At 38.2% G+C, this 144,179-nt stretch overlaps 3 protein-coding genes and 1 non-coding gene across 5 annotated transcripts in view; 3 read left to right on the forward strand and 1 right to left on the reverse strand.

Annotated features, from left to right (window-relative positions):
- The first annotated feature begins 2,041 nt into the window (after window positions 1–2,041).
- On the forward strand, window positions 2,042–66,855 carry PRKCI (protein kinase C iota). The gene is made up of 18 exons (XM_053918073.2): window positions 2,042–2,417; window positions 16,857–16,978; window positions 26,403–26,492; window positions 28,172–28,222; window positions 31,476–31,561; window positions 32,911–33,051; window positions 35,725–35,779; window positions 37,106–37,164; window positions 46,557–46,733; window positions 47,170–47,267; window positions 48,121–48,207; window positions 51,050–51,185; window positions 54,842–54,929; window positions 55,941–56,066; window positions 57,364–57,443; window positions 60,025–60,114; window positions 60,492–60,607; window positions 64,255–66,855. The coding sequence occupies exons 1-18, from the start codon at window positions 2,317–2,319 to the stop codon at window positions 64,340–64,342; spliced, it is 1,791 nt and encodes a 596-aa protein (XP_053774048.1). The 5' UTR covers window positions 2,042–2,316; the 3' UTR covers window positions 64,343–66,855.
- On the reverse strand, window positions 63,543–63,646 carry LOC112309801 (U6 spliceosomal RNA). The gene has a single exon (XR_002975306.1). It is a non-coding gene; the product is annotated as a U6 spliceosomal RNA (small nuclear RNA).
- Window positions 66,856–97,616: 30,761 nt separating the features above from the next.
- SKIL (SKI like proto-oncogene) lies at window positions 97,617–123,179 on the forward strand. The gene is made up of 7 exons (XM_053918074.1): window positions 97,617–97,975; window positions 99,592–101,375; window positions 113,026–113,123; window positions 115,012–115,244; window positions 117,172–117,425; window positions 117,920–118,144; window positions 118,809–123,179. Exons 2-7 carry the CDS (start codon window positions 100,281–100,283, stop codon window positions 118,962–118,964), a joined length of 2,061 nt encoding a protein of 686 aa, XP_053774049.1. The 5' UTR covers window positions 97,617–97,975; window positions 99,592–100,280; the 3' UTR covers window positions 118,965–123,179.
- Window positions 123,180–138,600: 15,421 nt separating this feature from the next.
- CLDN11 (claudin 11) overlaps window positions 138,601–144,179 on the forward strand; it is a 13,916-nt gene continuing 8,337 nt past the window's right edge. The window contains exons 1-2 of one of the 2 annotated variants that reach the window (XM_024560515.3): window positions 138,601–139,073; window positions 142,323–142,487. In XM_024560515.3, the coding sequence (XP_024416283.1) occupies window positions 138,845–139,073; window positions 142,323–142,487 (394 nt within the window). In that variant the 5' untranslated portion in view covers window positions 138,601–138,844. The remainder of the gene's footprint in view (window positions 139,074–142,322; window positions 142,488–144,179) is intronic. The other variant, XM_053918075.1, reaches the window with a different exon arrangement.

Raw genomic sequence — 144,179 nt, forward strand, 5'->3', positions numbered from 1 at the left:
TGGAAAACAGTTTGGCGTTCCCTTAAGATGTTAAACATAGAGTCATAGTATGACTTAGCAATTCTAATCTTAGTTATACACCCAAGAGAATTAAAAACGTATTCCACACAAAAATTTACTCGGGTGTTCATAGCATCATTAATGTGGAATACTCATGCAATGGAATATTATTCAGTGATATATACGAATGTAGAACTGATTGTGTGATACAAAGTGGATGAACCTAGAAAACATTAAGCTAAGTTAGAGAAGCCATACACAAAAGGCCAACATTGTATGATTCCACTTATTAAATGCTCAGAATGGGTGAATGCATAGTGACAGAAAATACACTAGTGGTCGTTAGAGGCTAAGGAGAATGGGGGAGTTACAGCTAATGCATGTGTGGTTTCTTTTGGGGGAATGAAAAGGTTCTGGTATTAGTGGTGATGATTGCATAACTTTGTGAATATACCTCAAACTATTGTACACTTTAAATGAATGAATTGTATGGTATGTAAATGATGTCACAATGATGCTGTTAAAAAACTAAGGTCATGCTTTCCCTGGTAATCATAATTAAAAGTTTTCATCATTCAGAAAATGTATTAGATGGTAGATTGATACAAATTATCAATATTTGTAGGTTCTTGTTGATGACAAAGTAAGCAATAAGCCTTTTCTGAAAAAAAAAGTTACCTTCAAAGCATGCTATGAGGCCAATGATGAAACATTTTTCAAGCTGCTAAGAAATAAGAATCCATAATAAAAAAGTTTTCATGTCTTAACTTACTAAGTCTCACTTCCCATGACATAAATTTCCTTTTCTAGAACGTTCTATCATCTTTTAAAATTGTCACAAGCATATCAAATTTCCCATTAATCCAATTAAAATTTCAGAATCTCACTTCAGAAATAGTTTATGTTCCATAGCTAACTCATTCATATTTAATATGCTGATGCAGGTCCCCAATTGCCAAAAACTCTGATACCAAGTCTTTCAATTGGGATTTTTGTTGAGTATATAATACAGGTTTGTAACAGTTCAAGAACATACCAGGCTAAGTGTCACAAATAAATCTGCTGAGTCAATCCCCCGACCCTATTTTATCATAGTAAGAAAAGCTACTTCTTTGACTATTCCAACCCTTTTAGCATGGGTTAGTAACGGGACTGACTGATGCAGGCGCTGGATTCATGCCACCTCTAATTGCAGTATGTGACAGAGCTAAGACCTGTGGAACGTCAGGGACTACGCTACAAGGACAGACTCCTTATAATTCTTTGTTAGCCAGTTAACAAAAAAGAAAAAAAAAATGTTGATGGATGGATGGATGGATTGGATAAATATTCATAGTGCCCTAGGCAATATACAAGGGCCACAAATGAAGAAAATTCTGACTTCCGTCGTATTTTCTAGTTGTTTCCTCCTTTATTACATTCATTGTTACATTTATTACATTAATTCTTTCCATGAAAGAAGCTATGCTGAGCAGGTAAATAAAATTCTTGTTCCTAAAATAAGCACTGTATAATTGAGATAATTTATGCAATTGGCAGGGAGAATTCATCACAGGAAAAAAAGTCTAGATCGTCTAGATTGACTTGAGATGCCCAAGCTGCTGGCCAATTCGGGATTGCCACACCGACGGTTCCTGGGGCGCAAGCTGGAGACAGACTGTCAGCGAGAAGGCAGAGCGCTCAACACTTCGGGAACCTCACGTCCCAGAATCCCCTGGGGACTCCAAATCCCAGAAACCCGCTCCGGAAATCTCCCCGGTTCCCAAATCCGCTGACCACGGGCGCGACCAAGTTAGGAAACTGGGGTGATTGCCGCAGCCTTTGTCCTCTCCCATTTTCCCTATAGGTAGAGGGCCATAGTTACTGGAACCTTCTCTCTCTCTCCCACTCGGCTGCCACGGAAGACCGTCTCCCGGCGTACTTGATGTGACGGTGTGCGTCTCCCATTCTCTCCCCCCCTTTTGCTTGCCCTCTGTAAGAATGGTTCATCCGGACATCTAGGCTCCTTGAGTTGGCTCGTGGTTGCGCCCGCCCTCCCCCGGAATGTGGGCCTTTCGAGCCAGCGAGGTGGGAGGGACCCTGGCTGGGAGGCGTGCTGGCTCCTGGCAGCTGTAGAGGCGGTGGCGGCCGCGGGCTGTGGGAGGAGCCGCGTGGTTCCGGCTGCCGAGGCTGGGCGACCCTTAAGTCCGCGCCGCGGGCGGGGAGGACAGGTAGGGGAGCGGACAGCCGCGGCTCTGGGAGAGGCTCAGGCAGCGGAGTCCCCCACCGCGCCCCCGGCACTCTCGGCCTCCAGCGTTGAGGCGGGGGAGTAAGGAGATGCCTACCCAGAGGGACAGCACTACCATGTCTCACCCGATCGCAGGCGGCGGCATCGGGGACCATTCTCACCAGGTCCGGGTGAAAGCCTACTACCGCGGGTGAGTGCCTCGGTATAGGGATGGGAGGGGAGGGGAAAGGCCATCTCGACTTGGCCTGTAAGGGGAGAGGGGCTGGAAATGTTGTGGCGGGTTGGTCTAGGGGGGCGACTCTGGGGACTCGGGATGGGTGATCGAGTAGTCTAGGGAGGAGCGTGGGGCGCTGGATTGGGGCACCCCGAAGGTGTGGTGCAGGGCGTCTGGGAGTCGCGCGGCTGAGGGTCCAGAGTAGGTTCCGAGGGAGGAGCCTTGGAATGGAGTGTGTCCACCTGGTGGGTTCCAGAGAATCGCTTAGTAAGAAATTTACAAGGGCTTACGTCATTAAGTCTGGGAGTATTTGGGGTTGAGAGTTGATTCCGGTCGGTGCTTCAGTGAACTAAGTTTGCTATGGGCTTAAAAGACAGACTGCTTCAATCTGCTGGCCCTTTTGATTTCCAGCAGGCCTAAAGCCTCTGGCTCTCTAAGTCATGATTGCCTGGAAGAGTTCACAAAGTGTATCTGGACTATGCTCAGGCTGCCAGCAAATTAGACATAGGGGTTATTATTTAAGAGGAGAGTTCATGCGTTTTCAGGGATGTGTATTAGATACTTAAGTGTGCCTCCAAGGTTAGATTGTGGATGTGTAAAGTAAAATTCTGCAAACACTTCTTAGTCATTATTGCTTGAAGGACCATCCCGTAGAGTGAGATAATGCAAGGTGAGGAAAGGACAAGCCTAGGGAACAGCTAGAAAATCTATAATCTTTACTCATATTATTACCTAAATTATAACTACAGTGGTTACCAGAAATAATCCAGCCCCTCAGATCGTTGTATTAAGTTATATTCTGTAATCAGTGACCTGAAGTGTCCCCTTTCCCTTGAATTCAGTTGTGGTTTGAAATTTCCTTGAGATAATTACATTTATGAAAATTAGAAAGGTTAACATGTTAGTGTGAGAATAAAGGTTTGGAACTAAGGGTTAAGAGAAAATCCAGCCGTTTTGGCGTGTCTTACTGCTTGTCCAAGCAGAAGTAAATTGCTTTAAAACACTCAAGCCTAGAAGGTTGAAATTGCAATGCATACTTTTACATTCCTGAAAGGATCAGTGAAGATAGCAAACTTTCAAAATGCCTCTCGTTTTGATTTCAAAGAAAATATAAGCCCCCAGTTGTCTTGCTCACTTGATGTAAATACTTACTAGTTTAGTTTTGGCTTCCATTACCTGGGTGTATTAGCTTGACTGTATTCAGAGGAGTTTACAGGTGTTATTTTGAACAGTATCAGTGTTTCTTCTTAAATTGATCAGGGAGGTCTTAATTTTAAAACAATACCAAGAACTGTGTGTATTTTTTTAAAAAACGTTTGCAGTTGTCACAGTGGACTTGAGAATGGTCAGCTATGACCTTTGCACTATGGGAAAAAGCTTTGCTTCCTTTATCTTACTTTTAATTTGATAAATGAGATATTTCCCTTTAGAGTGTTCCATTTTATAAAGGCAACAGTCCATGAGTTGTTTGGTACATAGAATGAAATATAGTACCTGTTTTTTTAAGGTATTTGATTATTGACAGCTTAAAAACTAGACTAAGAAATGAAAATACACACATGGTAGAAAAGTGCAAGTTGAACAGATATAAAATAAAAAATGTTCCCCATCCCACCCTCCCAACCTCCAGAGTTAACTGCTGTTGACAGTTTATTTCTGGTTCTTTTGGAGGTTGCCTTTATTACTTTAAAAGTTATAGTTATGTTTTGTGATTTATTAACTTTAGTTAATATCTTTTGATACTCTGAAAGATGAAAAATTGGGTGTACACCACCTTTTTACTTTTTCTCATCCTGGTGCCTCTCAATTTTTGACTGTTAATCTATTATTATTTTTTGTTCTCTGGTTTACCTTTTTATGACTTTAAATAATACAAATTTCTGACCTATTAAATTTAGATAGTTTCCAATGATTCCAACTATGAAAAATGGAGAAACTGGTGCTTCTTTCTTTGTTCCCATTTTTATTAGTCTGACAAACATAAATAGGCCTAGTTAGTAAATTAAAATCATTGTAAGCTTCTCATTTGGAAAGAAATCAAAGTCTGCTGTACTTTAGGAATGTATTATATTTTCTTGGCTTATTGCTTCAATTATTTTTTTTTAAAAAGAGAATAAGGCCACATAACCTTTTTAATGTGGGACTAAAATTTCTCTGACATTCAAGTTAACATTTTCTTTGTTTTAGAAAAAGTATGAATTTCTGCTTAGGAATGAAAGAACCCCTTGCCTTTTAGTGCTTTTAATTCAATAGAAGCTTTCTAGTAGTGCCTTCATTTTAAGCCTTATTTAAAGACATCAGCACTCTAAATTGTACCAATTTCTGTCCTCTGAAATTAGATCTGTAAAGATTATATGTTTATGAACAATAGTCTAAACTGATGGTTATGATATTATAGTCAGCTGCTCATTACTTCAGATGAAACTAAAATGAGTCACCAATAAGAATAGTTAATAAACAGGTAGGCTAACTAGAACACCTACCCGATTTTAAAATAGAAAATCCTTTCTTTTTACCAAGAAATGTAAAGACAATCTGCATTGGAAAAAAAAAAATTTTCCTTCAGATCTGAATGGCTGTTATTGAAGAGCTTTTTCCTTATTTCCTTCTAATAATATTTCTTTCCAGTGAGTATTGAATCTCCAATTAGCATTTCGTGAATAAATTGCCCTCTCCTTTCAAAGATTTGTACTCGTACAGTGTTTTCACTCTGTTAAATTTGTTTTTGTGCAAATGTGATGTCTCCCTAGATATAACACGTTTAATTCGATTTTTTTCTAGTTTTTAAGCAGGAGGTTAATAGCACCGAGAATCTGATTTAAGTGGGGACCACCTAAGGGTGCCTGTGTCTTACAGCCTGGACCCTTCTTTCCTTGCCACAGTAGCTTGTCGGCGAGTGGCCTTCCTCCTTTAATCATTACCTAGTGGTGTCAGTGTGAAGGAAGAGAAACAGGTTTTGTTGGTTAGTGATAGATTGCCACTGGATGTGATTATCCTTATATAAAGTCACTTGATATTTTGGAATCAAATTTAACAAGGAAATATGTGGACTACTCAATTCTTTACATTGTTAGTGTATGGGAAATTTGCAAAAAGCTTGTAAAATATGCTTTTTAAACCACTGCTGTTGAGCAGTTATAACAATCCAGAGGATCCTCTGTATTCACATCTGCTCATAAAAAGATTGTTAACTCCTTGCACATTTGGAATGTATAGCTGGTTCAGTGAAGAAATAGGCTGGGTTTTTTTCACTGTTAACAAGTCTTGGCAAGACTTGTTTTTAAAAGTATTGCAAAATAATTTTAGTGATATACTTCAGTAATGGTTCAAAGGAAATAAAAATATATTGAGTTGAGAGTTAGGGGAATGTTAGTTACTGGTCCTGGAGCTTGAGGCGTGGCACCTACCCATAGGGCAATTGATCCATAGCTTTACTGGAGAGAGAGAAAGGACAGGGTGGCCTGGTGCCGAAAAACCAAACCAGAACAACCCTCTCAGAAATTTGAGTTAGATTATGCGAGATAAATTGCTTGTTAGCAGTGAAAATTGATGCTGAAGAATTGAGGGGGAGACTGGTAAAACCAGGACCAACCATGTGCAAATTGAAGGTCTGATGAAGCAGGGGAGAAAGAAGCAATTCTCTACAGGAGAATTCTCCCTAGAGGTCCATGATAGCTTTCTGATACAACTCCCAGACCTCTTTTTAAGGTGACTTGAGTGTTTGTTTTTTATGATTGAAATAAGCCTAGTTAAAGCCTGAATTTTAAAAATTCCAGTCTTGCTTCCAATTTCACCTATTACTTACGTAAGTGTGTTTAAACTCAGTTTAAGAAATAACCTGGCTAAGAAATAGCCAGGCACATGGTAGTAGGGTGAGCACAGAGGATGTAGAAGTGGATAATACAAGGCTTTGCCCTTGATGAACTAAGAAACTCGTAGGAGGAAAGACGCAGAAGAGTTAATTAAGGGTTGTGTGTGTGCGTGTGTGTGTGTAAGGTACTTGCAGGGATGGATATTGGGGAGGAGTTTGAGGTGAGGGAAGCCTTCCTGAAGAATGAAATCTGTGAGGTTTTCGATGGATGTTAATGTTGGGTGGAGCATCATTCCAGGCATTGCACAACAGCACGGTGTGTTTGGGGAACTAAGAGCAGTTTAGTTGTTGAAGCCTATATGCATTCCTTATTAGGGCACAAAGTGTGAAGTGGGCACCGATGAGACGTGAGGCTAATAAGACGGGTTCACAGGCACTAGTTCATGAAGACTCTTGAAAATCATACTGCAGGCTTCAGACTTTGTCTCATTGGTGAAGATTTTGAGTACATGAGATCAGATATTTGTTTTTAGACAGATCACTCTTGGAACCTGGAGATGAATTGCCATGGATAAGACTAGTTTGGAGGCTTTGGAAGTAGTCCAGGTGATAACATTCTGAGGAGATGGAAAAGGGGATATGGATTCAGTGGTAATTTTAGGGGGTAGAATCAGTATGAATCAGAGACTGATTGTGGGGAAGAGAGAGGGGGCCTGACAACTCATAGGTTTCTTATTTGAGGGAGCCTAGGGATTATAGAAGGAGGAGATTTATGAGAGAAGGTAATTACCTGGAACAAGTAACCGAATTTTGAGCTCACGGTACTTTGAGGGCATCCGGGTGGAAATGTTTGGAATTACTGAACAATCACTGTGTGCATGTGCACAGTGCACTGTTTGTGACAGCTGACCCTGTGTGGGAATGTGGCTGAGAATGACGCTAGAAACCAAAATTCCACCCTGCCAGTGGTCTGCTGCAGATCACAAAGGCAAGGCACTAAAACTAAAATTTTAAAATGTAGAAATACATAAAGTGGAAAGTTCCCTCACTTCCTAGGGTAGCCACTGATAATAGTTTGGGATATTCTATATCATCTCAATTTAAATATGTGTGTGTGTGCATATATACACACACACACATTTTCCAGTAAATGGGTACATATTTTTCACATGTTTCTGCAGTTGATTTTTTTTCATTTATAATCATCTTTGCATATCAGGGTAGACAGATAAATAGATACATACATGCATATAGATGGATAATAGATCTTTTTCTTTATAATTGGTACATAGTGCTCCACAGTATTGTTGTACTATAATTTATTTAATCTTTTTTTCTGATTGATGAACACATAAGGTTGCTTTTATTAAATCACTGTTTCAAATCATGCTGACAGAACATTCTTATATTTAATGTATATTCTTTCAAACATGGTCAAAGATGTGCCTGCATTGAAAGTGGTATTGTCCTCCCAAAACTTAGGGATTTGTATTCCCAGCAACTGTGTGGATGAAGCATTTCCTTATGCTCCCATTTCATGTTATTGGTCTTTTAAATTTTTGCAAATAAGTTTGGCAAAAAATGCTTTCTTAATCAAGTATCTTTTTATACATAATTGATCATTTGCATTTCTTTCGGTTGTCTAGTCATATCTTTGCCCATTTTTTTCTTGGGTTCTTTTTCTTTAAAAAAAATTCTTCAAAGGGACATTGACATTTTGTCTGTTTAAAAAGTTGCCAGCCTTTCTTTGACCTGTTGGTTGTCTGCAGCTTTTCATTTTTATTTAAATCTGCCCTTTTCTTTATGACTTCTGTGTTTGGTCTTTTAGGTAGATGTGTTTCTCATCTTAAAATATTGTATTCTTCTTTTATGCTGCTTAAGTGATTTTCTTTTCAATACATCTGGTATTTGGGGGTTTAGTTATTTGTGGTATACTGATACAACTTACTTTTTTTTCCAAGATGTATTCTACTAATACTAATGTTGAATAGGTTGCTCTTTTACCCTAATTTGAAATGACAGGTTTGTTCTATGCATATACTAAATTTTTCAGAGTCATAACTACTTTCTTATTCTTTTACATTGATTTTTGGTGAGAAATCTATTTTGCCAAACATCAAACCAAACATCATTGCTTTGATTATTGTATTATTATTACAGTTAATTTTGATATACGTTTTGGAAAGATCCATTTCATTAATTTTCTATGTCCAGATTTTCTTGGCTATTGTATATTTTCAATTCCAGATGAATTTTTGAAGGTTTTTGTAGGTTCCTCCCCCAAAAATCTTATTGGCATTTTGCTTTGGAATTGCATTGAATTTATAGATAATTAACTTGAAAACTGCTAGTTTTATAATATTCAGCCTTGCCTTACAAGTATATGGTTTTAATACCTATTTATTCATTTTTTTCATGTTTTTCAGTAAGGTTCCTTTCCCATAGGTCTTGCACATTTCCTGTTAAGTTTATTCTTAGGTATTTTATAATTCTGTTGGTTTTATAAATTTCTGTTGCTTTTATTCTATTTTATTATATATACCATCTATTTTTATATGGTTAAGTCAAATTGGCCACCTTAATAGAACTTATTAGAAATTAATGGAACTTATTAGTTCTATTTTATTTATTTATTTATTTATTTTTAGACTGAGGGGAAGGGTGGGAGAAAGAGAGGGAGAGAAACATTTACGTGTGGTTGACTCTCGTGCACCCCACCACTGGGGACCTGGCCTGCAACCCAGGCATGTACCCTGACTGGAGGTCGAACCAGAGACCCTTTGGTACACAGGCTGGCACTCAATCCACGGAGCCACACCAGACAGGGCATAGCTGTATTAATTTCTCAGTTAACTGTCTTAGAATTTACAGGTAGATTATGTCATCTGCAAGTAACAGTTTTGCCTCTTCCTTTCTATGTATCTCATTTATTTTTCTTATCTTAACCAGTTGGCTAGGTGTTCCAGACTGTTGAATTTTAGCAGTGATCAATTATTTAATGAAATATGATCAATAGTTAGAAAAATGTAATAAATTATCTTCAAAGATACTCAGTCTCCTTTTTGCCTTTGAAGTATGTTAAAGAGCATGGGAACTAATTTTTGCGATGTACTCACATGTTCCAAGAACTGTGATATGTGTTTTAAACTCATTTTTATTTAATCTTCACAGTGACATTCATAGATAGATGTCGTTATCTCTGTTTTATGGATGATAGCATGTAAGCTTAGTAGGCCACAAGCCAAAGCTGAGTCTACCCTTAAGAGGAGTTTCTCTTGTCCCTTTTACTATATTGGGAGGGCTCTCTCAGGATCACTTCTTTGTTTTATTGTCAGATTCATATTTCACAGTTTTGAGTCAATTTTCTATCTCCTTGATTATTAAGAATGAAAGGTGCTTTATGGATTTTTATAATTAGCAAGTAATTTGAGGGGTGATAACTTTGAGATTGTATGTATATTTTATTCCTTCAAAGCCTTTTACCCAGTGGTTTTACCATCCATGGATAATCCCACCTAATTATTATATTAGTAATTTCAAAAAAACTTTTATTTCTGATTATACATTTAATTTAGGAGAAAAGCTTATGTTGAGGTAGCAGAAGGGCTGAATATAACTCTTTCAGTTTATTTCTAAAAGCAATTAGTTCTAAGGAAGAATTTTATATTCTGTCTTTTAGAACATAGGAGCATAATGCTCAAAGCAGTTTGTCTTCTGAAGCCTGATGGGAAAATTAACAATGCTTTTTTCATTTAAAAAAAAATTCAGCTAAAACTGTATCTGAATTTGTCATTTTGGGAATCTTCGTAGTGAAGCAGGCTATTCTGATGAAGGCCAGTGGTAGGAGGTAATTTATGCTAACGCTGAAGTTAAAACAAGAAAAAAAATGTTTTCATGCATAATTTGTTTTATATCTTTAAAATGTAATATCTTTATTTTACAGCTCATTTTTAGCTTTGGTACTATGATAAGGATCTGGTGATTATGGAATGTACGAACGTGGTGTTTTCCCAGTTCCTTACACAAGTGTTTATATAAAACTCCCTTAAATGTTTTAGTTCCTGGAGCTTAAGGAGTGGCAGTCGATAGAGCAGGACTCCTTCACTGAGTCCCTTTAAGAAGTTTGTGCTTATATTTTCTAAGGATTACTCAGATGTTTTAAAAATATTTGTATGTTCTACCCTGGCCAGGTGGCTCGGTTTGTGGGAGCATCGTCCCGTGCGGCAAAAGTTTGCAGTTTGATTGCCAGTCAGGGCGCACACTGGGTTGCAGGTTGGATCCCTGGTCAGGGGCATATGGGAGGCAACTGATCAGTGTTTCTCTCTCACATTGATTCTCTCTCTCTCTCTTTTTCTCTCTCTCTCTTCCTTTCTCTAAAATCAATAAACATATCCTCATATGAGGATTAAAACATTTTTTTAATTTGTAAAAAAATAAAAACATTTGTATGTTCTGATAAATATTTTTGAGCTTTTGAAAAGTAAGATTTTTGAAAACTCCCTATTGTTTAGAGACATACATACGTATGTGTTAATTTTAACTCCATGTGGGCCTTACTGAGAAAGTTATAGTTTGAGGATGTCTGAGCCTGATGTTTTTTCCCTTGGCTTTCAAAAATGATAATGTCACACTTATTCTTTGCCAAAGAAATTCTGTGGGAGCCTTTTTTTCTCTTCTGATTTAATCTAAAATACATTTCTCCCAGCCCTTACCCACCCATACTAGTAACCTTGAGAATATTTTGAAAGGAAAATTGCTTTAAGGTAAGCATATTCTCTTTAATGTCATTAGAGGAAATAACTTTTCTATTTTAATTTTTAATAAAATTTTAAAATATTTAAAATAATACTTTATAGACATTATTTAAAATTTGTTTTCTATTTTTTGCATTTATTTTATGAGAAAGTTAATTTTATAATCACCCCTTTACATGGTAGAAAAATAAATCATAATCTATGCCATTTAGAAGGGTCTAAGTACAAAGTCCATCTTCTTTCCATCTCTAGTCTCTCCCTAGGCCCCAGTTCCACTACCCGGAATTAACTACTTTTAAAATTTTGTTTTGTTTTATTATATCTGTTGATCAACATAAAAGTTGAGGAATTTAATACTTCTTCATTGCCTCCTCTGGTGAATATTTTTAATTCTTGTGATTACATTTATAATTTAAATAATATACCTTGTCCTGCTTTTATTTTTCTTTTTAATTGTGGTAAAAAAAACTTATTAAATTTACCTATGATCTCAACCATTGTAAAGTGTACACTTCAGTAGTGTTAGCTACACTGATATTGTTGTGCAACCAATCTCCAGAAGTTTGCATTTTGCAAAACTGAAACTCTGCTTAGTGAATGACTCCCACTTCCCTTCCCTCCCCCACCTGGCGACCACCGTTCTGCTTTCTGTTTTTATGACTTTGACTACTCTAGGAAGTGGAATCAATACAGCATTTGTCTGTTCATGACTGGCCTTTTTGACTGAGCACAATGTCTTCAAGTTTCATCCATGCCGTAGCCTGTGGCAGCATTTCCTTACTTTTTAAATCTGTACAATCCTTTGTATTTATATATATCATTTTGTTTGTCCATTCATCTGTTGATGGACCCTTGGGTCGCTTCCACATTTTGGCTATTGTGAATGATGCTGCCATGAATATGGATGTACAAAAATCTGATGCAGTCTGCTTATTGTTTTTTTGGATATATACCCAGAAGTGGACTTGCTGGATCCACAGAAATTCTGTTTTTACATTCCCACCAACAATGCACAAGGTTCCTCTTTCTCAACATCCTTGTCAACACTTGTTATTCTGTTTTTTCAATAGCAGCCATCCTAATGAGTGTGGGGTGATACTCCATGATGGCTTTGATTTGCATTTTCCTAATGATTGGTGATGTTGAACATCTTTTCATAACCGTGTTGGCCATTTGTATATCCTCTTTGGAGAAATGTCTGTTCAAGTTCTTTGCCCATTTTTTATTAGGGTTATTTGGTTTTTTCTTCCCCTTTTTCCTTGCTTTTATCTTTAAATTACTAATTTTAGCTATAGCATTGACTCTCCACTAGGAAAGAAACATTTTTGAATTTACACTTCCTTTCACTTTTCTCATATCATGATTTTTCTTAATAATTTTCACATTGTAAAAATGTATAATATGATTCTATTCTTTAACTGATAGCTTTTTCTTTAAAGCAGATTTTAAATAGAATTTGTCATGAATGTTCATGTTAATGGTGTGCACTTAAAGATCCAAGTGATGTGATGAGATGCTTAGAGAAGGGAAAGTGATCTTGTGTCAATAAAACTTCCCTTTTTAAAGGTTCTTCTTTTGTCATTTGGAGCTGGTATGGTTTCTGGCTCAATTTTATCCCATCTGTGTTCTTTTTCTTTTTTAAAATTTTTATCTTACTTAATCTTTATTGTATTTTTTCCCATTATTTTTTAGTCCCCTTACACCTCCTCCCCCCAGCAATTCACCACACTGGTGTTCATGTCCATGAGTCTTTTTTCCTTTTTGCTCACTTCCTCCACCCCATAACCCCTCCAACCCCCACTAATTGTCATCCTGCTCTCTATCTATGAGTCTGTTGCTATTTTGCTTGTTAGTTCAGTTTGTTCATTACATTTCACATATGAGTGAAATCATATGGTATTTGTCTTTCTCTGACTGGCGTATTTCACTTAACGTAGTGTTCTCCAAGTCCATCCATACTATCTCAAAGGATAAAATTTTCTTCTTTTTTGAGTCATCTAGAACTTTCTCATCCTTTCTGGTCTGCTGCTTGTGCCTTTTTTTGTTTAAAAGACTTTGATAAGTTGTCATTTCAGTAAGCCGTTAGGATAAAGATGTATGTTCCCTCTACCATGTTAAACCAGGAGCATCTCCGTGTTGCTTTTATTTTTCATTTATTTTTTAAGAAGATTTATTTACTTATTTTTAGAGAGAGGGGAAGAAAGGGAGATAGGGAGAGGAACATCAATGTGTGAAGGAAATATCCCTCCATTACCTCTCTCTTACACCCAAACTAGGGGTAGTCCTGCAACCCAGGTATGTGCCCTGACTGGGAATTGAACCAGTGACCTTTAGCTTTGCAGGTCAGCACCTAACCAACTGAGCCACATCAGTCAGGGCCTGTGTGTTGCTTTTAGAAGGTTAGATTATTTTTATCTCTAATGAGGTTTCACTTACATGAATATATATTTTTAAAGTTTATTAAACATATAGAGTATGCTATATGCTAGGCTCTATTCTAAGTATTATAAATATTGATTCACTTAATCCATTAAATCTTTATAATACCAGATGAGATATTATTATTCCTATTTTATAGATGAGGAAATTGAGCCACAGACAAGTTCAGTATCTCACTTAGGGTTACATAGCTGGTAAAGCATCCTGGCTTCAGCTCTCATGGCCTTTACCATTATACTTTGGCTGCCTTTTACATGCCCTTTCTCCTTTCTGGAATGCTTTTTATTTTTACATTTCCCATGCTTTGTTTAGAGCCCAACATGTGACACCTCCATTCATTTAATGTATGTATTAACTGAATGTCCACTCTGCTTCAGGTGTTTAGGACCAGACACTGCTTTAGGTATTGGCGCTACAGCACTGAGCAAAACACAGTACCTGCTCTCAATGGATTTTACATTTAGTTGAGGGAGACATAAAATATGTATACTTTACATATGCTGGCAATGTATTTTCTCTGAAGAATAAAAAAAGCAACTAGCTTCAGGTACTAAAGTAGACTAATTTAATTTACAAAGCAAGGATTACATTTTTCGTTAGGCAGTCTCTTAAAGGTGTGATTGACTGTTTGTGTCCATTATGGTTTTGTCAAAAAAAAAATCATCTGATAGTAGCTACTGTGGAAAGTGGAGTCTCAGATTAGCATGAAGGAGGTTTATTCAGGAGTGCACTTGGAATCGACAGCTTTGTAAGAAAAGGGAAGAGAAGGAAGCAGGCTTAGGTAGGAAAGAATCAAGATGCCCTGAGGTCTAAACAGAAACTTCAGCTGACCCTCCAGGGAATGAGTTCTGAAGATGAGTTCACACGTCAGAGCTTTCCCCAGTCACATCTAGGATCTTATACCCCACATCAAATGAGTCATTGGTTGTGGGCTGTTTCTAGGAAGGGGTTGTGGCCATATGTGAGGGGTGAAATCACTGAAGGAGGCTGGCACCTGGGGGGTTTTCTGCTGGTAATGCTCCCAGCAGCTGGTGTAATAAATAATCCATTGCTAATGGGTGATTCTGGGGGTGAGTGGGGAGGGGGAAGGTCAGATTAAAGCGTCCACCACGAGAGTCATTAGGAGATTTGGATTTGAATTCATATTCTATTATTATTTCCAAATTGGGAGACTCTGGTTTCTAGAGTTGAAAATGTTTTGCTTTTACATTGGTAAAATAGCATTAGTATGTCTAGTTTGATGGGTATTTTGAAGGTTATGTAAGATAAAGTTTGTTTAAACATCTGGAACATACTCAGTATTCTTTAAAAATGTTTATAGGCAATAGAAACATAAACAGTGGTGTTTCCTTGTCATAAGAGCACTTTCTAGAAGATGGGTTTTCTCCTAGCAAGTATTTTTCTACATTTAGTTAAGAAATATTTGAGTCCTAAGTATGTTAATAGTTATGTGAATATATTTAAAAGTCCAAGATTTTTGTCTTCCAGTTGTTTACAGTCTAGTTGAGGATGTGTTGTCAGTATATGATGAGTTAAGTAACAAAAGGTGGAACATAAGATGCATGTTGGGAAGGATTAGAAATGTAGGCCATTGGGCTTGTTCGGTTGAAAAAAGTTTAATGGAAGTTAATGTTGAAGTGCCTGTTAAGATTGGTACCCCCTACTTCTATAAACTGAACCTTAATCTGAGGAAATGTCAAGATTAAAGCTTGGGTCATCAAGGTCTTATGTGTGGGGATTGTGAGCTAAACCATATGTCTGTAGCAGAGCGTTTGTGTTGGGAATGATGGCATAAAGTTGAGAATAGAAATTAGTACTGGACTATCAAGAGTCTTAAATACCACAGAGAGTTGGAATTACAGATTTAGGAGACCCCTACACAGACATAAGAGTTAAAACATTGAATGTGAAGTAGATTTCAGAGAGAGAGAGAGAGAGGAGAATGAATAAGTGAATGAATGAATATGAGAACTCAGATAAAGAATGTCTTGTGATTGAAGACAAAAGGAGACTTAAGTGTTTAGACTAGTAGAACGAGAGCCAGAGAAGCATACTGCTATGAAAGCTAAGAGGCAGGAGCAGAAAACCATGAGATGCTTAGGGAGAGAGTGATTATCAAGAAAAGGCCATTCAATCTCTGTGCTTGGCTCTCTGTTTACTTTCAGTAGCCCCTAAGATTGCAGTTTTAACTTTTTTTTTGCAGATGACTAAAATTTTAAATTTCTTATTTCCTGCTCTATGTTCCAAGTAACCCCTGTTTGTTTACAGTTCCTAACACAGTGCCGTTTCCTTTGTTTCCTCAACAAATAACTTATCAAGTAACCATTCTGTGCTAGGCACTATATTGGCCACTAGGAATATAATGAACTTTTACCAAGATTACCGGTACGTTCTAGCTGGGGCAGGTGATAGACTTTAAACATTGGTTTATCTGCCAGGTGGTAGAAGAGGTAGCCAGGGCCAGTTCACACAGGGACTTGTAGACTGCTAGGGACTTTGGATTTTACTCTGCATGAGATATGAAAGGCATTTGTTGAAGAGTTTAAAACAGAGGAAGGACATGAATGACATTCATTTTTTGAAAACCATTCATTTTTAGAACAGAGTGTGACACAGATCGTTACATGTGTTAAGTTTGAGTCATTCTGTTTAACTTTTGGAAGGATGACTGTGACTGGCTACTGCATGATTACCTCATATGGAGGCTTCTCATGGTTCTTGGAAGGAAACCCCAGGCTTCTCCCCTAAAATGTTCTGTTACAGTTTAAGTTTTATCAGGAATAGCTGCTAGGTGGACTTACATACAGTTGCTTACACATTTTAGTCTATTCGTATGTTTTGGGGGGCATCTCCCTTAAAATATGAATCATTTAAAACCCAATTTTGACCAACGGGAATTCTTTTGGGGAAAAAGTGAACATGAAGGTGTGAGATCTAAAAATGCCAGAGAAAGAATGGTTGACAGTCTCATGGAAAGTTAAACTGTGGAAGTTAGGACTGAGGAGGAGGACATGACAGATCTTTGTCAAATTATTGAAGGGCCATCTCTTGTTCAAAGGGTAGACTTTTGGGGAGGAGGAGATCTGGCACTAGTAATTGGAACCGTTTTCTGTTAAATATAAGGCAGAAGCTACTCATCTAGAGAGTGCAGTGCCTAATAAAAGAGTGATCTTCTGAAAGTGAACATTAAAGCAAAGACGAGACTACCATCTGTGAGAGCAGTTAGGTGGAGATTAAATTGAGGCTTCTTGCCAATTTAATTCTTATGTGACAGTGTTAGTTTACTGGGAGCGGTACATGTTGATGCACACACAGAATAGCTGAAGGCCATCATATCGTCAGCCTTCAGTAATGTGTGGAGCGTTACTCATTTTAATCATTCGCAAGCTCAGAACTCCCTTTCTTTTTCAGGGATATCATGATCACCCATTTTGAACCATCCATCTCCTTTGAGGGCCTATGCAGTGAGGTTCGAGACATGTGTTCCTTTGACAATGAACAGCTTTTCACCATGAAATGGATCGATGAGGAAGGTGAGTGGTAAAGAGAGGGCTGTAAGTGCGAGCCTTTGCTTTAAGATACTATTGTGTCATTAGTTTTTAAAATATAAGAGAAGTCCTAATTGATTTAAGGGGGGGAGGTATACTAGAAATTTGATGCCATTCTTGCTTTTCTTTATTTAAATTGAAAGAAACCAAAGGATACCATGTTCGTTTTGCCCCTTTTACCCTAAAATATAGTGAAATTAGTGTGACCTTTTTCCCAGCAATAAGGTAAACTTGTCATCAAATAGTATTATGTTTTACTTTAATTTTGAATGTGTTGTCTTATATTTTAAGACTGTCAATAATTTGACAGTATTTTTTTTTACTGAATATTACTTTAAAGAAAATGTTATAGAATAAAAGTGATTGTGACAAACATTCTTTCAAAGATGGTGGCAGAAACTTTATACCTTTGTGCCTTGTACTTGGGAAGCACTTATTGAATATCTGTGTACCGAGGGTAGGTATTTTCTATCCCCAGACTCACAGTCTCATAGGGAGGTGGTCACAGGAATAACAAATACGGTAAGTTCAGCGTAAAGGCACAGGGGCCTTAGAATACAAAAGAAGCAGCATCCAATACGCCTGAAGTATCTGTGTTGTTTGAACTACACTGTAACAAAGAGTAAAAGATTTTTAATTGGAAGAGGTGAGGGGAAAACCATTTACAATGACGAGTAAGATATAAAAAGGCACAGAGGTGTGAAGAACATGGCATGTGGGGGAAAGCAGTAATTCACTTAAAGTGTGGAGAGTGGTGAGGTATGAACTTGAGCTAGACCCTTTCTACTCAATGTGTGGTCTGTGGAACTTACTAGAAAGGGAATCTCAGGCCCCATCACAAACCACTGAATCAGAATCTCATTTTAACAGGATCTTCAGGTGAGTTGCATGAATATTAAATGTTGAGAGGCTTGGAACTCTGCAGGCTTTGCAAACCACATTAGACTTTATTTTATATGATGGAATGCCATTGAAGTGTAGTTAAAAGATACCCTGATATACTAGTTTGTATAATGGTTTTCTGTTAATTATAATATGAATGGAATTTCATTTTAAGGAATGTTGTTATAATATTTAACTCCATATTTGGGGCCATTCCTATGTTCCCTGATATGAAGAGCCCTGGGAAGATAGTATCCTGGCTCCAAGCTACAGATAAGTTCAAACCCATTTTCACTTTTTGAAGGCGTTTTTAGAGTTTCTCTAAACTAATCTATGTTCACTGTTTGGGGGAAAAAAACTAGCACAGATGTTTATGAAATTTAGACATCTTTGCTCTTTTGCTTCTGTCCTCCCTCACCAATCCCAGTCCTAAAAGAGGAAACTACTGGTATCAGTGTACTATAGATCCTTTTAGATATTTTCAATACATATACAAATATGCTCATTTCTATGCATTATTGATAAGCACACCTTTTTTCAACAGGATGATTGTATCATATACAAACCATTAACCAATATATTCCTTTTACATAGTGTATTGGACATTTTTTCATTTCATGGTGCATCTGTTTTCACCATGACCTTTTTTAACACTGCGTAGTATTTTGTAGTGTAGATATTTTATGATTTATTTATTTAATCCCTTATTGATGGACATTTGGATTATTTCCAGTTTTTCACTACATGGAGCAGTATGTAACAAATGTTTCTATATGTAGTTTTGTGCTGTCGTATGGGACTCTCCGTGTAGCAAATCCGCAGAATATGCACAGCATAAATTTGGTAGGTAGTGACAGTTTGCTGTCACTTCATGGCACAGCTACATTGAATGAGAACTTCCCTTCACCTTTGCCCTCAGGTAACACCATCCTCAGGTATTATGAGTCCTTGACATTTTTTAAAATGTAATAAGTGAAATGCTAGCTTGGTATTTTAAATTTATATTTAAGAGTAAAACTGAGTATCTTTATCTTTTCAACCACTTTTTGACCTGTTCTATCACAAGATTAGTTTAAATATTGTAAATTAAAAATGGTGTGGATATCTTACAGTAGGTCTTCAGCCCCAAAATGAGACTATATAATTTAAAATATGCATAGAATATAGTTAGTATCAGTAAACTGGATCTTACCATGAGCCATTGTTCTTTTCATTTTAATCCTGTTCTGATCATTTCATGTTATTTCTTTGCCATTTAGAGGTTTCACAATCAGTAGTTTTCAAAATGTAGTGCACATAGGAATCACTAGCTAATGCATTCCATTAAAAAATTGATTTAGAGACATTCCATTAAAATATCTTATAGGACCCTTATACTTTGTATTATCTTTGCCTGGAGAGTTCTTTTCCCAGATCGTCACGTGGCTGTCTCTTCCTTGTCATTCAGGTCTTAACTCAAACGTCATGTCCTCCAAGAAGCCTTTGCGGCTTTTCACTTTGCCTCTTATTTGTGTGGTAGAATGTAAGCTCCATGTCTTTCACTATGGAACTCCAGTACCTAGAGCAGTACTCAGTAATAATGTGCACAAAAAAACTGTGAATTGTGTGAAATGTTAACATCAAGCCTCTCCACAGTGTAGTTTGATGTCTGTTATTGGAGATTGAAGCATTGGGAGTAGCAGTGAATTCTCTTTTTTTCTTTACAACTGCATATTTTAATTAACAGACTCACATAGTAAATTTAATTATCTGGTGAAATTATCTTTTATAATGCAATTCATAGTTTTTCTCTCTAAATAGCTATTAAATGTCCTCATTTTCTGGGAGAAAACAAAAAAACTGTAGCCTTTGCCTCATTTAAGTAAAAGCTTAAACTTTCCATTAAGGTCTGTTGATTCCCTTCTTACCCTGATTAATCCTGGGTAAGAAAGTTTACCCTGATTAAGAAATACCAGTCTTAAGAAATTTCTTAAGAAATTAAGAAAATACCAGTCTTTTCTTCATTTAAGGCATATAGAGCCAGTAGTAATTATTTAAGTTCCTTGCAATTATTTTTTGGTTGTAATTTTGTCCTTTGTTTTTAGCCATATAGGTATTTCTCTAGGATCAGTGGAGGACATAACTATAATTTTATTTCTCTGGTTTATGAGAAACACTGTTCTAAAAGCTAAACTTGTTATTGTGGGATTTTATATTAGAACAAATAAAGATCATAAGCATATTCGTTTCTTTAAACAGATTTATGACAGCTGCCCTTTTTCCTTGTGTCCAGAACCAGTTACCAATTTGTTTTGATGTACATGTGGGAAAACTGGTTTGCTTAATGTAACTAAAGATTTTAGAATGAATAGTAACTTTGTAACAACAATACCCCCTTTCTCGCATGCTGTGAGAGAGTGTGGGGCAGAGAATGATAATGTGATTTTTTAGCTTATCATATTTTAAGTGTGGCCATTTTTCCTTAAGGATGTACTTTTTATATTTACAACCTAACAGTATTTTCTAAATTTCTAATTTATTCAGGGTCTGATTACCTGGTTTAAATTTCACCGTGGTTTTTTTTTTTCTTTTTTTCTGTCAGTAGTTTACTTTTACTAGAAAGTGGCCTTTGGATATTTTGGGTTTTTGTAAAGTTTTTATTAAGAATAGTCATGTTCTTTACAAAAATACTGATTTATGAAGGAAAAATATCTCTGGGAATCCTCAGATCCCCAGAAGTAGCTGCTATAAACAAATCGATGATGTCTTTTCTATGAATACACAACTAGAAGGGACATGGTAATGATTTTTTTTCTTTCTTAATAGACTGATATTGTATAAGCTGTTACTTAACCTGCTTTTTCACTTAACATCTTGTGGATATTTTTTTCTCATTGGTGCATGAAGATTTATCTTGTTTCTCTTAAATGTTTTGTGGTATTATATGACATGGTTATACCCTAATTTAGTTAACCAATTCCCTTTCGATGGGTATTTGGATTGTTTGTAATTTAACTATCAAAAATACTGGTGCAGAGAATATCTTTGTGCATATATTTGGGGGGCACCTGTACTGTATTATGTGTAGGGTAAATTTCCTGTAATGTTATGTGCCCAAAAATATTGTACCTTTGTTATACTTTTACCACTAACATATGTGAATTCTTTTTTTTATACCCCACAAAAGACTATGTGAGGGAAAAAGCTGAAAATGATTTGCAGAGTGGGAGAAGGTATTATTTGTATATAGCTCTTTAAATTCATGTCCTATCGGTTTCAAAAAATTAGATTCATGGAAATTTAAAATGAACATACGCATTCTTTGGCATGAAAAGTATGAATTTTTCTGAATTCTAGGAGGTTAAACTTCTTGGCTTGCATTCTGAAACTGATGTGTTCATAGGGAAAGAAATTGAATGCCAAGATGTAACAAAACCATGTTTAGGATGGTAAGGAACATACTTCTTTTAGGTGATACTTTCTAAACCTGGTGTAATATTAGCTGCTGTGTTAATAACTAAAAAAGCAAGTCATTCTTTAGACTTCATCACCCTACGCTGTACACTAACTGTGGTGGTCCTGTCAGTGAGGGGAAAGCTTTTTGAGTGAACTCATAGTCAGTACTATTTCAATTACTTTGATAGCAGTATTGTGGCTCCAAACCTGAAAATTAAACAATGAAAATCAACATCAGTAAGAAAGAACATCTAAGTACCCACGAGCAGATCTTATTTGGTAACTTATTTTCTTCCTGCCTCCTTTAACATTTCTTGCAGTGGAGGCTTATGGGTGATGAATTCTTTCAGCTTTCTCATGTCTTTATTTCATCTTTTTTTAAAATGGCTTTATTGGGTGGTGGGCACACAATGCAACATACAAATGATGTGTCGTTGAATTGTCCACTTGAAACCTATATAATTTTATTAACCAATGTCAACTCAATAAATTTAATTTAAAAATTAGACTGCAGCTTCAACTTGAGTCTCGGCTTCTCACCTTCCTCCCTGAACAACATGAGTCTCAGCACACACTCCAGCTTCTCCACAAGCTACCAGACCTTGGGCCCTGTGCAGTTGTCCAGCTACCCAGTCCAGTAGGCCAGCAGCGCGGCCAGCGTCTATGCAGGTGCCTGGGGCTCGGGTTCCCGGATCTCCATGTCCCACTCCACCAGCGTGTGGGGCAGCTGGGGATCTGGGGGCCTGGCTGCAGGGATGGCTGGGGTGGGCCTAGGGGGCATCCAGAGCTAGAAGAAGACTATGCAATGCCTGAATTACTGCCTGGCCTCCTACCTGGAGAGTGTGAGAAGCCTGGAGGCTGATAATGGAGACTGGAGATCGAAATCCGGGACCACTTAGAGAAGAAGGGACCCCAGGTCAGAGACTGGGGCATTATTTCAAGACCATTGAGGACATGAGAACCCAGATCTTTGCAACTTCTGTGGACAATGCCCACATCGTTCTGCAGATTGACAGTGCCCATCTTGCTACTGATGACTTCAGAGTCAAGTACGAGATGGAGCTGGCCATGCGCCAGTCTGTGGAGAGTGACATCAGTGGGCTCCGAAAGGTCATTGATGACACCAGTATCACTCGGCTGCAGCTGGAGACAGAGATGGAGGCTCTCAAGGAGGAGTTGCTCTTCATGAAGAAGAACCACGAGGAGGAAGTAAATGGTCTACAAAACCAGATTGCCAATTCTGGGTTGACTGTGGAGTTGGATGCCCCCAAATCTGCCAGCAAAATCACTGCAGATTTTTGGGCCCAGTATGATGAGCTTGCTTGGAAGAACCGAGAGGAGCTGGACAAATACTGGTTCCATCAGATTGAAGAGAGCACCACAGCAGTCACCTCGCAGACCGCCGATATAGGCGCTGCTGAGATAGGTGCTGCTGAGACAAAACTCACGGAGCTGAGACGAATTGTTATGCAGCCATCCCCACTACCCATTTCCAGAACTTTTTCATCATCCAAACAAAAACTACCCATTAAATAGTAACTCCTCATCCCTTCCCTTCTACCTCCTGGTAACCTCTCTTACATTTACTGTCTCTGAATTTCTGTCTCTTTGAATTTGTCTCTAGGTCATCTTAAATTTTGAAGGATAATTTTCTCAAGTAAATTATTTTAGGCTGAGTGTTTTTTCATTCAGTGTACTGTCTTCTAGCTTGCATTGTTTGTGATACAAAATTCGCTATGAACTTTATCTTTGTTCCTCTGAATGTAATGTGTCTCTTTGGCTACTTTTAAGATTTTTGTCTTTATCACTGGTTTTAAGCAATTTACTAATGATAGTCCTACTTTAGTATTCTTCATGTTTCCTGTCTTGTTATTTGTTGAGCTTCTTATATCAATGGGTTTATACTTTTTATCAAATTTGGAAAATTTTTGGCCATTGTCTCTTCAAAAATTTTTTTCAGTTACCACACCCCTCCTTTATAGAGTCCAGTAATGTGCATATTAGGCCTCTTCAGGTTATCATAAAGCTCAGTAATGCTGTTTATTTTTCAGTCTTTTTCTCTGCATTTCATTTTGGATACTTTTATTGTTGTGAATTCACAATCACTAAACTTTTCTTCTATAATGTCTAATCTGCCATTAATCCTATCTGGTATTTTTTTCATTTTAGACATTATAGTTTTTCTAGATGTTCCATTTGGGTCTTTTTAAATATTTTCCATGTTTACTTAACATACTCAATGCTTCTAGATTTAAACATATGGGATATAATTATAATAACTTTTAATTTCCATGTCTACAGATTCCTTGTTCTGTGTCAATTCAGAGTCAATTTCAGTTGATTGATTTTTCTCCTGTTATGGGTCATTTTCCTGCTTCTTCACATGCCTGGTTATATTTTATTAGATTCTGGACATTGTGACTTTCACCTTACTGAGTGGTGAATATGTTTGTATTCTTACACATATTTTTGAGCTTTGCTCCAGAATGCATTTAAGTTACTTGGGAACAGTTAATTCTTTGTTGCTTGATTTTCAATATCTTTAATCATTTTTAAAATTTATTTTGTCTAGATTTTTTGTTGTTTTAGGTGGAGGGTTAACACCAGTTCCTATTACTTCATCTTCTCCAGAAGTGGAAGTTGAAGATGGATCACTTGATAGGATAGCATGTACTCCTCTAACCACTGATTTCCGCCTCCCAGAAAAAAGGATGTAAGAATGGATGTAAGATTTCTGTCTAGAAATCCATTACTATTATGATAGGGCCCAATGTTGAAAGGATTACCACCTAAACACCATAGCATTCTTGGAGAATTTTTACCAATCTTTATTTTAAGCACTGGAACCCTTTAGAGTAGGGAGTACAATGACTTTTGCAAGTGGTGTGTAGTTTTCTGAATCCAATGTCCAGAGGCAGTGGGAAGGTCCTGGTAGGAACAGACACTGATTCTCTAAATCTGTGACAGGCTTAAACATCAGGTAGAGGCATTTGGTGGTGCTGTCTCAGTCAAATGTTAAAGGTTACTAACTTTGGTTTTAGGCTATGTTGATTCTTAAAGGCACTGAATTCAGTCATATGTTGAAATAACTAATATAACTAGAGTTATAATACGTGTTTCATGTTCTACTTATTGTCAGGTTATCTCATAAGTAATTGAATAATGCATATTTACGAAACATTTTGAGGTCCGATGCTCTGATCTGCTTCTTTCCTTCTATTGGTGAGAAGAAAATGTAGATACACTGAAAAAAGACCAGTTCTGCTGGTTGATACACAGATTTCATTATCTTGAAATTCGTTGAACTGAGCAGATCTCACTTTGGGTGTATGCCTGTTTTAGCATGTGAATTCAGATTGTAGTAACACAGTGGGGCTGTAAGAAATAGCTTTCCCTTTCATCTTTGCTTCATGATGACTCTCTGTGGAATGTTTTACTTCTGAGTAATGTGTCCTGCTTTATCAGGCATTAAACAGTTGGCCCAAAAAGGTAATACCAAAGACATTCAGTCCAATAAAAACAAAATAGATTTGAATATACATAATGTCAGTTATTAACTTTTATTTCCACACTTGCTTGTGGTTATTCAAAAGTATTAGTCTCTAGGTATAAAATTAAAAGTGGGTACAGGTTTCAGCCAACCAACAAGTAGATACTTGTCTGGCAAAAAGGCAATGTCTAGCAAAAAGGAAAAATTGATTTTTTAAAATATGGTTATAATGAAACCTTTAACAATAGTTAATTCCATTTACAGCTTTTGATCAAAGTACAATAATAAAAGCCATACCCTTGCTGGATCAAGCATACTATGAGTCATTTTAAATATGTGATCTTTAGTATTCCCATTACGCTTACTATATAGCTAATAGCCCTCTTTTTACATAGGAGAAAACTGAAGCTCAAACAAGTAATTTTGCGGAAGTCTCACGGAAAGATGAGATCTGGAGCCTGGGAGAAAGCCTGGGAGCAAAGTACTGCAGGGCACCTCTTTGAGAGATTTTTGATGCTTCTTGGGTGGGAGAGAGGTTTTTGAGAGGGAGACTCAAATATGCCTTTGCCTGAGAAGAGCTCGTGGAAGGAAAGCCAAAATAAAAATGGAACTAAGAAAGACTAATGGAATAATACCCAGAGAAGACAGAAGGAAGTAGCCAAGTTCGAGAACAGAACAGAAATTCTCATTTCTTTGAGATGGCAAGATGGGAGATGACTTTGTTTTTCTCTCTCATGTACTAGACCATGAAGTTCTCTGCCCAGAGGGATTGAGGTTTGGACAGGGTTGGTGGCATCTAGTGTGTGGTAACTTTTGGTGCACCCACACGAAATGACCAAAAGAATAGCAATGTTGAGGGTCCAGCTCAGGCCCTATGTGCAAAATGACTTTTTCATCCAGGAATGCCATCCTACGAAGAGATGTGTCATCTCATTGATTGCCAGGGATGACTCAGTTTTTTTTGGCTGGTTGACTAAGGCAGGGGTTTTTCTTCCTTCCCCTCTCTGTGTGTAAGTTTACTAAATCTATACATTGACATTTAAAAGCTCAAATAGGACTGCTCTTCAGTCCAGAGTGCTTTATTAGCTGCACTTCCTTTCTGTGAGTCTCTTGAGCAGGCTCTCAGGTGAAAGGAAGAATTTGACAAAATGACGACATGGAGACCTCTGACAGACCGTATTGTGGAAATGGAACTACTTTTACTTCCTCTTTTAAAGGAACAGGTAACAGAAAGCTTGTCTCTGACCATTAGCCATATTGCAGGGGCAATCTAAAAGGTGGTCAGTGGTAGATTCTGTTTGCTGTATTTTGAATATGTACATTATTGAGAATTGAATGGGTTTATGTAAATGGATTTAGGTAAAATTGGTTATCTACAAACCTTGTAATATTTTGTAGAAATAGAAGTGGAAGTTATATTACCTACTTTAGAAAATAGAATTGTCTAAATAAATATCTAGAGATTTGTCCTTGTCAGATACTTTTCCATGTACATATATGCAATTTTTTTCCTCAAGATTTTGTATAACAGACATTGTTTACTAATCATCACATTTGGAGGATTTAAAAAATGAGCTTTGCTTTGCTTTTTATGTTTTGTAGGAGACCCGTGTACAGTGTCATCTCAGTTGGAGTTAGAAGAAGCCTTTAGGCTTTATGAGCTAAACAAGGATTCAGAACTCCTGATTCATGGTAAAGGAGTAATCACGTCTTACTCTTCCAGAACAGTAACTTAAAAAAAAATAACCCTATGTTCTTGACGATTTAAAACATAACACTGATGTCATTTTCTTAATCTCTATCCTTCATCGCTATATGATTGTCCTTATTCAGTAGTTTTTCAATTGCTAGAGAAGACAAAATCAATCAGCTTTCTTCATCTTGGGAAATTTGTTATTTGTGTATGCCTCCATGAATATTAAAAATTAGTGTTTCACAGCAAACTTTAGGATAGAGGTTAAGAATTGAGAGCCCAGTTGAACCTAAGTCATCCCCTTGCAGTTTTGCAATTTATGCAAATAATGATCGCAAAAGGTAAGGTATCTTAAATATCCTTTCTTTTGTTTAAGGGGTAACAGTGAAACTATTTACATAGTTATTATAGACATTAGTGTCTTAAAGGTCAGCAAGCCTGAGAGGTAGGTAGTGGTATAGAAGAAGACACCTAAACTCAGCCGCCATGTAACTGTAGAGGTGTACACCATGTACAATGTAGACCTGGGTTGTACATCTCAGAATTCTGATTCCTGATCTGTGTTCTTGTCACTCAGCCATGCTACTCCCCAGTTCTTCTTCTCATGTAGAATTCTCATAATGTACTACACTGTAGTACATGGCAGTTTTTTCTGGAACATTTGGGGAGCTTTAGGAGACCTAGAGAACTCTTTAAGAAACAGATATAAATCTCCCCTAAGTATAATAAATCATTTCAATACCTTGTTATAATTCCCTTATACTTTTCTATACAGTATATTTTTTGAAAAATTAGTAGTTTGACTTTTTTTTCCCACCAGAACTTGACATAGTGACTCCCAAGGGATCCATAATCTAACTTGTTAAGATCCTAGCAGACTTTAGAAGTCTTGCATTTCAGGGGTCATCTCTTTTTAAAATAAAATTACCATGAATGTTTAAAGAAACGATTGATCAATAGTATTAAAGAGTTTATTTTAAGTTTTATTACTTTTTATACTATATCAGAGATCTGTTTTCAGAAGTTAGTTTGCATTTCAACTTTGAGGAACTGTGCATCCCTGCCTCTGTGCTCTTCATCAGACCTTGCCCATTTGTACATCACAGACCACAAATAGTTGACCGAATGTTCATAAACATACTATGTCTTTGAACTGTCTCTCTTCATAAAAAGTGGTCTGAATTACATTGTTTATAAATATATAGTTCCTGAGGTAGCACGTAACATTTTGGGGTTTGGGTACTACTTCTGGTGATAATTTTTTCCTAAGTTTAGTTTAAAACATCTTTTTTAAAACTGTAAAGTTTATGTTCATATTTGTATACATTTTCATAATTTAATTTTAATTCTTCATTGTAGTAACTTATCACTACAACAAATATTTAAGGAAATCATGATTTCTGTAAGGACAAGAAGAATTAATGATGTAACGGGCTGGAATGCGATTTGAGCTTCTAATGCATTCTTTATGGATGCTCACTTTCATGAAAGCTGTTTTTAGATAGCCTTGGTAAAGTGGGTCTCTTTAAAAACAATCATACTGACCATATGTACATATCTTGTGTCAGGACAAGGTCAGGTTGAACTTTGGGTCAATTTTTCGATATTTGGATTTCAAATTCTGTGTAATTTGTATGTTTTAAATATGCTGTATTAATTTTAGTTTCTTTTATTTCAGTATTTCCTTGTGTACCAGAGCGTCCTGGAATGCCCTGTCCAGGAGAAGATAGTGAGTATTTATATACTTCTTACCTTTGAATAAAGTTATTTATGATACAATGGCACAAGTGAAAGGAAATTAGAAATAAAACTTTTAATTCATTTGGTTTCTTTTCCATACTTTAGTCTAATTTAGCATGTATTAATAACTGCCTAAACTCTACTTTGCCATATCTAAATAAGGCAGTTTTTAGTCATAATTCACTGACATAATTATCTGTTATGCATTGAAATAAAATTAAGTTGATTTTAAGTCATGTCTTCTGGGTTTTTAATTCTGGAAAATTTTAAGCCTAGTGAGAGGTTGAAACAACGTTTAAAACAAAGATAACCATGTATCCTTTGGCTAGATTCACCAATTTTTAACATTTTCTGTGTTTGCTCTATTGGTATGTGTGCACACCATATGCATACATGTATATACATGAGAAACACTTGTTTTATCTTTATTTACTCCGCTGTACCATTTGACAGTAAGTAACTGACATAACACTTTACCTCTAATTACTTCAGCGTACATCCTTAGGAATTGTTACAGGATTTTCTTTTGATTGTGTAAGCTATTGGATACAATTGATGAATGAAGTGAAAGAGTCAAACAACTGTTTGGCCTGATGTAATTTAAATATGCAAGCTTACGCCCCTGGCTGGGTAGCTGGTACCTCTGTTGAAGTGTAGTTCTTATATACCAAAGCTGTGGGTTTGATTCCTGGTCAGGGCACATACAAGAATCAACCAGGGAATGCATGGGTGAGTGGAACAAGAAATCAGTGTTTCTCTCTCTCTGTCTCACCTCCCCTCCCCTCCTTGTCTCCCTCAAATCAGTAAATAAAAACCATTTTTTAAAGATCTTATTTATTTATTTTTAGACAGAGGGGAAGGGAGGGAGAAAGAGAGGGAGAGAAACATCAATGTGTGTTTGCCTCTAGCGCACCCCTTACTGGGGACCTAGCCCACAACCCAGTCATGTGTCCTGCTTGGGAATCAAACTGGCGACCCTTTGGTTTGCAGGCCGACGCTCAATCCACTGAGCCACACCAGCCAGGGCTAAAAATTTTTTTAAATATGCAAACTTACATATGATCATAGATTATTGCTTTTGATATATGGTATAATTTATTAATTGTGGATATTAGGCAACTCATTTTTATTTGTGGATTCTGTACATATCTATGACTTTAGAAGGAATTGTGGTAAATGTTTTGAATTAAGTGAAGTAGTTCTAACTTTTAATTCTATGACTTCACGCAACTTGGTGAAAAGGAAAAATTAAAGAACTATGGGTGTTTGTATGTCGAGTTGAATGGGGGCCATGTACTGTAAAGGAAAATGGGGAAATAGAAGGAATAGGAAGAACTCTGAAGCAGCAGTGGAAAATTTAGGTTTGGACTCAGCTGGGAATATTTCTCTGGACTCCCAGTGGCAGACGGAATAAAGTCGGTTTACGCTGCCTTCATAGAGCTGTTGGGAGGCAGTTGTTCTCTCTTTGACCAGGTCTGAGTCCTGGACGACTTGCCATCGGAGCAGATCCTGGCTCCAGAGTCCTATCTCCCAACCTATTCTGGGTCTGTAACACACTTGCCAGATAAAATATTATTTCCTAACTTCTCACTATATTTCATGCTCACTTTCCCTCTTTAAAATTTGCTGGTGGAGATTTTGATACCACTCCTTCCCCAGTATATAAATATTAATAAACTAGAGCATGAGGAAAATTGATAACCATTAATGTGGTCTCTTGGCTCTTCTAACATCTAGCCAATATTAATATGTTTAAATTTAAGTATATCAATTCATAGTTCATAAAAGCTTCTGAAGTAGGATTTCTTTTAGGTTAAGATATTATTAACAGTAACTTTCTGCTCTGGTTACTCCTAACAGAATAAACAATTAAAAATAAAACATCTCTATTTAAGGTTCTGTATAATACTATCTCAAGATTTCTAATTCAGAGCATTTCAGCTGGTCTTTTCTGTCTTAGTTTTAAATAGTAAACTCAGTGTTACATTTGCTTTAAAATAAGTGTACAAATCTAATGGAATATTTCCACAGTATTAACAACTATTGTGGAATAACTATTAATAACTAATAGACTATACACACACATATGTACAAATATCAAAAAGCAATTGACTTAATGAAACTATGCAAGTGATCTAGATTTGATTTTGTGGGAGCTCTTAATTTGTTTAGGAAAAGTATTAATGTAAAAACCATTGGATGAAAGGTTGTTAGGGAAGAAAATACTCTCATCATTACAACATGTCCCTTAGATATTTATAAGAGTACTTACAAAAAATAAAATTATCTTTATAATAAAGAGAACTAGCAATCACTGCCTTTAACTGGAGTGAACACTGGTAATTGGAGTCAACAATCCAACATTTGTGTATCCCCTGATATGATGCAGTAAAAAATGCACATCACCTGTGCACTACTTTTGACAAAGCATTTAATACTGACTCTGATGAGGAACAGATAAATCTGGAATGTAGGACTTAAGACAACTTCCTAGACTTAAAAAAAAAAGTCTACTTCATGAAAAACAAACAACAAGTGAATGTTTTAGCATACATTAAAGAGACAAAAAAGGTATAGCATCCAAATGCAATGCCTGAATCTTGATTAGACTCCCGAGAGAAAAAAGAAAGCTATGATTGACACATGAGGGCAAATAGAGAAATTTGCATCTGAACTGTATATTAGGTAATACTAAGTTTTAATTTTCTAAGATGTGGTAATGGTATTGTGCTTAAGTGGAATGAGGGGGAATGTCTTTAATCTCAGGCAATGGGAATAAGGGTGAAGTGTTATATCTGCAATTTACTTTTAAGAGATTCAGGAAAAAAGTGGATGTGTAAATATAAGGGAAAGCAAGTTCTTCCTTCAGTAGCACATACACTAAAATTGGAAAGCAAAATGTGTGGCAAAACGTTAGTAGTTGGTAAATCTTGGTGAAGAATGCAAGTGTTTATTGCTTTATTCTTTCAACTTCTCTGTGGACTTGAAATTTTTTCAAAATTAGAAGTTGGGGGAAATGAAAAAAACAGAAAAGCAATAATAGTTACTGAAACATTTATACTCCACGGGCTTTATTTTCATCTAGTCCCTTGATGAATGTGTTTTATTTTTTTCATTTTTGGGTTTTTATTGCTATAAATTTTTTCTCTCAATCAATACCATGAAAAAAGTCATAGACTTAATTATACTAGAATGATTTTATTCACAGTTGTTCATTTTTGAAACTTTTAATCTCTCTTCAGAATCCATCTACCGCCGAGGTGCACGCCGCTGGAGGAAGCTTTATTGTGCAAATGGCCACACTTTTCAAGCCAAGCGTTTCAACAGGGTAAACCTTAGTTTGTTGAATGTTGATGATTTGAGGTATATATTTTTTCCCTCTCTATTATGAAAGAAAGGTAGTTTTGTTATTCCCTTTTAAAGGACTAAGGTTTCATAACATTCACAGTTTTTGTAGTATACCTGGTTTCTTGAGGTAATTTTTAATAGAACCTCTTTTCATTTTTAATGTTCCTAATTTGATGATTAATTATATGGGTACCCTAGCTATAAGGCAGTTGGATTTTTCCATATAATTCAAGATACCCAGAAAATGGTTATTTTGCAAACCATTTAATATCGTAATTTTAATTTTCACTGTTTAGAAAATAATAATTGCCAACACTTACCTAGCTTTTACTCTGTATCGGGCACTTCTCCATGTGCTTGGCATATACTAATGCACTTAATCCTTACAGCTGTGGGAGATAAGTACTACGGATTTCCATTTTAGAAATGAAGAGCCTGAGGTACAGGCAGTTAAATAACTTGTTCAAGATAACAAAGCTATTAAGTAGCAGAGCCAAAGTTTGAAAGCAGTTTATCTCCAGAAGCTCATGTTTTTAACTATTCTTGATAACCATGAATCTGTGGACTCCCATTGCCATTTTAAAACTAGTTCTAATTCATTAATGTAAATAGAAGCCACCACCTCAAGGTTCCTAAATTCTTCTTCCTAGTAGCACTGACATTTAAAAAGCTTTGAAATGAGCCCTGGCTGGTATAGCTCAATGGATTGAGAGTGGGCCTGTGAACCAAAGGGTCACCGGTTTGATTCCCAGTCAGGGCACATGCCTGGGTTGCAGGCCAGGTCCCCAGATGTGGGCATGTGAGAGGCAACCACACATTGATGTCTCTATCTCTTTCTCCCTCCCTTCCCCTCTCTATAAAAAATAAATAAATAAAATCTGAAAAATAAATAAATAAAAAGCTTTAAATGAAATGTTACTTTAGGTACTGCTTTTTAAGAGAGCAGGGCTTTGGTTTGACCTCTGAATAGTCTGGAAGGTTTATTTTTGCTTAAGAGTCCTTGTATAGTTTTTTTTTTGCCATGTTTTTAAGTTTAACTGGCTTTTTCTATTTTTATTACTCTCAACCTAATTATATAAAGACTGAAAATTCTTGGACTTATAACACAAAACAACATAGTCACAGATTTCACTAACTCTTTAAAACAAGCTCTCTGTTCTGTTTGTTTCCCCTTACCATCATAGCTTAGGAAAAGTCATGTATGATGAAGAGAATTGAGCTAGAGATGAAAGCCACTTGCTTACACTGTTTTATGAGAAAACCGCTGGGGAATGATTATGACCCCTCCTTTTTTTTTTTTACTAAATTCTGTTGAATTACTCTTTCCAGCGTGCCCACTGTGCCATCTGTACCGACCGAATATGGGGACTTGGACGCCAGGGATATAAATGCATCAACTGCAAACTCCTGGTTCACAAGAAGTGCCACAAACTTGTCACAATTGAATGTGGGCGCCATTCTTTGCCACCAGTAAGACACAGATGTCTCTTTATTTTCAATAGAGCATTTTTGATAACACTACTAGAACACAGGGCTAAAATAGGAGGGTATGTTAAGGAATCACAACTCAACAGTGTGGTTACAGAATGTGGATAAGCATACTTTCAGTCCAGCTCACATATTCTGAATTTGGGAATTGTCATTCCAAATTTGTTTGTAGGATGTAGTAAACTTTTCTGTTTAGTCTGATACAGAATCCTCTGATCTAAATTAGGATGATGTAGGGAGAGAGCCATGTGAGAGATTTTTTTCTCTTCTTTAAGCTAAATTCACGAGTTTCATAACCTCCATTATTCTAGCATCGACAACAAGCAGAGATCATGTGAGAACAGTCTCTTCACATTTGGTATTTAAAAGTGTCAAATTACTGGGGAGCTTTTGATTAAAAATTTTCATTTTTCACTTTCTGTTTTAAATATGTAATTAAACCATGTTCATTATAGAAACAAACAGATAACACAAATGAATAAAGAAAAATTAAACAAAACTCCCCCATGAAATCTACCATCTAAAGGTAATTTTCATTTGTGGATATCTTTCCAGAACTTTTTCTGTGCAGATTTATATGCATAAATATTTAAAATACTTCCATGTAGAAAATTTAAACCTATATTAAGAGAACATGGAACAGTATAATGAACTTCCATACACCAATTACCCTGCTCCACGGTTATTAATTCATGACCAATCTTGTTTCATCTACGCCCTTACCCATTTAACCCTGTGTTACCTTGAAACAAAATCCCAGACATATTTCAGAATATACTTCTAAAAGATAAGGATTCTAAAAAGACTGAAAGCAAATTCCTTATATCAAATATACATCCAAGCAATGTTCAAAAGTTCAGTTGTCTCATAAATGTTATTTTGTTTTTACAGTTTTCATTATGAATCAGGATCCAAATGAAGTCCATTTGTGCAGTTGATTGATATGTCTTAGCTAATTTTAATTTACCAATTTCCTCCCTCTCTCCATCTTCCTCTCTGTCTCTCCCTCTGTGTGTGTGCTGCTCTCTCACTCTTTTTTCCCTTACAACTTAAGTGTAGATAAAACTGTATTGTCATTTAAAGTTTTGCATAATTTTTCTATTTGCTTTTTTCATGGTTATGTTTAAATAGTCTCCTGTCCTTTTTATTTTCTGGTTATTATAGTTGGATCTAGAGGTTTGATTAGATTTTGAGTTTTGGAAGGGTTTTGTGGGTTGCTTTTGAGACTGACTACTTCATAAAAAGTGGAGTGTTTATCAGAAAGCACATAATATTTGGATGTGTCTCATTTTTTTACATGATCTTTAACAAAAGCAGTACCACGTATGTACTATTTTCTAACCCACTTTTCTTACTGAACAATATATTTTGGATATCTTTCGATACTTAGCTATCTATAGCCTTATCATTTTTAGCATAATATTTTGTTATATGTTATACCATAATTTTTTAACCTGTTCTTCATAATCAAATAGGTGAATTTTCTAAATTTTCCTATAAAGGAAATCATAATGAACTTTCTGGTAAATAAATCTTATTATTTCCTTAGTGGTCCAGAGGTAGAATTACTGGGTTTAAGAATGTACATTTTAAAAAAGATCTGGGTACGGCTTTCTAAATTTTCTTCTAGAATCATTGTACCGTGTTTATTCATAGTAACTTCTTTGAACATTGTGAAAGTAGGTTATTAGGGGTATCTCTTTGGTATTAGAATTATGTAGCTAGTTCATATAAGCTGAGAAGTGGGTTTGTACAAATTAAGGAGGTGAAAATCCAATGTTAAGGAGAAATAGAAGGCCAAAAAGTGTGAACATAATTTCTACAGGTTACTGTTGATAGGTATTTGTGTGCGTATTCTTAGGTGATAGATGACTTGTGTGAGTTTATAAATATAAAAGAAAAGAGAGACAGGGTTAGTAATTATATTTAGAATGGGTGCTAAACACATTGAAAAATTCATGAGCTTATCTTTAAGGCAGCCTTTAGATTTTAACTGTAAATTAATGTTCTTTCTGAAGTTTATCTTTTTTTGGTGGTATTCATTAAACCTGGGCCCAAGATTAGTGAAATAGTAAGTAACATTTTGGTTTGAGTTAGCATTATCCTGAAGTTATTGGCAGTAGGTTAAGTCAGTTTCTAGGAGGTATTCCTTATCCTTTTTGGGGTCACTGACATCTTTGAGAAATTGCAGAAAAATGGGAAGCTCACAAAATTATACATACAATTTCAAGAGGTTGTTAGACATCTTGAAGCCTCTCTCTGGGCTTCAGGTAAAGAAGTCAAATACTAGATACTCCTACCAGAGACTTAAAATGAGTATGTGGAGCTCAAAAGAAGATTAGGTAGCGTAGAAGAGAAATCAGAGTATACAGGTGTTTAATTTTGATTTCTACTTGGTGGTCTGAAATTAGCTTTGTGTTTCTTCTGTCATCTGTAAAATGTGGCATTACCTCATTTACAGGAATATTATATGGTTTCATAAAATAAAATTAAAAATAAATTAAATATAGTAATATAACTGTCACTTAAGTTATATTTTTTCAAATTTAAATTTTAATATTCTATGCCTTATCAAAATAACGTTCCTGGAGTCGTAGAGAGATTGGGATTTAAAAAGAACCCACCGAGTTACTGTTTCTTTGGAAATGTTTTTAGGAACCAATGATGCCAATGGATCAGTCGTCCTTGCACTCGGATCACGCACAGACAGGTGAGACTGGCGCTGTCGGGAGCCGCTGTTCGTGAGCAAGCGTCCTTCCAGGGTTTCTGTAGAAGGCTCTTTCACCCAAGTTAAAAACATTTCTGTTCTCTGCAAATAAAAGTTAGGTAGCCACACTTCGCGGTGGTAATATCATCACAATACTTAACATATATATGTATTTGACATTTTAAAAAGATAACTATGTAAAACTACAACAAATGACTATTTTCTCTAATTTAGATGAATTTCTTTTGAGATCCCTTTAATTTAGCAAACCTCTTCTTTTTCAATAATGAAAACAGTGATTTTTGTGGGTCTTGTTGACTATGTTAAAGTGACCTTTTTTTAATTAAAAGCTTTATTATCAGGAGTAGAATGTATGTAAAAGATACAGAGATGCAGTATAAAAAGTTCAAAAAAGATCATGGGAGTTCAAATGTCAAATAGATACAAAACCTTACATGTGTACCTGGTAAATTTAAAGAGCAATTAAATGGGACAGAGAAGCCTGATACGGGATGAATCAAGAAGGCAAAGCAGGAAGTTTTTCTGAAAGGACAGAATGCAGTCTCTTGTTCATACAAGAAGCTGGTTACATGAAATGTAGGCTTTTGGCTGGGGGACCCAAGTGGCTTGAAGGAAGAGAAGCCTAGAGTCCAGTTTCTGTCAGTTCTTCACTTGACCCGTGTGGTGCAGCAGTTCGGAATGCTTTGAGTGTGAAAGAAGCAAGGACCGAAAACCCGGAGACTCTGTACCTCCATGCCTCGATCATACTAAAATGATTATTCCATATGTTGCATATAAATAGGGTTTATAGAGTCACCCTTATAGAAGGAATTGATTAATTTGTAAAGAAGAGAAATATTTTTAATATAGCAAAAATATTTGGTAAAATGAGTACTTGACTACTGATTGGTTTTTGTTCTCTTTACCCTCATTCAAGATTAGGGTTTAGCCCTGGCTGCTGTAGCTCAGTGAATTGAGCATGGGCTGCAAACCAAAGGGTTACCAGTTCAATTCCCACTCAGGGTACATGCCTAGGTGGCAGGCTAGGTCCCCAGTAAGGTGCACATGAGAGGCAACCACACATTGATATTTCTCTCCTTCTCTTTCTCCTCTTCCCCTCTCTCTAAAAATGAATAAATAAAATGTTTTTTTTAAAAAAGATTAGGATTAACTCATATTTACATGAACTTTTACTAGTAGGATAGAGACTTAATTTTAAATGATGAAGACCAGATATAAAAACTAAAATAATCATCTCAAAAACTTTAAGTCAAACTCAGTTAATGGATGCTGTTTTTCTCTTTTTTATGTTGGGGTTTGGGTTTTTAGTAATTCCATATAATCCTTCAAGTCATGAGAGTTTGGACCAAGTTGGTGAAGAAAAGGAGGTAAGTTCATTAGTCTTATTTTGCATTATGCCATTAGTTCTTTACTGGGACTTGAAAATGTAAAAATATGACAAATTGACTTGCTTAGATTTTAGATCAGGAATGATTTTTAAATGACTAGAGTTTTATTCTGATTTACTCTAATAATTGTTATTGGTTTCATTTAAATTAAGAAATGATCAGGTAGAACAACTTATGTTTATATTAAGATACCACAATGTAAAAATTAAAATATATTTAAGAATGATGTTTAGAATGCTTGCAGTATTATTTAAATATACCTACAGATCCTTCCATTTTATGGGCTAGTTGTTATTTAAGTATAAATGATTAAGCATCTTAATTGCTACTGTTTTTTCTGACTATTAAACATTTTATCAGTTTTTAAAACAAAATAAAATTTTAATTACAAATATTTAATTAAAATGATAAGCAAACTTTTGAAAAGAGCTTGTAGTAAAACAGATTTGTCATGCCTCACACCTTTTACTCCTACTCCGACTTCTGAGAGGCAGCCCTTTTCAGTCGTTCCCGTTGGCTCCATAGTGTCAGTACCTGGTTTTCAGTATTAACACTCTGTTTCTGGTCATGAAAGATGTAGTTCCTACTACCTCATGAATTTTCTTTCACTTTTCAATGTTTAACAGGTAATGTTTTATTCTTGGTTACCTTTAAAAAGCCCAGCTTTTTATTATAGAAAATTTCAAACATAAACAAAAGTGCACAAAATTTTATAATAAAGCCCCTCCATCCATTACCCAGTTAAAACAATAATCAGTACATGGCCAGCATTGTTTTGTAATTATATTTAAACTAGTTACGGATTTCTGTTTAAATCCATCATTTTACTGTTTTTTGTATCTCACCCATTTATGTTACTTTTCTTGCCTTCTTTTGGGTTAATTATTCATTATTACTTTTTCTCTTTTAGCTTGTTTGACATTTTTTTTCACCATTTTTTCCTATTCCAATTGACATTCAGTATTACTTTTATTAGTTTCAGGTGTACAGCATACTGGTTAGATGTTTATAATTTACAAAGGGCTCCTCCTAACTCTAGTACCCACCTGGCACCAGACACTACATTCCCTGTGCTGCACTTTACATCCCCGTGTCTGTTCTGCAGCTACCAGTTGCATTTCTCTATCTCTTCAACCTTTTCACCCAGCCCCTCAACCCCCTTCCCATCTGGCAACCCTCAGTTTGCTCTGTTTCTGTTTTTGTTTGTTTACTTATATTGTTCATTGGAGTCCACATATAAGTGAAAGCATATGGTATTTGTGTTTCTCTGACTGACTTATTGACTTAGCATAATACCCTCTAGGTCCATCCATGCTATCACAGATAGTAAGATTTAGTTCTTTTTTATTGCTGAGTAATATTCCACTTACCCCCCATGTACCACTTTTTTATTTAATCATTTATTGGTGTGCACTTAGGTTGCTTCCATGTGTTGCTTGTTGCCAATAATCCTGCAGTGAACGTAGGGATAGTACATCTTTTCAAATCAGTGTTTTGGATTTCTTTGGATGTATACCCAGAAGTTAAATTACTAGGTCATAAGGTAGTTCTATTTTTAATTTTTTTAGGAACCTCCACACTATTTTCCATTGCGGCTGCAACAATTTGCAATCTGACCAGCAGTGCACAAGCGTTCCCCTTTCTCCACATCCTTGCCAACACTTGTTTGTTGATTTATTGATGGTAGCCATTCTGGCAGGCATGAGATATCTCCTTGTAGTTTTAACTTGCATTTCTCAGATGATTAGTGACATTGAGCATCTTTTCATATGTCTGTTGGTCATCTGTATGTCCTCTTTGTAGAAATGTCTATTCAGTTCCTTTGCCCATCTTTTAATTTTTGGGGGGGGTGTTCTGTTGTATGAGTTCTTTATAAATTTTAGGTATTAACCCTTTATTGCAGAGGTGTCAAACTCATGTTCATCAGGGACCACATCAGCCTCTCCGTTACCTTCAAACGACTGAATGTAATTTTAGGACTGTATAAATGTAACTACTGCTTAACAAACAGTTACGTGACAGCTTGGCACTGCTGTCGGGTAGAAACAAGGTGCTGGGCCAGATAAAACAAGGTGCTGGGCCGGATAAAACAAGGTGCCGGGCCGGATAAAACAAGGTGGAGGCCAGATTTGGCCTGCGGGTCTTGTGTTTGCCACCTGTGCTTTATTGGTTGTATCATTGGTGAATAGTCTCCTAATTGATGGGTTGTCTTTTTGTTTTGTTGATGGTTTCCTTTGCTGTGCAAAAACTTCTTAGTTTGATGTGGTCCCATTTGTTTATTTTTTCTTCTGTTTCCCTTGCCTGAGATGTCAACAAAAACATTACTAAGAGTAATGTCATACAGTTTACTGCCTATGTATTCTTTTAGGAGTTTTATGGTTTCAGGTCTTACATTGAAGTCTAAACTATTTTGAATTATTCTTTTAAACATTTTTTTAAAGATTTCTTTTATTTTTAGAGAGAGGGGAGAGAGGTATAGAAACATCGATCAGTTGCCTCTCTATGCCCCCAACTGGGACCTGGCCCATAACCCAGTCATATGCCCTACCTGGGAATCAACCCAGAGACCTTTCAGTTCACAGGCCAGCACTCAATCCACTGAGCCATACCAGCCAGGGCATGAATTACTCTTACATGTGGTGTAAGAAGGTGGTCTAGTTGCATTTTTATTGTATGTTTCTGTCCAGTTTTCTCAGCATGATAACCTCCAACTTTGCTCTTTCTCAAGATTGCTTTGGCTATTCAGGGGTCTTTTGTGGTTCCATATAAATTTTTGGATTATTTGTTCTAGTTCTGTGAAAAATTCCATTGGTATTTTGATAGGGTTGCAGTGAATGTGTAGATTGCTTTAGATGGTATGAACATTCTAAGGATGTTAATTCTTCCTCTCCATGAGCACAGTATGTACTTCCATTTATTTGTATCTTCTTCAGTGTATTGTAATTTTCCAAGTACAGGTCTTTTATCTCCTTGGTTAAGTTTATTCTTAGGTAATTTTTTTTGATGCAGTTGTAGATGAGCTTGTTTTCTTAATTTTTCTTTCTGATAGTTTATTATGGTATATAAAAATGCAACTGTTTTCCTAATTTTGTATCCTGCTACTTTACTGAAATCACTTACCAGTTCTAATAGTTTTTTTGGTGGGATCTTTAGGGTTCTTTATATATAGTATGTCATCTGCAAAAAACAATAGTTTGACTTCTTCCTCTTCAATTTGGATGCTTTTTCCCCCCTTGTCTGAGTGTGAATACTATGTTGAGTAAAAGCTGTGACAGTGGACATCATTGTCTTATTCCTGATCTTAAGGAAAAAGCTTTTAGCTTTTCACCATTGAGTATGATGTTAGCTATGATTTGCCGTGTATGCATGATCTTTATTATGTTGAGGTATCTTTCCTCTATTCCCACTTTACTGAGAGTTTTTATTATAAATGAATGCTTTTTGTGCATCTATGGATATGGTTATGATTGTTTTGTCCATTTGTTTATGTGGTGTACCACATTAATTGATTTGCAGATACTGAACCAAACTTGTATCCCAGGAATAAATCCCACTTGATCATGGTGTATGACCTTTTAATATATTGCTGAATTCAGTTTGCTAATATTTTGTTGATGATTTTTGAATCCATGTTTATCAGGGATATTGGCCTATGATTTTCTTTTTTTGTAGTGTCTTTTTCCGATTTGGGAATCAGGATAATGCTGGCCTCATATATTGAGTTTGGGAGACTTCCTCTCTTGAATTTTCGGAGTAGTTTAAAACGATGGGTGTTAATTCTTTGAATGTTTGGTATGATTTACCTGTGAGGCCATCCAGTCCAGGACTTTTGTTTTTTGAGAGTCCTTTGATTACTGATTCGATTTCATTAGTAGTTATTGGTCTGTTCAGATTTTCTGTTTCTTCTTGACTCAGTCTAGGAAGAGTGTATGTCTCTAGGAATTTATCCATTTCTTCCAGATTGTACAATTTGTTGGCATGTTATTGTTTGTAGTATATTCTTTTAATCCTTTGTATTTATGTGGTGTCAGTTGTCACTTCTCTTTTATTTCTGATTTTATTTATTTGGGTCCTCTCTCTTTTTGACTTGAGTCTGGTTAAAAATTTATCAGTTTATCTTTTCAAAGAACAAGCTTTTGGTTTCATTAATCTTTTGTATTTTTTTTTAGACTCTTTCATTTATTTTCACTTTGACCTTTATTATTTCCTTCTTTCTTCTGCCTTTGGACTTTGTGGTTTTTTCCCTACTTCCTTTAGTTGTAAGATTAGATTATGTAATTGAGATTTTTCTTGTTTCTTGAGGTAGGCTTGCATTGCTATGAATGTCCTTCTTAGGACCGCCTTCACAGTTGTGATGCTGTCCGGATATTGTTCATTTCCATTTGTCACGAGGTATCTTTCGATTTCTTCCTTGATTTCATCGTTAACCCATTTATTGTTTAGTAGCATGTTATTTCGACTCTTGTGTTTTTCAGTTATCTTTTTGTAATTGATTTCTAGTTTTCATATGATTGTGGTTGAAGAAGATACTTAATATTATTTCAAACTTCTTAAATTTATGGAGACTTTTTTTGTAGCATAACATGTGGTCTGTCCTGGAAAATGTTCTGTGTGTGCTTGAAAAGAACGTATATTCTGTGAAATGCTCTAAAAATATAAATTAAATTCATCTGGTCTAATAAGTTATTTAAGGTCACTGTTTTCCTTCTTGGTTTTCTGTCTGGACTATCTATCCATTGGTGTCAGTGGGGTGTTAAAGTTCCCCCAAATTACTGTATTACTGTCAATCTGACCCTTTATGTCCATCAACATTTGCTTTATGAATTTAGGTGCCCCTACCTTCAGTGCATAAATATTTACAAGGGTGATATCCTCTTGTTGGGTTGCTCCCTTTATCATTATGTACTGTCCTTCTTTGTCTTTGGTTATAGCCTTGTTTTAAAGTTATTTTATCTGACATAAGTATTGTTACTCCAGGTTTTCTTTTTGTTTGCATTTGTACGAAATATCTTTCCCATCCCTTTATGTTTATTTAGCCTGTGTGTGCCTTTCGATCTGAAATGGGTCTCTTTTAGATGCCGTATGTATGGGTCTTGTTTTCTGATCCATTCAGCCACCCTCTGGTTGGAGCATTTAATCCATTTACATTTAGACTAATTGTTAATAGGTATATAGTTATTGTCATTTTTTCATTCATACTTATGTTTTTTCTTATTCTTGAAGAAGTCCTTTTAACATTTCTTGGAATGCTGGTTTGGTAGTGATGAATTCCTTTAGCTTTTCCTTGTCTGGGAAGCTCTTTATCTCTCCTTCAATTTTAAATGATAATCTTGCTGAGTAATCTTGATTGTAGGCCCTTGCTTTTCATCACTTTGAATATTTCATGCCAACCCCTTCTGGCCTATAAAGTTTTTGTTGAGAAATCTGCTGACAGTCTTATGGTAGCTTCCTTGTAGGTAACTAACTGCTTTCCTCTTGCTGCTTCTCTTGCTGCTTTTAAGGGTTTCTCTTTGTTTTCAACCTTTGGCATTTTAATTATGATGTGTCTTGGTGTGGGCTTCTTTGGGTTCATCTTGGTGGGAGCTTTCTGTGCTTCCTGAAGTTGTATGTCTATTTCCTTCACTTGGTTGAAGTTTTCTGTCATTATCTTATCAAATAGGTTTTCAGTCCATGCTCTCTCTCTCCTCCTTGGTACCCCTGTGACGTGAATGTTGGTATGCCTGATGTTGTCCCAGAAGCCCCTTAAACTTTCCTCATTTAAAAAATTCTTTTTTTCTTTTTGCTGCTTTGATTGGGTATTTTCCACTGCTTTGTCTTCAAAGTCAATGATATGATCCCCTGCTTCATCTAATCTGTTGTGTCCTTCTAGGATAGTCTTGATTTCAGCTACTGAATTCTTCATTTCTGACTTTTTTATGGTGTCTGTGTCCTTTTTTATGTTTACTCCCTCTTTGTTGAAGTTCTCACCGAGTTGATCTATTCTTCCCGTAAGTTCAGTGAACAGTCTTACAACCAGTGTTTTGAAATCTGTACTGGTAAATTGCTTGCTTCCATTTGATTAGTTCTTTTTCTATAGTTTTCTCCTGTATTTTCATTTGGGACGTTTCTTTGTCTCCTCATTTTTGGCTGCCTCTCTGTATTTGTTTCTGTGTGTTTAGTGGATCTGCTATGTCTCCCAGACTTGGCAGGGTGGCCTTCTGTAGTAGGTGTCCTGTGGAGCACAGTGACATAGTCTCCCTGGTCACCTGAGCCTAGTGCTCCAGGAGTGTCCCTTGTGTGGATTGTGTGTGCCTTTCTGTTGTAGTTGGGCCTTGGTTGCTGTGTGTTTGCCAGTGGATGGGGCTGATCCTTGGCTGACTGGATGTGAGGACTGGCCACAACCACAGTGAGATTCGCCCCAGCAGGGCTCTGGTACCTGCCAAGGCCACCCTTTATGTGTGCCATTTGTGGAGCTAATTGAGTAGTGCTCTGTTGTAGTCTTAAGCTGGCCACCAGGTGCATGTTGGTTCTGGGGCCTCTTGGGAAGAGATTTGGTGCAGGTGGAGGCCACCTGCTGCCTATGCCCAGCCCAGAGACACTTGATAGGAGATATGAAGTCATCTGAGGTTGACAACTACATGTGTTGGGCCCAGCGGTCTGTGGAAGAGGCCAAGGTGTAAGCCATGGTCAGCTCCCACCCACACCAGGCCTGAGGTCACTCAGCAAAGGCACAGGGCATACCAAGGCTAGCCACCACCTGCCTGGGGCCTGCAGATCTTAGGGAGTTTTTAAGGAAGCTCTCAGTGGGGGCTGAGGTTGCCTGTGAGGCGCAGCCAATGCAGTGTGTGAGTTGGGTGGAATGGGGTTTCAGGAAGTCATCAGGGTGGAGCTAGCAGTGTTCCCCAGGTTAATGCAGATTTGATTTGGCACCTACCTGCCCCTGCAGGTTGTGTAATGAGAGGGGTCAACACAGGTAGTGGTGGCCCTCACCCCAAAGCCACACAGTTCAGTTTCTTTCCATATGACTCTGGTACCTTTTGAGCTGCTGGCCTTTAACGGAAGCTCAGGGTGAGTGCCTGGGAGTAGCTGAGTCTGTGCATGGGCCCTTTAAGAAGACTCCTGTGTTTCCAGCAGCCTTCTGTCTGACCTGGAAGGAATCCCCACAGAGCTGGGTGTGGTGGGGTCTCGGAGTCACCAGGGTTGGGTAAGTGATGTTTACCTGGTGAATGCAGATTCAGACTTGGCACTTGCCTGCCACTGTAGGTTGTATGAGGGGAGGACTCAGAGGCAGCCCTCACCTTGAAGTCACACAAGTCATTCTCTCCCTGTCTGTCTCTGGTGCCTTTTGAGCCCCTTTGAGTGCCCACGAATGAATGAGTCTGTGCGTGGGACCCTTTACAAGGATGCCCTCCTTGTCACCATACCGGAACAGAGCCTCTGCTGGTCTTCACAGCCAGCTGTTTCGGGGACAACTCTTCCAGCCAGTAGATTCCTGGGTGAGGGAGTCAGTGTGGGGGGCTGGGACCCCTCACTCCTAAGTGGGGCTTCTGCTGCCGGGATATCCCTCCTGATTTTCAATTGCCACGTGTGGGTGCAGGACGGCCTGTTTCGCATCTCTGCCTCCCCTACAGGCCTTGATGTGGCCTCTTCTTTACATCAGTTATTGGAGCTCTATTCAGCTAGTCTTCAGGTAGACTGCTCTATACTTCGGTTGTGACTTTAGTGTGCTCACGGGAGGAGGCGAGCTCAGTGCTCACCTACTCCGGCATTTTGACCAGAACCCATTCGTGTGACCTTCTTTTGCTGTTCTATTACTGATTGTTCTAGCGATTGCATTTACATCCTTAACTTATTTAAATTCACTAAAAATTATTAGTTATACTTCTCCCACTTCCCATGACATGCAAGGACCTTAGAACACTTTAAATTTACTCTCTCTTTCTGCCTTTGGTCCTGTATTTGTCTTACTTTAAAATTCTGTGTGTGTATGTATTAGTGTTTTTAAACAGTCTATCTTTATTTAGGTTTATCTACATTTTATTATTTTTTTCTACATTCCTTTCTGCATGCCCGTCCTCCCATATGAGATTGTCTGTCTTGAAGAACTCAGTGTTTCCTTTAGTGAGAGCTGACCATTGATGGGTTTCCTTAGTTTATGTTTGAAAAGGTTTTTATTTTACTTTTATTTTGAGAGCTCTTTTTGCAGAACATAGAGTTGTAAGTTAACAAGGGGTAGTAACTGGTCCTTTGATGGTGACGTTCCCATTTTCTGGCTTCTATCCCTTCCCTGTCTCCTCACATTTTCTTTGAAGGTGCTGTGCTTTTGTGCCATTTGATTCTCTTTTATAGTTTTCGGGGAACCATGTAAAGTCTGGACATTGCCTTATTGTCTAACCATGCTTTTCTTTCTTTGTCTGCCCTATTCTGATTTTTCTTCACTCCTCTTTATTTATCCTTTTTGCCAAATCAGATTATTATTTTTAAATTTTCATGTATTAATGATCCTTCTTTTGATCCTTTTTTCCCGTTTTCATAACATATATGTTATATATAAACATATATATATTTTGTGTGTGTGTTGTGTGTGCTTACTTGTTTCTTTCTTAAAATTTGCTGTTTGTTTTTCTTGATACTCTTTCACTTCCAGAAATTTATATTTAATTTTTATAGGTACATCTATTGATTGTATACTGAGAATTTTGCAGCTATCTAATAAAAGATTATCTTTAGTCTCTCTATAAATTACCGGGAGCCTAAGTTTCCAGTTCCAAATGAATTTGAAGGCTGATTTTATTCCAAGGGAGCCTTGGGGCTGTGTAGAAAAGGTTTTCTGTTAGCGGCATGGCCTTGTGCTTGTTTTCTGCTTCCAGTTCCCGGTGTTTCTGTCACTAGCTCAGATTTCATACATCAGACTCCCAGCAGACTCTTTTCATATTTCTGTCCCATTGGAACTTCTAACTGCAGAATGAAGAACCAAGCTCATTATCTCAGCAACTCTGTCAGTCTTACCCTGTGCTCACAATTTATTTTCCTGTCAGTGGTACCTCCACTCTCCCAGTCAGCAATATTGGTGTCACTTTTATTCATGCATCGCGTTGCTTGCCTCTATACCCCGAAGTTTTACCAGATGCTTTTTAAGACACCCTTTAACATTTCTCAGATTTCAGCTCACTCTCCGCTTCTGTCAGTTCCCTTCTGGCCTCTACGTGTGAATCCATCTCACCTCTTGAGTAGTTAGACTGCGTTGTTTGGAATGATGTAAGAAAAGAATTGTTAAGAACTTACATCCAAAAATATTTTTTAAGTCATTGGTATAACTAGGTGTTAGAAATATAATTATTATGCAAAATACTTCCAAGTCATTAACTCTTTGATATAAATGCTCTCGATAGGCAATGAATACCAGGGAAAGTGGCAAAGCTTCATCCAGTCTAGGTCTTCAGGATTTTGATTTGCTCCGGGTAATAGGAAGAGGAAGTTATGCCAAAGTACTGTTGGTACGATTAAAAAAAACAGATCGTATTTATGCAATGAAAGTTGTGAAGAAAGAGCTTGTCAATGATGACGAGGTGAGCACACTGTTTTATTAGTTCTAAACTGTTAAATTGGTGTAAGTGTACCATTTCAGAGAAAACCTCATCATTTGTGACATTAGTTCAGTCTGCTTTCCTACATAATGATTCAAATGGATTACATAAGATGTATTTAAAGAAATCTGATAATTATTAGGTTTTTTAAAAATAAAAATCAAACCGTATTATGATAAAAGGAAAGTACTTGATTGAGCTTTGTAGAAGTTTTATAGGCCATTTCAAAATATAGAATATTTACTGGTGGTATTTTTGTATATAAATTGTTATTGCATGATTATTCATTCTTTTGATATTTAGCCTAGTTCATTAATAATTGCATTTGTGATCATTGAATTGCTAAGAACGAATAAATATATCATAGTTTTGGTGATATTTGAGTTTGATAAAGATTTCTTTTCATATTTTAAAATAGGATATTGATTGGGTACAGACAGAGAAGCATGTTTTTGAGCAGGCATCCAATCATCCTTTTCTTGTTGGGCTGCATTCTTGCTTTCAGACAGAAAGCAGGTAAGAATGGAAGATAATGGAGTGATTACTGACTTAACAGGCTTTGGTATATTACACAATAAGAACGCTTCTTACATTGATTCTGAAGTGGAAGTCAGAGAAACAGACAGACTCAACAGTATTCTATGATTTCCTGCTACTCATGTTCCATTCAAGTGATATCTATTTGGATTAGCATGAAGAAATTACCTGCTTAAAAAAAGAGCCAGGTACTGCCCTAGCTGGTGTGGCTAAGTGGATTGAGCACCAGCCTGCAAATCGAAGCGTTGCCAGTTCAATTCCCAGTCAGGCCATATGCCTGGGTTGCAGGTCAGGTCCCCAGTAGGGGGTGCTCGAGAGCAACAACACATTGATGTTTCTCTCTTTCTCCCTCCCTTCCCATCTCTCTAAAAATAAATAAATTAAATATATTTTTTAAAAATAGCCAGTTACTAGTATGGCAGTGAAGATCCACTTTTAAGTATCTCTAAGATTTTAGTTTTAGAACTTAAAAGTTTCCTAGTGTGTAACTAGAGGGAGAAATCATAACTTCTTTACTGTAAGGGGCAGTTGAAGTGATTTATCTCGCAAATGCTAAAATTGGGTTGGGAGGGAGAGGCTCTGGATTGTGAGTGGTGCTATAGAAGTAGCAGGTTATAGAATTATTACCAGGCTGGTTTACTTTGTTGTATCTTCTGTGATTAAATAGCTTTCTACTCCATCTACCGCTTGTTTCCACCAAACTCCTGGGATATTTGTTAATGGGAAATCAGAGAATGCTCTGTGTTGTGGCTGGTCTCTGTAGTGTTTAAAATGCAGAGTTATGCTGCCTTATTTTGGATTTTGGTTTCATGTGTTCTCTCCTACGGTTTAGATTGTTCTTTGTCATAGAGTATGTAAACGGAGGAGACCTAATGTTTCACATGCAGCGACAAAGAAAACTGCCTGAAGAGCATGCCAGGTAAGTGTTTGGATTATTCTTTGTTTGTGTTGGATTTTGGGGGGAAGCTGTGGGACTATTTATGTGCCAGTGGTTGAAAGCAGTAGATAAATTATTTAATACTAGTTATTATTTTACTAGGATTAATTAATACTAGTTAATTCTTTGTAAGTCATGTAGAGGCTAAGCTAAGCTAAAAGTTAGTTTACATTATAATATGTAACATAATATATAACATTATATATTACATATGTAATAATATGATTATAAGCAATTAAAAGATATAAACAGTATTAAAGGAAAAACCTTTGGTCAACTAAACCCAATTTTTTAAAATTTATATGTATTTTTTATAAAGTCCAATTTATTAATATTTTCTTTTGTGATTTTTGCGTTTCTTTTTTTAATTTTTAAATTATTTTATTGTTGTTCAATTACAGTTGTCTGCATTTTCTCCCCACCTACCCCACCCCAGCCAAACCCACCTCCCTCCCCTGCTTCCAACCTCCCCTTTGGTTTTGTCCATGTGTCCTTTATAGTAGTTCCCCAAAACCCTTCTCCCCACTATCCCTTCACCCCTCCCCTCTGGCTATTGTTAGATTGTTCTTAACTTCAGTGTCTCTGGTTATATTTTGTTGCTTTTTTCTTCTGTTGTTTATGTTCCAGTTAGAGGTGAGATCATATGGTATTTGTCCCTTACTGCCTGGCTTATTGAACTTAGCATAATGCTCTCCAGTTCCATCCATGCTGTTGCAAAGGGTATAAGCTCTTTCTTTCTCTCTGCTGGGTAGAATTCCATTGTGTAAATGTACCATAGTTTTTTGATCCACTCATTTCCTGATGGGTACTTAGGTTGCTTCCAGTACTTGGCTATTGTAAATTGTGCTGCTGTGAACATTGGGGTGCATAGGTTCTTTTGGATTGGTGTTTTGGGGTTCTTAGGGTATAATCCCAGCAGCAGAGTTGCTGGGTCAAAAGGCAATTCCATTTTTAGTTTTCTGAGGAAATTCCATACCGTTTTCCACAGTGGCCTCACCAGTTTGCATTCCCACCAATAATGTACTAGGGTTCCCTTTTCTCTGCATCCTCTCCAACACTTGTTTGTTGATTTGTTTATGTTGGCCACTCTGACCAGTGTGAGATGGTACCTCGTGGTTTTAATTTGCATCTCTCTGATGGCTAGTGATGTTGAGCATCTTTTCATATGTCTCTGGGCCCTCTGTGTGTCTTCCTTGGAGAAGTGTCTGTTCAAGTCCTTTGCCCATTTTTTAATTGGTAAACCCAGTTATTTTTAAATATTTTGTCTGTTCACTATCAGCCTCTGAAATAATTGATGAATTTACAAATACTTATTTATCTTAATCAGGTTTGCAGTGATCTCTGTTTTTCATTAGAAGATTATTATTTATATACACTTGAGATTAATAAAACAATTCCTCTTAAGCCATTATGTATTTGACTATTCTTCTTGTAATTATAATTTCTGAATTGGTCTGCTGTTGGCTTTTTCCCTCTGATCCCACACATGTTGATTAACAGGAGCAAAGAGCATTAAATATTACTTACTTAGTGCCCTTTCTTTGATATTATTATATAAAATTGTAAATTGTTTATGTGTTGGAAGAGTTACTAGGGGAAGGACTGTTGTCTTGGTAGTAAGTTTAGTTCATCAGTGCCATGTTTTGTTTTTTCACTCATAATTAGCAGTAATTATCACTCTGGTGTGTTTCACAAGACTAATGAGAAAATGAAGCTTATGCGTTTGTACATGTCTGTAACAAAGGTTGGAGATTTTATTTTTTTAAATATTTAGTGAAAATCTTGCTAGTTCGTTGATTTTTTTTTTTTCACAAAGAGACACTATCTTTCAATTTCGTGAAAAGGTATAAATTATATCAACCTAACGTCAGGGCCAAACTGCTTTTTTTTTTTTTAAGTTTACTGTATGTGTTTTGTTTATTTAGCTTTATCAAATGGTCACCTTTCCCAGCAAAGCCACAAATATTTTATTTTGTGAATATAGCCAGTATTTGTTCAGTGGGATGTGAGGAAAAGTAGTCCAGTTTCAGTGTATTAAAGTTCCAATTTTGATTTTTTGCCATCTTTGCTTTTCTAAGAACTGACATACAGAATAAGACCTCAAGCTCCTAGTTCATAGAATTAAGTAGCTAGAAGGTGTATATTTCATACCTCCAAAGAAGACTGTGATAACATTGATCAAAGCAGCCATAAACCAGCTTGGGTGTTTCATTTTCATTATTCAGGTCAAAAGTTCTGGTTATTTCCAGTTATTTGGTGGCAGTTTTAAAACTTTAAAAAATATATTAAATGTTATGGTTATAGAATAATTTCTTGCAATTCCTTTTCTAGGAATTATGATATGGATTTTATCATTTGAGTAGTGAACTTTCAGTCTTCTTTCTGTTATAGACCAATCAGTGGGTCTTGGTGTTTGGGGTAGTCTTGGTCCCTAGAGAAGTGATGCCAGCTATGGAAACTCTGTAGATAGAAGGCGTATGTGTATACAGGTGCATGCTCCTTTACTCCCAGGTGTAGGCATGTGAGCTGCCTGGAGTCCATCCAAATTTAAAACCCCTGATTAAGACTTTCAAATCAGTAACTTCCTGAAAAGTCTGAGTTTAATTTATACTGGGCCTTTTATCATTGTGTTTGGGGCTCAGAGATGTTACAGTGGTACTTCAGTTTGTGTTTGGTATTGTTCCTAAACACACTGGGAGGAAAAAAATCTTTTGACATGATTTGGATATTTTAATTTGCCGATGGGAATAGGATTTACATACCTTCCTCTAGAAACCACAATTTAAAAACTTGAATCAAATGAGGTATTTTCATTTTATTTTAGGTTTTACTCTGCAGAAATCAGTCTAGCATTAAATTATCTTCATGAACGAGGGATTATTTATAGAGATTTGAAATTGGACAATGTATTGCTGGACTCAGAAGGACACATTAAACTCACTGACTACGGCATGTGTAAGGTGAGGGAAAGTTCTTGTTATTCAAAAGGCCTCAGCTACTCATAAACTTGTTTTGGTAAAGTAACTTCACATTTAAAGATGGGGAGATGATTGTTACTTTGTTTAGGATACTTTTTGAAATTGTAGCACAAAAGCAAATATACAGAGTGGGGCAAAAGTAGGTTTACAGTTGTTCATATGGAACGTAATACAATAATTAATAAATATTAATGCAAGAATAAACTCTGTGTTTCACATACTCACAACTGTATACCTACTTTTGCCCACCCTGTACTTATTTTCTAACCATTTATGAAATTCTGTGTTTTCTGTGTTATATGTGCTATAATTTCTCTAAGTTAATTTCTTTAAGAGTTAATTTCTCTTTCTTGGAACTAATGATACTGTTAAAACTTTGAAAATAAAAATTATCTTCAGTCCATCAACTTAAACACAATTACTTGCATATCACCTTCCAGTTTTTGCCATTTAATTGTAACTCTTAATGATACATTTAAGATTTTCCTAGGAAATCTCACTTTTTTTAATACTTAAAATGTAAATATCTGACGTAAAGTACAATAGAACAAAATAAGAATTTTAGTTATTCCCAGGACATGCCCGTTATTTCTTGGTGTTTTATTCTTTTTGCAACAGTGTCTTGTTTAAGGGTCCAGTCTTTTTCCACAAAAGGTATAGGGAGCTACTGTCCTTGTTACAGTGGCCAGGACAGAATCATTACATAGCAACAAGTCAGCAAGGATGTAAATGTGTGAACTGCATTCCCACAATCACCTGAGGGACGTGCCTCCAGAGCCTGGAAGTTATTTAAATGCTGAATAAGTAAGATGGTTTAATAGGACTGTAGATTTAACCTTATCTGTTCAGCAACACTGGAAAACAAAATCTTTACTTAAAGGATTTTTGCTTTTATGTACAAAACTCAGATGTTTGCCTTTTTTATATTAAATTTTTATTTCCTTTAATGTTCTATTATGCAAATTTTTTATTGTAAACAAATAGAAATTCAGTAGGTGAACCCCTGTGTAGCCATCATTCAGATTTGTGATACCTTTTGATCTCTATTATTTCTTTCAAAGTGTTTTTTCCTCGTTTCAAAAGAAAAATGATGATAATAAAGAAGTCATAATTTATCAAGGGAAAATAAAGCTGAACAAAAAGTATGAAGAATGTTAAACTTGTTACAAAGTGTACAGATTAAAACAATAATGAGCGGTGTTTCTGGCATCCTAGATATGGGTTTTTTTAATTATAATACAAGAAAGAGTTTAATGAAATGGGTATTCTCCTATAACATTGGCTAGTGTATATATTGTTAAAACCTTTTGTAAAGCAGTTTGGTGGGGATGTGTCAGTAATCTGGAAAATGGTTATATTCTTTGCTCCAGTAATACTGCTTCTGGGATATTTTGAGTACATATTTCTGTCTGTGAGGGTAGGTTTAAAACCAAAATTTTTTGTTGTATTTTATGATAAATAGTACAGATAATCTAAATGGCCACTGGTAAGAAAAATGATTGAGAAAATTATGGAATGACTACAAAACATAGCATGTGAAGTCATATAAAAAGATGTTTACAAAAATTCCTAACAGTGTTAAATGCTTATAACATTAAGTTTTAAAGCATAGAATTATCTAATTCTGGATGTGTTATTATGCATTCTATTATGTATTATTCTATTATACAATATTACATATTCTGTTTACTTTTACATATTTTTAAGTTATTGTTATGGGTATGCATTACTTAAACAGTGAAATTCACAAAAATTATTAAGGCTTTGTCTCTGTCTTTACCTCTTTCTTTTCTGTCTTTTTGATTTTTACCTAAAGAAATTTGGGAATCCTGTTTTGCCTGTAATATTTTATTAGAGAAAAATTACTTAATCTTTTGTTACTCTTAATGAAAAATCATATTGGTTTATTATACATTCTCATTCTTTCCAGAGAGTCTCAACCAAGTAAGAGTTCTTATTCAATAGGGCTATCAATTGCTTCTCCTGCCTACCTCTCCTTGTGCCTTTTCTCCTTTTTCAGGAGCTACTTAGTTTTATGAGTAGGAAAAGACACCAGGATTGGAAGTTCTGTTCAAAGACTTTTTTACTAACACTACTTTGTCTTTCTCTCACTAACACATTTACACCCTTGTGATGTTAAAGCTTATGGGAGATGAATCTCCGGGAAATAGGAATGTTCTTCTCTTACGACTTAGAGACAGTATTTAAACTTACCTGAAGTTTGGCCTCTGGCAAATATTGGGTGAATTTCTTTTACTTGTATGTTTTTCCTTGGGAAATATAAAACACTAAAAAACTTTTACATCGTTTCTTCAGAAACATGTCCTTTAAGTTTAATTAATTTAATTGATTTCTCCACTTTCTCACTAGATGCTTTTATGTAAAGAGTGTTTAGGATAGTGAAAACAAAGGCATATATGAAAACTTGAATGAATATCTTCAGCTTATGTTTGAAATATTGTATAAACACTGATTTTTATGGACTTAAAAACTCTGACCATTTTATGAATTACTGTGCCTTTATTTTTTTTTATCAGCAGGGGAATTTTAATAACATCTTTCTTACACTATAGGTAATTTAGCTGATGGACCTACGTTTAGGTAGTCAGTCAACAAGTGAATGATTCAGCGTAGCTCTGATACCAGTTAACAGACTACATCCTTGCTCTGACTTTTGCCCTGAAAATGTATGTCATTTATTATTAGACTGTTTGTCAAGCCGTTGCCAATAGTGCAGAACAACCTAAGTTACAGTCGTATTTCCTCGTGTATAAAATAGCTTGTATATTCCTATGAGGAATCACAAAGTAATCCTAGGAGTCACAGCATATTACTAAATATTTGTTCCAGATGTTTGTAGAATTGTTATATATAGTAGACTAAAATTTAAAGAAAAATTCACATACCATGCCCAGAATACCTCTGGAGGGACACAGCAGGAACTTCAGTTGGTTAGAGCACTGTCTCGGTACGCCAAGGTTGTGGGTTAGGGCTTCAGTGTAAGAATTTTGGGGACACACAAACATTCAGTCCCTAGCAGGGATTGTGAAACTGTCCTAATAATTTGGTCTCTTTTTACTCTGTATTTTGAGACTGTGTTGTTAGGAACATACATACTTTGTTATAACTTCTTGGTGATTGTTCCATTTGTTATTGTGTACTTTCTCTTTTTGTACATATTAGTATGTTTTCTCTTAATTTTCTCCATCCTATAGTTATTAAAATACAAAATCAAAAAACTTATGCCTTAGGAGCAACAACTAGAAGGGAAACATCATAATGCCAGCAGTGGTTGTATGAAGCAGTGGGACTTAAAGTGCGTCTTTTCTACATAAAATATGATTCCTTTTACTCTAATATAATTTAAAATTTTCTATTAAATTTTACTTGAATATAAATTATTCTAAATGCAATTTTTATCTTAATTGAACTGACTCTTTATCAACATCTAGTGAGGACAGGTTTTCTTTAAGCTGTTTAAATCCATGATTTTAATAATAAAGGCAACTGTGCTAGTGATATTTAAGCTTAATGTATTACCTACAGATGCTGAGCTTATATAGATGAGATAAAAGAGGTGAATGTAAAGCAGAATTTGGGGTCTTATTGTTTCTTTTTTTCTTTTTTTTTAATAAAAGGAAGGATTACGGCCAGGAGATACAACCAGTACTTTCTGTGGTACTCCCAATTACATTGCTCCTGAAATTTTAAGAGGAGAAGATTATGGTAATGAATTAATAGGTGGTATTCTAGCTATGTGCTAAACGGGCGGTTAAATGTGATGCAAATTGTATTATAGTGCACTATAGTATTTCAGTGCTGATTTATTAATAATATAAACTTCCTTGATCCTCATAAAACCTACATTAAATCGCAGATTGTGAAATTGGAGACAGTGGGACTGTGGCAGTGTTTGGGGGTACAGATCTGAATGATATTTTGTTAGTGACAAGCACTAAAAGGTACGAGGCACTATTCTAAGCAATTTACATGTATTATCTAAGTTAATCCTCTCAACCATACAAGGTAAGCACTATTCCCATTTTCCGGTGGAAAAACTGATATATAGAAAGTTTACACAACTTCCCCAGCCTCATACCAGGAGAAAGTGGCAGAGTAGGGACTTCAACTTTATCCATGTGACTCCAGAGTCATGAACCTCTAGAAGATGGTTCAGGTTTCCTGGGGTATTTCCCCGGGAATCTGAAAGATGGTGGCAAGAGTGCCTGCTTATCAGGAACCAGAGGACATGCTTATCTCAGGAAACATTTGGCTGCTTTGGTTCTGGACTTCTGGTTTCAGCACGTGTGAAGGAGGATGGGTACTTCTGGCAGGGGCTCATCCTCTGATTCCAAAGTCCTTCAAGGATCTTTAATTAGCTAGCAGAAAATCAAGTTTCAGACCCTGGAAGGTTATTCTCAAGTGCAATTTAATTATATCCTCAAAACAAAATATTAGATACAGGCTGTGAATCTGAAATTACAGATTTATTTGGGAAAAGAAACGTAATGTTTCAATTTTCACGTTTTATTTTTAAAGTTATCTTTTAGGTACCCCCCCCTTGTTAATAAGTGAAATATGCTTGTAATCCTCTATGCCTATCATGATAGTTATGATGCAGTTAGAGTTTACTTTCTCATTATGTTTATTTTTCATTATGTAAAAATGAATCTCAAATTACTGACTTCAAAGAATACAGATTGGGTAAATTACTGCTTTAAAAAATTTTTTTTAAAGGTTTCAGTGTTGACTGGTGGGCTCTTGGAGTCCTGATGTTTGAGATGATGGCAGGAAGGTCTCCATTTGATATTGTTGGGAGCTCCGATAACCCTGATCAGAACACGGAGGATTATCTCTTCCAAGGTAACCTGCAGTATCTTGCAGAGATTCTCTGTTAATAACATACTCGCAGGGAAGTCTAACCTTTTGGCATCTCTGCGCCACACTGGAAAAAGAAGAGTTGTCTTGGGCCACTTATTAAATACACAAAGACTAATGAAAACTGATGAGCAAAACAAAAGTTTTAAGTAAATTTACGATCCTGTGTTGGGCCACATTCATAGCCATCCTGGGCCGCGGGTTGACATCCCTGCTAGAGCATGAATGAGGATGGCTGAAATTATTACTTTGAGTAAGAAAGCAGAAAGTAATCTGGGTAGTATACTCCTCAATGGATGAGGCTTTGATTTTTTAACACACATCCTTCTCTAGTCTTCAGTCCCATTGGCCAGTTGCCCTGTCAGACTCAAAAACGTAGTTCCTCCAGATTGCATGTTGCAAACAGGGATTGGAGGAGGGAATCCTGTGGCCAGGAGGACAGCCTTTTCAGGAACCCAAGGCTGAGTACATAAGTTCAAGAACAATATGGGAAAAATTAGGAGTACCAAGCAGATACAAGGTATTAAAAGGTGAAGAAGAAAAGTAAAGCCCTGTAATTGGGAATACAAAGAATTGAACAGAACAGAAACAAGCAGATAAGCATAGGGACCCCTCAGCACAGTCCAAAGAAGTGTGAAGACTTCCATAAAATTCTGTATTTAATAATTAAAGGCCATCACAGGATATGAATAAATATTTCAAGTAATAGGAAATCCAAATGGCCACAGACTATGAGGAAAGATGTTCAACCTCACTAGTGATTAGGGGTGTGCTTGTTAAAACATTAATGAACTGCTCTCTCATACCCAATGCATTTGGCAAAAATTTTAAAGTGTTATAATACCAGTGCTGGTAAGGATGCGGAGCAGCTGGAAGTCACATAGACTGCTGGCAGGAGTGAAAGTGGACACATCTTTGAAAAATAATTTGGCAGTGTGCATCAAATCCAAAATACTAATATGTGCCACACGTTTTCTAGATATTAACTTATTTAAACCTTTAACAATCCTGTGAGGCACGTATTATTTTTATTCCAGTTTTACAGATGAGGGAACTAAGGGATAATAAGGTAGTCAAAGAATAAAACACACATGTAAATGATTAAAAACAGTGTTAAATTAGAGGCTATTTCTGAGGACGAATGACAGAAATGGAACTGGGAGATGTACATGAGACACTTAAATACTGTATGTGATATCTTTTTTCCTGCTAAAATGCCTTAAATATCTCATAATGAAGCCATATAAAAGTTAAATATAATGCCATTATTTTATCTTTCTAGTTATTCTGGAAAAACAAATTCGCATACCACGTTCTCTGTCTGTAAAAGCAGCAAGTGTCCTGAAGAATTTTCTCAACAAGGTATAAGTTGTGTATAAAAATCTTTAGTGGTTTATTTCTAGATAAATGAAACTGGTAAGTAGAGTTTCAAGCAATGTAAAATTCCAAAATATTAGAGGATATAATTTTTTCAGTTAGATCTGGAATTTGTCTTTTCACCAAAGATTAATTTGACAAAATTAGATACTGACATGAGTTGTCCTTTCCATTTTGCCAATATAATTTATCGCCAGCTGGATATTACATATAGTTTTTTAATGTAAATGATATAGATCATGTACTCAATTAGGGGGAAAGTGCATCTTTGGGGAGAGACTCTATGCTTTCTGCTCCTATTTTCAATTTTCTTTGGGTTAGTATTCATAGAATCTCTTTTCTTATCGAGCACTTGGGACAGTAGTGTTCTCTGCAAAGCCTCATGTTAAAAACTCTGTGATTAAATAAAATTCAGAAGAAATGAATTTTCGTGCCTCTTGACAACTCTGAGTGCATTCAGTTGTTTGTTGCAGATAGTAGGCTACAGAGTTTTAAGATCTGTCTAAAGTAATGGTTCTAAGCTGTTGTTACTCACAATATTTATAACACCAAATATGTAGGGTTTTTTCCACAGCACCAACTAATTCTCCAGCTCTCAAGACACCAACTGGGTATTCTACACTTCAATTCATTTCAGACACTGACTACCTGGAGTTAGCATCATACTCCACAGGTTTAAGGACTCAATTCCACAAGATGATCTTTACTTCAGCCCTGGCTGGGTAGCTCGTTTGGTTGAGAAGTCATCCTGTACATCTAAAGGTTGCAGGGTCCGTCCCTGGTCAGAGCACATACCTACGTTGTGGGTTCAGCCACCGGTTGGCATGCATATGGGAGCCAGCCAGTCAATGTTCCTCTCTCCTCCGCCCCCACTCCCCCTCTCAAATCAATAAACATTTTCAGGTGAAGATTAAAATTTTAAAAAGGCTATCCTCATTTCAGATGCCTGTCACAAGTATTGGGTGCCCACACTTCTGTCTGACTTGGCTATGAAGTTGGGGATTCCCTCTCCCCCACACACTTCAGGTTCAACAGTTTGCTAGAATGGCTCACAAAACTTAGGAAAACATTTACTTACTATCCTCCGTGTATTATAAAGAATACAAATAAACAGCCAGATGAAGAGGTACATAGGGTGAAATCCAGAAGGGTCCTGAGCACAGGAGCTTCTGTTCCTGTGGAGTTGGGGTGCACCACCCTCCTGGCACGTAGACACGTTCACCACCAGATGCTTTGTGACCCCCACGATACAGAGATTTTTGTGGAGGTTCCATTAATAAGCACGATTGATTAAATTATTGGCCATTGGTGTTTGAGCTCAGATTTCTAGCCCCTGTGGAAATTGGGCTGAAAGGCCCAGCCCTTTTAATTACATGGTTGGTTCCCCTGGCAATGAGACCCCATCCTGAAGCTATCTAGAGGGCGACCAAGAGTCACCTTTTGAGCATAAACTCGGGAATGATTGAAAGGGACTTGGTATGAGTAAGAAGAGATACTCCTGTCTCAGGAAATTACAAGGGTTTTAGAAGCTTTGGGTCAGGAACCTAAGACAAAGACCAAATATATACTTCTTATTGTATGACAATGATCTTGGCAAGCAAAGTTTATTTTAAATAAATGGTAGATTAGAATGTAGATGAATGTGCATTTGCCATCTAAAATAAATAGATAAGATAATGATGAATTTGCCCTGGCTGGTGTGGCTCAGTGGATTGAGTGCCAGCCTGTGAACCAAAGGGTCATTGGTTCCATTCCCTGTCAGGGCACAGGCCTGGGTTGCAGGCCAGGTCCCAGTAGGGGGAGCGCATGAGAGGCAACCGCACAGAGATGTTTCTCTCTCTCTTCCTCCCTTCCCTTCACTCTGAAAATAAATAAAATCTTTTAAAAAACCCATAATGATGAATTTTAGTAAAATAAGAAATTGAAGCTTGTTTTAAATCAGTACTTAAATGAGGAAAGATTTAAGTGGGAAAGCTATGCTTTAACACAGTGAAAAATGAAGGTAAGAGGTGTTAATATGCAAAATAAAATGCCTTTTATTGGGGGGGGAAATGGGAATGTGTTCTCATTTTACAGTAATGAATAAGCCAAGTTGAGGCCCCTTTTCAGTCTAATGATTCAGATAATGGCTGTGTCGTTATTGTACACAAATTATAGGTTGTTGCTGTAATTGGGCATAGGGCTCCTAAACTGAGCTACGAACAAGCGTGTGAAGTTTGGGGGTTTGCAGATTTCGGCTGTCACTGTAATCCATGCCAGAGAAATAGCTGCATGCTGCTCAAAGATTCTGCTGCTCTCTTTTTCCTCCCATTTTTCTTTAGCAAGGAATGATGGCTTGGCTCCGCTTTAATTACGAGCTAGCTGGAGAAAGAGCCATGAGGAAATCTTGTCACAAGCTTCAGATACCCATTGGAATCTAGTGTTGTACCTCCTAGAAATGAAAGGTAGACCATTCTGATTTCAGACACACAGGTATCATATAGTAGACACAAAACACAGGTCATGAGGATGATGTATTCTAAAGCATGATAGTCACCCATTTTTGAAACATTTCTTTCCACCATAGGACCCAAAGGAACGATTGGGTTGTCATCCTCAGACAGGATTTGCTGATATTCAGGGACACCCATTCTTTCGAAATGTCGATTGGGATATGGTATGTAAATTGTGATTGCTTTCTGTATTAGGTTTCATTATTATATTGGGCCAAATTTTGTTACCTGGAAAGAAGTTTGAAAAACTAGTGTATCACAGCCTAAATTGCTTAAAACCACCCTCTAACATGCTTTTTGAAAAGCTTTTAAAACAGTAAAAGTGTAGAATATTAATTTAATGGAGCAGGTTGTAATATTAATTGAGATCTGCGTCAATGTTTAGATTGGTAAATTATTTCCATCATTGTGAATATTGTAAAACCTTGTGTAGGGCCTCACCGTAATAAGACTGGGAAACATCTGAGGACAGAAGGGAAATGTAGAGGTGGAATTTCTCTAAGAATGCAAGCCTAAGCTGCCATCCAATGTGTCTTTCTAGATGGAGCAAAAGCAGGTGGTACCTCCCTTTAAACCAAATATTTCTGGGGAATTTGGTTTGGACAACTTTGATTCTCAGTTTACTAATGAACCTGTCCAGCTCACTCCAGATGATGAGTAAGTAATTCTATAGACTAAAATATTTATAAAGTCCTTTGAAAGTCCCATTTTTAGTGGCTATATAATGTTTTATCGTTAGATTATACCATAATTGATCTAACCACTTTGTTACTGGATATTTGAATCTATTCTATCACTTTAAATTATGACAATAATTGCCATTTTCTACTTTGATTTACGTGCATTATCTCTAATTCTCACAACAACCTTGTAAACCTAGTTATAGTTACCATCATCGTTTTGCAGATGAGGAAACCGAGGCTCATGGAGGTTAAGTAAAGTTGCACAGCAACCAGGTGGCAGAGCCAGGACTCAGACCCAAGTCCGAGTGACTAAGGCCTGTCTTCTTCCCACTGTGCTGCACCGTTTTCCATTTTGGCGATGGCCGTCTTTGAGTTCCCGAGTATTCCCTTAAGACTGAATCCTAGAAAGGGAATTAGATCACAGGGCATCAGATTTTAAAGTTCTTGATGTATATTGCCAGATGGCTTTTTTAAAAGGTTACATCAGCTTACCAAGTCCAGCCAGCAGTGATCTGACATATTTTTTGTATTTATGTTAAATCTTTTAAAAATGTGGTTTAGAATAATTTAAACCTTCTTTAATTTTTTTTCAGCTTCTTTCCCTCTGCTTATAAACATGCTTAGATAGCCTAATTTTTCCTCCTGAATCTTAGCTCTTCTCTGAACCACCAGATTCTTTTTCTCATTTTCTTTTCATCTGCAGGCTTTTTCAAAGACAGCTCATAGATGCACATGATAATAGAAAAATAAGCAGTAACTATCAAATGCCTTCAAAGTAGTCAGCATTGATTGTGTTGCACTTCCTTACTGCCAGCACTTTAACAAACTCTTACAGCTCAACCTGCTCCTGAAGGTTGAATTACCTTCTTAATTTCTAAATTGTAAGGCATTTATAGGCATCTCCCCTGATGTCTATAAAACATTGGGCACTCATGGCCTTGCTTCTGTTGGCACTACCCACCCTGGTTCTACTGCATCTTTATGGCCACTTGTCGTCTTTTTTCCCCTGTCCCCTTGAGGGTAGGATGAGCCACGGTTCTGTTCATGACAACCTTCTCTTTGCTATATGCAGTTTGTACCTTGGAGATTTCAGCCAGCCCCGTCGCATGGAGCCCAGCTCTTAGAGTGACTCCCTGCTGACCTAGCCAACAATTACTGAGCAAAAGGCACTATGCTAAGTACTGGACATTCAGAGATGATCAAGACATAGGCCAGTCTTGCAAAACACTGTCTAGTAGAGGAGAGAAATATGTACCAAAATCTATTTCAGACAGCATTGTGTTTTAGAAAGAATACTGGGTTTAATTAAAAGATAGGAATTTGAATCCAGATGCCACCTCTTACCAGCCGGGTAATCTGGGTGTGAATTGCATAACTTTTCTGAGCCTGTTTCTTCTCGTATTGCCTACCTTACAGGGTTACTGTGAAAAATAAATGAGCCTTGGCCCGGTAGCTCGGTTGGTTAGTGTCATCCCAACACGCCAAGGTTGAGAGTTTGATCCCCCATCAGGGCACATACAAGAAGCAACTAATGAATACATAAATAAATGGAACAGCAAATTCATGTCTCTCTTCTCATCTCTCTTCCCCCCACTCCCTGCCGCCTCTCTCTCCTTAAAATCAATAAGCAAAAATTTTAAAAAAGAATAAGTGAGTGATGGTTTCTAAAGCACCTAGCCCCTGCCCTGAGCTGCGTTTCCACTCACTTGTCTAGCGTCTCCCCTAGCTTATCAGACAAGCACCTCACACATACGAACTTGTTTGTTCAAACAAAGTTCAAAATTGATGTAATGACCCTTTATGGTCTATTTTTCTGTTGTTCTCAATGAGTTTCTTGTTTTTATTTACTGTTTTCTGCTCAATGCGCCACCATGCATTCCTTTCAGATTCAGAATATCAGTGATTTTGATCCCTCCTTTTCCTTAAAAAAAAAAAAAGAACTGTATAATCCCTTCAGCTGCCAAGTCCATGTCTGTTTTTCCTGTACTTCGTCATTTATAGCAGATCCTTTTTTTCCATTCTCATTGCCATAAGCCCAGTTCAGACTTCTGTCAGATCATACCCAGAATATTATGCCATCCTCCTCCATATGGCATATTATGTCAAAGGCTTGGACTCCTTTGCTTTGCAGCCCACTCTACACCTCATGAAGTACCACTCCAGTTCTTTAAATCCTTACGTCACAAACCGTTAGCCACTCTTGCATTGCCTAGCAAATAAAATCTATTGTCTTGGCTGGCACTTAAGGCCTCCGGCCATCTGCTGCAGCCTGACTTTCTATCCGTGTCTCTCACGGCTGTGTTCTGAGCAGTCCCGGTTACCACCATTCCCTGATAACATGCTGTCAGCCTTTTGCTCGTCCCTTTACTCTAAGTTCCTACTCAATTTTCACCTACTGAAATCTTTCCCACCTTTCAGAGCTATCTCAAATGCAGCCCAGTCTTTGATGGGTCAAGGTTAAACCCACAGAGTAAACATCACTGGATTTTTGAGCTAGTCATTACCTTCCTGATTATCTGCCACTTAAATACCCTTCTATGCCTGGGCTCCAGCTCTAATAAATTGCTGGCATTTCCCCAGACCTAGCATAATATTTCATAATTTCATTCAGTATGTGCTTATGAAGTGAATGCTTCCTTTTTTGATTTCTCCAACTAGAAGTCACCTTTTGTTTTGCTTCTTTGAATCTTTAAAAAAAATTTTTTTAATTATAGTTTATATTCAAAATCATTTCACATCAGCTTCAGGTGTACAGCACAGTGGCTAGACAATCACACACTCTACCGGGTGTTCCCCTGACATCCCCAGTACCCATCCAGCGCCATAGGAGTTACCACAGTGTTACCATGTTTCCCATAATGTACTCTGCATCCCCATGACTGTCTGAAACTACCAATCTGTCCTTCTCAGAAAATGTGGAGCACTTCAGAAGTTTGTGTGGCATCCTTGCACAGGAGCCGTGGTAATCTCTGGAACCTTCCAAGTTTAGTGTGCATGCCGACTAAGCGGGCGCCACCCTTCTCTTTAGAACTGGGGTTATGACAGGACTTACAGCAGCTTGTCCAGTAACTTAGCAGATACTGCTTTCTGTCGTAGCCTTCTGTTACATAAGGTACCTCCCCTCCTTGAAGGATAGGACCACATCCTGTGTAACTTTGTTATTTGTAGTATGATGTGTACAGTGAAGTATGAAAATACTCGATAGTGCTACTCAGTCTTATATGTTAACTAGAAGTCTGGTGTAACGGAATGTCAGCCTCTCCCCTCCGTGTGACCCACTCCTGCCTGGGGTGTTCTCCCCTTATTCCAGGTCTCTCGGTGCGTGTACTTGTTCCTATTGCCTTTTCCTTTTAGTTAGCTTCTTCTGGGCCATCTCTTCACCATATATTCCACCTGGCTGTTGAGGTGAACACTAACTTGAGTACTAATTCAGACCTGGATGTTTACCTGTAATTATGAATGCTGTTCAGATCAAAAGTTAAGATTAACTAGAATTGTAAAACTTTTCTCCATAATTTATATGAATTAGCCTTAATTTTTGTTTCTTAACTTATTTTGCTATTTAAATAAAAAGTTGAAGAAATCTTGATCATGAAAATTTATTTATCTTTGTTCCAACAGTGATATCGTGAGGAAGATTGACCAGTCTGAATTTGAGGGTTTTGAGTATATCAACCCTCTTTTGATGTCTGCGGAAGAATGCGTCTGATCCTCACTTCTCAGCTATGCATTTTGCTTGTGTTGCCATTCAGTGCATGGAAAACTCATTACTGGCTTGGATATAATGAACCATTTGATATTTGCCACCTACAAAAGAAGCACTCAGTACCTTGTATTATTGACTGTTGTTGATTATAAGAATCAGTTATTACATCTAAGTTTAACTTTGAAAAGAAATCGAGACTAGTTTCCAGTCATGTCAAAATGTAGTTATACTGGTAACCCAGCAGTCTACTGGTGATTATTAACAAAGCTGTCTTTTTCCTTTGAAGGAAGTACTTACCACTGCTTTTGAAAAGAATATCTGTTGCATTAAGGCACATGGAACAGGCATTATTATTACATCGTAAGCCTCCCATGATTTTTGTCATTCTTAAGTTGTTTAAGTATTTAATTTTGGAGTAAAAGAGTAAGTCAAAATATAGCAACTTGTATTACCTCTTAGTTTCTGAATTCTTTTTGTTTAAAAATTCAACTGTAAATTTTATATTGCCTTGGATAATTACTGATTTTTAAGGCAACCGTTATTAAATTGATTGGTAATAAAATGTATTGCTTACTTAGACTCGGGGAATACAGATGCTTCTTGGGGAAAAAAGATAGGTACATTTTATTAAGAATCAGATTCCCAATCATTAGCTATTTTTCAAAAACTGATACAAATGATTTCTTTAATATATTAAGGGGTTAGCTTCTGAACTTGTCCCTTTAACCAGAATTTTACTGGATTTTAACAAATGTAGTTCAAAGAATACAGGATGCAGTTGAATGGAAAATGTCTCAGTATATAGAAAGGAAAAAAAATAGAAATTTAAAGTAGATACAAAAAAGTGCAATGGGAATATTTATTTCGTATTGGAGAGTAAATCTCACAGATGTTTTTTGTGATTTGATTAAATAAGGAGGCACTTACTTATTACTAAACTTGTAAAAATATTCCATTTACCCAGTAGAGATGGAATGTATACTATTTTTCCTTATAATTTAGTATACATGAAAAGAATTTATCTTCCAAATAATGTATTGAACATGCTGATTTCTCACCCCAAAGCACACTGTCCATACTTGTGGTCCCTGTTTACAGAGTCTTCAGTGAAATCCACGAAAACTAATGAACACGAATAAATGTTGACACTCACACACATCCCTTTCCAACTCTCCTAAGTGAGTTTCTGTTAAGTAAGAAACACATGTAGTGCAGAGTAGAATACATTTCAGGGGCAGAGTTCTTCAGTTTGTGAGTTATCAATATTAGTGTTTAGCAATGTATTGTTTAAAAGGATGCCAGAGATAGCATCTTCTGTTGTTTATTTTAAATATTTTTTTATGAAAAGGGATTTAAAAAGTAACCATAATCATCTAAATTACTTATAATTGCCCACTCTTAGTAAAATTTAGTTTTGGGGAAAGCTATTGAGTCTTCAACTTAGAAAGATTTAAAATCGGTAGGCATTTAATAAAATATCCTCTCCTTTTGGATGCTGCATTTCATTAGAAATGTAATTTTTCCAAAGTTTCTGAGCATGTACTCTTTTCTTTAAATAATTAAGTCTGAAAGCAATGAAAACCTCAAAGGAAAAATGTTTATATACATCCACATGTTTATTTAAGAAGTATGTATGTTTCTCTTAATACCTAAAACTTATTTTAAAACAAAAAGCAGCATTCACTCAAATCATAAACTCATGGAAAATTCTGCCATCTTATGTCAGAAGTATGTTATGATCTTGCTTTTAAGTGGTACTGTTTCCCCTAGGGCATTAGTTCTAAGATGTTAGAGTGTGGAATAAGTTTATGTAAAAGCACATTACAGGGCGAACCCTAGATTTCCGTGGGGTCTTTGCACCACATTGTGAGAAAACTTTGAGTTACTCTTTTATTTTGTCCTGTAGTTAAATATTAGAAAGAGTATTCATGATTAAACATTTTGAGAAGGGGTAGGCAGTGAGTAACTATTTTATCTACTATTTTAAATACATTTTGAATGAATGACTTTTTCAAGTTGGGTATCTTCTCAAAAAAAGTCCATCAGTTTTGTCAGTAATGTTGCAAATGATGAACAATTTTCTGTGATGAGGTTTTAACTACTGTTCAGGGCAGTCTTTTGTTTTTAAATCTTTTTTAAAAAACTGGTCAGATTTACTGTTTATATTTTATACAGAATTGCATCACAAATATGTTTTTAATTGTGTTTTGTTTAAGTGCCATGACCATTCTTTTTACATGAAAGTACTCACCAGGGGAAAAGGGCAGTTGACAGAATGGTTGGAATGTTGGTGTGCCGAGAAAAACATTGATTTTGTATAAGCACGTGGTCAGATCATTTTATATGTATGCAGCCTGAATTGGCTGTCAGGTACTTTGCTTTATACATTCACTTTTTAAGTTTTGTTCTCACTTTTGTCATGTAGAATACTGCCGTGGTCATCATCATGTAGTCTTGTATTTGTGTGCCTTTTTTTTACTTTAAAATCTTTAAATAAAATGTTTAATACCCATCAAGATTGGAACATTTTCAGTTATGTAACATGCCAGAAATTTATTTAAGATATATAAAATGTATGTATTCCAAAAGAAAAATGAGAATTTAAGAGTTCAGAATTTCGCTCTAAGCGAGTCGATGAAAGACAAATATTATATCTCACCTGTAAGAGGAACCTAATGAACAAAAACAAACTAATGAGTGAAATAGAACCAGAGGCATGAAAACATGGGACAGACGGACAGCGACCAGAGGGGGGGGAGTAAGGGTGGAAAGAAGGGGAAGGGACTAGTCAAAGAACATGTATGAATGACCCATGGACATGGACAACAGTGTGGGTACTGACTGGGGGGGCAGGGCTAGACTGGAAGGAGGAGGGCAGAAGGGGAAAATTGAGACAACTGTAATAGAACAATAAAATTTTTTTAAAAGATTTTATTTATTTTTAGAGAGAGGGGAAGGGAAGGAGAAAGAGGGAGAGAAACATCGATGTGCCAGAGATACATCAATCGGTTGCTTCTTGTATGTCCCCAACCAGGACCTGGCCCAACAACCTAGGCATGTGCCCTGACTGGAAATCAAACTGGTGACCTTTCCATTTGCAGGCTGGCCCTCAATCCACTGAGCCACACCAGCCAGGGCTAAAATTAAAAAAAAAAAAAAAAAATCCCAGCATTCTGGTAGTACTGATGCCATATTTTAAATATTGGCTTATAAAATATTCAGTATGTTTTTAAACTTGCCTGTCTATGCATCTCTCCTATTGGAAAACAAATTAGTAAAAAAAAAAAAAATCAGCTGAACATAGAGCATTTTAACTAGTTTTTAAACTGAAGGAAATTTGAACAGAATGAGAACAGGACCGGCTACTCCCAGATTCTGTTTTATAGTGATATATCGTAAAGTTCTAGAACTTCACCTTTCTCAGTTGTAGCTTAGTGTCCATATATAAGTAAGTGTGATCCTGGTGTCCACATTTACCACCCTATTTAGAGTAACAGTGTTTCTTTCCCTTCCCAAGAAGAATGAAATCTTAAGTGCCTTTACTTTTTTCTTAATTGACTTACTAGTCACAGAGCCAGTGTAATAAAACCACGAGAGACTGATCTGTGTCTGTAACTTCATCCTAAGTTAACTCTAACTCAAATGGAGTTAAGGGCAGTATTATTAAAGTACTATCTAGCCTATCCCCTGTACTAAATGATAAATTTGGCTGTTGGAGTTAGTAAAAATCCAAAATCAGTCCACAGAGGAGTTTGAAGCTTTGGGAAAATGTTGCATTAGGAGTTTAGTCACTGGGGCAACAACCAGTTTCTCCCTGAAAGATAAAGCCATTCCCCAATTTTTCAAATTCAACAGGTTGGTTTCTGTATAACACCCAACAGTGAACCATTTGGTGCATTTGATGGTCTCCTTTGTAGACTGACCCTTCTCTGCTCTAGGACCTAAGGGCTTAGTTAAATGTATAAAGCCATAACCCAGATAGTCTGAGTAGTTTGTATTCAGAGTTTATTGTTCCAGAATATATTTGAAATCTACTATCCATGGTGCTAAATAGGGCTAATAAAAAGGCAGGACTTCTACCCTTGATATTTGAGATGGAAAACAACTGAGGAAGATGTTCATCTTTACAACAGTGATAAAAGCCAAATAAATGCAGTAAAATATACATGATGTAGTCATGGTAGTTTCTCAGCTTCACCAATAAAACCTGTGAGTTTTACTTGACGTGTAATCAATCCGTGCTAGACATTTTTCAGGTTTATGGTAAGTTCCACAAAGCTTTCAGAATTCATATGTACAGTAAGAATAAAATCTTAGATGCCTTTATATTACATATATATGTATGTACATATGATTATTTTTGGCTTTTGAGCTCGGGCATATGGATTTTACATGGGGATGGAGAGAGAAATTGTCCAATGCTTCTGCTTAGATTAATTTTGTACAGTCCCTCTCTGGACTTTGTAATTAAAATGAATCTAGCTGAGAATCTGAGAGTGGTTTTTGGATGTCAAATGTGGCAGCATGCTTCACCTTCATGTAGCAATTTGTGCCTTACAGGCATAACAGTGTCCTTTTTTTAAGGGTCTGTTGTGTCCACTTTTCAAATTATTATTAAAGATTTTAGTTATTTATTTTTAGAGAGAGGGGAAAGGAGGGAGAAAGAGAGGGAGAGAAACATGATGTGAGAGAGAAACAGCAATCAGTTGCCTCTCTCACAACCCCAGCTGGGGACCTGGGTCCACAATCCAGGCGTGTGCCCTGACTGGGAATTGAACCAGCAACTTTTCAGTCCGCAGGCCGGTGCTCAATCCACTGAGCCACACCAGCCAGGGCATAACAGTGTTTTTTTGTTTTTGTTTTTGTTTTTACTTCAGTTACTATTTTTAATGTTTTTATGGAAGAAATGAAATTACCAGTATCTAAGAATTAAGTGACTGAGTGATGTGACCTTTCACAGGCTATCTGAAAGTTATAACAAGACGGACGGAGTCACTGGAATCGAGAGAGCTTTAATTCAAGTTCAGCTAGTCAGAAGCAAATTCTAATTATGTAAGAAAGGCCCATTGAAAGCCTGTAGCAAAATCCTTGAAAAAATTAGATGCTTTGTTTTTTTCCATAAAAGGAAAGTGCTGGGTTCTAGAGGTAGTGCCACATAACCAGATTGAAAACTTACATGACATAAACTATCTGCCATGTGGGTGACTATTGGTGCCAGTTTGCCTTATTCAAAATGTACTTAGGAGTCAAATGCACTTGATTACAAGAGCCTAATTCTGACGCTTTTTACGGCCTTCTACAGTGTTTTTCCAAGTAAATTTTTTCTAGGGTCTCTAGGTTTTTATTTAAAAGTCAGATTTTAAAATTTAAGGATTGTGAAAGGTGTATAATTTTTGAACTGTTTGAGTCAAATTTACCCAGTTTGAATCTTTTAATGAGGAAATCTGAGTATGTACCAATGGCTTGATATTTTGCTAAATTTTTCTTACTTTTAAGTTTAAAATTTTAATTCATGTATTATTTATTGGAGGCTTTATATTGTATCTAGCACTATACTGATTCTGCAGGATTTAGAAGGGTTTTTTCCCCCCTCACTGAGGACATTATTTTCATTGCTTTTAGAGAGAGGGGAAGCGAGGGAAATATTGATGTGAGAGAGAAGCATCCATGGGTTGCCTCTGGTAGGTGCCAGGGCCAGGATCAAATCCACAACTTAGGTATGTGCCCTGACCGGGAATCGAACCTGCAACCTTTTGACTGCAAGACGATGCTCCAACCAACCAAACCACATCAGCCGGGGGAGAGAAGTTTTATCATAAGGAATTTTTAATGATACAAGGAATACATTCATTCTAGGAAGGTTGCCTTAAGTTTAAAACAGAAGTCTGTGTGTATGTTATCTCTTTAAGCAGGGGATATATCCAATGATTAAAATGAAAATTAACATTCTCCTCCAAGTAGCGTGAGGTCTGAAAAATATGGAAATGGGAGGAGACAGTCATGCCTCTGCCTGACAGAATGGTGGTTCTGTCTGCATCACCACCACCAGGGGCCAGTCTTGCTGTACAGAAGGTCCGAGTTGCCGGCACCTTGTTCCTCTGGAGGAGACTGGATGTTCATGACAGGCGGGTTACCAAGAGGTTCCAAGATTTTACCAGTGTTGATCATGTTATTTTGATTTTACAGAATCGCTTTGCCTTCTTTAGTCGTTCTGGGTGTTAGACCTTACGTATTTATAAAACACAAAGGAGGACCTACTGTGTGCCCTGCACTGGGGATGTAGCAAGCAAGAGTGTCGTCATATTTTATGCTTTCTGGGAGCTGTTCCATCTTTGAAAGATGTCTTTAGCTGAAAACAAAACCAGGGCTGTTGTTGATCATCTTAATACAGTGGAATTCAATTAAAACAAAATCTTAGAAATTGTCCACATTCTTCAGTTGTGGGATTTTCTCTATTAAATATTGCATGGCATTAACAAGTGTCTTTCAAAGGTTGAACGATGAATGTGTGTAGACTGTCCATTAAAAACATGATTTCAGAAGAGTTTTGACTATGTTGCTGAAAGGCAAAATTTTGCCACCCTGGAGCTACTTTTGGGGATTTTGATTTTAAGCAGTTTATTAAGAAACAAGGCCCTGACTGGAGTAGCTCTGTGGGTTGGACATTGCCCCCCAAAACAAAAGGTCACCAGTTCGATTCCCAGTCAGGGCACATACCTGAGTTGTGGGCCAGATCATGGAGTTGGGGGAATGGGAGAGGCCAACCGATCGATGTTGCTCTTCCACATTGATGTTTCTCTCCCTCTCTGTCTCCCTCCGTCCCCTTCTCTCTGAAAATAAATCTTAAGAAAGAAAAGAAGGAATGAAAGGAGGGAAGGAGGGAGGGAGGAAGGAAGGAAGAGAAGATATTCAGAAAGAGACTTTGACACAGCCCCCCTTCCTTTCCTGCGCATGAGATTCAGACAGAGAAAAGCTGCTTCAGGAAGATCTTTGGATGTCCACTTCAGCCTAGTTTGAATTACAAATGGTAAACAAGAGGGTTTCAGGCAGCCTAGGCTGGATAGCCCACGTCCCATTGTCCCTGGGTTGCTTAGCAAGGATTTTCCTCCAAGTGTGTTCCGTTCTTATTCAACTATCTGTAAATTGCCCGTTCCTACTTATGAAATTTAATTACCCCATTCCCACTTTTCGCCTTTGTCCAGATATCCAATGTTGCCTCACTGTCTTCGGAATTTTCATGGAACGATCTTATCTTTGTGAATTCCCTATGCACATATATTAAACTTTGATTTTCTCCTGTTAATCTGTCTCTGAGAATTTGATTATTAGCCCAGCCTAGAAAAATTTAGAAGGTGGGAGGAAAAGCATTAATATTTTTTAGCACCCACGTTGCTATTGCACAAACACTTTTGTACTAGAGGTAAATAGTTGAAATCAGTTAAAGAAAAGACATTTTCTTGGCAATCCCATTGAAAATTATTTTCCACCATGCTTCAATTCCAGGCATTTATTTACTTCATTGCCCAAAATAACTGTACAACGTGCTGTAAGTTGCATTAAATCTCACACCTTCTCCTTCACAGGTTTTTCATCAACAACTTCTTTAGGTTGTTGTGTTGTTGATGCCACTTTATAATCTGCACATTGTAACTTGGTAGTAAGAGTAACTAGGAAGGATGAAATCTGTCCACTGACAAAGTGTCCTTAAAAATATGAGTTCCTTTTTGTATTTTGAAATAGAGGGGAAAGCTTGTACCTTATAATTATGAGGCCTGGTATTTTTACTTCCGTTAATTTTTAGCGATGACAAAGGAAGTTAAGGTTCCCCCAAAAAGTTGCACCCCAAGAGGAATAGCATTCATGCATTTTAAGAGCCAACACAGGCCAGGCACATGCTGAACACTTTGCACACCTCATTTAACCCTAACAATCCCCTGGCAAGCCTGAGTTCTTTGTAGGTGTGACCTGAGACAAGCCTCTTAGGCTCGTCTCAAGTTACATTTTGAGAACCACTAATCTGTATTGATATGTACTATGATCACCATTCAACAAATGGAAACAGAAAGACTTAGGGAAGTTAAGTAACTTACTCAAGGTGCATATGGCTTTAGTGTCTGTTGCCTCTCAAGACAAGTTTGCTCTAAGACCTGAGTCCCCTGAGAAATTACACACAACCAACGCACTGTTTTGCAAACTGAGTCTTGTTAACTAATTCCTTGACGGCCATCACTGCGTCCGCTTAGTCCTTGGTCTGCACCTGGTTGCCTCACCCTGCCAGCCTCTTCCTAGGGTGCCGCACTATATCTTTCAATATATGCCTATATGGCTTGAACCTCCCATTTCTTAGACCTATGAAATACGCTTTTCTTGGACAGTCCAGGACCCCTTTCTTTCAAGCACTCAGAACTGAGTGGTAGCCTGTCAGAAGGTGTTCCTATGTCTAACATTTGGTGTGAGGCTACCCAATGAAGTAATCCCGAGGCTGGCCTCCTCACCTAACTGTGACTCCCGCTCACAAACTCCGGGATGCTGCTGATTGCCAGGAAACTAGGGTGGCTTCCATAATCCACACACCCCTGTAATTCAGTAGCTGACTGTAGAGGTTAGTTCTTGTAGACAGCTCGGAGTTAGTTATACGCATATGCAGGTTATCTGTGGTGACATTCAGATGTGACCTCTGAGGCAGCCGGCCCTGCACTCTCATTCCCTTTGTCCCTTGTTCTCACCTTCCCCAACCCAACCTTCCCTCTCCCCCTTTACAGTTCTCCTGTGCTCAGGGGGACCCTCCGCCTGGGTAAATGAACATCAGTGTTCTCAGCCTGGTACACTTCCTTCCCCTTCTGACTCTCCGCCGAGGCCACTGCTTTTTCTGCCACCCTTCCGCTGATGGTTCACGGGATTCAGCATCCTCCTGGTTCCTCCAAGCCACTGTGTACCATTCCTCCTCCACCTATGTGTGAAAACCCGTCTGCTTCAGGCTTCATGCTCTGGCTTGGCCTCTTTGTCATTCTGCACACTCCTGCTTGTCCCATTTCATTTGAGGAAGCCGTGGCACCTGGCTCACTCACTACCCTGAGGCCCGCCACCTGTGACAACTTTAGTGTCTCGGCGGGCCAGGGATCCAAACTTCAGTCAGACACCCAATCCTGTCCCTTGTTTCTTAGCAGTCGTTTTCTGACACACTTGTTGCCACCTAAGGACCTCAGCACATGCTGTCCCCCTGTCCGTGACACTGTCCCCTTCGTTCCCCTTCCTCAGGATGGGCATCTTATATCCTCCAGGGGTGTGTGTGTGTTGCTTCCATGGAGAGGACAGCTCAGGGCCACATTCTCTAGTGGGTCCCTCTACGCCCCCGTCATTGTACTTTGTTTGCTTCACAGCATCTCTCATGATGTATGATTATGTATTTGCTGGTTTGTTTCATTACCACCTGTCCCCTCCCCCAGACTGTGTGCTCCATGAGGACAGGGGGTCTGTCAACTCCATTACAATGGCAGTCCCAGCCCTAGAACAATGCTCGGCACAGACACCCTCCAGAGATATTTATTAATTGAATAAATAAACCCACAAATGAACAACCATTAGCTCTGTACGTGGGTGAGAGAGAGTTCCCACTGGCTTGTGGCTTCCCCCCGGAGTCGAGGTTGTCAGGGAAACTCGCACTGCGCTGGCAGGGTTGGGGCCAAGGAACCAGTGGTTTTAGTCGACCATGCAGATGATTCTTATGCTTCAATAAAGCTGAGAGATTGGCAAGAGGGAAAGGCCTTCACCCACACACTGAATGCTGACCCAGGCTGGAGAAACTCTGTGCTACAGTAAGAAACGTGAATCATTCTGGGGTTTTCTGGGATCCCCCAGCACTGAAGCAAACGGGAGCTTTTAGAGAAGGGCCCAATCACTCAGGCATAACAAGTGAAAAGCAAGGGAGAGGAGACTCCTGAAATATTGTAGAGACTGAAAAGCATAGGCTGATTTTAGCTGTTGATTAGTTTTCTGTTTTATAAGAAAAATTTAGGATAGGAGAATTCTTCTGAATGCTGGTTCTCCTGAAGACAAAGGCAGTTCTTATATTGCCTCTGTCCCCTTAACCAGGTGAACAGCATTGAAAATCCTCAATGGTAGCACATTCTATACTTTGAGGGTGGACTTGGCTCTCAGAAACACTCAAAAGCCACTCAGAGTCCAAGTTTTTAATGTAGCTGGCAAGTCAGGGAAATATTGTTCTGGAATTATGGACCTTAACCTGCTTTCCTTCACTCCTGACAGAGGAGCCCTTGACAGGATGACTTTTTGTGATGACTTCTGGAGGTAAACAGGACGTTTTGCTTCTTCTCTTTGGCCAACAGAGGGAGACTCAGTTCTTCTCAGGGGAGAAGATCCGGAGACCCAGAGAACCTGTGTTTCCTCCTGCTCGGTGATTCCTACGCTGTGCCCTTTGCCTCTTCATTGAGCCCACTGGAGCTAACCCAGGTGCTTGCTGTGGGCTGGTGGGGGTGGGGGGAAGGGTCTAGTTCTGAAGCTCTGCCAAGCTTCCAAGAACCCAGAAGAATTTTCAATCAGTTCTGTACTCCAGGCCATTTGTGATAGGATTTCATAGGATTGGGATGGTGGGGATGAAAAGAGAGGCGTTGCACGTCTAGTTTAGAATCCTTGGCCCTAGAAGCTCACGCAACTTCAGGGGCTCACCCCCCAGGTCTTTGGAAGTCTTCACGTGGGTGCCACGATAGCAGAATCCTCTGCCTCTCTCCCCGCCTGCCCCCTGCCCAACTCCTTTACCACATGAGTAACTGCTCTTATCCCTCAGCCCGTATCTGCTGCTAAGATAGGTAATGGAAACATGGGCCTTCTGGGGTTGGAGGAGGGGAGGAAAGAATGGAAACTTTCTTGCTTTTTGTTTCTGTTTGTTTTATTTTAATGTGTTCATTTCTAAATTTCTTTTTTAAAAACCCAGACTTCTTGCATTGTGAGGGCTAGTATCCTATGGCTACATCACCATGTCTACCTTTAGGCTTCATACTCTCCCTGCTAGATGACTCTTGGGCCTACAAGAACATCTGTCTCCTTTTGAAACCTGGAGCAACATTACAAAGTTCCTGTCTATTAATTTTGTTTTATTAGAAGCCATGTCTGATTTCTCCTCAGTTTCCTGTTTTCTGCACCCTCTGGCATTCAGCGAAGAGATGTGACAAGCGATGGTGGACTGGGCCCAACTATTGCTTTTGGTATTCTAGGTTAAGCGGGTATAGGTGTGAGGACCTAACTGGCATTTCTAAAACCATCTATAGGAAAGATGGATACATCTATAGGAATATTTTCTATGTTCCAAACAAAGGACAGATATGCAAACTAGTGGACCTGGTGTTACCATGGAAACAGTCTTATGCATATGCATAGGTGGTCATTCATATCATGCACATAAAGGCGATTGCCTGGGGCATCACCTCCATAATAACCCTCTTGGGGCCTTGGTAAACCTCTGGCCTCGCTGAGTATTACTTAGGGGAGGCTACACTACTCTAACAAATAGACCTGTAAGATGATGGAAGTTTATGATTTCTGCTCCTAACACTCCAGGGCAGATGCTCTGGATCCAGAGTGGGGAGGGACCCAGGCCAAGGGGGACTCTTCCATCTTCAAACCAGAGGAAGGGGAAAGTCTGGGAGGCCTAGTTGTGTGGGACAGACATGGGAGTGACTTGCCTCGCTTGGGCTCACATTAGTTTGACTAGAACTCAGTCCTGTGTGGCCTTTCCTAGAGCAAAGGAGGGTAAGGAATGTCAGCCAGCTGTGTACCCAGAAAGAGGAGGCAGATTTTGGTGGCCTCCCAGCAGCTTCCACCGTGCTGCGGGAGGAGTTTCTTTCAGACTCTCATCAGATGAGAAGCTTCGCACTGACCTTTGGAACAGTGTCAGCATATGTTTCAGGTTGAGATGGATCAGGTGGGAAGTCCTGAACTGACACTCAGAAGGTCACCAGCACAGCTTCCTCTTGTCGTCGTGGCTGCAGTTGCTAGGTCCTGCTTTACTCACCCTCCTTTATTCCCAGCTCAGCTGGACTCCAGCTCCCTCCATCGCTCTGCCTGTGCCCTGCTCCCAGTCAGCAGGGCCTTACTCGGGCTCACGGTCCCACCTTGCTACCAAGATCTGTCCACTGACATTCCTAGTTCCTTATCCAGCCGCCTGCTGGACTCCTTAGCTTTTGGCTCATGTGTCCTGCCAGACCTCTTTTGGTCCTCCTAATGTGGACAATAGCATGGGGCTCTGAGTCCTCATCTTGCTGCCCCAGGCCTAGGCCTCTGCTTGTTATGACCTTGCCTTGACTTCAGCACTTTGCTCTCTTCTCTTGTTTCTCTCAGCTCCACGTGACCTCCCTCCTGGCTTACTGCTGGCTTGGCCTTCTTGAAGCTGCCTTGTTCACACTCAAAGACACTTAGCCTAGGGCCTCACTCTCTGGGTTCACCTTCTCCCTCTGAGGAGCTCCCTAAACTGGAGATCTTCTGTGGCTCAGGCAATCAGAAAACATACAGGCAAAATAGATGCAGTAAGAATCCTTTACTTGTACCTATGCCAATGGCCTTGTAATGGAATTTTTTATGTAGGTGATTTTCCACCACCTTCCCATCTAACTTGGAAACCCTTGGTCTATATTCAATGAGCATGTTATTATGTCCTAAGTATTATGGCTCATACATACTTGTTCGCTTACTCCACAGCACCTAGCACAGACTACGCACTCACTATCAATACTAGCTTTCCCCTCATCCATTTATTATTTTAAGGGAAATTCTTTTTATTGTGAAGATTTAGATGATTTAAAATGTTGGCTACTCAGCCCTTGAAAAAAGTATTACAAATGAAGCAATGATTGAAAAGACAATAGAAAAGGCTGAATATATAGCACTACCGAGAAAGATTATATATGAAAAGCTAAAGAAAGAGGTGGTTTGAAGACTATATGTACTAGAGCAATGTAAAGATATATATTTGCTATACTACTCTGAAGCTTGCTTTGTCATTGTACTTATAATGTGGCTTGGTGGTGTTTTGAACAGCATTATAATTACATTTTGAAATGAGGATGTGTCTCGATAAAAAAATATGGCAGCTATAAAGAGAAATATCATGTATGCAGGCTAAAAACTGGCTTGACCAGGAAATTCTTTAGAGACTCATTTATTTATATCTTTCGGCGAAGTAGACCTGAAGAAGGAATTGCGAGTTATGGATGATAGTCAAAATTTGAAAAGGAAGGTCTGCTAGGTAGGAAACAAATTCTTCTTAACAGGACGAACTCATTTGAAATGAGGGAAAAAAGACTGATGGATGGTTTAAAAGGAGATGTTTGACTGAAGCCTGCCTGCTGTACCCATAGCTACCTGCCCACAAGAATGTGGCTCCCTGGTGACGGCTGCACTAATTATAGAAAAACAAGTTGAGTGGAAGATGAGTTATGTAAATTCACATTGACTGAAGATCCTGTTGGAGCATTTAGGAATTTTGATTATTAAAAATAAACCTAGGATTTTCTTACATTTAAAAGCAATTACAAGATGAACGATAATTTGCTATAGTCTTAGAATGAAATCTGGATCAGCCAAAATAACATTATTAACATGACTATAAATTACTTGCAGGTAACCGCCATTTTGTGGACTTGAGAGGAGGTATAAAGTGTGTTTTAAACTGTAAGTTTATATTTTAATTTTTGTTTATAAAATAACAAATGGTACCAAAATGTCACACTTTTCATAAACCCTTTAAAATAGAAGCCTGAAGCTTTCTCTGCTCCATGTCAACCAGTTTTCTTGTTTTAAAATATAAACCTAGCTTGAAGGCAGAGGATTAGAAAACAACAAAGACTGGAAAGCCACTCACTCTTCTAAAAGAAAACCTTTTCTGTTTATGTTCAAAGATGGATGGGCCATTGAAATCAATACCTTCAAAATGAGGATGCTTAACATGATTCTTTACACATTTAGAAATTTGATAAACTCAGGTTTAGTGAACATGTTAACGAAAACAAATGAAACTGGTACTTAAAATTTTTCTTCATGCAACATTACTCAACACTTAATTTAACATGCTGTAATTTTAAATGAATTTTGTTTCCTACTCAGACACATTGGGAATTCAGCTAAATTGTTTCAGTCGCCCACGCACTGAACAAAATAAAAAGACTTATTACTTGCCACATACTAGGAAGGTAAAGGGCCTACCACTGAGGCAGCACAATTCACAGGGAAAGTTCTTTTTCTCCCTCCCCAGCATCGAAGCCCTTGGAATGAGTGGGGGGAAAGCACAGTTGTATCAGGATCAGAAACCGGTGCGAATATAAAATGCCCTGTGTTTGTCGCCACTCTTAATTCCCAAGTATGTATGTTTGAATGATCTACAATTGGGGGTTGATGCCCAAGCCTTTTTCCAAATGCAGATCTGTCACGATTCGTGTTATACTGAAAACCCCTGTGCAGACAAAGGACAGCTTGAGGGTACCCGGGGGATCATATTTAGCACTGGCACAGCACCTTCATCTGTAACATGCCTTACAAACATTAGCTGATTAGGAGGAACAACACCCCTGCAAGGTATTTTCACAGGATGCAAAGATGAAAACCTACAAGCAAGACAGCCAGGGCGCATAAGTCATGAAGTGTTACATCAACATGACCTGAAAACCAGCAGAACTCCCTCCCCCTCTTCTTGCCATGACCATCTTTTCAGAAAGGCAGGAAGTTAGATTTTATGCCAAGTGGTGATGGTGGTGGTAGCGGTGGTGGAAAGATGTTTGGGTGAGAGAATCCTGATAAAGTTCTAAGCAACACATTTGCAAATGGGAAATGTTCGACTAACTCAGAGAAGGGACTTCGAGAATATAACCTTTTTAGATGTACCTCAGAGGATAGAAAATCAATACAGTGTTTAATTAATCTACTGCAGATTGACTTCCCATAAAGGAGCCCCAGCCTGGAAAGTGCACAGCGCACAGCTGGAGAGTCTAGGAGAGCATCGAGTGGAGGGGCTCGCTGCATTTTTTTGCTCTCTTAGGGGTGGGGAAGGGGATCACGACTGCCCTGTGCTCTGACTGCACAGACTTTGCTCACTTGCTCTGTGAAAGAGGTCTCAACAGGCAACAGCATCACACAGCGATGAGTGGGATCAGCTCAGTAGCTTTCAGAGGAAAGGATGCCATGTCATGCAGAAGAATCTGCAGTTTAGGGCTTCGTGTGAAGAAGCCTGTTATTCTCAAAGCAGGTGCTAGAACATGAAATGAAATCGACATAAAAAATACTGAAGTGCAGAGTAGATGGTCAATGAATTGTACTTTTCTCCTTACCACGGGAGGCATGCTGCACGAGGCAAGTACAGTTCTCTCAACCCCAGGAGGTCTGCCACCATGAGAAACAGTTCTAGGGTCAGGACATGGCGCAGACGCGCTCTGATTGCCCCAGGCTGCACTGCCCAGCGCGGCCACGAGCCACGTGTGCTATTAATGGGCACTAGACTGGGGGCTAGTCTGAGTGGAGACGAGTTGTTGCTATAAACTGCACACTAGATTTTGAAAATTTAGTTAAAAAAAGAAGGTAAAATATTTTATTAGTAATTTTAATCTTTATTACATATTGAGATGAGGATGTTTTAGACATATTGGGTTAAATAAAATATATTCAAATGAATTCTACCTCTTTTACTTTTTAAAAATTGGGGCTATGGAAGACAAAGTCACACATGGAGCTTACATCTGTGGTTCATAGTTGTGTTTCTGTTGGATAGTGTTGCCCTAGAACATAACTCTCAAATATCTTGCCTCATATACTTCACCAGTTTTTAAAAAGTTTGAGAATGCACCCCCAAAATATGTAAACTTTTTATTTATAAGTATACTTTGTTTACATTAGAAAACATACAAAAATAGAAAACAGACATGAATAGAGGTCCTGGTTCCCATACCCATACCCCAGTGATCACCACATGTACCCCTAGGGTGTACACGTGCCCCTTTGGAAATTGCTATTTTGAAACTGGCTCTTGAGGCAAAGGACCCACTTATCATACTCCTTGGGGAGTAAGGGGGAGGGGTTGATTATCATTGGAGAGAAACAAAATTACCATAAAGTTGTAACAATGTGCAGATTATACAAGTACAACCAAAGTAAAACATGACACATATAATGACACAAGTAAGAAAGAAAGGCTAACAGTAGGCTCCCCTTAGCTGCAGCTGCACCTTGAATTTTGTTCAAGGGTGGGCAAGCAGAGGAGGGGCCAAGAGAGAGGCAATGAGATCTAGTCTGGAAGCTAACTCTTCATAGAACTTTACAGAAGTTTGGGAAAATGTCGATTGTTTAAATCAAAGATTAAAGGGGAGAGGTTAAAGCATGCCCTAGGTGCTCTTTGGTACCTTCTTTGCCCACCACCAACCCCCACTACAGTAAAGAGGGGCAGGCTGAGTTTCTAAAAGCTTAAAAGAGGAGAGGGGGAAGAAAAGTGCCAGGAAATAAGGAAGTAGAGGAACTCTTGCCTGTTTTTGGATTCTGTGAGTAGGTGCAGAGAGTCCACTCCACATGGAGCCCCAAGAGGTGAAAGACCTTTCTGATGCGAGGTGTTGATAGCAGTGAAAGACTCCTCTGCCCAAGTTTAGTCCAAGAACTGAAGAGTGCGTGGGCTTGGGCCAGACGTGGGGGCCTACGTGCATTGGAGACCAGAGGGCCTGCCTCCCGTGTTCTAGAACACACGAGACTGTCTGCATCTATTGCATGACCTTAGCGGGGGGAGAACTCCAAATCACGACTGAAATTGATTCCTGGCAGCAGAAGTATTTGAATTAAAGAGACATAGAAACGTGACAAGTTTTAATGAAAAATTTCTTAATAAATGTACATAATTTAAAACATCAAATAAGAATGAAAATAAAAGTCTCTGTTTCACTTCCACAATCCAGATTCCCATTTGCTGGGAATGACCACCTGTAACTTTTTAAGCTGTGTTTTTCTTGCATTTACCTCCATAATTCTAAATAAGGCGTTCTTACTATTTTTGAAGGTTTTTAGTTTTATGTATTACCTAAGGACTTCTAATTATGGAAGATGAAAGTTCAACTCTCCTACACACACACACACTTTACCCCCTCCTCCTGGTTATATCACATTTTCATAATTCTGGTTATTAATAGAGTACAGTGTTATAACTATGCCAATTTTATCCCCAGTAGAGCTAGGTAATGTATTATGATTTCTTTTTTTGAGTAACTTTTTGTTTTTTTCTGGAATTAATAGGTACCTTAAAATTTTTGCTTAGTTTTCTATTTACCTATTTATGACTCATTCATCTTCAAACGTTCTCAATACACAGTAGGGTCTCACATTCGTTCATGCATTAGGAGATGTGTCATTTTTCTGTTGTCTCATCCTCCTGCACCAATCTGGACTTGAGCATACTTGTCATCGTGGGGCTTCCCTTTACTATCAATCAGTCTTGCATGCGTTTCCCTTTGTCCTCATCTCTTGCAATTTTTTTTTCTTGTGGATTCGTGATTACTTTTTCATTTACTTCGCTTTTTATGGGGGTTAAGGAAGGTATAGATATTATTTTTGCAGGAGAGCTGCTTATTGGGTAGCGGGAACATGACATCTGCCAACCTCAGTCTTGTGCAGTGAAAGTCAGAGCGGCATCTGAAAACCAAACCAGCGCAGCACCAGTGACACGTGCCTTCCACCAGTCAGGGCCAACCCCAGTCCTCCGCAGCGCAGCTGGGCTTCATGACAGAAGGGAGTCCTCTTCAATGCCAGAACGCACTGTGTTGCAGCCTGTCAAGACTGGGCAGGTCCACTCTAGCTTTGGGAAATGAAGGAAAATGCGCGGAGCTGTGGGGATACTTGACATGCCTTTATTCTCGGGTGGGCGAGCCACGCACGCTGCAAGCTGCCTGTGTCCCTAGTGAGAAGCCCCTACTTGCTTAAGTACTAGAGGTGAATAAAACTGGCAAAAAGCCAGAAAATTACATAACGTAACATAATTCTGCATATGTGAGCCCACTTCATGTTATGGGAACAGTTTATCGGACCCAGTCTCCAGGCTATGAGAACACTACTTATCAGGCCCCTTCAAGGCTATGGGAACACTGCTTCCCTTAGTTATCCAGACACCTGTGTGAGGAAGCCAGACTGCCTCCACTTACCCTACACACACTCATTTTGTTCTATAAATACCAGATTTAAGTAACTCAGAACAAACCATTTTGTAAGTTCTGGAAAGTAACTCGTGGTCATATGAGAAATAAACACAAGTGATTGTGGGTCACTTGCTCGGAGACCAAGCGACACTATGGCCCAAAGTGGAACATAGTTTAAGCAAAAACAAACTGTAATGGACTGAGATAGGTAAAATATGCTGAACTCCATGGGTGCATAAAGACAAATCCCAAAAATCAAAACCCCAAAACCTCCTTGGTCGTCTTTAAAAGATGCTCATTATTCTGAAAACTGGCAAATAAAAGGGAAAAAATCAACATCTTGCCTTTTCTGAAAAACAAACAAACTATACCTAAAGGTAACCAGTAGACGGTAAGAGAAAGTTCTTCTTAAAAAACATTTCCAGATAATAAATGAGGATGGAATAAATTACACTGTAGCCCCTATTGAAATACTCGATGTAGGCAATGAGCATCAATGGCTACTGAAATCATTTGCTGAAAACTGACCGGGAACTTTGTAATACATAGACCAGGCCAACAACACCGGAAAACACTGATCAATCTTATTATTACAGAAAAGAGAGACAAACACATTATGTGATGTAAATAGGAAGTATGCAGCACTGCCAGTAAAATATTCTTGCTAACAAATTGCACATAATCTGATCAAGTCTCAAGATTTTACTACCAGTCAAAAGAAAACAGAGGGAGCAGGAACATGACAAAATCATCAAAAAAACTCTACAGGACAAACAACTCTACATAGGAATGTAGGAAATATATAGAATATATACAATATAGGAAACTTTACAGGACAAATGACACACTTTCTTCCACAAATAAATTGCAAGTAAAAAGGAGTATCTACTGACTAAAAGACTCAAGAAACACACCCAAGTATAGAATGTGAATCTTGATTCAAACACACCAACTATAAAGACAAGCAAAGCCTTATGAGAAAATCAGGGAAATGTAAACACTGACTAAATATTTGATAATATTAAGGAATTATTGTTAATTGTTTAAGGTATGACAAAGGCATTGTGATTGTGGTTTAAAAGGACTTCTTGTTGTTTGGAGATATATTCCAAAGTAAAGAGAGGCTTAATTCCCCTGCCTTCTTTGTCCCCCACATTACTGTCCCACAGGGTTGGCTCTCTTTGCTCAGAGTCAGAAAGCTAGTGTAGGTGCCCAAGCCCCCTCTGGCTTGTCACAGAGCCTGCTCTCTGTGGGCTCATGGAGTCAGTCTCAGTCTTCAGAGCCCAAGAAGATCCAGAGCAGCTGGCTACTGTGAATGCTTGTAAGTGCTGGGTGTGAAAATATGTGCCAGGGCCAGTGACAGGGAGTGGTGGGACCCTGGTAAATCAAAGGACACATGCCCTATCTGAAGACATTCAAATTCCATGTCCAGGGTTGGGGGAGAAGCTAGTGAACCCTAGAGACCAAAAAGAACACAGCTCCAGGCTATGTCCTTGAGCCAAGTTCATGATCCCTGCAGTAGACCTAAATCTTTACTTGAGCCGAATCTCGACTTTTCTTGGAAGGACAATTTTGGCCCTATCCATATCTTTGTCTGTCAGTAGAGAACTCTAGCACCTAGTCAGAGTGGATTAAAAAATGTTATGACAAAGCAAGAATGTGTAGGAAATGTACTACCAGGAAAAAAGCAATCCCTTAGGGAGCCTATGTTGATTTAACGATAAGAATTTGTACACCAAGGGTGTCAGCCAGCACAGGAAATCCATCCTGCTGGAGAGTCAGAAGTGCCCCAGTCAGGACTGTGGCCACATCGATTGGCTCCAAAGGGCATCCTTTATACATACAGGCAAAGGGCATATCTAGACTTCCCAGTCACTAAAAGGGAGTAAAGGGGGTGGGGTATTTAGGACCTAAGAAAGAAGCCAGAAACCTACTTCTTCTGTCTTTCTTGTGACAGGTTGATTCTTACTCAGTTTAAAAATAATTCTGAGATTCTTCCTAAATACTAGAGAAAATATCAGAATGTGCTAGGAAACTATTACAAAACAAAACAGGATTGTTGGTGTGTTTCAGTATCTCACTCACCAGATAGGATAGTTAATTTATTTGGTAGGCTATCAGGAAGGCTGACTGTATCAACTTCTGCATTGTCAAGAACAAATACTTACTGAGAGTACCATATAAAGGAGCTGTACCAAGCCCTGTGGGGGATACAGACACAAATAAAATGCACTTCCTGTCCTACCAGATCTTACAATATAGATGAAGACCTAACACTCTAAAATTACATTCTAAGACATATATGATAAATGTAAATAATTGTGAGATATGGAAAGGCGGAGATGGACAGAGCTTTGCAGAAGAGCTGGGGATTGGCTCCAGCTTTGAAGGCTGTCCCAAATTTCAGTAGGTATTCAGGGGAGAGAGCGCCTTTTTTTCTATCTAATTCTTTCATGGTGTACTAGATGTTTCCAGCGCCTGCTTGTCTGTATTCCTTCAAAGAAACTGACTTGCCCAAAGGCTCTTCTAGGCAGTCAGGTTTAATGTCCATGACCCTCTGTTCCAGCAGGTTAAGCAACTGGTGGTTACCTGACCCAGGACTGTCACTCTCAGTGTGGCCCGACCAGCATAGCCTGGCTTACAAAGATATTCTGTGATCATGGGAGTGTGCTTCTTGATGACTTAACTGCAGAAGATAGAAAGAGCCCATGTGAAAGGAAGTCACGTGTAAGTCAAAGTAAGAAGAAAAGAAGGCGGTACCAGGCTCCCTAGGAGCCTGAGGACTTCCTGGTTCCAGTTACAGGATTCCTTGAAATCCTCCACTTCTAAGTGACTAGAAGTAAATGAAATGGTTTTCTGTTCCTTGACCAAATTATGTGGACATAATGAATAGAAATAGTAACGGGTTTTTTCTGTCTCTTAGCTCAGAGACTCTCTTTGTACAAATACCTTGAAAGTCATCTTAGTGTTTACAAGGGGGTCTTGCCTTTATATTGGTATGTGAGAGTAATCAACACGTGCCATAAATTAACCAAAACTTCTGGTTTCTCTTTCTCTTACCTCCAACTTCTCTCCCTCCCACCCTCACTCCTGTGTCATAGATGAAATGAGGGCAATGGGAAATAAAGGTGGGGAATAAAATCAAACTAGGCATAGAGTCAGCACACAACTGTAGCTAGAGGTAGTGTACAAATTAGATTCCGAGCTCCTAAGGAGCTGGAGGAAAACACAGTTAGTAACAACCTTTTTAGTATTTTGTAAGGCAGAAGCAACACAGTTGTGGCCCAACAGAAATTTCTCACTTGGGTCCTCATACAGCGAACACCTTGTTATCCTCAACCAATAAATGACAGGTGGCTCTTTCTTAGAAAATCTCTTATGCCGACGGAGAGCATAATGCCAAAATCTTCCTAAGAAAGGGAACTCTCCTGGTTTTAAGTACGAACATTTCTGATGGTTTGATTTGATCCAAGGAGAAAGGGGGCAGAATATAGATAGCATGCCTCTAAGAGTGGATGGCCTTCGAGCCTTCTGCAATCTTTGAGGAATAGCATTCCTCACAGCTGTGCTTTGATAAGAATTAAAGTGCCAAGAGGTTATATCCTGAAGGGCAGAAACTGGATACAGCTGATTACCAGCAGATGCATATTTCTGACACTTTGATTTGTGGACAATCAATGGAGCAGGTGTTATAGCTGGCCTCATTTTCTGGAAGCAACGAGCCAAACCAGAAGAGGTGACACCAAATCTTCCAGTTTAGGTAGAGGTCTCAACTGAACATTCAGGCAGGTGTGGGACTTCTAGTGGAGTTAAAGAGGCCTGCAGGAGACTGGACTTTTATTTCCTATTTGTCTTGGCCCACCATGATCCCTACAGTGTATGTTTCATGGAGGGCCTTAGGAGTCTACTTCAATGTGAATGATTGTTGTCAAATAAGTAATTTTGTAACATTTATGGGCAAGTTGTTCTCCATTTTCCTGAAATTATGGTAATGCAGTATTTATTTTATTTATCTTTAAATGTGTAAAACATGCTGAATTCTTGGCACTTCTCCATCCAGGAGTATGTGACTAAAGTACATGAGGAAAATATTACATGGAGCTTTATTTGACAAGCTGATTTATTTAAAATCAACAAAGTGGCTAATGGAACTTCAGGGCAGTAATTTCACATTTCTATTAACCTTTAATGAACCCATGTGGTTTCTTTAAAATCTATATTACCTGTGTAAAGAAAATCTATTTATTAGAAATGCAGTCTATGATTTTTGGTAACAGAGCAATACTCATATACCACAGAAGCCAATTCTATTGAGCTTTAAATTCCAAGATATTTAACTTTGTGAATATAAGGCTTTATTATCAACACTTACTTCCCATACTGTCAATTGAAAGAATATGTTAACCACCTACTGTAACTAATTTAACTGGTAAAAATGGTTGAGACAGGAATGGATAAAACAACAGTGTTGTTAATATTTTTCTTTCATTTTTAAAATTTATTTTTTAAATATTTATTTATTTATTTTTAGAGAGGGGAAGGGAGGGAGAAAGAGACAGAGAGAAACATCAATGTGAGAGAGAAACATCAATCTTTTGCCTCCTGTATGTACTCTGACCGGGGACTGGACCTGCAACCTGCAGCCTGCAACCTGCAACGGGAAACCCAGACATGTGCCCTGACTGGGAATCAACCAGCAACCCTTTGTTTTGTGGGACGACGCCCAACCAACTGAGTCACACTAGTCAGGGCGTTAATATTTTTCTTAGGGAAATAACTTTTATACTTATATTAGGCATATTTGCAAATAATCATTTTACTTCCTGAGGTTTTAATATACTTTATAATCTATTTATAAAGAAAAATATATATGTCAATTCCAGTTGGCCAATTCTGTATTTTTCTGTCAAATCAGGGGTGTCAAACTTATTTTCACCAGGGGCCATATCAGCCTTGAGGGTTGCCTTCAAAAGGCTGAATGCAATTTTAGGACTGTATAAAGGTAACTACTCCTTAACAGTTAAGCGAGAGCCCCACGCGGCTGCTGGATAAAACAAGGTGGAGGGCCGCATTCAGCCCACGGGCCTTTTGTTTGCCACCTGTGTGTTAAATTGCAAAAGGAGAAGAATCTCATTGGCCTAATTAATGAGTATCAACTCATCTGGGCCAGGCTTTTTGGGTCAGGCTAAGTCCAGGTTTTTGGCTAGCGTATGGTTCAGGTCCCCACTCCCAATCCATTCTGTGACTACCCTTTGCTCAAAGAATAGTCTAAGGGATGTGAGCAGGGTGGATTCTGTTAGAAGAGAGTAAAGGAGTTTCATGCATTGTGATTGATGTGTTTCATATTAAAATTTCTAATCTTTCTGTACTGTAAACAACACTGATACATGTCCTTTTTATATATACTTTTGCATTTTCTAAGTTTGGTAGGATAAATTTCTAGAAGAGTGTTGAGTCAACAGGTATGAAAAAAATAATTTTGCTATTTATACTGACATATTTTATCATTGCATTTCACTTAGTCTCTCAATATTTCAATTACTGAACACCAAGAATATAATACCCTCTCTTTTCATATATAAACATATAAGAAATAAAAAGTTTCACTTCTGTAATTAGCTCACAAAAATAGCTGAGCCTTGCAACCTTGTTCTTTTCCTTGTTTGTCTGTGAGACTGTATATGAAAGGATTTAAATGTTATTTTGGGAAATATTCATATCTCCAGAATTTTTTTTTTTAATTTCAAGAAAAGCTTAGAGGGTCTTGACTGCTGCTAGGGAGGCTAGAATGCAAGAGAGACAGAGAGAAAGAAACATCAATTTGTTGTTCTACTTATTTATGCATTCATTGGTCGCTTCTTGTATGTGCCTTGAGGATCCAACCCACCATCTTGGCACATCGGGACAACGCTCTAACCAACTGATGTACCCAGCCCGGGCATATATATTTAACAAGATCTTCAGATAACTCTGGTGTAGGTACTTGGTAAATCTCACTGAGAAAAATCATTTTGGGGACTTCATGGATCCTTTTTGATGGGAGAAAATAAAAATTAGAAGTTTTCTATTTAGCCCTGGCCAGTTAGCTCAGTTGGTTAGAGCCTCCTCCAGATACACCAAGGTTGCAGGTCCCATCCCGGGCCAGGGCACATACAAGAAGCAACCAATGAAAGCATGAATGGGTGGAACAAAAGGTCAAAAAGTTTTTCCATTTCAAAAACTTTTCCAATAAAAAATTGTGTATGCTACTTTTTGTTTTAGTCAGTCAGTTCTGGGTGTCATCAAATGACTTCTTTTTGTAGCTTTTATTTTTATTTAAAAAAAATGTGTTTGCATTTTTCCCATTACCATTTAAACCCCTTCTGCCCCCTCCCCAAATGACTTTCTTAAAGAGGATTTTGAACTCTGTCTCCTTAACACTTCCTAATAAGAATGCTGCTGGCCCTTGCTTTTTCCTGCTATCCATCTTTTTAAATTTTCTCCATCTGTCTAAGAGTCTTCCATTCCTAACCCCTCAGGTTCTCCTGTTCTTATTGGTTCATGCAAAATCCATTGAGGAGACCTAGAGTTTCTCCTGATCCTACTTCAGGAATTAATACTTTGAAGGCAAATTCCTGGGACAGGTTAGGGAGTATGTAGTGAGGTCATTTGCCTGTCAGTTCTGACCGGCTGATGTTTTCTGAGTTAGAACCCGACTCTTTGCCTTGAAGGTTCTGATACTTGATTTTGTCAACAAACAAGATCAGATCTGGTCTGTGAGCTGGTTCACTCTAATCAAACTCAAGAACCTGGTGTGCACTTCCAGCATGCCATGCATCTATTTACAATTACAAAGTAACTGGAACATTTGCATTGGCACGGACCTCCCCACATACCAGTGGTTTGGGTAGCCCAATTATAATCAGAAGTTTGCTTCATGGGTAAAATGTCAGACTAAGGGAGGTTAAATGTGTAATTTGCTTCCTGGCTCCCTGAGGCTGATGAATTCATTTTCACAGTGGAGATGGCCTTGTTAATCTTGCTGACCAGTTATGCCTTCTGAGGGATACATGTATTTTGTTGATTTGTTAATGCAAGCAGTTAAATTTTACTCTGACCAGAGAACCATTTTATCTTTTCAAAATGATTTTGCCACTCTCTGCTTCCTTTCTTTCTTCCCTCCCTTCTTTACTCCTTTTTTTTTTTTTTTTTTGCTTGTTTTACAGGTAATTCTTATTATCCTTTTTCCATCTTAATACCCTTTTCCCAAGTTGTTGTGTGGAGTGGGAGGGATGCAGATTACAATGACTGGGTCAAGCCCTGCATAGCTGTCCCTAGTGTTTCTGTGCTACTCCCAGTTTTCTTGTGATTCTTGTCGTTACACTGCAAACCAACTTTACTATGTGCATCTTGTTACAGAAAACCTATTTTCAATAATTATAGAGCTGTACTGTCCAATATGATAGCCACTAGCCACATATGGTGGCTATTTAAATTTAAATCTATTAGAATTAAATAAAATAAAAAATGCGTTTCATAGCTGCACTAGCTACATTTCAAGTGCTCAATAGACACATGCAGCTAGGGGCTCCCTATTGGATAATGTAGACATGGAATAATCCATCATTGCAAACATTTCTATTGGGTAGCACTGGCCTGGAGATGCCTACATTTAAAGGAAGCAAGAGGATCCTTAAATATTTTGTATGACACATAAAAAAAATGGAGTGTTTGTTTTTTTTGGTTGATATATTTAATGCTAGTGAGATTTGTCAGTTATAACTAAGTCCAGTGATCCATAAAACTAAAGTGGGCAGATCTTTCTGCCACTACCCCATCCTTTCATTTCTTCCTGACTCTTTTGGTTGCAAGTAACAGAATCCCACTCTGACTGGCTCAAGAAAAAAAGAGGATTCAGTTCAAGATTGCAGGAGCATCCAAGCATGGGAATAGAACTCAGCCTGGGGACAAACCGGAACCTACGACTTGAGTCTTACCAGCACTCTCTCTACTCCTCTCTTTGCATCTGTCTCATTTTGGTTTCTCTTTGCAGACTGCCTTACAATGGTTTTTCATTCCAAGTACAACAAGTATGACCACGTATAGCTCCTGAGATTATATTTCCTCCTTTCAGTACACTAGCCAGGCTGAGGCTAGACTCTTTCAGTGCTCATTGCAAAGATCTCTAGGAGGGTGCTCGTGGGCCTACCTTGGCTCAGGTGTCTATTCCTGGTCCAGCTGGCTGTGACCTGGGCAAGGTCAACCACAGCTGCATGAAGCTTTGCTGCTGTGGTCATTGTGATTCAGAGGATGGAACCAGAGCCAGGAAAAGACACAGAACTGGGCAACCAACCCCATGGGAGGCCACTACAATTCTCATTCTGCATTTTGGTGGCTCAGGACAACCCACCTGGGCTTTCCCTTTCTGAGCCATATAATGAATACACTCTATTTCTACATTCTCCTCTAATCCAAGTTTCTTCATCTTGTGTATGCTTAAAACAGGATTCTGCTAGATGACCCATTAATCTGTTATAGACGGCAAACTATAGCAGATATTTCAGATAAACCCAGTATATCAGTTTTCTCATCTGAAAAGTAGAGGTAATATCGTGTAAGTTGAGGCAATGTTGTGAGGTTTAAAGATTAATGATAATAATAAGAAGTGTTTATTCCCTTCTAAGTAATACATTGTCAGTTTAACCTGGATATTAATGGAGATAAAATTCCTTATGGGAATTTCAAACACCATGTCAGAAAGGCAGTGGGGCAAACAGAATCTTTAGCGACCCTCAAATCATATAACAAGCTTTAAAAATTTTTTGAGTTTGGGTGAGAAATAATTGAAATGTAGAAGTTTGATGTATAAAGCATATGGTTTGATTTACATATATTGTGAAATAATTATAATAGGTTCAATTAACATTTATCTTCTCATATAGATGCAATAAAAAGAAAAAGAATAAAGAAAAAATCTGTCTCCAAATCACAGCCTTAAAATTTCCTCTCTTTACACCTTTACTATATACCCCACAGCAGTGTTAACTATAGTCATCATGTTGTACATTACAACCCTAATACTTATTTATCTTATAACTGGAAGTTGGTACCTTTAGACCACCTTCTTCTAATCCCTCCATCCTCTGGTGACCGCAAGTCTGATCTTATTTTTTGAGTTTGGTTTTTCTTTTTTATTTTTTAGATATTACTTATTTACTAACAGAGGGAAAGGAAGGGAGAGAGGGAGAGAAACATCCATGTGTGGTTGCCTCTCATGTGCCCCCTACTGGGGACCTGGCCTGCAACCCAGGCATGTGCCCTGACCGGGAATTGAACTGGCAACCCCTTGGTCTGCAGTCCAGCACTGAATCCACTGAGCCTCACCAACCACGGCTGGTTTTTCTTTTTTAGATTCCGCATATAAGTGAGATCATAATAGTATTTATCTTTCTCTGTCTGACTTACTTAGCATAATGCTTTCAAGTTCCATCCATATTATTGCAAATGGTATAATTTCCTTGTTTTTCATGGCTGAATAATATTCCATTGTATATATATATGCCACAACTTCTTTACCCACTCATCCATGGAAGAAGATTTAGGTTATTTCCATGTATTGGCTGTTGTAAGTAATGCTGCTATGAACAGGGGGGTGCAGATTTCTTTTCAAGTTAGTATTTTTATCACCTTTTTTTAAATCTTAGTGTTTTCTTCTAGGAGTTTTATGGTTTCAGGTCTTACATTTAAGTCTTTAATCTATTTTCAGTTATTTTTTGTGAATGGTGTGCTATGGGTCCAGTTTCATTCTTTTACATGTGAATATTCAATTATTCCAACACCATTTGTTGAAGAGACTTTCTTCTCTCCATTGAGTATTCTTGGCTCCCTTGTCCAATATTAGTTGACTGTATGTTTATATATTTATTTCTGGACTCTTATGTTCCATTAGCCTATGTGTTTGTTTTTATGTAAATACTATACTGTTTTGATCACTAGAGTTTTATAATATAGCTTGAAATCAGGAAATGTGGTACTTCCTTCTGTGTTCTCCTTTCTCAGAATTTCTTTGGTTATTGGGGGTCTTTTATAATATAAACTTTAATCCTATATTTTTTACAACCAGATTGAGCCTACATAGAATTCAGATTTGAAAATCATGTATAATCTTTTTCACATTCCAAGTGGATGGTTTATCTAGCTATGTGATCTTGAGTACAACTGTGTACCAGTATCTTCAGCTATAAAATGGGGTCATAGTAGCCACTACCTCAGAGGGTTGTGAGGATTAAATGAGTTATTATATGTGAAGTGCTTAGAATAGAGCTTAGAGATAGTAAACACTATATAAATGGTTTTTAAAATTTTTTAAAAATTTTATTGATTTGAGAGAGAGAGAGGAAGGGAGAGAGCTATTTTCCTATTCTTTAATTGGGGTTCCTTTTAAAAAAATATTTATTTATTTTCAGAGAGAGGGGAAAGGAGAGAGAAAGAGAGGGAGAGAAACATCAATGTGTGGTTGACTTTCATACGCCTCCCCCACTGGCGACCTGGGGCCCTGGCCCGCAACCCAGGCATATGCCCTGACTGGCAATTGAACCAGTGACCCTTTGCTTTGCAGTCCGGAGCTCAATCCACTGAGCCACACCAGCCAGGGCTCACTATATAAATGTTAACATTATTATTCTTTCATGCATTGCTCTTAAACTGTAGGTTGCAATGCATTAGTAGTGAGTTGAAATACAAAGAAACAATACAGCAGAATAAAATATCAGAGAGTATTGCACATAGTAGGGGTTAAGTATTACTGTGGTAAATACATATACCACAATGCTTGGTACAATGCTATCTACCTACCCAAAAGTTTCAATATTTACTCTGTTTTGGCAAATCTGAATCAGTCCTTGTAACTAATTTGAATGACCCCCAAGAGGAATGAGGAAATGGAGAACAGAAACTCCACTGATGTGGGTCAAATGCATTTGTTTCTAACGCCTGTTCTGCTGCTGATCAGCAAAGTGGTTTGGCATGTGACCTAAACTCTGCCTGGGCTTCTCTTTTGTTAAAAACGGAATTTCTTGCTAGTATCTTGTGAAGCACTTTGAGCTACTTATAGTCCAGCACTACATATTAGGTAACACCTCTCAACTTGCAGGTTTTGAATTATAGCTTGAACATCAGGGCTAATTATGACTCCTTTTTTTTTTTTTTTTTAGGGCAACCACAGAGAAAAGGTCTCTGATTTGCATTAAATCAAACTTTGCCAAACTTTCTAAACACTCATGAAATTCCTAGAATTGACAATGAAATACACTTAATGTGTCGGTTTCATTGATTGTACACTTTATGGCAATTTAAACATTGAAAATTCAGAGATTTCTAACATGCGTTTTCTCTATTTTACTGTTTCTGGCTACTCTTTTTTGCTTTCTTCATCTTACTTCCCTTCCAATTCCACAGAGCCCAAGTTAAAACCTGAAAAAAAAAAGCTGTGTGACACTATTCAGGAACAAGAGGTTAATAGTTCTTAAACATCTGGTTCTCATCTTATTTAAAGCATGAAAATGGGAATTGGGATCTTGAACACCCAGTATTGACTGGGCAGAGGAGAAAGTAGCCCCAAGGAGAAAGCCTAGTCAATGAGGGGAAGGAACTTTGTACTGGCAGGGATAGTATTATTAAACTAATAAGGGGAGTAAAGTGCACAAGGAAGAGGATAGGTAGGAAAAAGATTGAAGTGCCGTGAGAAAGTTAAAGAGCATCGTGATTATTGTAATTCTAACAAGTAGAAATAAATGAAAGGCTACAGAAAAAAATGAGATGGAAAAGGAAATTGTTGAGATTCTTTTGTGAAATTGAAGGAATTTGTAGCATCTGATAAAAAAGTTAAAAAAAATTTTTTGTTGTTGAGGATCAAGGAAAGGGGGAAAGAAAGTACTAGAAACATCAAGCCACTTTGATTTCTCTTCCTTGGAAAAGAGCAAAGGTGTAAACAAAACACAAGCAAGTGTTTGTATGCTCCATTAACACTTATTTGAATTTTATTCCCCCTCCTACATAAACATAAAAATACTTTACTTTGAATGTTTGCTCTTTTGCCCTATCCTTTTGGTTTTCATATTCTTCATAATTAATATTAGTAGGTCATAAGTGAAATAAGCCAAAGACAAGTACCATATAATTTCCCTTATATGTGGAGTCTAATGAACAAAATAAACTAACAAACAACATAGAAATTGATTCATAGACAGAGAACAGACTGACAGCTGTCAGAGGGAAGGAGGGCTGCCGGCTGGGTTAAAAAGGTGAAGGGATTAAGTGAAACAAAACAAAAAAAAACCTCATAGACACAGACAACAGTATGGTGATTTCCAGAGGGAAAGGGGAGTGAGGGGAGGCAGAACAGGGTATGGGGAGGATAAATAGTGATGGAAGGAGACTTGACTTGGGTTGGTGAACACACAATACAATAGACAGATGATGTACAGAATTGTACACCTGAAACCTATATAATTTCATTAACCAATGTCACTGCAATAAATTCAATAAAAAATTAGTAGGTTATTATCAATAGATCAGTAAAGAGGGACAAGAGGAAAGCATTTACCCCAAACCATTTCTCAAGTCACCGAGCAGAACTGGTCTTGAAATTTATAACCCATAAACTTGGTTTCTATTATTATCAGACGGATGTAACTACTGAAGAAATTTTAGACTACCTAATACCAGTTAGTTTGGATCTTTCATATACACTGCTCCATGGAAGATGAGACAATGGGTAGGGTCCCCCCACTCCCTCACTCATTTGGAATTCTTCCATGCGCACAGGCACACATTCTCACGGTAGGGCTGCTCAGCATCCGCAGGCAGTCAAGAGGATGAAGAGTCCCTGGGAAACCCATCTGACAGCTCTTTACTAACCAATACTTAAGTTGACTTTTCAACACTAATCAAGACCATCAGTATGTGGGAACCACAATATTCATTACATCACAGTGCTTATTTTTTCTAAGGCCTATATTCTCTTTGTCCATTCAATTCTGTTTCTGAGATAAAGAACAATTATCATGTGTTTTGGTGTCTAAAAATTCATACTATATACAATTAATTTTACTGGTAATTTCTGAAAATGCTTAAGTAGGCCTATAAAAATGTGGCTTAGTGTGAGCCTTCCCATCTGTAACATATGTGTAAATAAACCTGCTTCACTTGCATTCAAACCTGTACCTTTGAGGCCAAGACATTGGGAATTCAAGGTCAAAGTGAATTTTAACTTGCTACATTTTGTACTTTGATGAATAATGTAAAAGGAAGCCCTCAAAGCTTGATTGGTTCTTGCCACATTTGCCTGTCACTATTTCTCGAACTATGTAAATAAAATCACTGGCACAAAGGATACTTCCCTCCAAAAACGGATTCCTGGGGAAAGCAAATCAAAAGAACAGGAAGGGGATAATGTGTTTGATTTCTTAGAAGTCTATTTACTGTTCAATTTATGTTGGTCCTTAGGCCTTTTGACCTGCTAGCAAGTAATTATTTTTATGGCCGGTAAAATGAGTACGAAACATATGAAAAAGTGTCATTTCGCTTTCTAAAAATTGTTTCTTCTCGCCAGACACAAGCCAGGCGCCGGAGTTGACCGGATGTCAAGTCTCAGAACTCTCCAGTCCTCCACATCAGATCTTCAGCCGAGCCTTCTGAATATTCTCGCGGTTAAAGTCTAACCCCTACACTCGCAGATGCTGTTCTCCCCCCACTGGCTCTGCACAGAACATCATTATCTTTGCCGAGCTTCTGTCTCTATGGCAATAACAGATGGGAAGTACTGCGGAATTATTCATGTTCAGGAAAGGAGACAGTCTAGAAGGAGGGGAAGGTGGGGGGTGGGAGAAGGGGCACGACCTGGGAGCTCCGCGAAGGGGGCCTAAGGACAGGAACTTGGGAGTGGGGGGAATAAGAGACTTTGGTAGGCCCGTTGGGAGGAAAAGGAGAAACATCTACAGCAGGTTCCAAATGTTTACCCCGTATGAGCCACCTCGAAGCAGTAAAACGAAAAGATATTGTTCGAAAATGGGCAAAAAGAATAAAAGGGTTAAAGCTTGAGACTTCTGAATTCTGAGCTGAGACTTGGAGTACTTCTGTTCCTAATCTTGGCCGGGGGGGGGGGGGTGGAAAAAGAGGGATTTCTTGTTGTTTTCGAAATATGATGGGGCAGCTTCGTAGAGTTCTGTATGCTAATGGCTAATCCTGGGAACACGGACCTGGAAGACCATCGTGAGGGGCACAGCCGGAAGCTCCTAAGTCGTCTCTTTCCCCGTCTCATCTCGAGTTTCCCTCCAAAACAAAAAACAAAACCCCTCGGTATACACTGTAGAAACATGTCATTTCTACCTCTATTTTGGAACCCACAGAGCAGTGGGGTGGGGAGGCAGGCAGAGAGGTAGGAGCAACACTGTTTCGCCGGAACTTGAGGCGACACTCCGGCCTGGCCCGATGGCGGATGCAGGTCAGCCCGGGGAAGGAGTCTGGGCGGAGGCTGCGCCGCCAGGCGGGGGCCGCCAGGGAGGGGCGAAGCGCAGGCAGCTGGCGGGGCGGCCGGAGGCGGGAGGCCCCGCGGGGGCGGGGAGAAGTCCTGGCGCGCCCCGGGGAACTGGGCCCACACAGGGGGCGCCGCAGGGCGGCCGCCACCCGGCTGCCTCCGGGGCGGGGCAGGCCAGCTGCAGCCCCGCGGGGGGGAGGGTCGCCCATGCCTGACCTCGGGCAGCGGCGCTCAGCCGGACGAGTCCGGCCTCCGCCCAGCCGGCTGCTGGGGTCGCGCACAGTGCACCGCGCGGCGGCCCTGCCCCCTCTCCCCCAGTAGCGTGGCCGCCGACCGGCCGGGGCGCCCCAGGGTCTGGCCCGTCACCTCAGAGCTGCGAGTGCGACGGGGGTGGGGCGGTGGCGGCCCCAGACAGCCGGCTGGGCGACTCGAGGAAGGAAGGAGGGAGGGCGGCGGTGGGGGTGGGGCGGGGAGGGAACATCCTGTCTGCGCCCAGCGCACCGCAGACAGCCTCGCGCGCCAGCCGCCCAGACGGCGCGCGGGGCCAGGAGCGCCCGGTGCGCGCCTGAGGGTGGGGGAGGGACAGAGCCGCGCGCGCACGGCGACTGGACGGGGGGAGCCCTGAGGAGCTACAATAGGCTGGACGACGGCGCGCGCGTCCCCGAGGGACTAGGAGGCGCGAGACGGCGGCGACCGTGGCGTGCGCACGCGCGCGCGCGGTGCCGCCGCTGGCTTCGTTCCTCTTCCCTCCCCCTCCCCGCCGCCCTCGCTCTCCCCCGGGCGGCAGGAGACGGCGGCGGCGTCTGCGGGAAGCCGTGTGTCTCCGCAGTGACGTGGGCGGGCCGAGGGCTCGGTGACGTCAGAGGGCTGTGTGTAGCGATGTGTGTGGGGTTCGGAGCCGCGCCGGCACAGCTGAAGGGAGCGGGCGAGCGGCGGCGGCGGCGGCGGGCACAGGTGCGGCCCCGGCTTGCTGGGGGTGGGGGGTCGCGGCTAAGGCGGCGGGAGGCAGGGGGCGGGTGACCCGTGAGGAGCCCGACGGCTAAGGCGGGGGTAGGGGGGAATTAACAAAGCTGGTCGACTTCCCCTGGGGCGTGGAGGCCGGAGTTGGGGGTCCGGATGCGCGAGTCCCGGGTGGGGTCGGGGCCAAGGGGGGCGCGGGGCGGGTGTCCTCCGGCGGACCTTGCCTCGCTGACCCGGGCGGTGGGCATAGGCAAGGGAAGGTCGCTGCACTTGACCCGAGCCGTCGGAACCCTGGAGACTGGGACACCCGTCACCGCTCCCCCTCCCCCCGGCGCCGTCTGCGCTCCGCGGGGATGCCCCGGGCTCAACCTGATCGGTCGGCGCCCGGCGGCGTGGGGATCCCGGCTCGGCGCCCCACCCGTTCCCTGACCATTTGCCTCCTGGCCCCGGGCGGGCATAGGTATGTCCTTAGGGGTGCTGGGGTGACACCCGAGAACTTCCCGTGGAGAGGGTGCGCGGGGGATTTCCACAGTCCTCCGCGCGGCCTCCGCAGTGAGGCCGTGTTGGAGGGCACTTGGGGTTGTCCCAAGATCGCGGGTGGGGTTGGAGGACTCCTTTTCCTCCATTTCCCCTTTCCCCCTTGCACACCCCGAGGCGTTCTGGGCGCCTTGTCCTCCACTCCTCCTCCCCCTCGGGTTTGAGATGGGTGGGTGGCTTTGCGTGGGCGGGGATTTCAGGTTTTGGGGGACTCCCCCGTTCTAGGTCATGCCTCTACTGTCCTCTTTGGTTTTCGTTGGCTGAGGTGTTCCTGTGGTGGCCGAAAGTCAGTACGTTGGCTAGTGGCCTTGGTCCTTAACCCTTTGGGTCTGTTTTACGGTAAATTGCTGGGAGTTTGGGAGGGAAAAATTTGTATGTGTTGGATTTCTTGTGGATTTTCTCTCAGAAAAGAAGTGGAAGATGAATCTTTTCTTTTTTCCTCTTCCTCCATTTGCATTCTTTGTGAGGTCTGTCTGCCTTGTGCTTTTTGTCCCGGATTAGTGGTGTTCAAGGATAGAGATTCCCAGGCTTGGAGGCCATAGCTTTTTGGCTTCCATTAAGCAAATTAGCCAGTCTATTAAAGGAAAGTTAATTTTTGCCTACAATCATTCCAGAAAAATAGCATACACTGGCTAAATGAATTGATTGTAACTTCCTTACATGTGGTAGATGTTAACTCGTATCTGATTTTTTTGGACGAAACTGGGTGTTTCTTTTTTAAATATGGAGATGAAGTAATGGATTATTTTAATTAAAATGGCATAACTGAGAAGCCTCTGGTACTGAGTTTTGGGCGAGATGATCTGTTTGAGTTTCTTTCTATTCTGAGTTGGAGTAGCTCTTTCCCTTTTAAGGGATATTACTGCTCCCTTTACCCTTTCTCCAGATTGCTTTCCTATTTAAATGAAGGGTCTTCTAGTTAACTGGTGGTGTTAACAGTTAAAGAAATCACTCACGTGTCACCTTTGGTAAGGTGAACTCAGTTTAACATTAAGAAACTGGTTTCAAAATGACCCTTTGGCCTCTGGAGCAAATTCAAATGTAACTCTCCCCCCGCCCCCCTTCTCTTCCAGATTAATTAAAAGAAGAATGAACAGCAGTCCTTGAAGATAACTGGGCAATTTTTCTTTAAATCATCTTTAATTGTAGAAGTTCAAGTGGAGTCAGAGGCTCTTCTTATTGGTGGGAGAATTTATACAAGCCTTCAGTTTGTCAACACAGACTAACAGATCATCACTTTTAGAGAAGCTACTTTCTTTTTCCTTTTTTGGTGTCTTGGTGCCAAAAATTAAATTTGGGTGCATCATTTTGATGTGTTTGTGTCTAGGTTTTATGCACAAGTAGTCTTACAAACTTTTCACTTGTTTTGTTAAAAGCAAACCAAACCATTGCATTGAACCTGGAAATCTTGAATTGAGAGAATTGGTAACTTTATTTTACATATATCTGAAGAATTAAAAAAAAAAAAACAACAACGAAGGCTTCCTCAGAGGCTTGCCTCTTAAAATTCTTTATTATTGGAGACAAACTTTATAGCATTTGCAGTGAAATTAACTAGAGTATAAGTAGAACCAAAACAGTTGCAAAACCTATTGAGTGATTTAGGGAGATTTGTCTTTGGAAATTTAAATTTCCTATGAGTTACCATAGAAATTTTCTGTAACTTAACATACATATTGGTATACATTACTCTTCTCCAAATAAGCAGCTAAATAACAATGCAAGTGTCAGACTCACTTATTTAACACAATAGTTTTTACCAATGGAAAACCTACACACAAATTTCTCCTTGGTTCAGGGCTCAAATAAAAAAATGAATGGGATGGGAAATGATGGCAGCCCTCCAGTGAAAAAAAGGATGACAGACATTCATGCAAATGGAAAAATGTTGATAAACAAGATGCCAACAGTAAAGAAGGAACACTTGGATGACTATGAAGCATCAATGGAAACTGATGGAGAACATGTCAAGCAAACCTGTACCTCGATGTCTGAACCTCTTCATTTAAATCCCAGTTTGAAACATACTTTGGCGCAATTCCATTTAAGTAGTCAGAGTTCTCTGGGTGGACCAGCAGCATTTTCCGCTCGGTATTCCCAAGAAAGCATGTCACCTGTATTTCTGCCTCTTCCATCTCCTCAGGTTCTTCCTGGTCCACTGCTCATCCCCTCTGATAGCTCCACAGAACTCACCCAGACTGTGTTGGAAGGGGAGTCTATTTCTTGTTTTCAGGTTGGAGGAGAAAAGAGACTCTGTTTGCCCCAAGTCTTAAATTCTGTTCTCCGAGAATTTTCACTCCAGCAAATAAATACAGTGTGTGACGAATTGTACATCTATTGTTCAAGATGTACTTCAGACCAACTTCATATCTTAAAGGTCCTGGGAATACTTCCATTCAATGCCCCATCGTGTGGGCTGATTACATTAACTGATGCACAGAGACTATGTAACGCTTTATTGCGGCCACGTACTTTTCCTCAAAATGGTAGCATACTTCCTGCTAAAAACTCATTGGCTCAGTTAAAGGAAACTGGCAGTGCCTTTGAAGTGGAACATGAATGCTTGGGCAAATGTCAGGGTCTGTTTGCACCCCAGTTTTATGTTCAGCCTGATGCTCCGTGCATTCAGTGTCTGGAGTGCTGTGGAATGTTTGCACCCCAGACATTTGTGATGCATTCTCACAGATCACCTGACAAAAGGACTTGCCACTGGGGCTTTGAATCAGCCAAATGGCATTGCTATCTTCACGTGAACCAAAAATACTTAGGGACACCTGAAGAAAAGAAACTGAAGATAGTTTTAGAAGAAATGAAGGAGAAGTTTAGCATGAGAAATGGAAAGAGAACTCAATCTAAGGCAAGTTTTTTTAAAAACAATTTGAGTAACAGTAATGGTTTACTTTGAGATCAGAAGTTTAGAGTATAACTTGTGTGTTAAGGAACTGTTATAGCTCGTGCAAGAAGAAAATATACAGATGTACATAATATGTTTATATCACTCATTTTAGGCTATGAAAGTACTTTCTTAATGTGTGTGCTCATTTGAGCTTCCAAACAACCTAGTGAGAAGATTAGGATTATTCCCATTTTACAGGTAGATAAAGGGACCAAGGCTCAGAGATGAAGTGGCTTTCCTGAGATTATATAGCCAAGGAGTAGAGAATTTGGGGCTTCTTTCTCCACTGATGTCTTCTCTTTTTCACATACCCTGCTTTTTGATGACTAAATCTGTTTCTCTAGGATTCAAAATAATTTACGCTTTGATGTTATTCTTCATTCGCAAATGGTGTAATAGCTAGTCAAAACAGTTCTGGAGATGGGCTCTAAACAGTGTTTTTCAGTTGTATATCTGGAATTTCTGACATTGCTTATAAACTTGGATACTCAGGCTTGATCAGAAATGGGAAACAAATGGAAGTAAAAGATTTGTGATTCTAGTAACCCAAATACATTTTTTTGAAGAAAAAAATAATTAAAAATTATCACAGCTAGAATAAATAAAAGACTATTTTAGACTAAATATTATCATGAAAACTATCAGCAAAGAGATCTTAAACTTATTTTTCCCACTGCATTATCTGGTAGGCTGAACTAATATGTTTGTTCTAAGGGTTTGAATGCCTGGGTGATAGATAAGATTTGGGTTAATAAATATTCAGTTTATTGGTATGATTTTTAAATGTATTTTTCTGCTTGATTAAAATCAGTGTAATAGTTAATATTGAGTATTTAAGATGTGGCAAGCATTGTTCTTGAGCAGTTTTACATGTATAATTTGATTTGTACAGTGACAGGTTGGCCATGTTTCATTTTAACAATTTAATTTTTCCACTGAGCTTTTATTTCTTGAAATAATTTCCGCCCTTTCTACTTCACAAAAGAAATGAATGAAGCATGTTAAATGCCAAGGTTGGTCACAGCAACATGAGAACTTGGGCTAGAATCTAAGATTTGGTGTCTTGTGCTTTATTATGGTACCTTTAAGCTGCTGGTTCGTCTAACCTTTTGGTGTCTTTGGGCCACACTGGAAGAAGAAGAATTGTCTTGGGCTATATATTAAGTACACAAACACTAATGAGAACGATGAACGAAGAAAAGGTTTTAAGTGAATTTACTATTTTGTGTTGGGCTGCATTCATAGACGTGGGCTGCATGTGGCCCCCGGGTTGCAGGTTGGACACCTCAGCACTGTGAGGTTTTGAGGGAAATTTAGTTGATGTGTAGTTTCGAGAAAGTGATTTTGCTTCTGAAGCACCATGAAGATAATTTTAAACTTTAAGTCAGGGAGTTAGCTACTTACTGCTTCCAAAGAGAGTCAGCAGCACGCCTTCAAAATTCCTTGCTTATGGCTATTAGATAAGTTCATATTTTTCAGGTGCAGTAACGTTTTGAAGCAGGATTGAATTCAAGCCGGTTCTCACATTGCTGGACTTGCTTACAGCTGGACTGGTTCCATGGTGAAGTGTCTGCTTAGAGATTATCTTTATTCTCAAAATGTGGAATGTCCCTTTTGATATTTATGATGTCTTGCCCCAAGCTATTTAGGGATTCTACATTGACAGTCCGTAAGTGGGCACATTATTTGCCAGATATTCTTGCTCCAGTCTTTGTTGCTCTGGCATAAACATTTTTGTGATAAACTATTTTGCCTAATGTTTCTGCTCTGTGTTTGTGAGAAAAATATCTGAGAACCATGATGAAGGTTGAAAAAAAAAGATGATGAATTTACTTAAGTGAAACTGAATGTGCTAGGGTTTGGTTAAAATTGAAACTATACTTCATTTGGATATGGCCCTTTATTGTCTCCAAACTTAATAATTTGAATTCAGTTTTTATTTGGAGAAGATGTGAGATTTTCCCCATCTTTTTACTGCTACTTTTTTTGCTCCTGGTGTATTTTGGTGTTGTTTCCAATTGTATATGGATTTTAAGCAATTTAAGGGAACTTAAAATTTCCAGCAAACCAACCTTAATAAAGGAGATTTTGGGGGAGTTAGCATGTAATACATACTTGAGTGGTGGTGGTGGTATGCCTGCCACTTCACATTTAAAAAATTTACTCCTCAGAACTGTGAGGTGGTTTTTTTTTTTTTTTTGAAGGTCTGTTGAACAAGATTTCTCAGATGACTGGTAGGTGGTAGAATCAAGAGTTGAATGCAGGTCTTCTGACTTGAGGTCTAGGAATTTTAACTTTTTTCCCCCTAAAGCTAATTTAATAGCAGAAACTAAATTTTGAGAAACATTAACTTGAAAAAAATCACAGCTTTGTAAAATGGTTCTTAAACTCTGTATTAACTTGTATATAACTTAGGTATTTAACTGGGGCGGGGGCAAGGAGAGAGTCCCTGATGAGGGAATTTTCACTATTTTCTGTGAGCTGGTTGTGAAACAAACCAAATTAGACCCCGAATAAGGTCATTTTAAAAAGTTGACAGGCTTTTTTATTTAAAGTAAAAGAATATACTAAATATATTAATCTCATATGAAGGACTGTTTGGTGTGGGTACTGATATAATGTTTTATGTCTGTGTAGTCAAAATGTTGTTTTGGATTTAAAAATGCCCTGCAACTCAATAGACAATTGTTTGAAATATAGCAACTGTTAAATTATTTCTAAGGATAGAAATTATATTAGTAATTATCACCAAACTATTTGCATAGCTAATATCTATTTTAATTTGCATAGATACTAGCTATATTTAGATGGGAGAAATAAGTGGTATAAGTGAAAAACTGACTGTATTCTTTGTAAAAGAAACTAAAGATATATTTTGAACTTCCTTACTCAGGTCACCACCACGAGAAATATACTTGATTTTTAGTGTATATGCCTAGGTTGCTTTGCAGAATGGTGTTACAAAACTTTTTTTCTCTTGATATCATTTGAACATGTTGTACTTCTTGTTAGAAAAGTAATGTATTTTACTGTACACAAACATATACAAGAATATCATATTCTTGATTTTCCTCCAAGTCCTCAGTGGGTATTATTTATTAGATCTAATTCTGATTTTGTTGACTCTTACATTTCTGTCTATAGGAAAAGGTTGTTAAGCAAAATGATCATTTGTAAATAAAATTTGAGGGGTGATCTTAGGATTATTTTCAAGCACATTAGAAAAGCTCATTTGTCTGTTTGATAATTATTGGTGATTCTTTACTGTTACAGTATGTATCTGACAGTCTTAATTAAGTTAAAGATAGTGTGTGTCTTTATAAGTATATATTTTTAAATTAAAAGTTAGATTTCTAACGTTTAGACTTGATTATTAGGTAAGAAAAATAATATAGCTTTTATTCTGCTTAGGGAAAAACAACCCTATAGATTATCATGATACAAGTAGATGACCCAAAGATACCAACTTAAAAATATTTCTCTTAAAGCTTATTAAGTATTTCACCATTTTTAGTTTTGCATTTTCCTTTTAAGTTCATTTCTGCAGAGGTCTTTGGAATAATGGTACAAAAAAGTTCTCCCTCTTGTAAGCTGTTACACTTTTGTTTAAGAAGTAAATAAACCTTCTTGTTGAGGAAGCAAGGAATTATATTAGGGAAAATGGGCAACTAACTACAAAAGGTATTGTTGGGGCAAAATGTGTTCTAGTAATAACTGTGGTATATTTGATGATAATTTGTTATATCAGTAGTATAGTTTGTGTTTTGTTATTAGTGTAATTTTTGATCAGCTGAGGATAGGTGAGAATCAAATAAAGTATTTGTGTTCATATGAGGGACCAGTATGAATATTTTTGTATAACTTTCCAAAATTAATAATTATCTTCATGATTTTAGAGGCTATTTCCTGTTTTCCCATAACATAGTTTAGTGCCTGACATGTCAAAGGCGCACTCAGTGAAAAAAAAAAACTTAAAAAAAAAATTTGACTATATTCTGTACTTTTCAGTTGAAAAAAAAATTTTGAATATGTTTTTGATAACACCACACTTTATTTTAGAATATTTGGAATTTTCTGGAAAAGTGATATTTTAGCCTTTAATAAACATACATGATTTGAGAATAAACTGTTGAATAAGATAACTTATCAAATGAGAGAATGGATGTGAAGCATTTTGGGAGTTAAGAGTCTAGAACTGCAAGATGGTACTTCAAACAATTGAAATATTTGCTAGTATGTATTTGGGGGTTTTTTACTTCCCAAACATCTTGATTTAGCTAGAATTACGTGGTTATTTCTGAGACATTTGATAACTGAGTATTGAGCTCAAATGTATCTCACTCTTAGTTGCTTGTACACAGTAATTACACTAGTTGGATACTTGTTTACTTACTAATATGAAATATGCGAGAAGAAAGTGCAAAACCGGTTATGAGAATTATGTTTATAGGAAGAACATTTCAGTGAAATCTTTAGAGTGGCTTTGTGAATAGTGCCCCCTTATGGTTTGGGAAATACAGAGTCTATTCATTTACCATTAAAAAATGGTAATATTTTAAAAAAGGTTTATGATTTAAACTTAAAAATTTATTCTTTTGGTTTGAAAAAAAACTTCAAGGAAGAAAAAAGTGTAGGTCTGGATCATTGTGCAGTCAGCTAATAGTGTTCTCATAGTTATGCACACATTATAATTTATGCAACTGGGAGAATAAGGAAGTAATCAAGAATTGGGTTAATTTCAATCCCTTTAGAATTCTGGGAATGGAAAGTGATTGTGGAGCCAGAACTCAATTTGTTGAAAAAGAGGTAAAACTAGTTTGGGAATAGCTTTAGTAATGGCTTGAAACCTGTATTTTATCCTCATACAGAATTTTGGTCTATTGAGGGTTCAAATACATAAAATAATTTAAGGGTTTTATTAGATTACAAAAAGCAAAAAGAATATGTAATTAAACTATAAACATTTTTTAAGGTGTAGTTTTCTGCAATCACTAAATAAAGTATTACAGCACCATCATAGGCGGAAAGGAATGAATAGGAAAGATACAATTAAAAGTCATTTTGATTTCTATACTTACAAGTGGGTCACAGAAATAGTGGGTAAAGACTACATGGAGGTGCCCTAAGGCAGGAATTCATCAAGTTCCTGAATCTAGAATGTGGTAGATGCTTAATAAAGCTTTGGGTAATTGAATGAAGAATCTTAGTTGCCTTATAAAGTTACCAATGATTTTCAAAGAGGAAGATAGAATTAGTTTTAAAGTAAAGTGGCCTTTTTTTTCATTTATGATAATGAATTAATTTTGAGATTTCAAACAGTATGAAAAATGCATATCTTATTTACTTTATGGGAACAAGGAATAAAAAATCTTGTAAGAAACTTAAGACCATTTGGTAAATAACACTAGGGGTTTTAGTTCATGTTAAAAAAGTTTTTTTGGTGTGATTATGGAAGTAATATAGGCTCAATTGTAAGTAGATAACAAAAGAAAAAGGAAAACAATTTTATTATGGAATGATAATTACTGTTGGAATTTATTCCTTTACCTATCTAATGCTTTGTAAATCTGTTGTGCAAAAGCATGTATAGAGTGCATAAGTGTTATTAATACAGGACTAATTGAAATAGTAATATTTGGGGCCAATTTTAAGACACTTCACTTAGAATAGTGTTTTTCAAATTGCAGTTTGTCACCCATTCAGCCTTTCTAATCTGGGTTTCTGTGAGAGGAGAATTAGGCCCTACAGAAAATGATTTGAGTGGTTTGTCATTTCTTCCAGGGATGGTATATAGTACTGTTCTAGATGTTTTGGAGAGAAGTTAATTCATTGTATACAATGGATGTGTTGGGGCGTTTGGGCTTAATTCTCTTGCGAATCCCAGTTGAGAAAGAGCTAGGATGGTCATGCAGTCAATTTAGTGGGTCACCAGCATTTTAAAAAAGTGACTTAGTAAAAAATAGGGTACATTGTACATTGCATGTAGTAAAATCAGTTAATCTAAAATTTGCTAATGTCAGTTTACACTAGTTGAAGGTCAAAATAACCTGAGATTATAATTTTTTTAAAGCATATATGCTGAAATGGTAGAAAAACCTCATATTTATACAGATTGAAACTGACAACAAATATTTTAGTGGAAGACATGTGAATGGAGATTTCAAGGCAATTGCAATGTTAAATGGTTTGGGTACCACATAATTCAATTATAAAAATTTTATTTTTAGAAGTTCCAGCAGTTAAAGGGATTTTAAAAAAATCAGTTTGTTGTTTTCTTTTCCCAAGTTGTAAAGGCAGTGAGTGATATTCTACTACTGACTTAACATGGCTTTGTTTCCACGAAGGATTTAGATTAATAGTTGTACATTATAAGAATGTGAGCCTTTGTTTTTTCTGGCAGCATATTTAAGCACTGTATTACCTAAAACTGCCTTTATGAGGTAGGTGGTATGATCTTTTAGTGAGAACAGCAGACATTGCTGTAACTCCTGAAGATCTGTCTTTGTTAAGTTAGTGAAGGTGCTTAGATCATACTGTTCCAGTTTTGCATCAGGTTGATAAATTATAATAATTACAAGGAAGTAAGGCACAAGACTTAAGCCTTAAAATCCCTTAAGTAGCTATTTGCTACCTTCTAACGCTATTCCTATTTCAGTTGTTGAAACACTCATATGTTCACAACCTACTGCAAGCATTGAGGAAACCTGATCCTATACTGAAAGATTCAATTTCTTTCTGTAAGAGTTATTGGCAGCTGTCTGGTAGGGTGTCTTTTGTGTCCTTCTGAAATCATTTATTGACCACTAACAGGTATATTCACTTTATATCTAAAGACTTGTTACTTAACTTTGTATTGAGTCATGTGTTTAGTAGGGTTCGGAATGATTTATATTGTAATGTGTATTTAATATGCCATATATTTTATTTTTTGTATAATCACATCATTAGGGGGATAGATTATTAAATTTAGCAATCTATTAGTCCTTCATATACTTACTGTCTTATAAACACCAAAATGTAAGTATTTATGTTTTTTCAAAAATTTTTTTCTACATATTTAAAAAATTCAATTCTGATTTTTGGGTGGGAGTTTGGAAATCCCATCAATATTTTTAAGCATTGTCTTGATTTCTTTAGTTCATTGATGTTTGTTATTAGACTTAATTAAATGTCATAAATGTTAATCTGCTACTGTAATTAAAAACAGAGTGCAACCTAAAAGCAAAGTTTATTATTGAAGATAAGTCTAGGAATCTTAAAGTTGTTGTTGGGTTTGTTTTGGGGGTTTTTTTTTGTACAAATGGAATGTTTGTATGTGAATAGTAGTGAGTGGGTGGAATTGCTTTTGTATCTTGGAAGTAGTGACAAAAATGCCTATTGATATTTTTGTAAATGAAATCAAGTTCTCTGAATTATTTCGTTGTGAGACTAATAAGCACTACCAAAATACAATGGTTCTTTATTAGGAAGTCTGATTATTAAAGGGTTATGTATACATAACACAGTAAGTTGAAATTTAGAGAAACTCTCATAAAACATTCTCTAATTTTTACTTATTTAAAATGACCTCTTCCATTTTGGAAATGTTTAAAATTTACTTTCACAGATATCACTGGTTGTTTTATGACTTAGAGAAAGAACCTTTAGAATAAAATAAAGTGTCTGTTATTTTTCTTATATTTCAGTTGAGGATGCCATCTGTTCATTTTTTGGTAGATAATGGTGGGGAAGATGGCGATAAAAGCATTTTAAAATGTTGGGGCTCTAACTTAAGCTACTAAATAATTACTTCTTAAGTAATGTATTCTATTTTAATGTTTAAATACACAAAGGGAATAAATTATTCTCATATTGAAAGGTAAGATAATGATGGTAAATGCTCATCTTTTGGTATCTTAACTTTTATTCCTAATCAGTTGTAGCATTACTGCTGTGCCATTTATATTGTTCTTTTTTTGAAGACCTAATTTGTATGTAGAAACAAATGCAGAATAGATGAAGAAATCTGGCATGCCTGTGAATGTTCTGTTGTATAATATGTGCTTTTCTTAATTATTTTTAACATGCAGTTAAGATACTTTGTTCTAAATGTGTTTATGGCTTACTCTAGCATATTAGGTAAAATTAACTCCCAACATTTTATTATGGCTAGCGTTGTGAATTTCTGTACCATTTATATTATTTAATTTGTAGATGTGATCTCTAAAAATACATCTCAAAGACCTTTGGCCTCTTTGCTACCTCATAGTGTAGAATATGGAATGTGAGAGTCTATTTGTGAGTTTCTTGGTAGCAGGGTAATCTTGTAAAAGGCCACCCTGGGAGTTAATGAGCTACATTGTTATTCAGAATTCATTCAGTAAATATTTGTTGAATCCCTACTATATGCCAGGCATGGTGCCAGGTACTGAAAATGTAAAAGTAAGAAAGAAAGACAGTCCTTGACCCCAAGCTGCTGTTCAAGCAGAGACTGGACAGACCCTTGTCAGGGATTTTGAATAGGGAATTCAGACACTGGCTAGGGGACTGCACTAGGTAATCTTTAGGGAAGATTCCTTTAGAACCCGTAGTCTGTGACTCTGTTAGTGGGATTGTGTGAGAATAGGAAATCAAATAAAGGACAGAAACTAGATAGGGATGGATGTTTAAAAGTACAAGGTAGGGCAAAAGTTGGTTTTCGAGTGTGCAAAACAGTTTATTCTTGTATTATTATTTATTCTGTTATTTTCCATACAAACAACTGTAAATCTACTTTTGCCCCACCTTAAATATGAATGCTGTGATAGTTACTTAAGGTGACAACTAAAGTGTAGAGACATCATAGAAATAAAGATACACTGAATTTGGGTCATGAATAAAAGTAAAACTTATACAAATCAAGCTGTAGAGTTTTTAAATGATCAAAATTGAGTTAGATTTCAAGTCAAGGTCTTTGACTGAAGAAGTTTAGAATTTGCTTTTCTGAAGAATTGAGCCCTGACCTGTGTTTCAGTTGGTTGGATGTTGTCCTGCAAAGCAAAAGGTTGCCAGTTTGATTCCCAGCCAGGGCACATGCTCGTATGCACCTTGAATGGGGTTCGGTCCCCATTCGGGGCACATATGAGAGGCAACCTATCAATGTTTCTCAACATGGTGTTTCCCTCTCTTTCTTCCTCCCTTCCCCTCTCTGTAAAAGTGAATAAATAAAATCTTAAAAGATTTGAGATTCCAGTTATCTATAATAGGAAAAACTTTTGAATATGTAAAACAATTTTAGTAATTTGAATTTTTAAAATCTAGTAGCAATTGATTTCTGGAGCAGTACATCCAGGATTGTTTTAAATGCAAAACGAATTTAAAGTGGAGTTTTATTTTCTAAATAATGAGTTTAACAAGTGGCTTCTAGAAAAGAAATTCTCATTTAATTCAAGCTGATCTTACATTTCATTGATTTGTTAGCATGAGCTTATCCATGCTAATTAACACCTCTTTTAGCTTACAGTGTTGGGGTGACAAATGTTCTGCCTAAGTGAATTTACTAGATAATGAAGCTACTTTTTTTTTCAGCACTAACGGTGTGCTTTAAACCTTTTAACTTTTTTCATTACTTCTGAAATGTCAAATAGTTTTGATTTTTTATGTGGTACACAGTATGTTATATATGTATGTGATATACTATTTATAGTATAGCATACAATATAATTTACTGTGTTTACTGGAGACTTCTTAAACATCAGTGTACTCTGTTGTGATGTTGGTAGGGGACAATTGAGATACTTTAAATCATTTGTCTTGGCCTATGGTAAAGCCCTCAAATTGTATTGCTTTTTGAATAGTTTTTTATGTTTGCGTCCTGTACTTCACCTCTCTTTACACTGTCAGCTGTCACCAGGCATCTGTCATTGAGTATTTTTGTTGCCACCAGTCATTTCCTTTTCTAATTTACTGGTAAAACTAAACTGTAGGCTGAGAAACTATGCCAACTTGTGAATAGTTTACTTTATTTTATTAATAAGCAGTTGATTTTGCCTCATATTCTGAACTTTTTTAGAATATTTGATCAGGATTGTGGGGTTAAAAAAATTCTACTCTTACAGAGTTCTAGAGGTCCTTATTGAATATGTAACTCTTAAATCCTTTCAAAATATCATTCTTTTCCCTATGATCTTACAGTATCGTTAGTCTTTCAAGTTTCTTGCCCAGTAATTCTTAACAAAAGTGTTGATCTTCCAATACAAATTATCTTTTTTTTTATTTTGGCTTTTAATTGGCCTTAAATCATCTCCTGATTGGTCAGGTTGTTGTATAATGTGTGCTCCAAAAGCTGTTTTCTTTCTTTTTTCAGCATGTTGTGTTGGGGCAGTGGGTTGCTTGTCAGGCCTTTCCTTTCCTGATTAGTTTCTTCTTCATTGGTTTCCTCCAATAGTAGGATCTCCCTAATCAAACCATGGACAGTTTTATGAATTTGGTTTTGCTTTAATCATAGCTGCTTAGCATCTGGAGATGTTTCCATTCTTTTACTTAGTTTCTTGGTTCTGAACTGGAAATTAGGACATCAGGCAAAACAGTTTTCCTAATTCTTGGTATGTATGGCTGTCCCCTGAGTGTAGTGTTCATGCATCATCGGATGAGGATGTCATTCTCCATACACCTGACCTGGTTGCAGAGGCAATGGACCGTCTTCAGTCAGGGTCAGAATATTCAGCTCTCCTTTTTGTGTTGTCCTTCCTTTATCTCCTCCCCAATTCCCTTTTCCTTCACTCCACTAGATTTGTGTGTTAACTTCCTATCTTTGTTGCTTACCTACACCAGGAATTCTTTCAGCTCTGTTTTCCTCTTCCATGAATAAGTCTTGCCCCCTTTTAAGGTACCCTTTTTGTAAATGAGCAGGATAATTTCTATAATATGAAATGTGTATGTTGGGAGGGGGACAAAGTATAAAGCAAACCAAAATAAAAGAGAAGTTAGTAACACAGGTTATTCTTTTCTTAGTTTCTGAACCTCAGCTTTCTAATCTGTGAATTAGAGATAATGATATCTACTTAATGAGGTATTTGTTAGAATTAAGTGGGTTGTATAATGTTCTTATCAGATAGATGTTTAATAAGTAGACAGTTATCTTCTTTTCCTTTACTGACAGGTACAGTTTATGAGGAAATAGGGTTTACTGATGAATGTTAGCAGACAGTGGTTTCACATTTAGTTTGGGAGGGTATTTATTGTTATAGAATGTTATCTATATGCTAACAAGTACTGTGTAAATGCATTATATTGTAGCTGATTGTAGCAGAATGAAGAAGAATCGGAAACTTACCAATGCTGTACATTTGCAGAGTACTGTTAAAATGGATTTTCAAAACATTTCATGAGTATGACATTGGATGAAATCATTCCTGGTAATCCCTGTTAACATGAAACTGTTTTTGTGATGGGACTAGCAGTCTCTTTGAGTTTCAAGTGACCAGACATGGTACTTTTAAGGAAAGATTGCCTTAGTAGAAGATGATTCTTAATATAATCTTCTTTCTCAGGGTTCTCCAGAGATACTATGGCCCTGTCAAGTTGACACATTAAAATTTTAACCATCTCATCTTCTTTCAATAAATTTCTTCCCGTCTACATTTTTCTACAGATAGATACACCATCAGGAATGGAATTACCGTCATGGTATCCTGTTATAAAGCAGGAAAGCGACCATGTTTCTCAGACGCATGCATTTTTACACCCTAGGTGAGTGGGTACTGTCTCATTAGTTTAGTCATTGGTTCATTTATTCATTCATTTATTTATTCAACCAGCATCTATATATTAGATACTATTCTATGGCATTGGGAATTCATTAGTTAGCTTTAAGCTTTCTTGTTCAGTGAGATGAATCATAAATTGTGTTGAACATCTCAAATAATGTCTTCTTGTGTTTCTATGTGTTTTTTTCTTAGAAATAGGTCATTTCATTTTTGCCCTGATGTAAAAAAGTTTTGTTTTAATTGCCTTAGCTCCTTTCAAGAGGTAAACCAGTTCCTCAAAAGCTTGATGTGCATCTTTGATATTTTAAAAAGAAATCTTTTATGTACCTTAGATTATAAACTAGTCACTCCCTAAGTTTTTGTTTTAATTTTTATTTATTGAGAGAAGAAAGGGAAGAGAGAAAGAGACAGACAGACAGACATTGATTTTGTTGTTCTACTTATTTATGCATTCATTCGTTGATTCTTGTGTGTGTGCCCTGACCAGGCATCAAACCCTCAACCTTGGCATTTTGGGACGATGCTCTAATCAGCTGAGCTACCTGGTCAGGGCTTTAGTCCTAAAGTCAAGATTTTATTTATTTATTTTTAGAGAGAGGGGAAGGGAGGGAGAAAGAGAAGGAGAGAAACATTGATGTGTGAAAGATACATCCATGGGTTACCTCTCATGTGCCCCCAACTGGGGACCTGGACAGGCATGTGCCCTGACCGGGAATAGAACCAGCGACCTTTGGGTTCACAGACTGGCACTCAATCCACTGAGTCACACCAGCCAGGGCCAGTCCTAAAGGTTTATCTGCTGCTGTAAATGTATGTTTGCACCAAGCATAGTGATGAAGAATCTCAGTCTTATTCACATTAGCACAATTCCATTTTTACTTCATCTGAAGTCAGTCTTTGGACAATATTAAACCTGTCAGTTTTCTTAGCAGAATACTGAGTTTTCATCCTCAGAATTCATGTAATTGGTAAGAAGGAACAAAATAGATGTATCCTATACAAAGAAAATGATATATAAGAGGAGATTATTTAGAGATTAGGGGATAAAGTATCATCAAGTTAAAGTATATCAAGTTAAATGGTTATATCTTTTGGCTAGAGGTTATACAAATTACAATTAATAATATGGTACTTAAATATGTAGCTCATATCTGTTCAATAAGTTTCTCAGGTGATCCACTGAACAATTTTATGTGAACTTGAAGCAAAATTGATAGATGGCCCTTTGATCATAGTTTTGCACAATTTATTATTGCTGTTTTATCAAATACATAGATAGTATTAAAGTATTTTCGGAAGACTGTTTTGTGGGGTTTGATGTAAGGATGGCTGCCCAGAAGCTGCCTCTTCTCTCCCTGAGCTATGAAAGAAGGAAGGGTGTGGAGAGCTCCTCGTTGGGCCTATGTTGAAACAGGCCATAGCCATGCATTGTGGGACTGAGTCAGCCTCACCATAACAAAGAGCAAGGATTTGTTGCTTTACAGGGTGACAGGCAAGAAAACAGAAGCATATAGTGTTTTCTTTCTGGCGTAAACCTTCCCTACTTAGGGCTGTTAAACAGCTCTGTAAAAGTGCTTCATGCTTTTAGTTCTTAGGTGGTATTGAGGGAAAGAGAAGAACTGATTTTTTTTCCTAGTGAGTATCCTTTTAGTGGTTAGAAATTACTTTTTGCAAAATAACAAAAATTCCTCATAATTTTGCTTTTAATGTTTAAAATACTGACTTTTTCAAGAATTTTTTTCTATGACCCTTATTTCCTGAGTTATATTGTCTGTTTTGATTAAAAAAATTGTTTAACCATAGAAATAGATGTGACACATTCACTTTTTCCTTAAATGTAATGTGTGTCTTATGCCTTTCTTTGTTTTCAGCTACTACCTGTACATGTGTGATAAAGTGGTTGCCCCAAATGTGTCACTCACTTCTGCTGTATCCCAGTCTAAAGAGGTCACAAAGACAGAGGCAAGTAGATCCATACCAAGACAGTCAGAGAAGCCTCACAGTAGTGGGAAACATCAAAAAACAGTGTCTTATCCAGATGTCTCACTGGAGGAACAGGAGAAAATGGATTTAAAAACAAGCAGAGAATTATGTAACCGTTTAGGTGAGTATTTAAAATTAGTGTTTAATAAGTATTAGATACTTAAATATCTAATACACACATTTAGCATTTCCAGAGGATTTCTGTTTAAAAGAATTTTTCAGGTAATTGAAGGTTTTATTATAAAAAATGCTGAGTGACTACTTAGAACCTCAATTGCTATACTTTTCTAGAATGATGATAGCTTTGGAGGCTAATGAGATAGATGTATAGGCTGCATGGCTTCATACTGCAACCAATTTTTGTCTGATTATTTTTTCCCCCTTCCTGCCTTTTCTTTGCTGTCAGATTTCTTCAGAAGATCTTCATATTTCTTTCTAATTTGCAGTGAATTGAGAAACCATTTAACTTACAATGCTAGGAAGTATATGTAAGAGTAGTTAGGTACAGGGCTCAGGGAAACTTAGTCATGGTATAAGGAAGGGTTGAAAACTCGAAGCTGTGGGAGCCAAGCAGATGGCACAAATGCAGAATGCTTGCTGGACATCTAAAAAAAAGCTGCCTAGTTACAGTGCCTTTTATAATACTGTGGGCCAAACAAGATATGTTCGCTCAAATGTTGCCTGTGTATAACCTCCGTGTAGCAGTGGAGCTTTGCGTATAGCTTAGGGAAGTGTGACAAGTATTTCAGCTTCATAGGAGCAGTTGAAGAGTCTCTCTAGTCATTTAACTGTTTTCGTTGATAATTGAGATTCTTGTTGGGGGATTTCTGTAGTTTAATTTTGAGAGTTTCAAAACTTAGTTTTCTTGGGATTTAAATATGGCACTTAATTACTATTATCATTATGTCCTATTTGCATTATATTTTATTTCCCAAATTAGGGTATTCTAGTGACTTAAATTATTGAAGTATAATTTATTTACCTTAAAATTTACACATTTAACACAGTTTTTAATAAATTCACAAAGTTGTACAATGATCACAACTAAGAACATTTTTGTCACCCCAAAAGAAACCTTAGTACATTAGTAGTTACTCTTCATTCTCCCCTTTCTCCAGCCTCTGTCAACCACTAGTCTATTTTTTGTCTTTATGGATTTGCCTATCCTGGACATTTCATATAAAAATGGTAGTGTAATGTGTAGCCTTTAGTTGTCTGGCTTCTTTCATAGTCTTGATTTCTCTAGCTCTATAATAAGTTTTGAAATTGGGGATTGTGAGTCCCTAGCTTTATTTAAAAATTCTTTTGCCTTTTTTGGATCCTTACATTTCTATATGAATTTAAGTATCAGCTTGTCAATTTCTGCTGCAAAGCCAGATGGAATTTTGATAGGTATTGCATTGAAAAAGTAGATTAACTTAGTATTACCAGCTACCTTAGTCCGTTTGGGCTGCTGTAACAAAAATACCATAGACTGGGTGGCTTATACGAGACATTTATTTTTCATAGTTCTGAAAGCTGGGAAGTCTAAGGTCAAGAGATCAGCAGATTTAGTGTCTGGCAAGGTCCTGCTTCCTGGTTCATAGATAGCCATCTTCTCACTGGGTCCTCACATGGTGGGAAGGATGGGAGAGCTCTGTGGAGTCTCTTTTATGAGGGCATAAATCCCATCATAGGGGCTCCATCCTTATGACCTAATTACCTCCCAAAGGCCTGAACCTCCTTATACTATCACATCAGGGGTTAGGATTTCGACATGAATGTGGGGAGGGGGGTAGGAGTTACTAACATTCAGATCATGATACCATCTTCACAATATTAAGTCTTTTAATCCATGAACATGGGATGCCTTTCTGTTTATTTTCAGTGTTTTTTAGTTTTCATTGTTCAAGTCGTGCACTACTTCTGTTAAATTTATTCCTAAGTATTTTATTCTTTTTAAATTTCATTTGCAAATGGAATTTTCTTAATTTCATTCATGAATTGATCTACTGACATTTCAACAGAGTGATATTCATACTTTGTTACTTTATTTTTGCCTCTTAAAGATCCATCAATCTCAAATAATTCTGTAAGTAAAAAGAAACCTGAATCTACCACTTGGAACTCAATCAGAGACACAACCAAGGTGGGAATTGACCGTGATGCTGCAGCTTCATCTTCATCTTCATCTCCACTTCCTGTCAGAGATGTCTTTTGTGAGGATGATAAGGGAAAAATCATGGAAGAAGTAATGAGAACTTATGTAAAACAACAGGAAAAATTGAACTCTATTTTGCAGAAGAAGCAACAGCTTGAGATGGTAAAATAGTTATCTAACTAATATTCCATTATGAAAAGATACTTGTGCATATTCTTAGGAAAAGTCAAAATTAGTTGCTACAAATTTATTTAAGATTATTCACAGTTTTATACTCAAAAGCAATTTTAATATACTTCAAAAAAATTTTAAAAATTGATTTTAGAGGAAGAGAGTGAGAAAGAGAAAGACACAGTGACATGTTGTTCCACCCATCTGTGCATTCATTGGTTGGTACTTGTTTGTCCCCTGACCGGGGGAACAAACCCACAACCTTGGCATATTGGGAGGATGGATGCTTAACTAACTGGGTTACCTGGCCAGGGTTAATGTACTTTTAAAGTTTTAGAGAAAAGTTTTTCAAGATAATTACTTCTATATAGAGTTGCTATGACACCTGAATTTTAGGTATTTTATGTAGTATTTTTTCCTGAATTGAAATTTCTTAACTTGCTGGAATTAAAATACAAATTGCATTGTGATTCTTTATATTACAGGAAGTTGAAATGTTGAGTAGTTCAAAAGCAATGAAGGAACTCTCTGAAGAACAGCAAAATTTACAGAAAGAGCTTGAATCTTTGCAGAATGAACATGCTCAAAGAATGGAAGAATTTTGTGTTGAGCAGAAAGACTTAGAGAAAAAGTTAGAGCAGGTAATGAAGCAAAAATGTACCTGTGACTCGAATTTAGAAAAAGACAAAGAGGCTGAATATGCGGCACAGGTAAGAATTACTCAGCTTGTATAGTGTTGCCCTTTCAATGTCAAAGTTGAAGCTATTACCTTCTCTGTTAAATAAATTAATTTTTATCAAACTCATTTCATTTTGCTATATTTCAAAATGGATAATTCTGTTAAAGAACTTAATGCTTGTATCAACCAAGATGACTTTTTGATTTGGATTGCTTTATTACTTGAAACTTTTATTGGGTTTCTGTAGTTTAGTTGCCAAAATTGCTAATTTCTAGGTATCTGAATATCAAGTATTATATTATTTTAATATAATATATTGGCTTTCAAACGGACAAATTAACAAACATGAACTGTTGCCTACTATGTTCAAAAGCGCACTGAGCTCACAACTTAGGGAACATGAACAAATAACCCTTAAGGTGAGCAGGCTGTGATGATGAGAGAGGAGGTATGCTACAGTGCGGGGCATAATGAAAATACACTGGCCCTTGTTTTTTGTCTCTTGACCCTTTGTTTTTTCCCCTCATTCAGTGTCAAGTCAAAGTCAGATCAGTAGTATTAGATATTTAAGGGATTGTATATGTGTGAAATAGTTCATTTTGTAAAGAGTAATTTGAAGGTAAATCTTTGCAGTGATGAGAGTATTAAATGGAAACAAAACTGAATGGAAACTGACCGTCTTTTAAATCACACAGTTGGCAGAGCTAAGACAGAGATTGGACCATGCGGAGGCTGACAGGCAAGAACTCCAAGATGAACTCAGACAGGAACGGGAGGCAAGACAGAAGTTAGAGATGATGATAAAAGAGTTAAAGCTGCAAATTTTGAAATCAAAGACTGCTAAAATATAAAAACCTTTAAAGAGATTCATCTGTATGTTCCTGACAGAGTTTATTTTTGTTTGTTTGCTTTGCTAGTTTAATTCTGAACAACTTACCTGCATGAAGATAACTAGGCATTTTATCCATTTGTAGATCAGAGAAAGTGAAGAGATTATATATTAGTACATAAATTTTTACATTTCCAAATGAATGAAAATGTATGTTTCTTTGTACTTTTTTTCCCAAACAGGTTAGTAATAATACTCTGTTGTTTCAACTATTAGATAATTTGCCTATATTTCTAATACAAATTTAATAGTTATATACTTTTTGAAAGCTGCATTGAGTGATGGAAAAATAGTTGCAAGTTTTGTTACCCATATTTCAGACTCAATTTTACATACAATGGTGGCATCATACTTCAAATATATAGAAATATTCAAGGGGTTGAATCTCCATTGTTTTCATTAACACCATTTCTTTTCTAAGTTGATACACTATACTCATTATTATTTACAAAATTTGTTTTTATTTTATTCATATTGTGGAATGAATTTCCTTCCATTCTCTACTTTTTAAAGTTTCCTGAGAGACATTCTGTCAAAAGAATTTCACTGATGAGGTTATGGCACATCCCATGGACATAATGGGGAAGGATAATATGCTTCATTATAATCCTGCTGCTAAACAGAAGAGGCAGTTGTAATTTTTAAAAAAATATGCTTATATTTAGATTTTTTTTAATGCAGCAACTTCAGGAGAGGGAATAAATGTAAAAATTTCTGAACTTCTGTTTATGTTGTTAATAGTGGTGTTGAAATGTTACTGTTCTTGAGAAAAACTGATACCATTGATGTACATCAGTTTTTATACAATTCATAATCTTCCTGTACAGTTTTTATATGTAGTTATGGGGCTTACTGAAATTTATATAATGGATTTGTTTTCCTTGATGCCTTTGTTTTCCTTTAAGTTGTAAAATATTAAACGCCTTGAAGGTTATTTTGGACTTTTGTATGTTTAAATGTTAAGTCTTGTCAAAATTTGCACAAATGGACCATTTCAGTTACTACTTAATGTCAAAATCAGGAATTTACAGTCAACTGATATAGTTTATGATAGATTAATATAGGGACGTTTAGTTATCTGCTACTAAAAGATTTTTAGATAATTTTTAGAAGACAGGAATCCCATAGTTTGGGAGAGGGGCAACATCTGCACTTTTTTTTTTTTTTTTTGCACAGAAGTGTCATTCTTTAATGGCAAATTTCATATTAGTTAATTCTTGGCTTAGAAAGTACTAGGTAAAATTTTTAATATGCATTTTTTAAAGGAAGTTTCCTGAAGCTACAATTGATATTATTATCCCATGATTTTTATGTTCTCATGTTCTTGCCTACGGTACTGAATGAAATTACTTGAGAGCTAAATCTATTTTTAAAATAAATAAGCTAGTCTTACATACTATTCCCCACATAAATGATAGGTACTCTAATGTTACAGAACTTCAGAAATCAGTAGGTTATCATCTAACAAGTTATTTTCATGTTTTGCTTAATGGTACTAATATATCCTAAAAGAATTTATATACTTCTCAAAGTATAGTTTTTCACTAGAATGTGATCTAAATGTGTATTTTCTGTTTACCATTTAGATTTTACTGTATTAATCCTGCAATTTGTTGATTTTTGGAATCTCCTCAAGGATGAACAGATGTTAAAAAAATGATGTACAGGAACAATGTTTAAAATAACGCACCTTTATTTAGATCTGGAGAAAGAAAAATCAAGGACATTCTATGATACATTTTCATTCTAGTTGTGAATTAGTTGTGTCCCAGCTAAGCTTTTTGGGAGACAAACTTAAGCCCCTATAATTTCATTTATTTTTCTAATTCACTCAAAATCTTCCTACTCATGTTACTTAGTAAATGATAAGCTTATTTAAGTTTCAACCCACAATTTCTAAAGTAAATTGCTTAGTCTTTGAAGTGTTACTTTAAAATTCTAAGCAATGCTTAAACACCTTTGAATTATCATCTTAATTTAGAATTGAATGAAATGTTTTTTTCTATTCCTTCACATGATGAAAACTTGTCACATGAAAGTGTAGTCATTTTCCCAAAGATACATTGATGTTGCCATAGATTTCTGTCTAACTTCCTTGAGAATAGTTTTTTAGTCAATTGTAAATATACCTATTCTAGTGAAAAGTAATTTTAAGTTAAACTGCACCACACAGCTTGTAATTACAGAGATTTTTGTAATACTTTAAAAGTGGCCTCTGCTAAATTATCTTACCCGTATAAACTTTTCTATTCTTGGCATGCTCATTTTGTGTGTTGATTGCTATCTTAAAGTTTGTTTTGGTGTTGCTTTTGTGTGCTATTCATTAGGCAAGCAGATTTTTCCTCAGATTTTGTAATACTCTTATTAGGAAAAATATGAAAATATTTACTTTAAAAGCTGCATTAAAGGAATGGCTTATCAAAGTGCTAGAGCATTTTTAGAAGGAAGAAAAGATAGAATATTAGCTTACTGGGTGATAGGTGATGTTTATCTTGGGTGATCATAGTTTCTGTACTCTAAATTTTATGAGGAAAAGATACCAAATCTATAAAGGTAGTAAGTGTAAAATCTGCTATCATTGAGGAAGCTCAAAACCACCCTGATTTCACAAATTAATTTGTAACACTATGAAAGGATTTGACCAACAGCATAAGTTTGGCTTGTGATTTAGTTTGGTAAAGCATATTCTTTTGCTTGAATTTCTGTGACCATGAGAATTAGGATGTTTTATGCTTCTTGAACTAATTTTATAGCATATTTAATATATTACTAGTTGGAATATGAAATCATTTGTACATATTTATTGAATTACAAACCAGTTACTAAAGTAGGTGAAATGGACTGAGTACAATATATGCAGGTTATTCATTTATTAGAAGTCATGACGGAACAACCAGTGTATTTGCACACCTGTGGACTCTGAAGGAGAGTGAAATGATAAACGAGTAATATGAAACGTGCTCAAGATCCTTCCCTAAAATTAATTGTAAAGCTGGTGCTGAAGGTTTTTAATCAGCTTCTAAAATTTTCTTCTCAATGAAAAGACTATGTTTTGATTGCTTAAGGAAGAATCCTCATTTTTATTTGCTTTTATGCATTTAATCTGCACGGCAGGACGTTAAAAATATAATGAGAAGTTGTGCTTATACTGTACATCTGTTTCTGTGCTTGGAACTACTTGTTAATAGTTTTTATTGAAGCTGTCAGCAATAAGGGACACAGTGGGATTGAATGATTTAAACAGCTTAATTTTTACTAGTATAGAATACTTAAGCATTTCCATTACTGGAAAAATTTATATAGGTGTTCTACATTGTATCTTGTTTAAAAGGACAGTCTTTTTTTTTTTTTTAATCAATTTTAAATGGCTTTAAACTATATAATGCAATTGGGGCTTGTTTTTTTATTTGTTTTTTAGTAATAGAATTAAATGTCTTATATAGTGCTCTACTGTTTTTGAATTAGAAAGTGATCAAATGTAAACACTGAAATTTAAAAGTTAAGCCCAGAAAACAAAATAGGGTATTAAATTAGTTGAATGTAAAAGAAATTTATAATTTTCTTCAATATACATACCTCACTTGAAAATAAAGCACAGCATACTTAAAGTAGTTCTAGTAAAAAAAGTCCTACTAAATTGCTAAATTTAGGACACCTTGTGGGAAATTGTAGTTAGGGAGAAATAAAATATACTTGCTCTTAACCATCCTGTTAGACATTTGTTTATCCTGATAATTTTAAGCCAACATAGTAGTCCTAAATTATTTCTGAATTTTTAATCTGTGAAGGCAGTAAATGAAATACCTGTACTGCAACTGTTGAAACAAATTGTTGAGTACATTGACCATAAATTCATTATAAAATTTTGCCAATGATGTACAGTTTTATGGTTAAAATTGCTGTGGTTGGTTGTATTACATGACACAAAACTGTCCTCTACCTCACGTGAAATAAAATATTTTATATGGTTTTACTATAAAACAAGACTCATCTATCTGGTCACTTAGTTTACAAATTTTGAATTATATTTATTGAAACATGACATACTGTGCTCTTAGCTTATACCTCAATTGTATTTTGTGCTGTTTTCCATTTTCATGCCTTGTAAATAACTTGTACAGATTGTGGATTAAATTCCAAATAAAAACTTTTAATGCCAATAAATTGTTTCAATCCATCTTAGTATCCTGTTCAAGCTTATCCCTTAAAATTGACATTTTCTTTTTTTTTTATTTAAAGTCTTATTCATTACACCCTAAGTGTAATGACCTTTTAAAGGTCTAAAGTGTTAAGACCTTTTTTTACCAAAAAAATGCATGAAATTTTACGCATACTGACTTTTAGTGATGATTCTCTTTTGTGATACTTGGACTCTTGCATCCCCACTTCTGGTATGAGTTATCTATCACTGTATAACAAAATTTAGCAGGTTAAAACAAATGGTTATCCGAAGGGCAGAATCTAGGAGCAAGTTTGAGTGCAGTTATGATGTTCCCTGGGGCTGAAATCATCTGAAGGCTTCACAGCTGGAGGACCTGCTTCTAAGGTCACACCTGGATCCTCACTATTTGGACCTGCCCGTGGAGCTCTTCCTAATGTGGTGGTTAGCTTCCCCCAAATGAGTGGCTCAAAGGAGAAAAAGAGAAAGCCACCATCTTTGATACCTAGACTCTTAAGTCCCATGCTATTATTACTTTGCCTTATCCTATTAGATGTGTCATTAAGTCCAGCCTATACTCATTGGAGGGGCTTATGCAAGGGCATAAATACCAGGAGGCAGGGATCATTGGGGACCATCTTAGAGTCCAGTTACCAGACCCTCCAATTCTTTTCTCTGTGACAAGATACACGTGACAGTATAATTCAGTTGGCAGTAAGTATTCACAATGTTGTGTAACTATCACAATTTCCAGAACTTTTTTAGTATCTGGAACTATTCACCTATTCATCTCTACCTTTTGATAGCCTCTCTTTTCTGTCCCTTGATTTGTTTCATACAAGCAGAATCATAAAATATTTTTCCTTTTGTGTCTGACTGCTTTCACTTAGCATAATGTTTTCAAGGTACATCCATGTTGTAGCATGTATCAATTTCTTAACATTCATACATATGTAACGTGCCATATTCTGGTTATCCATTCATCTGTTGATGGACATTTTGGGTGGTTTGTACATTTTAGCTATTGTGAATAACGCTATGAACACTGATTCATAAGTAATCTGTTTAAATCCCTGCTTTTCATTGTTTTGGGTATACATCCAGAACTGGAATTGCTGGGTCATGTGGTAAGTCTATATTTAACTTCGAGGAATCATGAAACTTTGTCATAGCAGCTGCTTCATTTTACATTCCCACCAGAGATGCACACGGTTTCCAATTTTTTCATATCCTCATAGCAGTTATTTTCCACTTTATTGATAATAGCCATCTTAATGGATGTGAAGTGCTATTTCACTGTGGTTTGATTTGCATTTCCCTAGTGACTGATGATGTTGAACATCTTTTCATGTGCTTATTGGCCATTTGTATATATTTGAAGAAATGTCTGAGTCCTTTGCCCATTCTTGAATTGAATTTGTTGTTGTGTTGTAGTTCTTTATCTATTTTAGATATTGATCCCTTATCAAATATGAATTGAAATATTTTTTTCCATTTTATGGGCTACCTTTTCGCTCTTTTTAAAAAATTGTTGTTCAAATACAGTTGTCTCCATTCCCCTCCCCAACCCTTTTCACTCTTAGTAGTGTCCTTTGATGCACAAAAGTTTTAAATTTTGATGAAGTTCAGTTTACTTTTTCTTTTGTTTTCTGTGCTTTTGGTGTCATATTCAATAAACGATCACCAAATCCAATGTCATGAAGCTTTCCCCCTATGTTTTCTTTTAAGGATTTTATATTTTTAGCTCTTACGTTTAGATCTTTGATCCATTTTGAGTTAATTTTGTATATGGTGTAAGATAGGGTCTCTAATTTCATTCTTCTACACGTGAGTATCCAGTTCCCACCATTCGTTGTCCTTCCCCATTGAATGGTTTTGACATCCTTGTTGAAAATCATTGACCATGTATGCGAGGGTTTATTTCTGGGCTGTTTATTCCACTGGTCTATACGGACCTGTCCTGATGCTAGTACAAAGCAGTAAGTAGCTTTGCAGTAAGTTTTGAAATGAAGTGTGAGTCTTGCAAACTTGTTCTTTTTAAAGATTGTTTCTGTCTTTTGGGAGTCCCTTGAGAGTCCATGTAAATTTTAGTAGGGATTTTTCCTTTTTGACAAAGCACCATTGGGATTCTGATAGGGATCGCACCGAATCTGTGGGTCACTTTGTATACAGTTAGCATCTTAACGGTATTGCCTTCCAATCTATGACCATGAGGTGTCTGTCCACTTATCATATCTTTAATTTCTCTCATCAATGTTTTGTAGTTTTTTAATGTACAAATCTTTCTCCTTGCTCAAATTTATTCTTGAGTATTTTTTTGTTTGATGAATTGTAAATGGAATTGTTTTCTTAATTTCTCTTCTGAATTGTTCACTGCTAATATGTAGAAAATGTAGTTGATTTTTGCATGTTGATTTTGTATCCTGAAACTTTGCTGAATTCATTTATTAGCTCTAACAATTTGTGTGTGTGGGGGGGCAGGATCTTTGAGATTTTCTGCATGTAAGGTCACATCATCTGCAAACATAATTTTACTTACTCCTTTTCAATTTGGTCCTTCCCTTTCTTCCTCCCTCCCTCCCCTCCTTCCTTTGTCTAATTGCTCTAGCTAGAACTTCTAAGACTATGTTGAATAGAAGTGGTGAAAGCAGACATTATTATTTTGTTCTGATCTTAGAAGGAAAGCTTTCAGTTCTTCACCATTGATATGATATAAACTATGGGTTTTCCATATATGGCATACTTATCATGTTGGAGAAGTTCCCATCTATTTCTAGTTTATTGAGTGTTTTTTATCATTAAAGGATATTGAATTTTGTCTAATGCTTTTATTTATTTAATTGAAATATAGTTGATATAACATTGTATAAATTTAAGGTATACAACTTGTTAATTTGATACACTAGTTATTGTGCAATATGCTGTTGAATTTGGTTTGATAGGATTTTGTTAAGGTTTTTTGCATTAACCATCATAAGAGATATTGGTCTGTAGTTTTGTTTTGTTTTCTCTTCATTGTGCCTTTTGTCTTGGTATTGAGATAATCCTGGCCTCATAGAATGAATTAGAGAGCATTCTTTTTGCTTTGATTATTCGAAGAGTTTGAGAGTGACTGGTGTTAATTATTCTTTAAGTGTTTGGTAGAACTAACCAGTGAAGCCGCCTGGTCCTGGGCTTTTCTTTGTTGGGAGGTGTTTGATTATTGATGTAATCTTACTAGTTATGGGTTATTCAGATTGTCTTCGTAAGTGGCTTTCAACAGGTTCAGTGTTTCTAAGGATTTGTTCATCAAGGTTATCTAATTTGATCTATATGATTGTTTATAGTATTCTCTTAAAATTCTTTTTATTTCTATACAATAGGTAGAAATACACCCATTTTTTATTTCTGGTTTTAGAATTTGAGTCTTTTGTTTTCTAGTCAATCTAATTAAAGCTTTTTTGGTCAGTTTTGTTTTTTATCTTATGGTTTTCTTTTATCTTTTAAAATGTTCTTATTTTACTTTTTATTTAAAAAATAATTCTTTTTTTTTTTTGGGGGGGGGTTCCCTTTTCTCTACATCCTCTCCAACATTTGTTTGTGGATTTGTTTATGTTGGCCACTCTGACTGGTGTGAGATGGTACCTCATTGTGGCTTTAATTTGCATCTCTCTGATGGCTAGCGATGCTGAGCATCTTTTCATATGTCTCTGTGCCCTCTGTATGTCCAAGTACAACTTTTAAAGCCTTAGTTAAATTTCTTCCTAGGTTGTTTTTATACAACTATAATTGAGATAATTTTTAGTTTTTTTCTGATTGTTCATTGTTGGTGTATAAAAATGAAACGGATTTCTGGATATTTGTTTTGTATTCTGCTATTTTACTGAATTCATTTATCAGTACTAGTAGTTTTTGGTGGAATCTTTAGGGGTTTCTTTTTTTTTTTTTTTAATTTATTTATTGTTATTTAATTACAGTTGTATGCCTTTTCCCCCATCCCTTCACCCCACCCCAGGTGAACCCACTTCCCTCCCCCCTCTCCACCCTCCCCCTTGGATTTGTTCATGTGTCCTTTATAGTAGTTCCTGTAATCCCCTCTACCCACTGTCCCCGCCCCCACCCCCCACCCCCGCCCTGGCTATTGTTACATTGTTCTTAACTTCAATGTCTCTGGTTATATTTTGTTTGCTTTTTCCTTCTATTGCTTATGTTCCAGTTAAAGGCGAGATCATATGGTATTTGTCCCTCACTTCCTGGCTTATTTCACTTAGCATAATGCTCTCCAGTTTCATCCATGCTGTTGCAAAGGGTATAAGCTCCTTCTTTCTCTCTGCTGCGTAGAATTCCATTGTGTAAATATACCATAGTTTTTGGATCCACTCGTTTGCTGATGAGTACTTCGGTTGCTTCCAGTATTTGGCTATTGTAAATTGTGCTGCTATGAACATTGGGGTGCACAGATTCTTTTGGATTGGTGTTTCAGTGTTCTTAGGGTATAATCCCAGCAGCGGAATTACTGGGTCAAAGGGCAGTTCCATTTTTAGTTTTCTGAGGAAATTCCATATTGTTTTCCACAGTGGCCTCACCAGTCTGCATTCCCACCAACAGTGCACGAGGGTTCCCTTTTCTCCGCATCCTCTCCAACATTTGTTTGTGGATTTGTTTATTTTGGCCATTCTGACTGGTGTGAGATGATACCTCATTGTGGTTTTAATTTGCATCTCTCTGATGGCTAGTGATGCTGAGCATCTTTTCATATGTCTCTGGGCCTTCTGTATGTCTTCCTTGGAGAAGTGTCTGTTCAAGTCCTTTGCCCATTTTTTAATTGGGTTGTTTGTCTTCCTGGAGTGGAGTCGTGTGAGTTCTTTATATATTTTGGAGATCAGGCCCTTGTCTGAGGTATCATTGGCAAATATGCTTTCCCATATTGTTGGTTCTCTTTGTAATTTGCTGCTGTTTTCTTTAGCCATGCAGAATAAAAAATAATTCTTTTAACCCGTGTGTCAACAGCTGACTTTCAATAGAAGGTGGGAGGGTGCTGCTCTGCCAGTACCCTGGCCCAGAAACAGACCATCTATGAATGGGTTAGCACCAGGTTCCCCACGAACATGCATTGCGTGACGGGCATGATGGGCGATGGGATGGCTCCCTTCTTGGCTGCGCCCCCTCCCAGGGACCAGACCAGGTCTCTGCACCAGACCAGGTCCAGACATGAGGCCTGGGAGGCTGCACCATTTGTTCTTTTGTCTTGTGTTGATTTAATTGAGTTTTTTAGATTTGTAAATTCATGTATTTCATCAAATCTGCAAAGTTAACGAAAAATCTCTATGTCCTTTTCCTCTTCTCCTAGGACTCCCATAATGCTTCGGAATTTGTGTGGCTTACTTTTGTAATTTCTATGTATTGATATTCTCATTTTGTTTTTTGCATGATTTTCTTTAGTTTTTTTCTGACGATTTTCCTTTTGATTTTTGGCATATTTAGTACAGTTGTTTTGAAGTCTTTGTGTAGCAAGTCCAATGTCTGGACCTTTTCAAGGATGGTTTCTGTTGATTTTATTCGTCAGAATGGGTCATATTTTCCTGTTTCTTTGTATGCCTTGTGATTTTTTTCTTTGTTGTTGAAAATTGAGCAGTTGACAATTGTAATGTGGTAACTCTGGAAATCAGATTTTCCCCCTTAGGATTTGCTGTTTGTTTTTTTAAAATTTTTTTATTTTTTTCTTGTTTTTGAAGGCTGTGGTTGTCCATTTTTCCATACTACGTTGCAGAGAGTATTCCTTATTGTGTGTGGTCACTGAAATGTCTGTTTCGTTAGTTCATGTTCAGATAATGTTTTGACAGATTTCCTCAATCGCCAGGAGCCAAACAAAACAAACAAAAAAAACCCAACAAAAACCTACAAAAAAAAGAAAAAAAGAAGCAGAAAAACAAACAAAAAAATCCAATCACTTCCCCTGGTCTTTGCAGCTTGGCTGTGTTGGGGCACTCCTTCAACACTTAGCTGGGGTTGCTTTGATCCTAGGAATCAGCCCAAACTGAAAGCTTAAGGCCTTCTCAGGTCTTTTCTGGGCATGCATCTCACCTGGTCATGTGTATGGTTTTTTTTACACAACTGCTTTTGAATGTCCTAATTTCCCCAAGAATCTCATTGTTTCTCCTTCAGTCCTTAGTCTATTGATTCCACCCTCAATCTTTTGCCCCACGCACATGTGAGTCTGTAGTCCACCTTGCGTCTTTTACAAGCAGCACCCACTGTTATTTCCCCCTAAGTTACAAGGCAGGCGAATTGAAGATTAGTCTGTGTCAGTAGTTCAAGTGTCCTCCAAACAGCTCAGAACAGATGTACACAATAATTTGCAAATATGGTCTACTCTGCTCCCTCTTGTTTAAGGGAGAGAATTGGGAACTGGGCTGCTACTATTTCCATATCAAAACTGCTGCACTGGGTAGGGAAAAGGGCAAACTGAACACCCCAAAACTTAAAAAAAATAATTTTGAAGATGGCTTTTTCTTGATTGGGATGTCGGCTTGGTTGCTATACACCTTTGACTATTTCTCAGAACAATGACAAAGTTGGTCACAACAGTTTCTTCCTCCCTTCCTTCCCTCCTTCCTCCCTTCCTTCCTTCCTTCTTTCCTTCCTTCCTCCTTCCTTCCTTTTCTCTCTTTCTTTCTTTCGCTCTCGCTGTCTTTTTCATCTTTTTGGTGTTTCTGTGGAGAATGAGAGCTTGGAGCTTCCTAGTTATTTACTTTGCTTACTACTCTCCTATTTAGCTGCAGTCTTTTTATAACCCAATATTGCAAGTGATATACCATTGCTTCTGTTATATGCTATTGTTCATACAGACTCACCCTGGAGCAGTAGGGAGGCACTACACAAGCCTGTGAATACCAGGAGATGAGGATCACTGGGGGTCATCTAAGAGGTGGCTTACCATAGGGTAGAACCAGAATTTCCCCCCAAATGATCTTGGGTTACACCAGAGTTTTATTCAATACATTGAAGCTGGAACTTTAGTTTGGCTAGCTTTAAGGGAAGGTGTGTACCTCCAAAAACCATGATTACTATTTGCCCTGGCCTGACACTGACACTCTGCTAGAAACTGGACTTACCAGAATATCAGGCACAACTTCTGTCTTTGAAAAAAATCCCGGACACCTGCCCAGATTATTTCAAAGCAGTGTGGCTAAGTTTTTTACAGAGGGCTAGGGGAACATGAGGAGTACATCTAGCTCTACTTGGAGGGTGAGGAGTGTTCCTGTTCCAAACGACACCTGGACAGAATTTTGAGAGATGTGAGCGGGGGGCGGGGGGTGGATGGGGATGGGGATGGGAGAGCTGTGGCTGTGTTAGAAAGCACTATAGTCAGAAAGAACTGTGTGAGGATAGGTTGGGAGCTGGTAATGAATGCAATACTATACTTTCTGAACAAAACAATTTATACCATTGAATTAGAAACTAAACAGTGCAATATGGGTAATTCATTGGTAATTCAAGGCATCATGGGAACCCTTCAGAATTGTCATAGGAGGTTCTTGGGCTAACTAATTTTGTGTGACTAGAAAATAGATGGGTGGAGAAGGTCATGTCCTGCAGGATGAAAGAGGCGTTAAGCCCTTCATAGGGAATGAGAAAGTGTGGCATTTTTCTGTAAGGAACTGCTGAGAAATTCATTATGACTGCTGTGGGCATTGCTTGGGGGATGGGTCTGCAGTGGAGGGAAGGGGTTGCTGTGAAAGTTGTGTCATAAAAGGCCTGTGTGGTTTTGTATCCTAATGGGTTTGAGCTACATTGAAGGGTGAAGAGGACTTCCAATGAGATAGGGACCTAATTAATCATCAGGATAGCCACCTAGTGTATCAGGACATGAGTACTCTTTATAGACTCTTATAATACAAAATACTTAAAACTATGAAATATTTTAAATTAAAAAATTAAATTTTTTCCTTATTATAAAATTAACTCATGTTTGTTATGAAAAGTTGGAAAATGCCTGAAGAACAAAAGAGAGAAAAACCTTCCATCTCATTGCCCAATGGACCTTCTTATTAACATTTCTGTGTATATTTTTCAAATATATTTATATATTTTAAAAACTAGTCTCCAACAGATATTTTGAAATAAAGTTTAGTAATTTGTATGTTGAAATTCATATTTTATAACATATCTACTCAGTTGAACACAAAATGTAAATTGAAAAACTTGAACACTTTAATAATAGATTTTCTTAGGCTTTTAATTAGTAATAAATTTTCTTAGACTTTTAGAAGCTGGATCAAAGAATATACATATTTTAAATTCTTTTTAAAAAGATTTTATTTTTATTTATTTTTAGAGAGGGGAAGAGAGGGAGGTAGAGAGAGAGAGAAACATCACTGTGTGGTTACCTCTTACACACCCCCTACTGGGGACCTGGCCCACAACCCAAGCATGTGCCCTGACTGGGAATTGAACCAGCAACTCTTTTGTTCGCAGGATGGCGCTCAGTCCACTGAGCCATACCAGCCAGGGTTATTTTAAATTCTTTTACCACATACTGCTGATTACTTTTGAAAAGGAGCATATCAGTTTTGCGATTGGTATTTTGTATATTTCATTCTTTATGTTATTTTTATCGAATCATTTTTATATAGCATTAATAGGAGGCTGTGAGAGCCCTCCAGTGGCCAAGTTAATTTCTGCAAAAACATTATCAGTGAAATTTAAGAAAAATGTATCTAGTTGTTAAATCTTAATGGCAAAAACAGGGAGTGACTAGAAATACCTTATCCTGTGGTTAGAAAGGGGATGCCATTTGCTTTCCTTTCAAATTCTTGTTTATCTGCTACCACATTATATAATGTCTTGAATTTCATTGTTGTGGAACAGGAAGGATAAGATTATGTTGGTTTCAAACAAGTTCACAATCAATTGATTAACTATTCTTTGTATAAAAGCTAATATTTATTGAGTACTTACTATGTGTTAGGTGCTTGTCCAAGCATTTTGCATATAGCAATGCATTTAATTCACATGTCTATTATGAAATAATGACTACTCTTAATACCATTTTACTGGCAATAAATAGAATATTAGTTACTAAACAGAGTTACTTAACAAAATGGTTAAATAACTTGGCCAAGGTAACACAACTGATAAGTAACGGAGCCAGGATTGCAACCCCACACCCTAACCACCCTGCTCTAATGTTTCTATTGGATCTTGGGGTCCAAGGATGTTCCTATTCAGGATAATTTCATAAAGTAGAATCTTTATTTATGTAAGAAATGAACAAATAAACAAACATACAAAAGAAAACAATTGGTACAATTGAGACACAAGCTTGTCTTCTAGCAATTTTGTTAATGGAGCAGTGTAGCATTCATAACATAGTTTATGATTATACAGTTTGTATTGAATGAATAACAGGAGGGCACATGACAGTTCTGATCACTTTATAATTCATACATTTGCAGTAAAAGACTTAAAGTTGGACAAATTGTTCAGTATTTTGATCTTCTAGGTAGCTAAATGGAAAGAGCTGCTCTTAATTTCTGAGAGAATTTAATGTTGCTTTGTAGTTAATTTTCTTATTTTTCCCTTTAGTACTTACATACTTTATTACTATTATATTTTTAGAAAATACGATCTCTAGTTTAAGCTAAAATTAAGGACTTTTACTGTTCTTCAGAAAGTATGACCTAATAGGTTGAATTAGATAGGATACATCATCCAGTGTATTCTGAAACTTCTAGTAGAGAAACAAATAAATAGAATTGGCTGTTTGAAGGCAGAGGAGAGAAAACATTCTGGACGGAACTCAAACCTAACATTCCAGGTACAAGGTTTTCATTATTTTGCTTTATCTCCAAGCTACAGGAGGGGAAATTTGGAATAAAATGGCTTCTAAAGGATTGTTATTATAATTGCACCATGAAGGCCAAGAAATGGAATTCCTAAAAGGCAATACCCCCCAGTAGCTGAGTTTGAAATTCCAGGGGGAAGTAATTTGTGAAGGTGCTGCTGCTCTTCTCTTCCTGGAGATACTGTGATAGAGGCCAGCATCTCTAGGTAATCAGACTTTTCTGCTTGAGACCTGAGCACCGCACATCCCTTCTATTGGAGACGGTGCCACTGTATCAAGGATAATTGATGGGTGCCTGAGATCACAAAGGACTTTATTTTGTTTCTTGTCCACTTCTAGACCAGTTCTCATTCCCAGCTCCTGATTTCATCCTGCACCTTGTCTTCAGATTCCCATCTGCTGTGAATGGAATATTTGTGTCTCCTCCCAAATTCATATGTTGAAATCTAATCTTCAATGTGATGATATTTGGAGGTGAGGCCTTTGGGAGGTGATTACCATATTTTTCTGTGCATAATGTGCACTCACGTTTTTGTGTGCATTATGCATGGGGTTATTATACCCATTATTATACCTATGGCATGTAATCATTATACCCATGTATAGTATACATCCTTATTTTTCCCTCAAAAAAATTGGGCAAAAAGCGCACATTATACATGGCAAAATACATATAAGTCTTAAGGATGGGGCTCTCAAGAATGGCATTAGTACCCTTATAAAAGAGACTCCAGAGAACGCCCTTGTCTCTTCTACCACGTAAGGACACAGGAAGAAGGTTGCTGTCTACAAACCAGGAGGAAGACTCTCACCAGATTCTGTTAATCAGTGTTTTGATCTTGGACTTGAGCTTCCAAAACCATGAGAAACAAGTTTCTGTTGCCTATAAACTGCCCAGTCTGCGGTTATTCTGTTATTGCAGCCCAAACCAACTAGACAGAGAACCTAGTGGAACTTGGAGTCTTGCAAATTCAATCTGTCTCTTTTTGTTTTGACCCCTTCAATTCGGCTCCACTGAACGGATTGCTAGTCACTGTGCCACACTCAGGTGTCAGCGATCAGCAAAACAGACAAAACTCCAAAACTCATGGGCATTTCATTGTTTTAGATCTATGTTTGATACATTTGTGTACACTATGAATTTATACTATAATATTCCTAAAAATGTGTGTGTAGAAAATTTTGTATTTTCCGATATTAAAACTCACCAGAAAAATTTATCTTTCATATGAGGGTCTTATTAAAAGTACTTTATTTTTATTTTTTTTAATATTTAATTAATTTATTTTTAGAGAGAGGGGACAGGAGGGGAGAAGAGAGGGAGAGAAACAGTGAGGTGTGGTTGCCTCTCACGTGCCCCCCTACCAGGGACCTGGCCTGCAACCCAGGCATATGCCCTGAATGGGAATCAAACCAGCAACCCTTTGGTTTGCAGGCCAGCACTCAATCCGCTCAGCCACACCAGCCAGGGCAAAAGTACTTTATTCTTAAATGAATGATCTCACCTAAGTAATTTCATATATGTCCTATGTGTATATATGTTTGGTTTCCTAAAGAGGTGAATCTTTTTTAATGTATGAAGAAAGTTTTCACAGAGAAATGTACTTCATTTGGATCTAATAATCACACATTTGGAATGTGGGAAGTTGTCATTAACCTTGTTTCTTTTACACAGAAAATGCTTTGCCAGCCATGCAATGATAAACGACAACCACTAGTAGGCACTGTGAACCCACTCCTTTGGCCCAAGTTTGCTTTCTGCGTGGGCTTTCTATGCTTGTCGCCAAACACATTTGCCAGTACAACATGAATCACACATTAGTTTGACTGACCATTTTTAAGGTAGATTTTAGGTAAATGGCAGAACAGTTAACAGTTTACAGTTTAGTACACATCTGGGATTTAGGGCGTTGACTGGCTCTTTAATCCTCCCCTTTAAGTATCTTCAAATAAGAATAACATTAAGGAACTTATGCTCACGCCAAAGGAAAGACACCTCATTTTTCATAATGGAAAGACTATTGGACCTAAGGCCGGGAGACCTGGAATCATGTCTCAGGTATACCTTACTAGTTCTGTTATATACTATAGAAATGTGAAGAGAGAAAATTACTGGAAAGACCTTTTCCTGGAAGGCCTGGGGACTCACTGTTTACACCTAACCTGGGATGACTGGCCCCTGAGAGCCTGACTCTCACAACTAATGGAGTGCCTGGACTGAAGGAGTACCATGGTAGACCTGGAATGTCAGTTTGCTAAGTTACGCTACGTGGGAAGTCAGATTCTAATCACAAAGAGGGCTTTGGAAGTAAGAGTCATAGCCAAGGAATGTGGGTGGTTTTAGGGAAAGTCTCTTAGTTAAGATAGCTTATGGGACTTCCCCACTATGCAGAAGGCCTTACCAAAAGGACCACATCCTTGGAGCCCCTATACCATCTCCGTGGATAGTAGAGGATTCTCTACTATCTGCCTGTTGGTTCCCAGTTGCCTCTGCTTCCCTGGCTGCCCCACTAACTTTTCAGTGGACATACTCTCTCTCTACTTATGGTTAATTCATAGAAAAGTTTACACTTTGCTGGCCTCCTTTGAGTGGCCATTATATCTGTGCTGGGAGCATTTAGCCATTCATTTTATAGTCTTTCCCATTAATAGATAATTATTTTTGCTTTAGCCTCTATCAAAGGCAATACATATTTCTAAATGCTTTATACTGCTTATGAATAATACTAACTGTAGCTAATATTTATGAGTGTCCATCAGTGCTGGGAACTGTGCTATGTATGTGCTTTGTATAAGTTATCTTACTTAAGTTTTATCACAATAACCTTGTAGGGGCATCTGCCGTTCTCACTTTACTGATGAAGAACCTGAGTGTAGTAAAGGGTAAGGGACAGCCCAAGTGATAAAGTCAGAATATGAACTCAGGAGGTTCCATTCCAAGATCTTAACAACTTGACAGACAGCTCTTTCTGCCATTTAGTGCCTGAGTTCTGAAATCTGGCTTTATAAATAGCTGTGTGTTTGTGACCTGTGAGTAATCTGGGCATTGTTGAATTCTTATTGGTATTGGTTGAATTTTTATCATTAGACTGTCAAATGCTATTGGAGTCACAAGAGCGCAATGAAATGATGTTGCTTGGGTTTTATATTTCATGTTTCACTTAATACAAAAGCTGTATTTTTTTAAAGTTGTAAGGAAATATCTGAAAATATCCAGATCAATAGACCCTGTTGATGAAATGCTCCCAAACACAATGAATGGCTCCCTAATAAAAGGGATATATATGAGGTCTGTCCAGAAAAAGTCCAACCATTGTTAATATAACGAGAATGGTTTGTTCAACATCGGTGTAACCTGGCAGCCAAGGAACTGGAATGTATGTGCATGAACAATGATGACTTCACTGTGGGGGTGGTAGATGTCACTGAGTGAGCATGTGTACTGTGTGGCCATCGCATTCAAAATGACTGAGAGAGTAGAGCAACGGATCTGCATCAAATTTTGCCTTAAACTTGAACATTCCTCCATGGAAACTATTCAGATGATTCAGAAGGCCACAGCTGTGGGCAACTGGGGATTGGCAGCTTCATCACGACAATGTGCCCACTCATACATCATGTCTCATGCAGAGTTTTTTGGCAAAACATCAAATCACCCAGGTGACTAAGACCCCTCTACAGTCCAGATTTGTCACTCTTCGACCTCTGGCTTTTCCCAAAACTAAAATGACCTTTGAAAGGGAAAATATTTCAGACCATTGATGAGATTCAGGAAAACGCAATGGGACAGCTGATGGCAATTGGGAGAACTGTGTGAGGTCCCAAGGTGCCTACTTTGAAGGGGACTGAGGCGTCATTGTCCTGTGTGCAATGTTTCTTCTATCTTCTTTAATAAATGCCTCAATTTTTCAGGTTACATGGCTGGACCCTTTCTGGACAGACCTCCCTATAGTTTCCACAATCAAACTTGTATGAATACAGGAAAAACATAACAAAAGCAAGAGTTCTGAATCATCATGTTACTATAACACTAACCTAGGTTTATTGAGCACTTACTTTGTACCAGACATTATTTTAAGCTCTGTATGTATATTAACTCAATCATCAAGAAACCTGTGAAGCAGGCACTATTTTTATTTCCACTTTACAAATGAGAACATTGAGGCCCAGAAAGGTAAAGTAACTTGGTCCCACAGCTAGTTAAATAGTGGGACCAGGTTTTGAACCCAGGCACTCTCGCCTTCTTTCTTAACTGTTGTGAACTCCTTAAGGTGTAGGCAGTCTACACACAGAGATATTGAATATTTGACACTCTGTCGTCTATCACCGAGCCTTTTCTTCTTGTGCACTTGATTTCTTTGGGGTCTCCTCAGGGCCAGTCTTCCTTGGGTGACATGGTAATTTGTCCTGACCCCCAGTATTAGGGCTAGCTGCAGGAAACCTCAGTACCTATGATTTAAGATCCATATCTTAGTGTGTTGAGTAGGAAGATTTTGTGCTCAATAAACATGTTCTTCACATGTTTAAATCTCATGGTTAGTGATTGAGGGGGATAAGATAAGCCACTGGTTTCCAAGGGGGTTAGAACTGTTTAATATTATAAATGTAGGCTAAGGAGGACTTCTCTGCATGATGGAAAGATGCATATAATGGGTTTTATTTGAATGACTGGAGAGAAGGTAGGCTAATGTAGATGACAATGATGATAGCTTACATTTGGAGAGCACTCTGGGCCAGGCAGTGTTCTCAGCAGAGTGCAGATATTAACCTATTTACAGTGACCCCAGAGCAGTCAGCCTAGCTTTCACTGAGTCAGAAATGGGACACGTGAGTACTTTACGAATTTTCAGGGGGTGGTAATGCCTAGTGGGAGGGTGGGTGGTGAGATAGGCCCTTGGAATCTACTCCTTCTCAGCTGTGTGAAGTGAGCAGCTTAACCTCTCTCATGCTGATTTCCTCAGGGGTATTGTGTCAACAATTATTCCTACCACAAACGGTTTTTAGGAGAGTTAGTTAATGAGATATTTTACGAGGTAATACATAAGTATAAATGCATGCACATAGTACATGACACAGCTGGGAAAAAGAGTTGCTATCGTCGTTATCACCGTTATTACGGTCATGGACGCCTGCGATGATTTTCGACTAGAGAAAGGATCCTTTTCTTTCAACTTGTAGCTATGGTGTGCTGAATGCTTCGCGTCTGTGCCTTAGGGCAATTCCCAGCTCGTCAGTTACAATCCAGCGGGCGAACTGCATAGGACGCCCACGGGAGCACCGGGGTCCCTGCTCGCAGCTGGGAAGAAGCTGAGGAGGGATGGTGATGAGAGAGGCAACAAGAGAAACAATTCCCAACAAAATAGAGCTCGCGCCTGACGCGAGACCTCTTAGCGCTCCGCATTTCTTGGACCCGGATAGAATTACAGTATTTTACTTTCCAGCACTGACTTCGAGATGCTCCAGGGGCCGGGCGATGCGACCGCCCCCTCCCTCACCCCGCTCCGCTACACAACCCACACCGGACCCCGCCCCGCGATTGGCCGGCTGGACCGGGGCTATCGGGGATTGGCGCTCGCGGCCGAGGCTCCGGGGTTTAAAGAGGGGGCGGGGGCTGGCAGCCCAGCCGCACTCCCGTCCGCGCCGTGTGCTCAACGCAGCCCCAGCCGTGTCCTGGTCGCGCCGTCGGAGCTGGGCTCGCAGCCTCTCGTGGCCTGACGCCGCCTCCAGCGTCCCGCAGCGGGCTGTCGTCAGCCAGCGGCTGGCGAGCGCGCGCGAGTGGGGACCAGGACAGGTGCGGTCCAGCCCGGGGCGCGGGCACAGCTAGTGAGGGGCGAGGCGCGGGGACCCTAGGACAGCTATGATGGTGGCCACGTGTCTGCAGGTAGTGGGCTTCGTCACGAGCTTCGTAGGTTGGATCGGCATCATCGTCACCACGTCCACCAATGACTGGGTGGTGACTTGCGGCTACACTATCCCTACGTGCCGCAAGCTGGATGAACTGGGCTCCAAGGGGCTGTGGGCTGACTGCGTCATGGCCACGGGGCTGTACCACTGCAAGCCCCTGGTGGACATCCTCATCCTGCCGGGTAAGGACCCCCGCCTTGCAAGTGGCTGCTCCCAAACCCTTAACCCTGGGGCAGACGGGGAAGGGGGCACTAGGCAAAACATTTTGAGCCCTTGAAGCTGTTGGGCTTACTTTTAACACCGTGAGTCTCGCCTTGTTGTAGAGGAACTGAACCTCTCTTAGCCACAGCTTTCTTGCCTGGAATTTGGAAAGGTAGTGGTGGCCATTGGTGGAGTCACCCTGAGAAGTTAACGACCTGAGACTTAGACACATAGTGGCATCCCAGCCCATGTGAATTACTGTCTGCACGCCTGTCCCATGCTCCTGCTGTCAACTGACCAGAAGTAGTACTTCACTTCCTAGCCCGGCCTGCTCCCACAGGTACCCTGCTTTCCCGTTAGATTCTATGCGCAGAGGCCAGGAGGAGAGAGAGAGAAACGCCAAGCATTGCAGCAGCGAGTTTCCCTGTCCTAGTGGGACGTGGGATGTGGGACAGGTGACGTGTCCTGGCAAGTTAGGGCCCACCTAGCTCCGCCAGGTCGGTTCCCCGCAGGCCCTGGAGCCCGTCTTATTTCCCCGCCCCTCCTGTGCCCCTGCCGTGGGGGCGTCTGTCTGCCCTGCCCAGCCTCCCCGCCCCTGTAGGGAAGAAGGGGCGTCCCTGGAGGGCGCACCCCCAAGGGTCACCCTCTCCCGTCCAGCTGTGTCTTGGAATGGGTAAAGGAGGGAGTCATTGGCCTCCAACCCCTCCCCACTATGGCCGCTGGCTGGGGGGCGGGGGGGGGGGGGGACATCTTCCCTTGCTGTCGGGTTGAAGAAGTCTGAGCAATAGTTCCAATTCAGATTTAAACCTCGAACTAGTGGGATGACTGACGACGTCGCAGGAGCCCCTTCGGATTGCCTGCTTGGAATCTCTGTCCTGCCCCGCGGATATATCAGCCCTGGCCAATAGTACACGATTGCCTTACGTCCTGCTAGCCTTTGCTGGGCGTGCGCATTTGAAGGCACAAGGCACGTCCCAGTACAAGGCAGTATCCTTAACAAGCGAAGTAACCCGGGCCGGCCAAGGCCCCCAGTCTGGGAGCTGGTCTCTGTGCTTCTTTCCCTCTCGGATGAGCTTTGCTGCCCCTACTGTAAGCCTCTCCTTCAGTGCCTCCTATTAGTCCCTGTAGTCCGAATCAACCCCCTCCCCCACTTCCTCCTTGCTGCCCTGATATTTGGCTCTTATCCCCATCACAGCACACTTTGACTTGATTTTTGTTCATTGCTCATAAGCCTCTTCTCCAACTGCATTTGGGATTCCTGAAGATATAGGTGACCTCCTACTTTCTTTACATCCTCTTCTGGACCCAGAATCGCTCCTGGCACGTAGTAGGTGTGCACAATGCATGCCAGCCCTGCTCCCAGGTGTGGACCCAGCTTCCCTTAATGCTGCTGTTGGTAGCCCTTGGTCAGACTCCGGTCTGTGTCGGATCCTGTGCGCAGGATCTGGTCATCTGAACAAGTAACCAACCTCTATGAACCCCAGCTGTCTTCTTTTAAAAGTTAAAATCAAACTAACCCCCTCTCTTTCAGGGTTGTTTTGGGGGTTAAATGAGATGAGAAATGTAATACTCTTTTTATATAGTAGATGCTCCAAAAAAAGATAGCTATAATTTTTTTTGAAAGCTAAGCAAGATATTTGTAGGAATCTTTGAAGCATAAAATTATTTTCTGCTTCCTTTCCCTGAAATTAAGTTTCCTAAGCGTACAGTGCCCAGTGGTTTATTTTCAAAGAACATAGACTGTCTGACAGAGGGAGTATGTTTTGGGGAGGGCCAATCCTTCCTGCTCTCCCTGTCCTTTGCACTTTGGGTGGGAACAGGGACAGATCTCAGTCTCCACGTTTTGTTTCCAGACATGGCCTTCACACCTAGCATGTGGACATCCCGCACCCTAAATTCCAGTACCCCAGTTTCTAGTTGACCATCTCCCTTGTGTCAGCCCTGGCTCTCCTACAGGCTGGAGGGGCACAGGGCTGTGGTCAGAGGTCCTGCCCCAGACTTTCTGTGGGCCTCTTCAAATGAGTCGATACTTGGTTGATTGGTTACCTTTAATTCTGAAAAAGCTGGGATGGGCCGTCCTCAGAAGAGTACCCTGGTGGAGTCGGGATTCTAGCAGAGCATATCTTCTTGCCAAGAGACAGTGTTGCAGTTGCGTCTTGGTGCACAGATCAGGCTGGCCAGGTTTGGTGTGAGGGCCCTGGCATATGAGGCAGAAGCTGGGGCTCATTTTTAACTTTTTCATGAACTCTGCCCCGCTGAGGCCATGCTACTAGCTCTAATTAGCTCTGAGCACCTCCCCCCCACCCCCCCACAAAAAAGAGTAATAAAGACAACTTTTTTTTTTTAGAGGAGGGAGAGTGTTTTAATGAGAAACAATGCATTTAAGTTTGTCAAATTCTCCCAGTATCTTATCAGAGTTATTTTACATAAATATTGTAATATCATACTGTTTCTTAATAGAGTTGTTACCTGTCATTTTATTTGACACTATAAAGTTTTGGTAGTTTTGCTTCTCTCTTATTATTCAACTTGGGTATCAATTATAATTGTATATTTACATACACAGCAGGCACTGAGTTAACTCCAGGTGTCTGCCCTCTAGGAATCCCTGGGGCTGGAGAGATGCCTTTAAAGCAATGATAATGGAGTAGTAACACCAGTTAACCATAGCTATCCTTTTAGAATGCTTAGCATGTGCTACGCACTATTCTAAACACCGCATAAATTAACTAACTTAATCTTAGTTGAATTCGGTTAGAGTGATGTAGGTTTTATTATTATTTCTACCCTATAGATGAGGCAAGTAACAAGACACAGCAGTTTAGTAACTTGCCTGAGGTCACATAGGTAGAGTGTATCAACAACAGATTGGAACCAATAGCCCATCCATCACAGAAAGCTCCTTGGAAGGTTTGAGCTTTATTCTGAATCTTTCACAAGGTGATATAATAATGTACTTGGACTCCTGGCCCCTTCATCCTTGAAGCCTGGAGAAGTGGTCTAAACCCCAGATCCTTGTTTAGTCTCTCTATCCCTCAATCTCCCTTTTTTGTCACCGAGTCACTTTAAACATTGAACATGTGACATGATCATGGACCACATTTAACATCTTCTAAGGCCTGGAATGGGCAAGTGGGAGGAAGGCAAGGGGCCTGGAATTCCTGTGAGGCAGGGCTCAGAGTCCAAGGGGACCCTTGGTCTAACCCACCTGTCTGCTCTCTTGCTTCCAGGCTACGTGCAGGCCTGCCGAGCCCTGATGATTGCAGCCTCGGTCCTGGGTCTGCCGGCCATTCTCCTGCTGCTGACGGTTCTCCCCTGCATCCGAATGGGTCAGGAACCTGGCGTGGCCAAGTACAGGCGGGCCCAGCTGGCTGGTGTTATGCTCATTCTGCTGGGTAAGACCGCTTTCTAGGTGGCCCCCAACCCTGAGTAAATGTGATGAATGTCGGATCTTGCTGTTGCTTCATCCAGTTTAAGAGATGCCTTGGCTTTTGCAGGGAAAGCCAAGAATCCCCTGTGGAATAGACCCCCCACAATGTGTATCCCTTTGTGTTTCATGGGCAGTTTACACAGAAGAATAAGTCGTATCTGTGCGGGGAGGGGGTGTCACTGAACACAAACATAAGTTAAGGAGCAAAAGGCAAAAAAAGGATTGTGAGGGTAGGAAATACCTAAGGGAGAGACCAGAGGACAGAAAAGTGGCTCTTCACTCAGGTTTCACAGGTCCCATAGCAGGTCAGTAGAGTCAGAATTTCTGGGTATAACCAGAAAAAGATATTTTATCAGGTGACTTTTTGTGTAGTCAAGATTGAGAACTTCAGTTAATCTAGAAAGGAAGAATAGAGGAAGAGGAGGGCGATGGAAAAGTAAGATGCCAAGGGTAGCAGATCACTAGGTGATGAGTCAACCTTTTATTCCATAAGTATTCTCTGAGTGCCTCCCGAGTGCCTGGCACCCTGGCGGACTCTGGGGGTGTTGGAAAAACTGTCAGTCTCTGCCTTGAGTGTGCCTGGACATCTTGATAGTGTGTGGTATGTGCTCACCTTAAAAAGCTGCATACACTACGCACACACATGGGAAGGCACCTCAAACAGACCAGAGGAGTGTCCAGAGCAGAGGATCCCAGTGACGCATTCTGAGAGTTGGAGAGAAGTGGTCAGGTCATGGGCCGGAGGGAGGGACAGCCCTGGCCCAGGAAACGGCATATATTTGTTCAGATTTTCTGATTACTCCAGCACACAGAGGGCTTGATTTAACCACCTAGGGAGGGTCTTTCTAGCTCCACGATTTTCAGTGATTTTATGTCTCTCTATTTTTTTCTTGAATGCCAATTCCACTAACACTTCTAAATCCTAATAGAAGACACGAATTTTCAGGACTCTTGTTGTAAAGTGCACTGATACATCAGTGAGGAGAAACTGGTGTGGGTTAGATATAAAGTCACGTTCTCCCGCGACAAGGAAATCCCATCCTCAAACTGGTATCAGACTGTGTGCTTGAAGGGGGAGGGTAAGAGCCAGGGTTCTGTGTGGGTCATTGCCACTTAGTGATGGTCACCCGCAATGACACCAGTGAAGTGAGGGGACATGAGAGGTAGGAGCACCATTTCACAAGATGACAAAGGAATGCAGGTTTTGGAGGGCTTGTGAAGCCACAGAGAATTCAGAGGAGGAGCCTGTGTGTGCGTGCGTGTGTTCACAGGAGTGAAAAGGCCAGGACACCACTGTAATTTCCCAAGAATAATCTGGACATGGATGTTTTGGTTCCAGCCACAAAGAATGTGTGTGGGAGTGCCACAGCAAACACACAATCACAGCATCAAGTGCCTTGTCTAACTCACGGGGTTCTGTTGACAGTCAGGTCTTTGGATCCCCATTCCCTTTCCAACAGGCAGAACAGAAAAAGCTGTACAAGTAAACTTGTTTGTAGAATCCAGAAGACACCCATCTCATCCTAGACACTTGCCTGTGTTTGTGACTTTTCTCATATTCTCATGGAAGCTCCAGAAGGCTCTCTCTTTGGCTACGAGGGTGCAAAGCCAAAGATGTGTCTGCTGTATTAGGGGTTCACCTTTAGAGACCCTGGCC

The sequence above is a fragment of the Desmodus rotundus genome, chromosome 2 (assembly GCF_022682495.2).
Source record: "Desmodus rotundus isolate HL8 chromosome 2, HLdesRot8A.1, whole genome shotgun sequence".
Lineage (NCBI taxonomy): Eukaryota > Metazoa > Chordata > Mammalia > Chiroptera > Phyllostomidae > Desmodus > Desmodus rotundus.

Coding starts and splice junctions, on each gene's coding strand:
- PRKCI (XM_053918073.2), top strand. CDS start 2,317: ATGCCTACCCAGAGGGACAGCACTACCATGTCTCACCCGATCGCAGGC. Junction 26,493..28,171: donor TTCAGAACTCCTGATTCATG/GTAAAGGAGTAA, acceptor CTTTTATTTCAG/TATTTCCTTGTGTACCAGAG. Junction 54,930..55,940: donor TTTAAGAGGAGAAGATTATG/GTAATGAATTAA, acceptor TTTTTTTTAAAG/GTTTCAGTGTTGACTGGTGG.
- SKIL (XM_053918074.1), top strand. CDS start 100,281: ATGGAAAACCTACACACAAATTTCTCCTTGGTTCAGGGCTCAAATAAA. Junction 117,426..117,919: donor AGAAGCAACAGCTTGAGATG/GTAAAATAGTTA, acceptor TTTATATTACAG/GAAGTTGAAATGTTGAGTAG. Junction 118,145..118,808: donor AGGCTGAATATGCGGCACAG/GTAAGAATTACT, acceptor TAAATCACACAG/TTGGCAGAGCTAAGACAGAG.